The sequence below is a fragment of the Boleophthalmus pectinirostris genome, unplaced genomic scaffold (assembly GCF_026225935.1).
Source record: "Boleophthalmus pectinirostris isolate CB_2022bp ecotype Guang Dong unplaced genomic scaffold, ASM2622593v1 HiC_scaffold_12, whole genome shotgun sequence".
NCBI classification, from domain to species: Eukaryota; Metazoa; Chordata; class Actinopteri; order Gobiiformes; family Gobiidae; genus Boleophthalmus; species Boleophthalmus pectinirostris.
In genome coordinates this window covers 27126166-27242435 of record NW_026571018.1, presented here as the reverse complement: position 1 = coordinate 27242435, position 116270 = coordinate 27126166, and the positions used below count along the sequence as shown (strand labels likewise).

At 37.9% G+C, this 116270-nt stretch overlaps 9 protein-coding genes across 10 annotated transcripts; 3 read left to right on the top strand and 6 right to left on the bottom strand.

The window, feature by feature from the left end:
* Nucleotides 1–33807: 33807 nt before the first annotated feature.
* On the bottom strand, nucleotides 33808–48931 carry nf2b (NF2, moesin-ezrin-radixin like (MERLIN) tumor suppressor b). The gene is made up of 17 exons (XM_055148694.1): nucleotides 48622–48931; nucleotides 48315–48416; nucleotides 48093–48218; nucleotides 47896–48018; nucleotides 47739–47822; nucleotides 47424–47492; nucleotides 47269–47351; nucleotides 44559–44634; nucleotides 43355–43492; nucleotides 43167–43241; nucleotides 42972–43085; nucleotides 42712–42834; nucleotides 41700–41917; nucleotides 40282–40384; nucleotides 37719–37852; nucleotides 36490–36652; nucleotides 33808–34862 (listed from the first exon to the last, which is right to left on the bottom strand). The coding sequence occupies exons 2-17, from the start codon at nucleotides 48402–48404 to the stop codon at nucleotides 34815–34817; spliced, it is 1767 nt and encodes a 588-aa protein (XP_055004669.1). The 5' UTR covers nucleotides 48405–48416; nucleotides 48622–48931; the 3' UTR covers nucleotides 33808–34814.
* Nucleotides 48932–49154: 223 nt separating this feature from the next.
* mettl27 (methyltransferase like 27) lies at nucleotides 49155–60176 on the top strand. Its single transcript, XM_020923019.2, has 6 exons — nucleotides 49155–49272; nucleotides 56551–56675; nucleotides 56758–56886; nucleotides 57498–57633; nucleotides 58656–58748; nucleotides 58999–60176. Exons 1-6 carry the CDS (start codon nucleotides 49242–49244, stop codon nucleotides 59199–59201), a joined length of 717 nt encoding a protein of 238 aa, XP_020778678.1. The 5' UTR covers nucleotides 49155–49241; the 3' UTR covers nucleotides 59202–60176.
* A 3810-nt stretch (nucleotides 60177–63986) lies between these two features.
* Nucleotides 63987–69126, bottom strand: LOC110158349 (uncharacterized). Its single transcript, XM_055148374.1, has 2 exons — nucleotides 68551–69126; nucleotides 63987–66030 (listed from the first exon to the last, which is right to left on the bottom strand). Exons 1-2 carry the CDS (start codon nucleotides 69027–69029, stop codon nucleotides 65052–65054), a joined length of 1458 nt encoding a protein of 485 aa, XP_055004349.1. The 5' UTR covers nucleotides 69030–69126; the 3' UTR covers nucleotides 63987–65051.
* On the bottom strand, nucleotides 69113–72425 carry LOC110158541 (claudin-4-like). The gene is made up of 4 exons (XM_055148254.1): nucleotides 72205–72425; nucleotides 71381–71617; nucleotides 70617–70984; nucleotides 69113–69200 (listed from the first exon to the last, which is right to left on the bottom strand). The coding sequence occupies exons 1-4, from the start codon at nucleotides 72343–72345 to the stop codon at nucleotides 69113–69115; spliced, it is 834 nt and encodes a 277-aa protein (XP_055004229.1). The 5' UTR covers nucleotides 72346–72425.
* A 737-nt stretch (nucleotides 72426–73162) lies between these two features.
* cldn28 (claudin 28) lies at nucleotides 73163–73966 on the bottom strand. Its single transcript, XM_020922859.2, has one exon. The coding sequence runs from the start codon at nucleotides 73895–73897 to the stop codon at nucleotides 73340–73342; it is 558 nt and encodes a 185-aa protein (XP_020778518.1). The 5' UTR covers nucleotides 73898–73966; the 3' UTR covers nucleotides 73163–73339.
* Nucleotides 73967–74662: 696 nt separating this feature from the next.
* On the bottom strand, nucleotides 74663–86802 carry LOC110158374 (uncharacterized). The gene is made up of 3 exons (XM_020922831.2): nucleotides 86209–86802; nucleotides 83765–84339; nucleotides 74663–75429 (listed from the first exon to the last, which is right to left on the bottom strand). Exons 1-3 carry the CDS (start codon nucleotides 86687–86689, stop codon nucleotides 74752–74754), a joined length of 1734 nt encoding a protein of 577 aa, XP_020778490.2. The 5' UTR covers nucleotides 86690–86802; the 3' UTR covers nucleotides 74663–74751.
* cldn29 (claudin 29) lies at nucleotides 80715–81347 on the top strand. Its single transcript, XM_020922826.2, has one exon. It carries the CDS (start codon nucleotides 80718–80720, stop codon nucleotides 81345–81347), a length of 630 nt encoding a protein of 209 aa, XP_020778485.1. The 5' UTR covers nucleotides 80715–80717.
* Nucleotides 86803–92192: 5390 nt separating the features above from the next.
* On the top strand, nucleotides 92193–102412 carry LOC110158388 (claudin-4-like). The gene is made up of 2 exons (XM_020922851.2): nucleotides 92193–92926; nucleotides 100703–102412. Exons 1-2 carry the CDS (start codon nucleotides 92444–92446, stop codon nucleotides 101357–101359), a joined length of 1140 nt encoding a protein of 379 aa, XP_020778510.2. The 5' UTR covers nucleotides 92193–92443; the 3' UTR covers nucleotides 101360–102412.
* A 4970-nt stretch (nucleotides 102413–107382) lies between these two features.
* On the bottom strand, nucleotides 107383–116034 carry LOC110158511 (uncharacterized). 2 transcript variants are annotated; one of them, XM_020923018.2, is made up of 10 exons: nucleotides 115983–116034; nucleotides 113011–113179; nucleotides 112317–112675; nucleotides 112000–112171; nucleotides 111434–111729; nucleotides 111074–111242; nucleotides 109618–110997; nucleotides 109389–109528; nucleotides 108812–109013; nucleotides 107383–107822 (listed from the first exon to the last, which is right to left on the bottom strand). In XM_020923018.2, exons 3-10 carry the CDS (start codon nucleotides 112587–112589, stop codon nucleotides 107683–107685), a joined length of 2772 nt encoding a protein of 923 aa, XP_020778677.2. In that variant the 5' UTR covers nucleotides 112590–112675; nucleotides 113011–113179; nucleotides 115983–116034; the 3' UTR covers nucleotides 107383–107682. The 2 variants fall into 2 exon arrangements, with proteins under 2 accessions (XP_020778677.2, XP_055004348.1); XM_055148373.1 differs by having other exon boundaries at nucleotides 112566–112675.
* Between the last annotated feature and the right edge of the window lie 236 nt (nucleotides 116035–116270).

Sequence of the window (116270 nt, the reverse complement as noted above, 5' to 3'; positions counted from 1 at the left end):
AAACTCTTTTTCTTGAAGTTGTGCCAAAGATGCGCAGTATACAAGGGCGAGCAGAAACATTTGAGAAGTGTGATTTTGACATCACTGGAACAGATGGAGAACTTTGAGATATCATGAAGCAGTAGTTTCCAAGTTAATAGCTACATTTTTCCCTTTGTTCAGTAGAAATTGGCAATTCCAGGGCTGAAATTATCCAATTATTCTAGTGAAGGTGAGTGGAGTTTAAAAATACAGTGGAACAGAGTGTTTATGTGTAAAACAGGATTTATGTGTTAAACATGTGTGAATGAAACAAAACAAAACTCCAGGTATGTTTCTGGTTCATAGTAAGTATCAAAAAAAAAAAAAAAAAATAAAAAATTTAAATACACAATGCATGTTATAATGTTTACAGACAAGATCGCCCATGTCTCCACAGCTTTGAGGTGAATCTGACAGAGCTCCTCACAGGACACACTAGAGCTGTAATGATTTGATTGTTCAGATTCATGGCTCTACACACAAATTAATAAATACAACATCTAATCATGACAACACAGTTGTTTACAAACTTTTCACTGGCACTACAAAACCTCTGCACTTTCAGTAATATTCCTACTGAGTCATTACAGGACACTGTCAAAGTCTGGAACATTTGAACATCTCATGATCAGATACCATGAAGCAGTAGTTTCCAAGTTAATAGCTATTTTTTTTTCTTTTTGTTCAGTAGAAATTGGCAATTTCAGGGATGAAATTATCCAATTATTCTAGTGAAGGTTAATAGAGTTTAAAAATACAGTGGAGCAATTCCTGTATAACCACATGGCCTCACAAGGTAGAGCAGGGTGTTTTTTTTTTTTTTTTTTTTGAGAACAGAATCATGTCATGTTATGTGTCATGTTATGTGTTAAACAGGATTTATGTGTTAAACATATGAAACAAAACAAAACTCCAGACATGTTTCTAGTGAAGAAACATCATTATAGCCTAGATCAGAAAATAATGTAATATGAGCCCTTTAGCAAAGTAACTAAAAGTCCAAACAGTTATAACAGGATCCAAATTGGGACCATTAACATTAAAATTTACTATTTAAAACTCAATATTCTATCTTCTGAATAATCAAAAGTCCTCAAAATGGCACCTAGTCTTTTCAACCCCATGGACGAACTTGCTGAGTACCTAGAACTGGAGGAAAGGCTGATTCCACCTCTGTCTTATAGATGGATAATAGAGTGCTCAGTTAGGTGTAAGGGAATTGAGTGCTTTATCAGGAACAAAGGAGCTTCTTTAAGTTGTGCTTTAAATTCTTGAACTGTGTGTTGGCAAAATGCAAATTCAAGCAATACTTTACTTGGGGCCAGAATGATTGTCACTTATGGGTTTGAAAAGAAAACACCAAATTACCATACAATAATCCATAGTTTAATGTTTTGTGTAATGGGGCGCATGGTGGAGAAGTGATTAGAAGTAAGTAGCAATCTTCCAGTCCTCCCATGCATGTAGGTGAATCTAAAGAGCTCTACTCTCCTGTCTTTGCCTTGTTTTATTGATTAAGCAATTCACCAAACACACTTCCACAAGAGTCAAAGAGAGAGGCCATTGGTTATATCTTTGATTCTATAGAAACTGTTAGCAGATGACATTACGGTTATGTCTGCCCTATTAATGGCATTTACACTATATTAACTGCAACAACCTTTAGCTGTATTGCAGATTCAGGGCTCCAAAGGCATTTTCAGAACAACAAGCAAATCCGATAAGAAGAATATATAGTGCAATAGAACATAACAAGCATTTCTAGACTGTTGCTTAGCTGCACCTAGAGGATACAGCCCAGTGCTTGCAATTCCAATTCAGTTTTAGCACATTAAAAAACAATTCTGCTTTAAATTGAATACAAAAGGAAGTTGTGATGTGAATTTCAAGAGGTTGGATTGTCTTGGATTCTTAAAAGGAAATACATGAGGTGTACCTGTAATGTTCTCCCATTGCACAAATTCCCATGTACTGGTAAGTATTGAAAGTGACTTAGCTAGGTTGAAACCTGCATTGCCACAGGATAAAGTATATACCCTGCCTTGTAGAAAAAGAATAAAGATGATGTAAAGTCAATGCAAGCTTCTTTGAAATGTCAGTCAGAAATTACAGTATACTAGTTCAGAAGGTTAGAAAGGTCTTCTAGCAAATGTTTGCTCCGTACTTACATTACTATTCCACCATGACCTTTTTCTCTTACGTTATTAGTGCTACTATAGGATTTACACTTGAGCTTTTGTGTGTGTGTCTGTGTGTTTTACCTCTGCAGTGCTGAAGGTTTTAATTTTTTGGATAATTCATTAACATTCTTTAACAGCATGTGTAAATGAATGTGTAAAAATATACACTTAAACATCACCCTAGCCAGGCTGGCGCCGCCTTGTGCCTCTACTCAGTTTCATTTCTCTCCAGCAACTAGGTCAGGAATTGGAATTAGACAATTTGCAAGAACCCTGGAAGTGCTAGTCTGGGCACCAGCCAATCAACAAAGAGCCATATATTCAGTGTTGGCAACGATTCCCGAGATCAAGGATTTAAAGCTATAACAAAGAGAATGTTTGGTGAATTTTATCAAGGGGAAAGCCCGTTAGCAGGACATTACATATGTCATGACCAAATAGCAGTGATTGGTTAAATAAAAAAGGACCCGTCTATCGTCGGGTAAACAAATTCTAATGCTGTGAGGTCAGACGGTTTCCACGAAGTGAAACCGGCTGATGAATCACCCAACTTAACTCAGTTTGATTATTACTAAAAACTTTCCTTTAGACACTAACATTATTCCGCCTAAACTTAGTAAGGTTACTCCTCTAATGCTCCTGTAGGCATCCACCAGATCTAAACCAGAACTAAACGCTAAGAGGCACTACATTCTGAGTCACGGAGCAGCTTATCGGATAGAGTCAAATTCTAAACTTGACTCCTAAGGTCACAGCCAAAAGCATTGTGATATTAGCATTTCAAAGTCGGGAGATATGGCGACTTATTTTGTCCCGTACTTTCCAAAGGTGATGATAATGTGCAGATTTATTATCCACTTTTACAGCCTTGTATTTTACAAAGAAAGGATTATCTCAAATGCTTTCCAAATGTCCATGATAGACAAAAGAGATATGGGTCTTGCTGTCTCTTTAGCATTAATACTATGTAATAACCACACTTCTAATAGCCTAAATAAAGCCTCATCAAATAGTTTATTATAATTGTGGCTTAATAACTACCTAAATAATACCCTAACAACTAACTTTAAACATTTAATTGAATAGATGTTCATGCTTTATTAAGGTTAATTAAAGGTCATATATTATGCAGAATTAACCCTGTTGAGCTTTTAGTCATGTTAGAATGTTGTTACCTCATCAAAAACATACCCGGAGTATTTTGTTTCATTCACACGTTTGAGAAACAAACGTCTGCATCTCCAAAGCTCAAAATGCTCTGTTCCACTTTGTGATGTGATGGAGCCATAGTTTTCAAGTTAAGAGCTCCTTTTACCTTTTGTTCAGTGGAGATTAGCAATTCCAGAGTTGATTCATTTATTCTAGTGAAGGTGTATTGAGTTTAAAAACACAGTGGAGCAATCCCTGTATTACCCCATGACATTATAATGTGGAAGACAGGGTTTTCAGTTTGAGTGTAAATATGCAGGATTTGTGTGTGAATGAAACAAAACAAAATTCTGGCAATATTTCTGATGTGGAAACAATCATATAACAGATCAGGAAATGTTATAATATAGGCCCTTTAAGGTGTACTTATTAGAAAGTGGTGCCATTTATTTATGGCCTAAACTTGGTTGACTTTGTTGTGAGAAATCTGCACCCCGGAGCAGAAAGAGCCGACTTCATACTTCATAATACATTCAAACCTAGTCCTTTTCATTAGCATTTTAATATTACTACCATCTATCCCACTACACTTTCAGGGCCCGTCTTTTGCAGTGCCAATGACCTTCTACGGGACAAAAAACTGGTCCCTGTCAGCTCTGGTTTTGCACCATGGGCATCACGAGAAATTCAATTTAAAAGGCTTTAGCAGGTACATCCATAATATTCCCTTGTATGTATGTACTGGGGGACAAAACAGGCATGTGTTTGAATAAGGTTATACACTAAGATTTACTGATGCATAAAAATAAACCAAAGAAACCAAACCAGAAGACGTAGGTTCAGTTTTGAAATTGTAAATAGATTTTCAGATCATGACACAAAAAGTGCTTTATTATATTACACAGGCATTGAATTTTTAAAGTCACATTGTGGGCCAGAAATAAAGCTTGAAAATAAGATGTGGGGGGAAAGAAAATACCAAAGAAAATTTTTTTTTATGCCAGTTACACTCAAAAATCTGTACACTCATTGGAATCAAGCATACTGCCATTAAAAAAAGTTTCAGACTGAAAACACTTGTTGAATTTTAACCTTGAGGGCGCATGTCCAGTGAGAGTGATGAGCAGCTGCCAAACCCAGAGAGCCAAATGAGCAACATATTTTTCTCTGCCTAGGGTTATTTGGTACTGTTTTAGTGGTTCACACCAGTGTTGGGGTGACACTAGAATTTAAAATTGGATTGAATGTTGAAATATAAACCCAGTTCTCAATACTGATTTTGTTACTGTTTTCATGTAAATTTACCAGAATAATATAATAATATCTTTTGCCAGATGGTCAAGTAACTTCTGTAAAACCTCAAACTGTAAACATTCGCTCAAATAGTATCGATTAGAATCTTGCTTTTTTGACAACCCTGGTCTGCACCAAAAAATACCATGACTCAGAGTGCAGAAAAATATGTTTCCAAACAATGCAGGATTCACATCATTTGTTGCAACACACAATAACTTTTCTAGAGGCAAGCACAACACATGCAAGACTCCATAAAAATACAATTTTAAACCCATACTTTGGAACATTCTATATATAGCTTTCTCATCAAAAACATACCTGGAGTTGTTAGGGATTTTTGTGCCATTAGTGCTTCACTGTGTTTTTAAACTCCATACACCTTCACCAGAATCATTTGAATAATTTAAGCCCTTTAACTAAATGTAAAAGGAGCTGTTAACTTGAAAACTACCACTATGTGACATCACAATGTGGAACAGAGTATTTTGAGCTTTGGGGATGTAGACAGACAAATAAGAAACAATTACTCAGACATGAGAATGAAACAAACCACAATTCTGGGTATGTTTTTAAAGAGGTAACAGAATTAAAACATAACTTACAAAACTTTAAGCTCACAAGAATCCATTTTTGTGTATTATAGGACCTTTAAAGTCAAAGCAATAACATCTTCAAGTCACTCGATTTTGTGCAATAAAGATACTCATGAAATAAATTCTGTTATTGTTGTCTATTCTGGGGCTGAAATACACAGGACATCTATTAAAACTCCTCTGTATACATTCCCATACATGCCTCCTCACCATTGCAGAGTTGAGTAAATAATTAATCAGGAGTTATAGCATATGAAGGTTTTGAGGCACATTTGTATTCCACAGAGACCGACCCCGAATGTCAACGTTACTTCTGCTTTTTGACGACAGCTGTTGCATGCTGGGACTCTAGCAGGCATTAAAAAAAATACAAATAAACTTCAAGAAGAAGCAGTAAAGGTCACACAGAAAGAGTGTGGACAAAAACAAAACAAAAAAAGGAAACACTTAAAATATACAACACATTCAGGAGCCAGGGGAAAAGTGAAGACTGGTCCCCTCAGGTTAAGGTTACCGACGGGGAGGCAGGATGAATTATGCAACAAAGAGGGCAAGTTTCTGTATGTCTTTGTACAGATATATGGGTGAGGGAGAGAGAGACACAGAGAGAGAGGCAGACAGACAATGTGATTTTGAGTTATATTAATTCAGGCAAACAAATATATAGAACTAAGCAGCTCTAAACCTGAACCAGAACTTAAACCATCAAGCAGTCAAATCCAATTAGGACTTATATCATGACCAAACTTTGAACAGTGGTATATACACACATTTACTCTTCCAGGACACCCACCAGCAGAAGTGTCTGCAATAGTGTCTTGATAAAGCTAAAATATGGGAGTCAAAGTTTTTTCTGAACAGTGTACATGTCCTCTGTCAAACTGCCACTGTAGGCTTATTTTATTCAGAATCACAAATTTCCTCATCGTCAGAGAAATAAAATTTTTGAGTTGCAAATTTGCAAAAAAAATTCAAATGGATGATGCAAAATAACTGCTCATTGTGTAACTATGATACTCAACTGCTCAAATTTGTAGTTGTATTATAAACAGTAGTTTAACGCAGTTTTACTGTTGAAGCAAAACAGAAAAAAATACATTTGAATATTCTTCAAGGACAAACTCTGGACTCCTTTTCCTGGACAGTGGAGCTCCCTTAGCACACAACACTCTGCTGTACAGTCTGTGACAACGCTAACAACATTAGCCACGCTAACTTTAGCCTCGTTTGTCTCCTCTGCTGTCCACAGACCATAAAATTAGAAATTACTGCCAACTTTGTAAAAGTGTCAGGTAGAAGTGAAGCTCGAGCCCAGACGAGCAGCTTCTTCTTCTCATGTGGAGAGAGACCTTCTGCAAATGAAACATGGCTCCAATTTAGAGAAGATGGTTTTGACTCATTTCCATTGATGTAAGATATTATTAAAAGACTTCTATTTCTAACCAGTACAGTATCAATATTCATTGGCAAACACAGGGGTATCAAGATGTAAAAAAACATGTTTTGTTTTTGCATTGCTTTAATTAAAATATTTTTTAAATGTGTGATTTTTTTTCGTTGTTTGTGTTTTTAAGCATTGCAGAAATATTCTCAAATGATGTTATGCCAAAATAATAAGAAGTAAAAGAGATTCTAACTAAATCTGACAACACACAAATGCCTTCTGTATTAAGTCAGGGGGATCCACTGTGCTTTTTATTATCTGGTCATGTTTTGGCAAATTAAAAGCTTCATTTAGAAAGACTTTCCCCATTTCAATGAGTGCAATGAAGGCTTCTGAGCCCCAGGACTATTTCATTTTTAATGGGACTTTTACTGCTCCTCTGCAGTCTGAGCGCTCTCTTGATTTCTTCCACCTTGAAAGAGACAAAATCCAAAGTGACAGACAGAAATATTTTCAATTTGGATATGAAAATGCTCTAGAGTCCTGGCTGTGTTATAGAAATCTCCCAAAATGCCTTCAAAAGCCCTGTCTATCAGCTGGACGGAGGGGATATTGTGAACTCTGTGAATAAATCTCTCACCTTGGTAAGTCTAAGCTGCTCCCTTCTGTTTTTCCTCTGTGGAGCTCCGTGTTGCCAGTCCATCTCACGCACTCACATCCCGACAGAGGTTTGCCTCTTTATCCTGTCAGCTGCATCAGCCTGAATCAGCCCAAATTTGCACACCGCACCACTGCCGTCCACAAACAAATAGAGCCATTGGAGATTGCCTGTTGTATCAGTGGGAGTTATGTGTTTTTCAAAAGAAAGAAACAACAGCAGCTCTTGTAAATAGAGACTGGAAGATGTTCACTTCATCAAATTCCTGAGGTAACCAGCTGAAGTTTAACAACGAATAAGTTGCACTCAAGGCGCTATAGTTAAGTGCAACTTGTATAAGTGAGAGTGCTGCAGATTTCACAATTTATTATTATTTTGGTTAGAGTTTAGTTTATATATTTAATGAGACAGGGACAGTGCACAATATACACTAACCTTAGCAGGAGAGATGCATTGTACCAGGTTATAGCTCCAGTGCTAATTTCCACCTGTCGTCCCTGGGCAGGTTGATGTTATAGTTCATAAAATCAAACATACACAGAGAATGTCTTTATAATGTCCGGCGCGTCGTAACAATTCTGTATCATCATTCACACCCAGTTCTCTCAGTCCCATAAAAACATCATCCTTATCAAAGTCATCATTCAGTTCATTCACTCCAGAACATCAGACACTATCCAGACACTCCTCAGTCCACATTATGGGCGCAGGTTTGGTTTGAAAGAAGTCACTGTTTCGCCAGACATGAAAAAATGCCATAGTTTGTACATGTGATCAGCTCTGTTGGTAACACGTTCCACTGATGGATAAAAAGCATTTACCCACCAACCTAAATGTCAGCTAATGCATATACTGCCATTGTGTCCTTGGGCAAGACACCCATCATGCAAATCCCTAATTATAATTTTGACCATCAGCTGTAATGAATGCCTTGCAGTCAAATTAATGGGTGGCCTATTTAATCTCCTGTAGCATTGGCTGATTATGATTATGATTCTAAACTACATGCTTTACACAGTTCTCTCCCATGTCTGTGAAACACATTAAAAACAATGTAGTTGCATTGAAAAAAGAAGCATGTCCTAAGGTTTCCATAATCCAGTAAAACTGTCCACACACACTTAGCCCCGCACTAGTAACAGACCTAAATCAGCTTTAATTAAAATACCATTAAATGCCTTCTCATTTGTGATATGGTAATGTCTTTGGCGTCACTGCTCTCAGAAAGTCTAGAGGATAAAATTAACAGCATTTCAAGTTCATCTGAGCCTAAAAACTTCCCCAGTTCTTAAACATATACAAACACCCACCCAAAAGACAATGGTGAGTAATTAGGATGCTCTCAAGGCTCAGGCATAATTAGAGGAAATTGTAAAACAACTCTGAAAAGCTCACAGTACAAGGAATGTTTTGGTACAAATATGTTTGGGGTAATAATCTACAAACAAACACATTAGAAGAAAATATTTAGTGTGATTACTATAGCAGAGCATGCAGTGACTCTCCAAAAGCACACTCCCTGCCTGGACTCACTCACATTAGTGTTATAAATACATTATCACAGTGTATTGATTCTGACTTCTTTCAGCCATATCAAATCCTATAAATTCATTACCAGGCCAGCCAGGATGACACGCTTTGACAAAACTTTACAAAGACCAGTGGTTCTGGATTTCACAAGGCATGATTGACAGAGAGACGCATGCTCTGTTTACGTCAAAAACAATGGCACAAAAAACACAAAAGACTTAGAAACAGTGGATATTTTTATAGAATCAACAAACAAAGCATCAAAACGTTACTTATCTCAGGTAGAAGTTATATATTTAGTTTTGAATGTTACGAGAATTTTGGAGAGGAGATGTCTTCTGCATTTGAGAGACATGATACAAATTAGCAGCTGCGGTTGGACAGTCTCAAGTTTGGACAGAGGTTTTTCATGCTTAGAATGTAGAAGGAACTGGCTGGTCAGGGAATTAAATTCATAGTTTAGAAGACATAGTCCAGCCAGTGCAGGTCAGGTCTTCTAATACACTTGTCAGATATACATCACATGGGTTTAGGAACACCATTATTCTTTATCTGTGTTGAGATCAGCCCTATGCTCCCTGTGGTGGGTCCTTTCAGTTGAATTTTAATGACAGCTACACTCTGGTTTTGATCGTCTTCTCCAGCTGCATGTCACAAACGCTTCAAGATTATGGTACATCGTAATTCTTTTGTCAATAATGCATGAAGACGTATAAATCACAAAGCATTTATCTGACTCAGCCAAGGTCATGGTACTCATTCTGAAGGTTCTTAATATTTCTCAGGGTGCACTTCTCATTTATCCCCACTAAAAAGCTGTCTGGACAAACACATACAGGGTAAACAATAGGGTAAAAAATTCATACATACATGTTTTAGATGGATTAGATTTGATTGCTAGAGGTTGTGGGGAGTCTGTGTGGGTGGATGATTTGTCTCCCAGCTTTAATAATAGTATATTAGCATTCATATTCTGGGCTAAAGTGTCTTTCAACACGCCCAAAGCGATTATCTTTCACTTTATACTGTGATAAGCCTGGCATGTCATGATAATTACTAGATCGATTTATCGTTCAATAGATGAAAGAACAATTATTTTGGGGAGCAATGTTTATTGTGGGTTCTTTTTCTTTGTACTTGCAGTGGAGTTTTTGCTGTTTTGGTACTAAAAGTAGGTTTCAGCTGAAGAGGGCTGAATAAATAAATGACTAATTCTAGATGTATGTCAACCACTATTCTGCTATTTATTTTTTTGCAGCTCATATTTTTAAGTATACTGTACATGCAGAATAGGTTTTGTTGGTATAATCCTGTTTGTTGGATATTGTGTATTTGAACACAGCTGCTGTGCTGTGTTCAGACTGTGGTGTCAAGGGTGTCAAGTATACATGCAAGTCTATGAGGGATGTGTGTCTAGACTTGTCCAAAATCTCTGCAGTGTGTTTTGAGTGAACTGTTTGAGAGGACTGTTTTGAGCATTCATGTGGCTCATTTGAATTTAAGAGTTGAAAAATCTGAACTTTTTGAGAAATTCACCATTTGAGATCAAATCCAAATGGGTCTAATTAGGTGTTTGGTCTGATTCTGAAGCTGCGGTCTGAACACAGAAGCTTGCTGCCAATCTGCGCCATCGGATCTCTGACCACAAATCGCTCACACATCACATTCATACAGGGCAAGGTGGAGAAAGTGTCTTGCTCAGGGACGCAATGACAGTATACATTTGGGCCACTGCTGCCTGCTTGTGGCATCTGGTATTTCCAGCAGTCTAACATCTTTACTTTTTGGTACTTTCTTTTTCGGAAATTCATTTCTGAGGGCTCAGGTTCTGACTTTCATTTTTTTTATTTAAAGATGTTGTTTATGTTCCTTTTAGTGGCTTTGTGTTTACATTGACCTGGTCACGTAAGTAATAAATCGTCTTCACTGAAAATTTCTTTGCAGCCCTCATCATCATCTTAAATGTAGTTGTGAGTTTTCTTATTTGGAGACATTTCAGTTCCTCCCAAGGACACTTGTGTTGGTAGCTGTGCTTTGGTGACCAGAAAATACATTTTGAGAAGCGTGGCCGACAGTGAAGACACGCAGACGCATCCCTGCTGAGCCATCACAAGTCATGGCTCTAAATGAAATCACATCAAATTAGATTAAAGTAAATGAAACATCGCTGAGGAGCCCAGGGACCAGGGGCCGTGCTCGGAGTCTACAGAGGAAGCAAGGGGTGGAATTTATGTAGATTCTGAGTGAAGGCAAGGTCAAACAAGGACGGAGCTGGAAGGAGACAGTTGTTATCGCAAAATCAGCAAACAAAATATCCGTACTGCATTGCTCCATCTGGCAGACGCTCTGTAAATTCATTACAATTTTTTTTGCCATCCACAGGGCTGTTTATACAAACATTTTAGACAGCAGTGTAGTCTCATTTTTGTAAGGTCCTCTTAGGTCTAAAGAGTTCAAATAAGACTTAATTAAATTTCCTAAATGTTCTGTCCCAAACAAAATATTGGCATATGCTAAGTAGGGGTGTAACAATAAATTAAATATCTTGATATCATCTTGTCAAAAGTCTCACAATATATGGAATCACAAGTCTCTTAAATTAATCGTTTTGTGCTGGAATAGCTAAACAAAAACCTGAGGGAACTACACAGACCATGATCCTTTGCTGTTTCAGTGCAGACTACATGGAGATATAACTGTTAAGCATTTTTAAATAATAATAAAAGGTGTTTAAAAGTAGCATGTGCACAATTTAGTTAGACTGTACAAAATATCACAGTAACTATTGTATCATGGGACGTATATCATGAAAATATCATACCAAGAGATTTAGATAACAATACATTCCTAATGCTAAAGGCCTAATATAAAAAGGTGAAAACATTGATATTGGCCTTTCTCTGATAAAAAGGTATTCAAATTATTCTTCAGAACAAAAAGTTAAAAAGTGGAAGTACTGGGCTATACAAAGTCTGTCGTTTGATTCATTATTTTTATATAAGCTTTATGATCTAGCTATTTCCTGCTTATCTTATTTGAGAACATCATTTAACCAAACCCCCTGTATTTACCATTCAAGTCCATTCATGCTCAACCAAAGACTCTTATCAGCACCTCAGAGTATCCCCCACAAAACAGTGAATATGTTTCTGACTAATACTCTGTCTCTGTAGTGCGTAGAGGTATTTATATAAAGTCCCATCTGCGGCAGGTGAATGGGAGCTGTATGTTTCCCGTGGTCTTAATGTGGCCCTGGGGATGCAGCTCTAAAGTGGAGATGGGCCCAGGCGAGTGTGGAGAGGTCTTCATCCAGAGGCGGCCAGTAAATCAGCCTCTGCTCCAGGCAAAAGGAGCTCAAATCCCAGAGTGATGGAGCGCACCAAACTCAGCTGCTACTGCCTCAAACCTGTCGCGCTACCGTGCCCCCAGATTAACCCGTCTCCTCCTGCCATGCTCATATTTTATGTGTATATGTATATGTATTGCAGTTGTATATATAAAAAAAGCTCAGATCTAACTACTCCGGGGTGCGATTTTGACATACTTTTTTTTTAAATGTCCTATATTATGCAAAATTAAAGACATGTTATAATGTAGTTACCTCCTCATAAATAGTTGTGTTGTGTTTTGGAGTTGTGTTTTGTTTCATTTACACATGTTTGAGTTATCCTTTATTATTAGTCTACATCTCCAAAGCTCAGAATGCTCTCTTCCACCTTGTGATGTCATGAAGTGGTAGTTTTCAAGTTAATAGCTACCTTTTACCTTTTGTTCAGTAGAGACTTTCAATTCCAGGGCTGAAGTTATCCAAAAGATTGTAATGTAGGTGTATGGAGTTTAAAAACACTGTGTAGCACTTCCTGTATTACCACATGACATCACAAGGTGGAACAGTGTTTTCTCTTTGAGAGAAGAACTCAGTCTAAATATGCTATTGCTTTGCCCAGAATGTTCTTAAATTTATATCTCCATGGGGATAAGCAGGTAGAGCTACCAGGCCAAATTACAGGTCATATCTGTGGAGAAGTGAGTAGGGCCACATTTTTAAGTAGCAAAAACATCTCAAGTTGAATAACTGCATTGTAGATATTTGAATGCCATATGTTCCAGGCAAAGCAATAATATCTTCATGGAGATGAGTAGGTTGTGGACCCTCCACCAGAAGACTTATAGTGTGTTTAATGTCATTAAACAAATTTGACAATGAGAAATTATTTCTAAAAGGTCAATAAAAGGTTAAAGTAAAGATAAAATATGATATGGTCAAATCCAGTAATCACACAAGCCTATGCGATTGTAAGTAGCCACTGAGACAAGGAGAGTACTGCTTTTTAAACGTCTCCCTTCTTAAGCCTTTTACATGAGCCTCTTCGGCAGGCCCTGTTACCCGCCTCATCTCATCCCAGTGCCTCAAACTCACATCTAAATAACTCCACGCTCTCTCCAACCACCAACCCAATTTTCTGTCGTCAGTCGCCTCTGCTATCATCCCGTCTTTCTCTCTCTCTTCTGTACCCCGCTGCACCCCTCCTGTTGGCCAATTCCCCAATGGGATGAGAAAAGGAGGTCAGCTTTGTAACAACACAGGTTCACATTTCAGCGTTGGGCCCATAGCTGCCAACGCGCAGCTGGATTGATGGTTCGGGGATGTTTGGAGTACGGAGAAAGGAGCTGAGAGAGACATCATCTAAAAAGAAGATATTGCAACATAAATGGAAGTGAGGCAGAAGGTAAAGGAGGACATATAGTGTGTGGCATCATTTGAGGTGAGCTATATGCAGGTGAGAACAGAGCTAAAGCTAGTCAAGATCATGTTTTAGAGGGATTGGAAGCCAGAGTGCAGGGGTTATTGGTATATGGACTGAAGGCTATGCAAAAAGTATTGTTATCAGTTCCACATTTTCTTATTATTGATTTGGGATTATTTAATCCACTGGTCTGCAGCCAATCACGTGGAAGTAAAATCCTGTCCTTTGTACTGCAATGGAAATCATTTATTGTTTAGGCTTCTAATTTGGAAATGTGTTATTAGTCATAGTTTAGTGATATTTTTGACCTGATATACCTTTTTTGACACTATATATTCTACTTTTATGTCCCTTGAATCAGGTGTAACTCAGAAAGCCAAAGATTTTTGGTGTTAGATGATATTTGTGAAGAATTTGTAAACCACTGCACAAAATGATCTAAGACATGTCTACAGATTCAATACTCAGAAGAGTACCGAAGCCCATCAATACTGGATGGGCTTCGGTACTCTTCAGCAACTTGATGTATAAACTATAGTCTAGAAATAGTTAATGGTTTGATTCTCCAACTAAGTACCTTTGAACATGAAGTTAGCATCACATCAGGAAGACCCTGCTCATTGAATCCTATGCTCCTGGCAGGTAGCTCTTTGGCAACATTTAAGTGTCCTGAAAATCCTAAATCATAAAACTGTATCTGCATCAAAAGAAGCACATCAAACTGAACCTTCATGTGACACCTTGATCTGGCTTTATTGAGAATGATCAAATGGGTCAAATTTCCATCTGAACAGTGTATATATATACAAATGACTTAAATGAGCACACAAACAATTTACATTGTAATCTTCTTGTAATCTCCTGTGTTTTACATTATGTCTCACTGACTAACAATAACCAGGAAGCTCTTTGAACTGAATCAAGGGAGGCTGAAATAATGAACAGGCTAAATTAGTTTGTTGTTCATTAATACTAATGAGAAAGCAGAAGTGAGCCGTTTCCAACCGTCTGAGCACTGTACGCCACAATAACTCAGGCCTCACTTTAAAACAGGCTAACAGGGTCAGGCCAGGGACATAAACTGCAATGCGAAGGTGATTTTGACCTTGTCTGAACTAAAAAACATTGGCCAAAGCTCTCCATCTGTTGCTGGTTAAATGCCCAATAAACCTCCAAGCACTGTCTATCAATAACAGTTTCATAACAACACATTTATGATCCCGCATCCTTCCCAACAAAACACCCTCAATCACCAGAAGCAAAGCAAGCCTTTGAGATGTCCTAGGCACATAATAAAGAATAAGACAAGTTTGACAAATTTTGGACACTTTTTAGATACCAGTGCGATTATGTGCTAAAGCTTCTCAATCATAAAGGTTCGGTTTAACACGGCGGAAATTGTTCCATTGTAAAATGTCATAACTGGCCATCTGGAGGACTCCACTGCATGGTTTATCATCAAACACTAAGAACTGTTTATTTTTAGATTTATGGAGCTCAACAATTTACAAAGATTTTGTGGAAAAAAAGTTTGGTGAAGACTAATGCGGTGACAATAACACACAAAATTTAGGTACAATATATTTCTGAAATAATAAACTGGAAAGTTACCAAAACATTCAACTGAATGTTTTGTTTGTTTCATGCTTTGTTTAATGGGTCATTTACTTTGGGAACTGCCATGTCTCTGTCAGGACATTTCCTCTGAATTATAAAAATTAATATTTACCCTAAAAACACTGAACTGGTCCATAGAATTAAACTATGTCTGTGTGTCAGTACTCCATATAGACACAACCATTGATAATTATTCTGTTTATTTTACACCTATTACTTATATTATTTAATTATGACTTATAAAAAAGACTGTGTTATGTTGTTGAGTGGAATTTTACATTGACAACATGCTGGAACTGGACATTCTTTATTAGGTCTCTCTAGTTCCTTATTAAACACTGATTTTAGCTTTTTTATATAAAAAGTGACATTACCAACAGCAGTGGTGTTATGAGTTTACAAAATATACACAGTCTAGACACCGATTGGATGAGCACTGAAACGTCTTGTGTCCAGTTGAATTTCACTTTCGTTAATGCTCTAAATTAAGTTTCCTTAATAAAGGCATTAATAGGCATCACTCATTATTTTTAAACTTTTTTTTTATATTATTATTATTATTTTTTTTTTTTTTTTTACTTTCGATTGGAATGAACCCAATAGAGCATGTTTGCAGATTTGTGAGCTGGACAAAATGCTATGCAAATCAAGTAGCTCTCTAAACGAGGCTATCTAGTGTCCTCTTAAAGTTTCATTTTGAAAACGTAATTTTAAAAATCTCTTTGTCATGGACAAACCACAGATGGGCTTATTTGTGATGGGGAATAAACTGACAAAGTCTTATCTTGATGTGACTTTTAAGAAAGGCAAATGGAAAATCAGCATTCATAATTATTATTATGGAAACTGTTTTGTTTTTGCTGCTTGCTGTTCTGTGGGGGAGGGGCTGAGCAGGGAGGGGCTGTGTGGTGGGAGCATAGGGAGAGCTGCACAGACCTTCTTCGTTATGTAGTCTTATGGACTGAGTCTTAAACAACCAGGCACTGTCTCGTATAACCAAAGGAAGACTTTGAATAGTACCAGTGAGAATTCGCAAGACAAGCACGAAAGATTCAGAAAATCAAAATCTCTAGAGAAAATACAACTGTATTTTATATAAAACACAAGCACAAGCTATTTATCAATGAATGAGGACAGGAGGCTCTATTGGAGCATGAGCTCCTCGAGTCGACTGACCTCCTCTAGTCCGATAGATTTTTACAATAATAATTTACAATTCTCACTGCCTTTGGGTGTCAAGCCATCAGACTATTCCATTCATTTAAAATTCCCTATATTATCTGGGGACCCCCTGAAATCATTTTGCATCCTCCACAACGGCCTCAACCCCCAGGTTGAGAACCATTTGTCTAGTGTAATGTACGAGGCAATATTTTTATTTATGAATGTAAATCAGCTAAAACATCAGGACACAAAATCAAACATCAAACTAAACTGTCACGAGCTTGCACAGACAGTAGTCAGGCTGTAAATAGTGTTTGGAGGTGCCAGTGCACTCTGGGACATACACAGTAGACTAAACCACGACAATGAGTTTGTGTATTATTTGGTGATTTGTTAGAGTTTTTTTATGAATAAAGTACTGGCCATATGGAGGACTGTTTGGTTAATTTATTAATGTTAAAATTATTGACACACATCTTAATGACTTTTTAACAGCATTAAGCATCTACAAATGATATTTATGCTTCATGCTAAGTGTTTATAAACAAGTGACTAGTACTTATAAATACTTCACTAAGCTGAATGCTCTTTTGCTACTAGATGGCAAAAGTTTGATTGCTCTTTATTAAGTTATTTTCGTATGTGTTAACATGTGTAAATAATAAATATGTCTACATTCTTTTGCATCACATACATACTTTGTTCAGGGTTGTATCTGAAAGAATTCAAGAATTCCTTATTGGGTTCTGCCTCTAGACAAAAGTAAACAAGTGTAACATATTTGGACAATAATTCACACCAGCACTCATTTGACATTTTAGACAAACTTTTGACTTTGGGGGAAAAGACAGACAGAACCTTGTTTTGTCAGCTTGGAATTGAACCCAGAACCTCTCACGTGTTTGTGCTGTATATTATGTGACTGTAAAAATGACAATATGCTTTTAGCTGTGACTTTGGCTTTGCTCCATAGACTGTGGAGGAGATATGTTACGTGTTCAATAAAGCAAAGTATTCTCTCAGAACAGTGCAATGTTGTTGTTGTTTTTTAAATTATTATTATTATCTCCTCTGTCGTCATGTGATGCTCTCAATATTTTAACTTTCATAAATGTTACAGATCATAAATACTTTTGTCCTCATGTCCTTAAACGTTTCACCGCCTCCGTGTAATGTGACGCCCTTAACATTTTGTGCCTGTCTCATTTGACTCTAAATGTAGACATGTCCCTGTGTCATTGAACCATCATTGTGCATACTAACACATGAGACACCCTGACTTTAAAACCAATTCATCAGGCATTTTATCAACAAGTTCTAACCTTACAGCAAAATTAACTTGTACAAGCTTTTAATCGTGTAATAATGATTCGGATTAAGATTCATAAAACTGTATTCATCCCCATCGGCAATTTGTAATGGTTTCCCCTCATCATTAATGAACTTCAAGTTGTGTTTTGAGTGATTCATGCATGGTTGAGTAACCTTTATTGTCTAGCTCGAAAAATCTAGTTTTCACCTACCCCCAATACACACCCGATGTTCTGTACTTCACTCTTTTTCTTCCCCAAATAGGTAACGCGCCAGAGGTTTAATATCATTTTTTTGTCTTTTCTAACACAATAGACTTCACAATCCTTAAAGGGCCCATACTGCACTATTTTCAGATCTATGTTACAATATTGGTTCTTCATCAAAAAAAGACTTGGAGTTGTGTTTTGTTTCATTCACACATGTTTAACCCATAAACCCGGCATTTTTAGGCAGAAATTTCCTCTTAAACGCAAAACACTCTGATCCATCTTGTGATATCATGTGGTAATACAGGAAGTGCTCCACTGTGTTTTTAAACTCCATACACTTTCACTAGAATCATTTGGATCATTTCATCCTTGGAATTGCCAATCTCTACTGAAGAAAAGGTAAAAGGACCTCTTAACTTAAAAACTACACGGCATCTCAAAGTAGGACAGAGCATTTTGAACTTTGGAGATGTAGACAGATTCAAAGTAAAGGATTACTCAAACATGTATGTATGAAACAAAACACAAGTCCAAGTATGTTTTTGATGAGGTAACAACATTATAACATAGCTAAATTTATGGTAATATGGGGCCTTTAAGACTAAGAAACCACAAAACAAACCACCCACCAGAGCTCAGTGAAATAGATATAGAGGTTATAATGTTATCATAATAATTTAAATTAAATACATATTATCATACACTGGATTTTGTGTACGTCAACATGTTTTCAACACAATTACATAAAAGACTGTACCCACCACAGCAGCAAAGGTCAGAGTCGCCCACTCAAACCCAGAAATGTCAGTCTGCAGTTTAGAGGTAAGCCAAGCTGTAATCATAGTGAGTGGGCGCGATCCACAGAGACCACCTACCAGCACCCTCCATCTACTCCATCACACAACACGGCACATTCAAACATGCTACTGCAGATCTCAGGCCTATCTTTGGACACGGATAAGACAAACGTGTTCAGAGATTCTTCCTAAACTTATCTGATGCAAATTATTGAGCTCCACAAGGGCAATGGGGTACTCATGGCGACAGGGTACGCAGGGCATCCCGTTGTGACAGGAGGTGGAGACTGACACGCAGAGGCGGAGATGTGGGCGGGAGGGGACGGGCTCACCTTGATGTTGACAGCCAATCACAGGCCAGCTTGTCTGTCTCAGCTCTGACAGGAGTATAAAAAGACCGGAGGGTGGACTAAATCAATACATTGTGGTTGTCTCACAAAGAAAGTTTTATTGTGAAAGGACCAGAAGAGGAAGTTAAAATGTGGGGCAGATGTTTCAAAGGTTTACTTCCATTTTTTATTTATTTTTGGAAGCTAAAACAAAAAGCTGAGACTTGACATATAAAAAAAAAAAAAAAAAGGTTAAATGTTAAGGCAGATCAATTATGCAAAATCAATTTTCCAGAGCTTTTAACCATGTTATAGTTGTTTTCTCTTCCCATTTACCCTCTTGAAGTTATATTTGGAGTGATTTGTGCAAGTTTGAGCTATCTTTAATCTTAATTTAGTTTAATTTTCTATAAGGACTTGCCATATTGCTGTCAACTGCCATCTTCACCGGTACATGACCACTGCTCTGTACTTTTTTTGTTCTCCCATTTTATTTTTTATCAGTGATGCACATACTATTCAGCAGCGTCACATAGTTATTTTGGTACGAACGAGAAAAATTTGCTACTTGTTTGTGTGATGTACAGCAATCCATTGGAGGTGGCAACAACTTCATGGGTCTTTGCTGTGTGGATGTTTACGGCAGCGTCGGCTCCCATTGGGCACCGCAGTTTTCTAACGTGATAGTCAGCAGGCTCATGTCTTTTATAAAGTCATTTTAGATTAATATTGTGATCTAAAATTAACAAATTATAACATAATGATCCAACAGTGTTATAGATGATAAATGTATAGCAGACACGAGCAAACCAAAGTAATTTATTAATGCATGAGGCATCAATAACTAAATGCAAGTTTCTGTTCTTAGCCCAGGTTGTCTTTTTATTCACTGTGGTTGACATCAGGATACAAAATAATTGATTGACACAAATCATATTCTGGTAATAATGCCAGATATTTCCTATGATTTTTATACAATCAAATGACCCAAGAAAAAAGATTATCTCTGCAAACTTGGAAGAGTCATAAGAGTTATGCAGGGGAGGTCCACTCTGCTTCACTTTTCTGTCCAAAAAAGTTGTTCTCAAGTTCTGCTGGTAGTCAGAAAAGGTAGCAATGTGCAAAAGGGTTTGTGAGAGCTAGGAACAGGTCAAATTGATTTTAACTGTATTAACTTGCATGGTACTGCTGGCATGGACTCTGGTAAATCTGTGTGTACAACATACAACAATAAGAAAGTACAGTATACAGCCTTAATCGAGTTTGTGTGTGTGTGTGTGTGTGTGCTTATGTGTCTGCTTTAAACAGGACCATCAAAGACTGGAGGGAAAGGATATGTCAAGTAAACAATTAGGCATCTTCACAGGAGGTCTACTCAATGCTTCAACCTTTTGTTCAATGTCCCCTCCTTTGGTTTAATATTCATTTGCTCTGTGTATGTAGGGCAGCTGCAGCACGGACACCATCAAAGACAGATTAGTGAATGAAACACGAGTGAGCGCACTGAAACATCAATCAAAAGCAGTGGTGTTCAGGGCTCACACTTAAACAGGAGACACACGAGGGTTCTGTAATTACTGTGTCACTACTGCTACGAGAGAGGAAATAATGAGCGCTGTGACTAAATGGATTTTTCCTTTGTCTTTATATTAACTCAAGCACTATGAGGGGCTCATACGATGATAACTGTCAATGGAATAAAAAATGGACTGAAAACAACATGAAGGAAGGAGCAGCAAATTAAATATTAACTACAAGTTATTTTTATCCAATTTTCCAAGGGCAGTGATTTTATTGTTTACATCAACATCTTATTTATCAGTTAGTGCCATGTTACGGTCATCTCCATTTTGCATTACTTGTATTAATTAAAAATGATAAATGATATTGGATGATATAATCCTCCATCTTGCTATTCAGCTCTGATCTGGACATGGGTCCAAGGTAACACTTTATTGTGCCCTTTACTGACCCATAGATCTTGAGCTTGGCTTTGTCAGGACTACCTCATGGAGGATTCTACTGTGGAAGAACTCACCCAGACACAGGGAGAAACATGCAAACTCCACACATGAAGACCTGAGTGGCCTCAGAGTCAAACTTGGAACCTTCATGTTGTGATGTACAAGTGTACTACTGTGTTGCCACATTGATCCACTACTAGTTGGTGAAACTGTCCTTTTTTTAAGCAAGATTTTCACTTCTATGCTCTAAAACAATGCAGACAGGAGGGATGTCTGATGCTGTGTTTGTCAAATGCATAATGTGATTCAAGAACACATGAGCAGAAGGACAGAGGGATCAAGGACGTACTTAATATGGAGCGCGCCTGCTCCCCATTAACATGACAGCTAACTGCCCGCTAACAAGGTAGCAGCACCTGAACGCATCACCGAATTACCAGACACAACACTAACCCATGGTCACTTCATTTTCATGCATTTGCATTTGAGATCATGTTGTTTTAATGATTTTCTTCCAAACTTGTCACGGTGCTTCAGTTGTTCTCCTGTTCTGTGAATTGCTTTTAGTAATTGAATGAGTTGTGGTTGTATTGATTCAGTGATATTTATCTTTATAGGATGGACTAAAATTGTGTGTGATGAAAGCACAGAATCCAATACTCATTTCCTTAATTTTGCATTTTTTTCATATTTTAAACCAAATATTTTAATGGCATGTTATTTATCTTTTTTTTTTTTTGCAGAACACATCGTCTGATGCAGTCTTATATATACATTTAGCATTTAGCATTTAACTAAAATACCTTTGTCTTGAACCCATTCTTAAACACTGCCCACTGTCCACTGCCCATCTCAAGATACAAGTTCTTGGTAACCTGGGGAAGTCTTGCCTGTTGTGTATTTTAAGTGGAGGATTCACACCCAGACTCTACAAATTCCAACATACTTCTTTATGAGAGGCAAATAAAACTTCTCAGGTGAAAATATTTGGAAGCAGATGAACAGAAATCTGTTACTTATAGATAAGGTATTATGCAAAATCTCTCTCTCTCTCTTTTTTTTTTTTTTTTTTTCTTTTTTTAGCTTTCTACCATGTTATAACATCGTTCCCTCATCAAAAACACACCCTAAGAGGTTTTCATCCTGGTTGTCATTCATGCATGTTTCAGTAATTTGCAATCTCTCCTTGGCTCTATAATTAATAAACCCTCCTTACAGTTAGCTGTAAGAATCTGTGCAATGCTTCAAGTTCACAAGCCCTTATCATCCATGCTCCCATATGACAATTCTCCATAAATGTACAAAAACATGATACAAAACTGTTCACAACAATTAGACAAATCTTATGCGATGTGCAGTAGTTTCATTAGTGGGATTCATGCTGATTGTGTTGTGATAGTGCTGTGAAGCGAGTGAAGAAATTAAAAACAAACACAAACTTATAAATCATGTTATTAATACATTCTTTTCAGCAAATATAGCATTTTCAGAACTATAAAAGGTAACATGATGATCTAATATGTTATGTGTTGGGAGTTAATACCTGACAGAAGTAAAATACCCTCTCTTTAAACATTCGCCTGAACTAACCTAGCCTCAAATGTGTGAGTGCTGTCACAGGGCACTTTAGACTGTGCGCTCTCATTGCTAATTTAAACCACTTGAGCTAAATGCTGCTACAAACAGCAGACAGAGGTGCGCCGTTATCTTGCCAGTTACACATACAAAAGAGAGAGGTGTGATGATTTACAGCAAAAACAGCGAACGGGATGACTAAATATTTCCTGTTACATTCACAAACAAGTCAGACACTCATTCACACCCGAGGCTACGCTGGCTAATTACTGACAGCAGCAGTCTCAAGGGTACTGCAAAACAGAGAGGTGCCCCTCGGCATCATGGGACCTGTAGTGCCCGGGAGCAGCGCTGGACCTGAGCTCGTCTCACTTAATCACCACGGCAGCCTGTGTCACATGACCACCTGGAAGTAGGCCACGGCAGGAGAGGTGTGAGAGGGAGTCCAAGCATTGTTCAGCTACTTGTGCACGTTTAACACTCACACAGTTTAATATATAAATATACAGCACAAACAGGAGGAGCTGCCAAGTCTCCAAAGAGGCAACAAGCAGCCCGAGGATTTAGAAAGACGGGCCAAAACACACAGAGACACACATAAACACGGGCTTCTATTCTTAGGAGGACTCAAAAAAGCCTTCAACACATGAATTCAATACTAAAAAATCAGTTTAATGTGTGCCTGTTATATCAATATTTTAGGTGATTCAGAGAGGTTTGGCATTACACTCCTAATATCAATCATCTGCAGGGTTTTCTGTCAGTGTTCCTGCTCTTAACTCCATCTAGTGGTTGAAAGAGGTATATTATTATATCCTCTACAGTGGAGTGTTGTATGTCTCATCTTAAGAGGCACTTTCATTCTTTTTTCTTTTTTTTTTTTTTTAACTATTGCTGTTAGCCTCAAGTTTATTGTTTTATGGTTTTATTTTATTTATTTATTTTTTATGAGCACTGGCAGAGCATTTGTTTATTTGCTTGTTTTAATTTTTATTTTTTTTTGGAATGGAAATGTTACATAAACTATAAAATGTGATATCAAGTAATAAAACAGAGACAGTTATGTTACCAAACTGTAAAACTGACTCTTTGTCGCACTTGTAAATAGTTCATCTAGTTTAATGTAAAATGTCTGAAAATTTTGAAAGAAAGCTCACTGTGTTAGATTTGAAGAGGGGGGTGGGATTAAATACATTTTCTTTTTCTCACTCCTTTTTGGGCCTTTTTTTTTTTTTTTTTTTTTTTTTTTTTATTTCTGCTATGATTTCATTAATGTTATATGTTCCACTGTAAAATAATGTACATGTTTTACTTGCCCAAAATAAATACATAAATCTCAATAAAGAGAGATAGAGATAAAAAACACTTAAATCAAAATTTCTGCTGCAATTCCAGGGTATTAACCATTAACGTGTCACTGGTTGTTTTTTTCAGTATGAGAAAACAATAATTCTTTTAGTACACACTTTCTGCATCTTTAGACATTTTGATCACAATATAGAGTCAGTGGGTGAAATGTCTTGCCCAAGAGCACAATGAAAATACAGTATACGGTGGTAGCCGAAACTGAATCGCTACAGCATACAGGGATTTTAGAGTTTACTTTATCTACTGGGACAACCTGGCATAATAAATAAATGGATGATGCAGCTTAATAGTACATGGTATAGAAATCCTGTTAATAATTGATTCATGACATAGGGGATCTTGTGGGTTCTTGAATAAATGGACAGGGCTGTAAAGGAAGGGCATCTGATTAAACACAGAGTGCAGCCAGAAGGGAAGAGGACAGAAAGTTCCATAGATGTGTTCCAAAATCATATTTTAGAATTAATATGACGTGCACTGTAAGCTGAATTTATGTTCAAATGTTACTAAAAGATGTGGGTACTGTACAAAATAAACAGTAACGGAGAAAAGGAAGTCACGTGTCCAATGCCAAAAACGGCATTCTGCTAGGACATGTTGTATTGATTCATGGAAACCCAACCATAGACTCACTATTTCAAACTCGACGCAAGCAAACATCCCATATCATAGCAAGTTGACATGCAGGACGAGTGAGTGAGACGGGAGAGATAGAGCCAACGTCGTCCTCTGATTGGATGGGATCATGTTGTATTGATCTGTTGTCACACCAAAGACACAGCAGCTTCACAGTGAGCTGCATAACAAATCCTGGGCCGTCACCACCCGCCTGTCTCTGTAAATGAAAATCAATCATCTCATATTTGCAGACTCCATCGCCGCACTCAAACAAATAGACTTGGAGAGAGAGAAATTCAACAAAGTCAGAAAACTGTGGACAGAAGTGAATAGATGCTGAATAATCCATGGTATTGATAAAGCCAAAAGTGGAGTGTCCCTTGATAAACTCTGTCTCACCCACAGCCAAAGCAACAAATCAATGTGGGACACTTTGGAGATAACCTTGGCCACAGACAGCACTGCACAACCTTCAGAGGAACATACGTGATCGCCCACATAAGTGTCCCTCTGTCTAATGCCGGAACACATCTGATTAGGATAAATGACGTTGCAGAAATTGCAGCGATGAAATGGATGGAATGACGCACGGTTGCCCAGTCTGGCCAAAAAATATACAGCGATCCAATCAGTCATTCAGGTGGTGGAGCAGTCATCTTATAACTAAAAGGTTGGCAGCTCAGTTCTTCAACAGGATATACTGCTGGTGTGCCCTTGTGCAAGATATTTCATCTGTCATGTATCTAATGGTCGTGCTTGAGTGATCAGAGTGGCTTTTGGAGCAGATTGGCGACCAACATTACATCAACATGTATTATACGTGAAATTTTGATCAAACCTAGCTCAAGATCTAGAGATGAGTCCACTGCTCCTGATAAGAGATGTGAAGTTGCTTTGAACCTGAAATAGACACTTCACAACCTACTCATCCTCACAGTGATAACTCTATGTTGCTGGGCATGACAAGCAGGGCTTTTGGCATGAAAACAAACAAACTGCCAAAGCACTGTCCAACTGGTTTGCTGTCACTGTTCTGAAAGAATGGGGTAATGTAAAGTCTGCATGGAGATGTTATACCTTTCCTTGAATTTATCTCTTTTCCCTCTCGTCCTTTACTGGTTTATTTACTGGTGTTTATTTAGAAGTCACTTATTGCTCAAAAAATATCTTGAAAAACATAAATACCTTTAATACTGTATTGTGACACATTCAAGAAAAGCAATAAAATCATCAAAATGGAGACAAGCAGGTGACAGACCTACACTAGAAAAGTTATATACATCTTTAATACCTTTTGAGCTTTCCACCATGTTATAACATTGTCCCATAATCAAAAACATGTCAGAAGAGGATTTAGATGCCATTCATCCATGTACACAGCAAGTTGGTAAACCTGATATGATGTGCAGTAGTTTTATTACCAGGAAGCACGCTGAGTGTAATGTGATAGGGAGGGGAGACTCCTTCATAGAACATTTCATTGACTATAGCAATAAGGCGATTGAAACATGTATTAGCAGTTAATACTCCAAAAAGTAAAATGCCGCCTCTTTAATAACTAAAACTATTCAATTTTCAGCTTTGGTTTTCTCATCAGTTTACAATAATTCTTACGAGAAAGCTCTAATGCATGAAGATTACATTCAGTATCGCCTTGATTAGCCTGATTCAATTCATGCCCAGGATTTCCCAGCTCCTCTGCTCCACGTGCCTTTGAACCACTGAGTGACTGATGAAGAAAGAAAGACAGTTTTTAGCTCTCCGTGTCTCCGCTAAGGCCTCTGCGTTTGAAGAAGTAGCGGGACTTTAAAGTCTGCCTCAGTGAGTTGGCTTTTCCCGTCTCACTGCTGCATGGATTTGCATCTCATTGACAAAATCTATCAGCAAAAGGAGGCTCTCTTTCTTTGCAGCTTGCTCCAAAATACTTCAATTAAGGCCCATGTGAAACCAAACGAGGCTCTTCATCCCTCATGTATTCCCACAGCAACAAGACAACACCATCAGATAAACAGTGAAAGAAAGGTTCAAACTGAGCAGTGTTGCACCTGAGGTCAGACCTGATAAACAATAGTACCACTTCACCTTTACTGATTAAACTGAATCAAATACATTCATTTTAGCATCCATATAAAATGGTTAATCAAAGTTATTCATTTGCATTGCAGGACAAATACTGTAGGAGTGTTCTGAAAATGCAGTGTGTATTTGAGTCATTCTGAGTGCATTCTGTGAGCGCGTTTGTTCTGACAGATCGGACAGATCTCAGACAGGGACCTTGGCCTTTACAAATGCTGAACAAAAGTATGAAAGAATTATGATGCTTTTTATGAATGAAATGACGTGCCATTTGTATAGCACATCACTCAAGCATCTGCATCCAACAGATCAGTGTGTGGATGCAAAACAACTTTCTCCAGCTAAACTCTGACAAGACTGAAGTCATAGTGTTTGGTCCACAGAAACAAAGGGACAGTGTCAGCAGTCACCTCCAGTCTCTCTCTCTAAAACCTTCAAATCAGGCAAGAAATCTAGGGGTAATAATGGACTCAGACTTGAACTTTAACAGCCACATCAAATCAATAACATCTGCAGCCTTTTACCATCTAAAAAACATAGCAAAAATCAAAGGTTTACTGTCTAAATCAGACTTGGAGAAACTTATCCATGCGTTTGTCTCCAGTTGATTAGACTACTGTAATGTTCTGCTCACTGGTCTCTCCAAACGAGCTGTGAGACGCTGCAGAACATCCAGAACACTGCAGCTCGGGTCCTTACTTGAACTAGGAAGTACGAGCACATAAGTCCTGTGCTCAGGTCTCTGCACTGGCTTCCTGTGCCTCAGAGAATAGACTTTAAAACAGCTCTGCTTGTGTACAAGTCTCTCCATGGCCGAGCACCAAAGTACATCTGTGACATGTTAGTGTCATATGAACCATCTCACACTCTGAGGAGCTCAGGGACCGGCCTCCTGCTGGTGCCCAGAGTCAGGACTAAACAAGGGGAGTCAGCGTTTCAGGTTCATGCAGCTAAAACCTGGAACAGTCTTCCTGAACATGTGAGACAGACTCTTCTGTGACGCTGTTTAAATCCAGGCTCAAAACATTTCTGTTTAACTGTGCATATAACTGAAAGGTTTTCATTCCGCACTCTTCTATCCAATTTATGTCTCTCTTTTTTAATTTTAATCTTCATGATTACCTCCGCCAAGGAGGTTATGTTTTTGCCGGCGTTTGTCTGTTTGTTTGTTTGTTTGTCTGTTAGCAACATAACTCAAAAAGTTATGGACCGATTTTGATGAAATTTTCAGGATTTGTTGGAAATGTGAAAAGGAAGAACTGATTTCATTTTGGGGGTGATCCGGAAGAAATCCTGGATTCTGGATCACTTTGAAATTTTTAGTTAACATTGTGGTAAATGGGGCCAAAAATTTTGTTTCTCAATATCTCGGTTAATTATTGACCAAACCCCATGAAATTTGACTCAGGGATGGACAATGGGATCCTCTTTCATATTCCAAATTGAAAGATACAAGACAAATATTTATGGAAAACACAATTAATATGAGGGGGACTGTAGTCCTTGGCGGAGGTCTGCGCTCTCTGAGTGCTTTTCTAGTTATTTATGTTTTGATTTGTTTTTATTATGATTTTAATGTATTTCTTATTCTGTAAAGCACTTTAAATTACTTTGTGTACGAATTGTGCTATACAAATAAACTTGCCTTGCCTTGCCTTGCCTATGTGGGTCTGACATCACACAGGAGCCTGAAAACTGTGAAAACTGTCTCTTTAGATATGCTTATGTGTACCTGTCATGAAGTGTGCACTAACACTGTATACCCATTCAACTTTTGGTCAACATTCAGCTGGTTTGGTGCTCTGCGCAAAGACTTTAAAGAGAGAGTTTAAAAAAGACATGGTATTTAGTAACCAAGATTCATGGGCACATAAAATACAATACCAAAGAGTAACTTTCGACATGATAAAACTGTGTTCTATTATGTCAGTGTTAACCTTTATTATAACATGCTAACACTCCAGGCGAAAAAAGTGATTTCCAATCAAATCAAAGCAAAGCTTGAGTAAAAATGTTGTAATAATTACATTTTACAAACCTGGAAATGTTTTGGAAGATAAGGTCAAAAACTTTTCAGTATTTACAAAAGCATTTCAAAATCTAAAATGTATGATCTTTGATGATTTGTAAAAGAGAGACCAGTCTGAAACACAATATACAGTGGATACTATTCAACAGTTTTTCCAATAGGCCTTTTCACTTGTCTCTTTGTTAGTATTTTGTCAGTATTCCCTCATGAACAGTAGACCACAGTGTGAAGTGTGTTTTCTGACCTGTGAGGCACACGCTGGCTGCTGTGGCGTTGTATGTTTTGTATTAAAGCCAGCCTTTTGTGTTGATGAATTGGGCCATGTCAGAACTGCATGGGTTCAATCTGGCTCTGAATGGACAGTGTTGACAAACTGGAATAGATGGGCTTATGGGATGGTTTCAGAATAAAACCCACTGGAGTGTATGGCCTTCACAAATCAATATGGCTGAGCACCTATGGGACACGACAGGCAGGGGGATCGATAGTGCTGTGGTACAGAGCATACCACATGTTCTTAATAAGGCACTGCAAAACGTGGCTTTAGATTTATACAAGCGGAAATGTACACAGATGTTTAGACCAGAGTTGGATCAATGAAGTTTGATCTGAGAACTTGAAAAGTATCTGCAGTGTTTTTTGCTTAGAAGCCATTATGGCAGATGCCCTTCTCAATGTAAGACTCCCCAGTTAGACTTTATAATAACTATACTTTTGACTTAATAAAGTATAACTTAAGTTATAATGAACAAATGGTTTATTAACAGTTCATTAAGAATCATTCAGGCTTTAACTATACTTAATGAAGTTGTAGTAAGGTTATGTGTCATGTTAAAGATCATCTAACAGCAGATACTGTGTGTTAATTTCAGTGTCGTTAGCTAGTCCCTTCAGGCACATATAAGGCCTACGAGTTTTCCAGTCAGAATTGATAAAGCCAGTGGACGGGGGGCAAAACTCTCAAAATTTTGTTGTGTTGACAGAATAAAATTTTCTTTTGCTATAAAAAAAATAAAATAAAATAAATGCAGTAAAAAATCCTGTCACAAGAGGTCAGTATAAGTGTAAACGCACTGTGAAGTCCCTTTGTGAATCCCTGGTCTTAGTTCCAGATCTCAATTCTGTCACTAGAAATACAACATTCTTTATGTTCTTTTCTATTTGAAAACATTATAATGTTGACTATTTGATTCTGTAAAATGGGTCACTATAAAATGACTAGGCCTGACAACTCAAAAAAAAAAAAAAAACATCACTGACTATTCTATGTCTGTATCTCCACCTAAATGCACAGTGAAAGAGGCTGTGCTGCTATTGTACTCGCCTTTGCCTCAGAGTGAATGGCGATTGTCTCTCTATTGTTCATTAAAACCGCTGCTCTCTTGGTTACAGCAGGTCAGAGGATTACACACCACTCCTCTTCCTCAAAATTCATTCATGCCCCGCCAACTTTTGACCAGGGCACAGAGAGCGAAGCGGGCCGGGCTTTCATCTGCAGAGGGCCTGAATAGCTATGAACGGATCAATATCAGAGAAGAAGCAATTTGGAGCGTGGATCCCCTGGTACCTGCCTATAATCTGTGCTCTATCCCACACAATGCAGCTCAGATATATGGCCCTAACATTGTTTAGATAGAGCATACGGTATACTGCCAAAGAAAATACATTTAAGCCACCTACTATATTGGGGAAAGTGGGAAAACAGCAGATCTATTTAGAATGCTACTTTTCTTTTATCAATATTACTACTGTATTGTCTTGTGAATGTCCCCATCCCACTTGCACTAAGTAATTTTTGAGGTCCTGTTGACAAATGTGTCCTCTGCATCTGACCCGTTCTTCACTGTTGCTAGGGACACCTGTTAGGAAAGAGCAGCGAGCGTCCATGGTCATTCATGATTATACATTTAGCATATGCACAAAAGGTTTAGCACATGTACGTACAAATTACTTAAAATAAAAATGTTGGCTTGCTTTTTCTTCATTTGAAGGCTAATTGGATATTTTTAGTTTATGACAATAACCCAGTGTTTTAGATTTTGAGAAGTGTAAGAAGAGACATGAGGCTGAAGTTCTAATGCAGGAGTAACGGTGCAGCTGGTACCACACACCCGGGCCCACAGCACTTGTGCTGCCCGACCTGGACACGCCCACTCTTTAATGCTAACCCTTTAAGGGTGAAGTATAGTTCTGCGTCAACCCAACCACAAGATCAATGGCAAGATAGGGCCCCATATGTCCATAGATAGCTTCTCAGCTAGCCTCCATGGTCTCCATGGATATGGGAAAAACAAAGAGCTAATTTCACAAAATCCAACAGTCCCTTACTTGTGTCCTTTGATCTGCACCTGCTGGACTTCTTAGTTAGTTAAATTCCCATGATGAAAACTGACCTCAAAAAACTCGCTAGTTTCAAAAACTATTCAGTGTTTGAGCCTGGTAGTCACAAAAGCAGCCAACCATTCCAATGTTATTTGCAATTTCTCAATCAACAAGGACTTCTGAATTTAAAATGTAGGCTACAAATGGTCATGCTAAAGTGCTGCTACTTTCAGCACTGCTACTTTCAGCCATTCAAATCCTCATCTTCATTCCTCCGCTTTCTTTTTTTTGTAATAAAATGGTTTTAAATACCTGCTTTTTGCTGAGACGTGCCTCCAGCATCCAATTATCTTGCTCCTTCAAATGCCTTCGCTGCAGAACATGCTGAAAGGTCTATTCTCCTCTTTTCTATACGCACAATGTGATTTCACTTCATGATGTCTTTGTGGCCTATTTGAAAGAAAGAAAAAAAATGCAATTCAGACACACTAAATGTCCCAGTGCCCTATTTCTGCTGTTACAGTGGCTTTATGTCGCAACACCACAGGACAGGCTGCAGCTGGAGCAGATGGGACGGGCTATTGAAAAGAACCTTCACTCTTCAGGCCAAAATGAATTCTATCCATCTCATTTCCTCAATTCTGACATTACCCTGTTAGCTGGACATCCCGCTGTGATCTGTCTTTGGCACCCACTTATCTCGCCTTGAGCCTTTTAGTTTTAGGAAATATTATGAGCTTTCAAAAGAGATTCATTGTTACCTTTGGGAAAGTTCTGAAGCTCTTCCATAGGGGAAAAAAGTTGACTCTATATCACTGTGCCGTTTGTATTTATAGATAGCCTTTACAGTGCACAATGAATCTGAAAGTAGAAAAACTTTAAAAAATAAAAATAAATGTAGCTAAAGAAAATATTGTTCTCTACAGTACTGCAAGAAACACTAAGGAGAGGTTATCAGCGCAAGTTATTCTTTTGAGTAGCTGTAACAACCTTACAATCACAAATATTGTTTTGTAAGACAGAGATACTAAAGTAAGCCACAAGAAGTTTGTGGCTGAGCAAGCAAACTGTTTTATGAAGACATTTGATATAGATAAATCTGATTTGAGTTACCAGTACTAGTATATGAGCTCACAAAACCCATTAGCCATTTTACTTCAGAAGAACAAAACTGCTCTACAAACACCAGAATGCATGAATAGAACAATAGCTAATCAATTTACAAAATAATAGTTTGTCCACTAATTTGGAGTTTAATTGTTCAGGTTTCAGGTATGCCTTTATTTCGTCTCGTGGTGGAGAAATGTGACTCGGAGCAGGGATTAGCAGCATCAACATACAGACATGACAAAACATATGCAGACAATATACTACCACTCAAACTCCACACACTGTTAATACATTTTATAGACTGGGGTACAAATTGGTGTTTATACCTGTTATTTTTGCATAACTTTATATCATCTCCCAAACTGCAGGAGCTCATACTGTGTGTTGAGCGCATGAGAGGGATCTCCAGTGTTTAAAGATGGGCTGTGGGGAAGTCAGAGTGGAACACACCAATGATGTTACCAACAAGTTTTACCAGTCTGAGAATCTGCAAACACTAGCTCAATAGAGTACTAGCTGAATAGAAGGTCAGCATAATATTTTGACTGCAAACACTCTTAATCTTCTACATACAGACGCTGGTGTATCTTTGTACACACGCTTGTTACATGCTCATGCCATCTTATATGATTGTCCACTTGAACCCCTAAATATTTATAGACTTCAATTTATGGAGTTCAATTTTATGTCCATGTATCACAATCTCATCATGGGCTCCAACTGACCTGGTGTCCACTACAGCTTATTGAATTGCATCAAATATTTTCTGTAAAGCTTCCATGGATCAGCTATAAAGGTGAATACTTTTTTCACAAAGATGTATTGAAACACATTCTTATTCTGATGGGTGTATTTTAAGTAGCTTTTATAGAGACCCAGTTCATTTAAAAATAAGAATTGAAACAGGTCTGTATCACTATGAAATGTGATACTATTGAGGTAATAGTGGTAGAATTACTTAACTTTGTTGCAAAATGTTCTGCTTATAATCAGATAGATGATTTTGTCATAAAACCAAACCCAAAAGTCAGTTCACTACAGAGCAATGGTGGCAAAGAAGTCAAGCCCACCCGTTTCTGATCACAAGGATGTGGTCCGTTTATTTTTATAAGAGGAAGAGACTCTTCATATTAAGTCAAGAATAAGTATATTAATAATGATGATATTGTGAACTTAGTAGTCGTGGATTGCATTTATTCTGCACCTTTGTGTAGGGCTTAAAAATTGAATTATGGCGTCTCCAACCTAAACCAATTTTACAAAAGTAGAACTATTATCATTTTTATTTTAATTTGTATTATCATTTGTATATTTTTGTATTAGTTCTGATTTAGTTCTATTATCTGTGAATGTTGTACATGTACTTCTTTCTGTTTGCTATATGACAAAAAGTTTCATGCAACTGTTTGTCTGTAGCTAATGATGGACTAAATAAAACTAACTAAACTGCGATGTATTTTCATTAATTAACCAAAATGTATATAAAGCTGATAAATGCTGAACTCCATCAGCAGAAATATTGAACGCAGAATAGACAACGTGTTAAGATTGTGGAGCAGTTCTGCCTGTACCCACCAGAGGGCAGAATTTGCCAGTGAGGCCATTCATAAAAGCAGTGCCTCTCTGAAGGTCAACAAGCTATTTTCATCCTCACAGCTGTATTCAGGCTGCAATAGGACAAGTGTGGAGATAGGTCCTGTTTTTGTATAACAGAAAATATTAAATATCTATGCACAAGAAAAAACAAAACACAAAGTAGTGTTAAAGGGCTGATGTATTTTAACAGGTTACATCTCATATGTATGGAAAGCACTGAATGCATACTGAAAATAAGACAAGACATGAGTGAACCTGATATTACAACAAGAAATGGTACTGATATTGTTATAGGGAACACAATAAGCCTTTTAAGGGAAATGCATTATAAGAAGATGAAACTCAAGTGCTTTGGTGCCCATTAGTAAACTGGCAAAAACGTTTCTTTTAATTGTCAGTACTTATTCTAGCTCAAGGCATGTGTTTCAGACAGGATATCAAAAAAGACCTTTACATGGAGTGCATCAGTCATCCAGGTTATCTGTACATTCAGGTTATCTGTACATTTGCTGTGTGATTGTCTTTGAACAGTCCTGAGAAATGCAACCTTCAACCTAATATCTATCAAATAAAACTGTGGCAAAATAACATGAAAATTTTAAAAATACAATTTAAGGCACAAAACCATAAAAACTGAAATTACAACATCAGTCTAGTAACAAATAATGCAAAGTATTTATGGCCCATAGAGATGATAAGGCCACTCCTGTATTTCTGCTACTATAAACTACCAACAGTAAAAAATGAAAATGAAACACTTGGGCAAATACTGAATTTAAGCCATCTAAGTCTGCCACTGCAAAAGCATTACTCCATTTTTTACTAGAAAAATACTTCAATAACAAAGTAGCACAGTGTCAAAATATAACTCTTAGAATGAAAACAATTCGCAATTAAAATTGTAACTTAATAAAACTAAATATTAGTTTTGTTCAAAATTCAAAATGTCTCCAGAAAAAGCCATTTGTGGTTCATAAGGCACACTAAGGCTTGGCATCTATTAACCAAAACATCAGAAAATCAACACTAGGCATGTTTTCCCACACTGCAGATGGGTAGTAGGTCCATTTTAGAGTAACAGCGTGAAGCACAAAATGGCAAAGGTCTCTGCAAGCACACATGTGTTTGACTCAGCATCTGTTCTGTAGTACTTTTGTGCAGGGCTGATCACACCTCTTCATAAAAGGCCATCTGTGACATGTAAGCAGAATTTCTCTGAAAGACAAAACACGTATAGTGTAAAAAAAGAAAAAAAAAAGAAGTCATAAAGAAGTTATAAAACAGGATTGCACCCTCAAGAGTTAAGAGGGGAGACATTAACTGTACAATGTATACTTAATTTAAAGAAAAGACTAATTTTTTGTAGAGGGTTCTCTCCATCCTTGTCTCCATCAAGATGTTATGGCTTGGTCTGGAATGTACCACAGTATGGCATTTAACTTAAAGGTTGTATGGAGGATTTTTTTTTTGTTTCAAATTGTCAATGATAGCATTATAGACGTGCAGTAGCCTTGTAATTATGATGACCAAAAAAAAGAGAATAAAAATTCATCAACTCTGGACGTGGTGGGGCTAAACATTTGCCAATAAATAACGACACTGCCTCGTTATCTGTTAGTTGATAGGCTGTCAATCAATCTCCCTACGTTTCTAGCGTAACTGACTTGCCTGCGCGCTGCCGTTACGTGGTTTACGTACGCCTGTCACGCAGTCCACAGACGCAAGACGCACAGACGCTGTTTACTCCACCAACGCAACAGTTCTTAGCGGCTTTTTTGACCTATATCTTCCTCGCAGTTAGCACAAAGTTTGTTGCAATGGCAGACAAGAATCCAGGAGCAGTTAGTCGCAAAAGAAAGTCCGTTTTTGAGATTGCTGAAAGAAGAAGACAAGGGGAAAAGCAGCGAAGCCAAACTAAGGTGATTCTTGTAGATTCATTCCAGCGATGGCGCAACTGAAGCAGACGAAGGGTCTAAAGACTGACGCACTGGTCCACAAATTACTCCTGGACAGGTCACTTCTGCTTATTATGAAAATGTACTTTATTTCCAAGAGCGAGACAAACGTTTTTCAGGACACGAATGCGATATCCTATGTCTGAAAACGTAATTTTCAAGGCAAAGAAAGAGTCCGCTTGCTGCTGCGTGTTGTAGCTAGTTCATTCGCACGGAATCTCCGGGCACCCCTCTCTTCACCCCTTTCCTGTTCCTCTCCCCGCTGCCCATTCCACTCTTCCCCCTGCTCCTCAAATCTCCGGGCACCGCTCCCCTCTCCTCTCTCCTCTCTCCCCACTCCACTCTTCTCCCTGCTCCTCACTTCTTGTCCGTGCACGAAATGTCCGCGCACCCCCTCCCCCCCCTCCTCACTTCTCCACCTTGCCTAACCAACACTGTAGTTAGTTGTTTACCTTACAAGTCATGTGCAGCGCACCGGCTGTAAACAAACCTGTTTCTGGCGTAAGGAGGAGGAGGGAGGAGGCGTTTCTACGTAGGGAGCTGTGGGGGAGGGGGGGTGATTTCACGCATGCGCAACATTTGAAAAAGGACAAACAGTCGCTGGATTTCTCGTTCCTTGGAAAATCCTCTATACAACCTTTAACCATTTCCACAAGCAGGTGATACCACAAGATCAAGTTACAAGTCAGGTAAGTGGACAGGCAGTTCAGTAAGAATGCATTTTCAAGGTGTTTTCTACAATAAAAACACCTAAACCTGGCTAAATGCAAGGTGGATAACTGACCATCCACACCAGAAAAGTTATATCGGTGTATCTTTAAACTCTTTAGTTGCTGATATAAATCTTTTAAGACTACTAATAACAAACATAGTCATTTGATACATACGTTGCTGTGAGGTACGTAGTGGGGTTCTGGGTGGTACCCGCGGGGGTCTGAGTGGAAAAGGCCAGCTTGCTGCTGCTGCTCCTCCAGCTTTAGGGATTCAATCTCAGATTTAAGCTCCTTCAGCTGGTCCTGGAGGTGCTTACTCTTCTCCATGTACTCCAGTCTGAAATAAGAAATTAAGGATATTATCAAAATCTCTGAAGTCATTGCCCACTCCAGTTCTCCATCCATCCATTTTCTTCCACTTTATCCAAGGCCGGGTCGTGGAGGCAGCAGTCTGAACAGGTAGGCTCAGACTTCGATCTCCACATACACTTCCTCCAGCTCTTCTAGGAAGATCCCAAGGCGTTCCCAGGCCAGCCGAGACATACTTCCTCCAGCGTGATCTGGGTCTTCCCCAGAACACCTCTCCAGGTAGGTGCCCAGGAGGCATCCGGAATAGATACCCAAGCCCTCTCAACTGGCTCCTCTCGACGTGAAGGAGCAGTGGCTCTACTCTGAGCTCCTCCCATGTGACTGAGCTCCTCATCCTATCTATAAGGGGTCTTGTTCATGATATCCATCCTATCATGAACAAGACCCCAAAATATCTGAACTCCTCCACCTGAGGCAGGTACTCCTCACCCACCTGGAGAGGGCAAGCCACCTTTTTCCAGTAATAACCATGGCCTTGGATTTGGAGGAGCTGATCTTCATCCCAGTCAATTCACACTCAGCTGCAAACCGCCCCAGTGCAGTGTTGTAGGTGCTGGTTCGATGAAGCTATCAGGAAATCATCTGCAAACTCCAGTTCTGCCATTCCTAAATTAACTTTAATTGATTTAAAAAAAACTTGTCTTTGCTCTTTCCTCACTAGTTTATAAGGTTAAATCAAAATCTGTCTTCTGTGTTTGACCTAATCTCCAGTGTTGTTATGGTTAACCCTGTCAGCAGCAATTAAATTCATGTTTTTCGATACTGTATCATTGACAATGTGTGTACAATAACCAGTAGGACTTACATGTTGCAACATGCCACTGTACTTACTGTGTTCAGAAAATGTCCCATTTCAAGCTAATATCATATAGCCAAGTGAACAACAGTGGAATACTGCTTTCACTTCTGCAGAGTTGAACAGAAAGCCCACACCTGCTTCTGTTACATTTTAGATCAATACTGTCATTTACAATGAAGTCATGTAAAATCATGAGCTGTGTGTGTTATAGTGTAGGCCTGTTGAACTATCTTACCTCTCTCTCTCAATCTCCATGGAGAGTCTCTTCATGTCGGGGTCTTTAAAGTCCAAACGCATCGATGTGGAGTCGTAAGAGAAGTTTGAGGCTTCAGGAGGAGGGGCAGGAGGGGCAGAGTAGGCTGCTATGAGCTGGACACAAAATGTATTTAGTGTAAAAAATCATTAAAAAAAATACATAATACATAATTACATAATTTGTTCAACTATACCCAACTTTAACAAAAGATAAAAGATAGTAAAGATTTGTATAAAATAAAATGTAAATTTTACAGGGTACAGAGAAACAAGTGTAAGAGTAACATTTATTTATTACATGAGAATGTTTAATTTGAATCAGCTCTTGTGTGTATTACCTTTAGACAAAGTGAGAAGATTTAGAAATATGTTTGTTGTGTACTGTAGTTAGTTGCTGAATGATTGGTTTTACTGCTGCCTCAATTCTGACAACACTTCACTCGCTCCACCTTCACTCATCTGAAACCTCAATCCCACATTATACAAATAACTTGCATTTTTCAATCTCAAAAACATTGCCCGACTCTATCTATTATTACTGTTGAACTGCACTGAAACCTTTGACTGAGACACAAAAGCCACTGAGAAAGGCAAAGTAACTTGCAGCAAAACTGCAATAGTTTACTGCAGCAATCAATAAAGTATCTCTCTCTCTCTCACTTTCAATGGAAATAAGGTCAAAAGATGAATGGATAAACAAACTTGAGGGGCAGAAACAAAAAACAAACAAACTTGAGGGGCAGAAAGCTTAGTCCTTCAGTTTAGATGAACCCAATACCAGCTGGCAAAAGTTATTCAGGTTGGCTTGTTCTCTGCATCTGAATGTCCAAAAACAAGCTCGCAAAGATGACTAGATGAATAAAAATTGCCCAAGGTGATTGAAAATTGCCTCTCTTGGTGTTAAGTAAAATAGTGCCCTTACCCTCGGAAAAAACACATTTAGAAGTTTAGTACTAAATTAATTTTATAGGCATTATGTTGTGAATCCTACAGAAGCTATTAAGCAAAAAGTAAATGAAAAAAATAGGCCAGACATAATAAATACTATATCGACTTATTGCTCAATATATGAAAGCTGGTATGGTACAATATATTTTGGGGCACAAAATGTATCGGGAGGGTCGGGGGAGATTTGGGGGTATTTTTGTTGTAATACAATGATAGTAGAGATTTAAAAGGTTGATTAATTAGACATAGAAGTCACTTATTCACAAATAATAACACTTTCTGTTAGCTGTGGCAGTTTTTCAAACAAAGGAATAAACTAATATTCTTCTGTTATGTATTTCAGGGAGATGTTGAATTTACATTTTCTGTGTCACTCCAGTGGGATTTGGTGGTGGCATTGCTTGCAGCATAAATAAACACAAAGTAACTTCCAAATGCACTGGGGCTCACTGAAAGCATCATAATATTTAAAAATGTGAAAAATTGTTATTGGCAAAAATGTAATATTGACAACGTAAGCTCAACTAAAATAAAACTAAATATTTAATTGTTTTTAAAGAAAGGTCAAACACAGCTATAGTGGTGAATTACTTGTATAGATAATAACTATAACCCATCCATCAATTTTCTTCAGCTTTATCTGGGGCCAGGTTGCATAGACAACAGTCTGAGCAGGGAGCTCCGGAGATTTCCCTTTCCACACACACACATCCAAAAGACATAGTCCCTCCAGTGTGTCTTGGGTCTTCCCCAGGGCCTCCTCCCCAAGGGCTGACTCAGTTGAATCATCTCAACATGTAGGAGCAGCGGCCCTACTGCCGTGAAACTGGGCTCCTCATTCTTGAACGAAGCTCCCGGCCACCCTATAACCTACTTGTACTATTAGCACACTAAGAGCACTAAGCCCTCTGCATTACTACAGTGTGTTTAGTATTTGTATTTAGTATTTGTATTTCGTAAAATTACCACTAAGTCAGCTGATATTTCAAAACTATACTTTGTGTATCAAGATTATTGATTAGTTTTATTTTTTTGATTATTGATTAGTTTTATTTTTTCATCCTTAATCTTAAATAAATCCTTAAAAACATAAACAAGGTCTACTTTTAATCAGAGCCATTTAACCCAAAAGTATGAACATTTATTTGTGGTTTAGGTGTATTACCGTATAAGATCATATTTAGCTTTCCAAGTACCACCGTGGAGAATCACCACAAAAGAAAACAAAAACATTATTAGATTTGTCTCTAAATTAAACTTAAGTACTTAAACTGCAGAGGGCCACACTTACCACCAGAGGCAGCCTGTGTACCATTAGTCTGACAATGCTCTAAACCATGTGCATTTAGTGACTAGATACATGATTTTTAGAGATAATTTAAAGACTGACTGCAGGTTTGAATTTTAATAAGATGCAAGATAATTTCAAACCATTGGATCTTGATTTCATTAGTTGTGCAGTCCTAATTTGGTTGTAAAACTTGTATAATTACCATCACATACTTTACAAATATGACATATGAAGTAGATCTTTCCATGTTTGACAATAAATATTGTAACAAAGAGCAGGGAAACAGGTCTATCCATCATCTTACTGGATAGGTCGTCTTGGTGATCTCCAGCAGTTTCTGTTTGGCCCTGCGCTCCGCATCCTTGGCTTCGGTCAGATCCTGTTTCAGATGATCGGCCTCTTTTAACCTGAAAATACAACTACTTTAGTGACTCCACATCTAACAGGGCACAGTGGGAGATTAATAAAAAAGGCATTTACAGTAAGCCACCGAAGAGCAGGTGAAGGTAACTGTGTTTTTATTCAAGAGTGTGATTTTTAAACTAGATTAGATTTAGCAGGTCATTAATCAGTAAATGGAGCTGGAAGAACAGGTCATGCTGCTCATTCCTGTTGAGAACCAGGAGGTGAGCCCTATTTACCTCACATAACCGTTACAGACAGCAATCCATCAGAAGGGAACAGGAAGGTACAAAATAAATGTAAGGCATGTAAGGAAGTAGTGAATATTAGATAGTGATGACACAGAAAATTCTAAAGTACTACTAGTTAATTGTCACATGTCACCAAGTGCTTTGATGATCAGATTTCTCTTGGGCATGTTACCACACCAAAAATCAGATCTAATTATTTTTTCTGCCCATGTTAATGTACCAGCAGTAAAAAACAAGGCAAAAAATTATGAAATATAATGCTATACCTCTAAAGGCTGCCACAAAGTACAGGATTTTTCAGTCTTAAACAATTTTTAAACGTGCGACAAAAAGCACAAACCACAGACATGAGGAGAATCTTATGAAATTTTAAATCTCCGATCACAAAGACTGTAGTGAGATATGTCTGCAGACCACAGGTTACAAAGCTGTCAGAGTGCTGCACTTTTAGTTTAGATATAAGTCAAAATTGAGTTATTATTATTTGTGAAATGTGGTGCAATACTTCTAGATACATGATTTTTAAAGCACAGAACGTTGGCAATAAAGTACACAGGAAGTAGAGTCACTATAGCTAATCTGCAGCTTCACCTGGTCCGTGTTCTCCGTGGATGTGAACAGACACACCTGAGGAGCTACTCTCACCTTTTTACTTTTAAAGAACGCTTCAAACAGGATTCACAGCACTGTTTTATGGACTGGATGTGGACAAATTCTATGCATAATGTGGGTGAGATGCTGAAGTTCATATTTACAACTTTACGAGAGGTGATTAATAATTATTTTTGCTATGAGTTTATATGTTGCGCCTCTATGTTCGTCACTCCTCTGCCCCTGACGCTTTGTTTTATTGGCTGTATTGTGTCAGAGAAAATAATGATGGTCTACAAAGCTGCATATTTATCATACTATTAAAAATCAGTGCACATTTTTGAGCTTACAAGCCAATACATTATTAAAAGGTCTGCAATATTAGAGTACAATAATAGTGTGACATTTTGATATGGCCAGTATTATTGCAACAAAAGTGCTCACAGGTCTATAGTCCCCAGTGTTGTGTGTGTCTGACCTCCTCTCGGATTGCTCCACCAGTTTGACGGCTAACTGCTCGGCCTCTCTCATCTTCTGCTCCATGAGTCTCTTCTCTTCTTTGGTCTTGAGTGCCGTCACCTCCAATCGCTGCCTCTCCTGCTCAGCCTCGGCAGCTTTATGAGCTAGAAGCTTTGCCTCCTCCTCTGCAATCTGAGCCTTCTCCGCCAAAAGGTCGGCCGTCTCCTCTGAACGCAGCTGAGCCAAAGGGTAGACAATTAAACAAGGGTGCTTCAAGATTAGACTAATTCAATTTAACACATCTTAATAATGACATTAAGAGGAAATGCCAAAATCATCAATGACAAAACAGCAATTATCTTAAAACCCAGATTTATTCATACCTTTGCACTCTCTGCAAAGTTTAAATGTTTATGTAACCTTTCTGGTAGAAGGGCTGCCATCTGCTTAACTCCGTGGAGGTGTTATTGCTTTGCCCCTAATGTTCCAAAGTATGGCATTAAGCTCTTGCCACTCTATGAAAAAATTTAAATGTATATTTGTAATTGTAAAAATTCAAGTTAAATATGTTAAATTCCATACTGTGAAAGAGGCATAAAATTTCCATGGTGATTTCCTATCAGAAAAGTTACATAATGCGTCTTTAAATACACTAACAGAATTGTTAAAGCGGACGTATTATGCAAAACTGACTTTTCACTCTTGAGAGTTTTTAAGCTGTACATCTTTGTTGTGATGCCAACAACGTCACCTCCCATTGGGCACTGCAGCTTTCTAATACGAAAGTCAGTGGACTCATTTCTTTTATTTTTTTAGCTGAATATTGCCATTTTAAATTTTCAAATAATAACATAATGATCCACAGGTGTCATAGATAACTATATAACAGGCACAAGCATAATAGGGTTTTTGATTTAACAGTACACATAATGCACCTTCACACACATGCTTCTTGGGATAGGTATAGATTTTGTTACATATTTAAGTGGTGACCTTAAACTACATCAGCCCTGAAAGGACAAACTTCTCACCAGAGCCTCGTTGGCAAGTCGGGCCTCATCCTGCAGCTGGAAGAGTCTCCGCTCCATTTCCTCCTTTGCTCGCTCAGCCTCTTCCCTCATCTGCTTTTCTCGAGCCAGGATCTGCCTCTCCATCTGAAAGAGAAGACCAAAATTAAGTCATTTAGATGCCATTACAAGCACATAATACCACAATTTGTTTTAAAGTAATAAATTAAACAGTGAGGACGTTGTAACGCATGCCGCTGATTGTGAGTACATTTAAAGCCAACCTTTTTACGAGCTTTCTCCTCTTTGGCTTGAGCTTTCATCTGCTGAACCTCTATAGAATCCACCTTTCTCCTCCTCATAAACAGGTCATGGTTTCCTATGCACAACTGCAGGATCTACAAAAGAAGAACTTCTGCTCAACAAAATGACTAATTATTAAATGTTGCAATATTCAGAAAACCAAAACTTAAACTGACCAGTTTGTTTACGCGAAGCTGAGATGAGTAAAATTTGAAAACATCTTTCTTCTTGTCAAGAGGCTTGATAGTGAACTGCAACGATATAAAGGGTACGTTTAGTGCAACATAATAACATATTATAAAACAATTTATCCAAATTATGGTACAGTAGGCTGCAGAGTGTGGACAGTAGTTTTTGATCCCACCTCTTTCTCGCTGTAGGAGATGTTGCGGATGCCACTCCAGGGGAATGATTTGTTTGGGTTGAGTTTGCTGTTGGGACTGTAGATGTGAAGGCCCTGGGCATCCACTCCCAGCAACAGGTCTGTGTCTCTTTTGTTTTGCTTTTAGCACAAAAAACACATGTAGTTCATAACAGATTCAGAGTATAATTCATATTTTTCTTGCATAGATGCATTTTTATTCAAGCATTTAAATAAACTGTATCTAGCCTGCATTCTCACCATTAACAATCACAAATCAGCCTTGGTTAACTGTGCCTAAACTGCAAATAGAGGACACAGACATCCCTAGTTAAGGTAGTGACAACTCAGATCAGAGAGGATCCTTATAAGTTCACAGCAACTGGATTTCAGCATTGAAACTTGCAACCCAAAACAGAAAGTTGAGTAATACTCATTCATGCTTTCTGATTGGAAATTGTAACATAAATAAATGGGAAACCATGACCAATGATTTTGTAATTATGAATAAATCAGCATAAGAATGTTATAAGTAAATCAGATTTTTACCCCGTATTTGGGTCAAGTTTATGAAATTTTAAATCAAAATCTTGCACACAGTTCCTAAATAGATGCACTGTGAAACATTTCTGGTATCCCTTTGCCTGAAATGTTTAACAATATGGCATTAAACTTATCATTATGACACCAACAGGCCAAGTTACTTGTCAGATCAGTGGAGAAGCGGACCCAATCACAGTAAGAATATTAGATTTTCTGGGTATTTTTAAGAACTAAAAATGCAGGATAAATAAAGTAAAATAGTGTACTGTGATACATCCCTAACAAAGCTATAAGGACTCCATATCCTGAGGGCAACTTTATCCATACTAGATGTGATGATGAGCCTACCTGTTGAAATTAACAGAGATTTTTGTTTGAGTTTTCTATCATTATTGTAGTTAATTGCTCAATGTGCTTTTGATGTGCTGATCCACCAAAATATATATATACAGGTATTAGGGATGCACAGATATTTCTACCCAATTTGATTTTATTTGTAAATGATATGTGACCAAAGAGCTCCTTTGTTTCACATGCATCACTGAAATAAAGCAAATCTGATTACAAATCACGACTGACTAGGCTTGGGGAACAATGGAGGGCACCGAGACCAGACTGATAACAATCCAGGTAAGTGGTGTTGGTGTGAACACTGTGTACTCACAGTTATAGCAAAGTAGCTCACACCATACATTTCAAGGTCTTGTGCAATCTTTAGATACTCCATCTCCGCCTCGTCTCTGCAGACAGACAGGATACATTTTAAGTACAGAAGGCATCACTCTGACAGCTTTACTGGTGTATCCAGAAATACTCCGCATTTACAATCAGAGTGGGACGTTGGGAGCTCGCTCCTTTCACAAAAAAAAAATCTATATATACAGAAGGTCCTCAACCCATCAGCAGGACCGATATCTGCTCCTTTGTGCAAGGAGGAACAGGCTGAGCACTGCTCGTGCCCTACAGAATGACCTCCAGCAGGCCACTGATATAAATGTCTTGTGACTTTGCTAGATCACACCAGAACTGGCACTTGTGAGCACCTGTGATAGACGTGATAGAGTTTGGAGAAGACAAGGAGAATGCTATGCTGCCTGCAACACTGTTCAGCATGAGCGGTTTGGTGATGGGTCAGTGATGGTCTGGGGAGGCATATCTATGGAGGAACATACAGACCTCTACCAGATTTGATTTTCAGGGTGTCTATAAAATTAAGCCCTCTGTAGGATGAACATTTTATTTAAAGAGGTGGGATCCTTTTGTTCCTTGGGCATTGCCCTGTTCATATTTGTTTTCATATTGAGAGCTGGTGTTTTTTCAAAGTGTTCCTTTAATACTTTTGAGCAGCGTACATTTCTGTAAATAATCAACACAAATCAGGCTGTAAATTTCAAAGTTCTGTATTACTTAAAACACATGAACTGAATTGCCAAATCCAGGTTTATTTAAAAACTGACAAAATAAACCCAATAAATGCATGGATCTGATGAAGTTGACAAGAACCTGACAGAGTTGACAAAACGTGAGAACTCAGCTGAAAACTGGCCAAATATGATAGAGGAACATAAATGGAATATTAGCCATTAGCTCCGATGCTAGCAGGCCTTTAGTGGTCAGTGCCTTGGCCACTACAGCAGTGTTTCTCTCCCATTCCTCTCCCTCTCTTCTGCCCCTCTATGAGTTTATATTCTGATATTGGTGACTTGACATGTTTTGTGTGTTGTGGCATCATGTGTTAACATGATTGATCTACAAGAGACTCATAATATAAGTGACAACTGTTTACTAGTTCAAGAGATGAAAAATGTAATCATCTATTCAACGATGCATTTTTGTTAAAGGTGCAGTGCATAACTCTCCAAGTGGAGGGTCCGCCACCTGCTTGTCTTCATGGAGATGTCATTGCTTTGTCTAGAATGTCCCACAGTAGAGATTAAACATATCTATCTCAAGGGAGACAAGTATAGGTTATATTACGGGTAAAATCTGTGGAAAGTCACCCCTATTCACAGAGAGAATTATTTTATTTTTGAGCAACAGAAACACTTGCAATGAGTAAATGCCAGATAAATGTGTTTAATGTCATATCATGAAACATTCCAGACAAAGCAAAAACATTTCCATGGAGACAAGCAGGTGACAGATCAAAAAAATGCACAATGCACCTTTAATTAAACTGGGAATTAAACCTTTATTTCTTTACTAAGTTGGTCAGTCTGCTAACTCCGTCAGCCTAAAATGTCAACTCTATCACACATTCAGCTTGACATCATAAAATATATTATTTATGCTAAATAAATAAATACTAAACTTAAACCATGAAATGACACTTTAACCCATTTCTAAGTTCACAAAAATATATATTATTAGCATATTTAGAGGCTTCAGGTGGATTTCCGTCAGCAACCAGTCAATTCCGTTAAACGTGAAATCTGATGGAGTTGACGATTGGTGGACCAGGTTTTTCCCTTGTTAAACACAGATTGTCACTGCAGCTAGTTTTAGGAAAACCATTTGTTAGCTGCCTTGATGACTTCACTTGAGGTGTAGACTAGTTCTGTTTAAACAAATGTATCAGAATGGACAGAGTTAACACTTCCCAGCTGTGGCGGGAGGAATTTTGACATTGGCAGTCTTAAATATCAGAAAGTCTAAAAGTGACAAGGCTCAGTGTTTGTGCTGTGTTCAGTAGAGTAAGAGTAACAAACAGGGTCCTCAGCGACCCTATGCTGGTTCCTACTGATGCACAACAATGACTTGTGGTAAGAGTATGCAGGCAGTACCTGGAGGATGAAGGGATTGATACAATTGAATGGCCCTCACAATCACCTGAATTAAACCCAAAAGAAAACCTCTGGAATATTATGTCTAGGTCCATTAGACGCCATCAGGTTGTTCTTCAGACTCTACAGGAGCTCAATTATGTCCTCCCAGATCTGTGTAAGGGCATCACCCAAGACACCATCCATTGTCTCCTTAGGCGCATGCCACAACGTTGTCAAACATGCACATAAGCACATGGGGGCCACACAAGAGATTGAGAAGCATTTTGAGCTGCAGAAATGACATTTTGGCAAAATGGACTAGCCTGCCACATAGTTTTTTCACTTTGATTTTCAGGGTGTCTATAAAATTAGGCTGAAAACTCACTGAAAGGGGTGGCATCCTTTTATTCTTAAGACATTGCCCTGTCCATATTTCTATAGATATGCAGCATTTTTCTTTACATTGAGATCTGATGTGTTATGAAAGTGTTCATTTAATTTTTTGAGCAGTGTATACATAGAGGAACTCTGAGATGCTAAGCTCCAAAATTACACTGATATCAATTTATCACACAGGGCTGTAGAGAAATGTAATAAAATCAGTGGTACCTGGCGATGCCTCTGTGCTCTGCATACCAAGCTGTGATCTTCTCCTCCCACATGTCAGCTGTCATTTGATACTGCATCAACACCTGAGCAGCACATAGACAGATTGTGTTAGACAGATTTACTTAAATATAAATATCAAAAGGACAAAAACTTACCCGCTTTGGGAGGAGCTCGTCCTGCGCCAGAAAACCAGGTTTGTGAAAGTTGGGGTCATAGTCTCCGTACTACAAAGCAAAGGAGAATGTCAGTATATAGAGGAAAGTCTAAAATAATCAATAAAATAATCAGTAACAGCATTCCTGACTGAACACATCTTTCTTATGTATCATAATACCTTTATAACATAAAATACTTTTTACTAGTACTAGTAACATTGCTATAAAATATTGCAGCAGACCATGTGTTTAATATTACATATTTGTCTCTATCAAGTCAACACAAACAAACAATGAAAAAGCATGCTTTCTTACCTTGGCTTGAACAGCATATGAGGCCAGTAAAACAGAGGCTTCAGGGGAACATAATATCTCTTCTTCTAATATTTGTTTTTTAACCTACACAACAAAAATTGTTAATAGAATGTAATTGGGTACATCTTCATGTATAATTACTACAGGTCTTTTTTACCTGTAAGAAGAAAAGATGTTGTGTAATTTCTTGGACCAATTCTTCTTCTACTTTTTCTGGGAAGAATTTTGCCAGAAAATGAAACGTTATTGGAGAGTCTTTGGGAACTTCCTGATCCAAGACCTTTGAGGGGAAAATGTTATCAACAGACATCAAATTGTCTGAATAGAGATTCAAAATTCAGGATAAGTACTCACTCTTTTGTCCAGTTTCAGCCAGGCATACGTGTCTTTAACTGTATATCGAAGTCCAAAGAACCATGTTTCTCTCAAACCAACAGTGCGGCAAACCAAGTCAAATAGATCTTTACCTTTCCATTTGACCTGAAACCATTTTTATTTTAATCATGTAGTTTATTGAAAAAAGAATTATTACGAGTAATTGTTTATTAAATTTGCATTTATTGTAGTCTCTATTACCTCACAGCTGAACTCCATCTCAGCATCCATTGTTATAACTTTGACCTTAAAAGTCTTTGGTTGTTTCTTCTTTAATCCAAGGATCGACATTTTAGGATGTTGCTGTTTAATAATAATAATAATAAAAATAATAATAATAATTAATAGATTTAAAGGGGGCAAATGGTACTGTTCAGAAATCAAAGCACAGCTTATATTACATTTTGTATGTTTGCTTTTACAATATGGAGCTAATCTAAATTTGATATAATTTCAATTAAATACTCTCTCTAAAACGTGCAATATGCAATAGATTGAATATCGTTACCTGTGGTTGTCGCAGATATTAACTTCAGTCGTACGCGATGCAATTTGTAAGATTAACCGTAAGTGGGGCTTTTTGTTTTTGGGAAGCGATGCTAAGCTAACAGATGTTTCGGGACCTTTTCAAGCCACGAAAGTATGACATAAAAGGTAATGGAAGCGAGAAACCCTTTTAGAAGTACCCATGGTGGTAATCAACCGAAAAAGTAAACTGAACGTAAAATATTACACTAAAATAAAGTGAGTTAATAACTTCCGAAAAAGTTAAAAACTGTTAGCAGTAGTTCGCAAGACTTTCGGGATTGTTTTGGGAAGGGGAGTATCTGCAGGATAAGGGCACGGCGCATGCGCTTGTCAATAATAATACAAAAAAATTAAATAAACGTTAAATTAGTATTCAGTTATGTAGCTTCCATTTTTCTCGAAGTTCATCCTGTATGAAATATTTCTGATCGCAAAGTGATGTATGATATATGTAGATATTTTGGTAGAAATGGATGTCGGTCCCTGACAGGCAAAACCGAGGGCAAAAAACAAACCACATATATGACAGCATATATGACTGCATACATACCTTTACTTAGCTAGTCGTTCGTGACTACACCGTGGATCTGCACGTTTCCTATGACTCTCGTTGCTCTGACTGGTTCAAAGGGTAAATAATTTCAACTCTCACAAGTTTTATTTGGAATTAGAATAATATGCTAATGAAAACTTATTTGGTCGTTTGGTAGTCTGTGAGTTAAACGTTAGCTAGTTATTTTACTCTAAATTCCAAATCCTCATCTCCTGTATCACAAAGCAGACATTTGTCTGTCTCAGTTTTAAATTATTGTTTTAGGAATTCATTGACTGGATACATTTTATTCAAAATGTTTATTTGTATCTCCTTCACTTTAGAGGAATCTGGAAAGGAAAGATACTTGGTTCTAAACATTTTAATTTCTTTCTTTTAAAAAATTCTTTTAAGAATGTAATCTCTTCTAGCTGACTTGGGGAAGCAAAAATTTAGTAAGGAACGTTTCAAAAATGTGTTTTTGTACTTTGAATCACAAAATTCAACTCTTCAATGCAAAGTTGTCTCAGTCCAGGAGAAATATCAGAATAACATCCTGCTTGACCATTTGACCAAATTTCTGGCAGAAATCAGCATGTTGTAAAATAAATCCATCATCCAAGAAGTGAGCTAGCCCATACTCCACCCAAAAGATTTGTTTCGAGTAAAGGAGGACCTGTTGGTGAAAATCTGAAAGTTTCACTAGTAATTTGTTTAACTCAAAGTCACATTTTAAAAGGAGGTTGATACTGCCAGTCTTATTGAAGATTAGATTGGGAATGTAATACCAAATAGAGTGACTATTACTTATAAAGAGCTTCAGCCGTTTGAGTTTCATAACTCCATTCATAACATAATAAATCTATCGCATATAAACCCCCCTCCGCCAATGGACTGATTAGATCGTCTTCCCCTATGTAATTGGCCCTCGCCACTAACAAAGTTAGGGGCGAGGGGTATTGTTCTTCGTCGATTTCTTTTTTTTATTCATTATTCTTTTTCCCCACATTGAATCGCATTTTTGACCCCCTGAACATGGACGAAAAGTCCCCAAACCGGGGTCCAGATCGATCGGTCCCGGCGAAAAATTCGATAAAACGGGCATCGCGACAATGAAAAGCCCCCCACTCAACAGCGCCCCCTGAAATTCAAAATTTTGAGATGAATGGGGCTGAGACGCATATTTTGTCGCACGGTCACGAAATTCGGAACAGTGATAGAACTCAAGGAGACAAACAAAAGCCAATCATTGTGCACCCCTCTGACGAACAGGAAGTCGGCCATATTGGATCAAAAATTCGGCGCCGTTTTGACTTGGGGGTCTACAAAAAGATTCAAGTCCCCGGGGTTTGGTCCAAATGAGCTCAGATTTGACATGTCACATCTACAGACATGAACTCACAGAAGTTGCCAAATTTTTTTGGGATACTCCTTACGGTTCGCCGTAGCACGCCGGCGAATAACGCCTTCATTTCCTGTTTTTTCGGTGGCCTGTCACGGCCACAGGCATTGTCCTAGAGAACTCAAATTCAAATCACAATTGCGTGATCCAGGTCTGAATGTAATGAAATATGAAATTTAATAAAAGTGAACTCTATAGCGCCCCTAGCATAGACGTGAAACGTCAACATTATCGGATTTTTACTAAATTCGGAAATTAAATTCTATGCATGATGACAAGCAAAAAAGTCTATTACGGACATGGTGCATTTTTCACGCTTGGCCAGTAGGGGCGCAAAGACTCCCCAAAAAATAGTTAAAAAATGATTACATGCCCCTGTTTTATCGGATCACGCTGAAATTTGAATCAATGATGTGTGATCTCAGCCTGAATATAATACACTATAAAAATAAATGAAAATTGAACTCTATAGCGCCCCCTAGCATTGACAAACATCAATATTATCGGATTTGTACCAAATTCGAGGATTAAATTCTAGACATGATTACAAGCAAAAAAGTCTATTACGGTCATGATGCATTTTCCACCACTGGCCAGCAGGGGCGCAAAGACTCCCCCAAAAATAGTTAAAAAATGATTACATGCCCATGTTTAATCGGATCGTGCTGAAATTTGAATCACTAATGTGTGATCTCAGCCTGAATATAAAACAGTATAAAACATATTAAAAGTGAACACTATAGCGCCCCCTACCATTGACATGAAATGTCAACATTATCAGATTAGCACCAAATTTGGGATTAAATTCTACGCATGATTACAAGCAAAAAAGTCTATTACGGTCATGATGCATTTTCCACCACTGGCCAGCAGGGGCGCAAAGACTCCCCCAAAAATAGTTAAAAAATGATTACATGCCCATGTTTAATCGGATCGTGCTGAAATTTGAATCACTAATGTGTGATCCCAGCCTGAATATAAACAGTATAAAACATATTAAAAGTGAACACTATAGCGCCCCATACCATTGACATGAAATGTCAACATTATCAGATTAGCACCAAATTTGGGGATTAAATTCTACGCATGATTACAAGCAAAAAAGTCAATCATTCTGCACCCCTATGACGAACAGGAAGTCAGCCATATTGGATCAAACATTCGCTGCCGTTTTGACTTGGGGGTCTACAAAAAGATTCAAGTCCCCGGGGTTTGGTCCAAATGAGCTCAGATTTGACATGACACATCTACAGACATGAACACACTGAAGTTGGCAAATTTTTTTGGGATACTCCTTAGCCCGTAGCACGCCGGCGAATAACGCCTTCATTTCCTGTTTTTTCGGTGACCTGTCACGGCCACAGGCATTGTCCGAGAGAACTCAAATTCAAATCACAATTGCGTGATGCTGGTGTGAATGTAATGAAAATATGAAATCTAATAAAAGTGAACTCTATAGCGCCCCCTAGCATAGACATGAAACGTCAACATTATCGGATTTGGACCAAATTCGGAAATTAAATTCTATGCATGATGACAAGCAAAAAAGTCTATTACGGACATGATGCATTTTTTCACCGGTTGCCAGTAGGGGCGCAAAGAATCCCCCAAAAATAGTTAAAAAATCATTACATGCCCATGTTTAATCGGATTGTGGTGAAATTTGAATCAATAATGCGTGATCTCAGCATGAATATAAAACACTATAAAACATATGAAAACTGACCACTATAGCGCCCCCTACCATAGACATGAAACATCAACATTATTGGATTTGGTACCAAATTCGGGAATTAAAATCCTATGCATGATTACAAGTCAAAAGTCATATTACGGACATGGTGCATTTTCCACTGTTGGCCAGCAGGGGCGCAATTGACTCCTTAAAAATATTTAAAGGGGCATTATGTAATGTGTCTAATGGACGAGCTGTCGGCCTGGGCGGATGTCGGGGAGAAAGGGTGGCGTGACGGGGCGGTCGCGAGTCCCAGGAGGTCGCGTGGGGGGGCGGTGCGTGCCGGGGCGAGGGCCACCATCGCCGCGCGCGGCTTTAATGACATTTATTCCTCCAAATTAAGTTAAAATGACTGATATTAATTGATTTGATGAATATGTTTGAAATGGGGAGGGAATATGCTGGGTAAATTAATCTGGAGAGACTATCCATTTTGGTCAATAGTATCCTACCAAAAACTGTTTTATCTCTTTGTAGCCATTTGTTTAAACTACATTTACATTTGTCAACATTATCATATACATTTGCTTTGTCTGAAGCGTGTTTGTCTCTTTATACCTAAATATTTCACTTCTTTCTTCACCTTTATTGTTATTAGTGCTGTCATGCGATTAACAAATTTGAGAGATTAATTAATTATGATCTGTAATTAATTAATCTAATTAATCTCATTTTAATCTCACCAAAGAATTGCTGAGAAAAGCCTTCAATTTGAGGTATTTTCATTTAAATTCATTGTTACATTATTGTGGCAGATCAAAAGACTGATATAGAACAAAAAAAAAGTGACTTTATAAAGTCATTTATTGTTTAACAAATCTCTCCAAATTGGCTGTTGAGCCTAAGTCTCCATGAATAAGAAACTGTTTGCTGTAAAGTAGCAAAGACGAGGAAATCTGAACATAATAACTTTTGTCTACTTAAAGACAATAAAAAGTCCAGTCTTTCCTTAACCATATTAAAAATATTATTGATAGAGAAATACTTTATATATGAGTTTAGTCCACTGGTGTTAGTCCTGGTTTAGTCCTGGTTTAGACCTGGTTTTAGTTCTGGTTTAGTCCTGGTTTAGACCTGGTTTAGACCTGGTTTAGACCTGGTTTAGACCTGTTTAGTCCTGGTTTAGTCCTGGACTGGATTAGTCCTGGTTTTAGTCTTGGTGTTAGTTCTGGTTAGAGGCGCACAGGAGGAAGCGCGGTTTACGCAGCGTACGCGAGAAAACACGATCCACACGCGGCTCACGGGAGCACGTCGGTGTCCGCGCAGTAACTACGGAAGGAAACGTGGTCCGCGCGTTCTCAGGTTAATGACAATGATGAAGTGTGTGTTTGTGTGTGTTTGTGTGTGTTTGTGTATAGGACAGTAGTGCAAACATCATGAGCCTATGCAGGTTGTTTTCACCAGTGACATTTAAATTGTAGGCGATATTATATTTGTTATTTTCTTTTATATTTCACGTTGGGAGAATAATTTCCAAGACACGAATGTGTTTTTACCTGTGCACTGCTGCCTCTGTTCTACTGGCTCTTCCACCTCGTCCATTGTGCGACTGACGCCGCCAACGTTAACATGACGTTTACGTCGCTGTTACTGCGCGCGTTTTGTGTGGGTTTCCGGCAATGAGTGGAATTACCGAAATAAAAAAAATGTGTGTGTGTGTGTGTGTGTGTGTGTGTGTGTGTGTGTGTGTGTGTGTGTGTGTGTGTGTGTGTGTGTGTGTGTGTGTGTGTGTGTGTGTGTGTGTGTGTGTGTGTGTGTGTGTGTGTGTGTGTGTGTGTGTGTGTGTTGTTGTTGTCCCAACAACACATAAAAACAGGTTTTATAATAAAGCAACTCGCATACAGAAACAGTAAAGTTAGAATTAAAAATGAGATTAACGCGATAAATATGACTGTAATTAATTAAACGCAATTAACGCGATAATTTGACACCCCTAATTGTTATATAATGATTGCAGTGGATGATCTTTTATCGCAAATAGCTCACATTTGTTCAAATTCAATTGTAGGTCTGAGGCTTTAGAAAAGCTGGTAATGATTTGTAGTGCCAAGGAAATTTGGTGTTCATCTCTTAAGAAGAGGATAGTCATATCGGCTGGCTAGCTGATTAATGATGAATGATTGGCCCATGACATCAATTCCAGCAACATCACTATGTTTTTATTAAAATAGCGAGTATCTCTGGAATTATATAATAAAATGAAACTAGAAAAGCACTCAGAGAGCGCAGACCTCCGCCAAGGACTACCCCCATTTTTTATATAAATTGCGATAAAATCAGTCTTCTGGATCAGATCCGGATCAGCCTTTGGAATATGAAAGAGGATCCCATTGTCCATCCCTGAGTCAAATTTCATGGGGTTTGGTCAATAATTAACCGAGATATTGAGAAAACAAAATTTTTGGCCCCATTTACCACAATGTTAACTAAAATTTCAAAGTGATCCAGAATCCAGGATTTCTTCCGGATCACCCCCAAAATGAAATCAGTTCTTCCTTTTCACATTTCCAACAAATCCTGAAAATTTCATCAAAATCGGTCCATAACTTTTTGAGTTATGTTGCTAACAGACAAACAAACAAAACAGACAAACGCCGGTAAAAACATAACCTCCTTGGCGGAGGTAATAATGTTATTTTACTTCCATGGCCAAACGGAGGAGTCGAGCGCGGAATCACTGCACGCGTATTTCGCACTACGCAAGCGTAAAAGCTGCAACTTTTGGACGCACTTTTGTACTAGAATGCATGGTTGGACTCGACATTAACGGCTGTCCGCTGGCCCGGGGCAACTAAAAGTTTGTCCGGGTAAGTACTCTCCGCTGCCTAGTTGCCCGAGTGGGCAAGTGAAAATAAAGCGACACAAATCTAGTTCCCCAATAATAATAACTATTAATTTGGTTGAAGAACAAAGCGACGGGTTGTCTGATCATAACGCTTTTTTTTTCATTTCCGTGAAAGGAACAGATAAGTCCAGCATTGTTGACTGCCGCGATCGGGCAATTGCCGCTTTTAACTCCGTGAGGTGCGGAGCTGAGCCTGTCCTTTCTCCTGCGCTGTTAATTAGTGCTTTGAAATTAACTTTTGAAATCCTCCCGTTTGCCCTGCAGCCTGTACAGAAGGTAAATAAACGCCTCTTCGGCTGTTAGTTGCATTGTGGATCTGATACAAGTGGCTACACGCTCCCAGTCAAGTTTAGTCCGCTTTCCCATTGAGAAACACAGAGCCAGTGCCAGGCGCATACGCCTCGCGTTGGCGCGTGGCTGTGGTACAAGCAGTGGAGCCAGGGCCTAACCAGCTGAACAGGCTTGTATGTAAATGCGAGGATTTCAAAAGTACATTTCAAAGCACTAATGAACAGTCTTTCTGAACCTGGGCTCTTTCAAACGACACAGAACTGCACCATGAGCACAATGTGTTCTTGGGGCAGTTATGTATGTGCTTTGAAATGTACTTTTGAAATCCTCGCGTTTGCCTTGATCAGCCTGTACAGAGCCTGTTTGATCGGCTTTACCATTGAGAAACAGAGTCGGTGCCGCGCGTATTGGGGTTTCCAACCTTGTTCCTCTGGAGAGCTACCTTCACGAAACGAAAATGTCAGAGTGCTATTAATTTTAGCGGTCACAGGAAATAAAGTATACATAAGCGCCATGGCAAGACTTAGATGGGGTACAGTTAGATAAAACACAAAACATAAACCATTGTTTATCTATGAATGAAATTCAGAAATCTCTTGCCGAGCTACTTGGAAGGGGCTGGAGAGCCACTGGTAGCTCCCGAACTACAGTTAGGAGAATCCGGTTCTAGAACGTCATGATGTCATACTCCCAGATGCGGGGCAAGAGGCAGTTTTTACTACTAATTAATTACATTGTATTTTGCCATGAAATATTGTCAAGGTAAATTGCCAAATATATATGGAATCTAATCATTTCTATTATCAACTACTAGACCCAAGACCATGCTGTGTTACAACAAAAATATGCAGTTGAACAATATATAATATAATATAATTTTAACCCTTCTGTGTTAAATAATATTGGCCTATAGAATGTTGTTGTGACGTCATCTGAAACCTAGTAATATGTCCTGCTGGAGCTGCCCGTGTGGCCTACCTTGAGAATCTCATGCATTTTATGAGTGTAAAAATAATGTAATTACTGGGTTTATATTAAACTTAATCAAGATGTTATATACATTTAAAACTGTAAACTGGGATTTTCATTTTCTTTCTTTTCTAGTTGTAATGGCATCCTCCAATGATGAGTTTGAACACGTGAAAGCAGTTGTCTTGTCATGTCATGAGGTCACATCTGCAGAGGAAAAGATAAAAATTTATGACACTTGGGCCAAGAACTTCGACCAGGTAGAACCACACAGTAATTAATGCCTGATAGCTCAAACTCCAAAAGTAATAACAATGTAATAATATAGTTTTGTTGCATTAGGATGTGTCAGTGTTGGAGTACACTGCACCAGATTTTGCTGCCAAAACTGTCTCCTCTCATTTCACTGGGGACCGAAACACAGCAATGGTGTTAGATGTGGCTTGTGGTACAGGACTGGTGGCCAAACAGGTATTACATTACAACTGTATTATTTATTAAATATTTGTATCCATAAAGTAGTGACATTAATATTTCAAAATGTATGTTTTCATAAAAGATATTGTAGGCTTTGTTGATGCATTCGTCTCATATAGTGCTTTCCAAATGCTCAAAGTGCAATGATAAAATACTATTGTAGCTCCATCTGCCCTGCGGCAGACTGGCGGAAGCAAGGCTGCCAATCTACTCCAGCAGCCACTCTGACTACCACCAATACTCACGCACACACAACATTTTAACGAGGCAGGGTGGGTAAAGCGCCTCATCAAAGAGCATAACCGTTTTTCCCACTGCCCATTGTAGCACCAGGTATTCCTAGCAGTCTCCCATCCCAGCTGGGAATCATCTGAGGTCTGAGGAGATTGAACTTTGACTCTTGATTACCACTACTACTGTCAGAAAGATGATTGTAAGCCCTCTTAATTGATGCTAATTTTGAGATCAGATGGCTGGATTGACCTTCTTAAAGAACTCCAGAGATGCTATAAAGAATTGTAAACCTCAAAAGGTTAAGTTTGTTGACTTCTTTAATGTAACACAATATTACACTCATCACTGTTTCTTCATTGTTCCATTTTCAGCTGCAGAGTCATGGATTTGGTAATTTTGTGGGCATCGATGGCAGTAGGGCCATGCTGGAAATGGCTAAGAACACCACGTTGTACCAGGACCTGAAGCTGTGCATGCTGGGAAGTCAACCTTTACCTTTTGAGCATGGTAATAGTCCCGCTGTAAGTAACTCAGTTCTTTTTTTAAAATGTAATTTGGTTTATTGGGATTATAAATTGAAATTATTTCAAATATTTAAGGCCTCCACACGCTACGGGATTTTTTGGTCTTAAACGATTTTTTTTTTTAAAAAGCACACACCACAGACACAAGGAGAATGTTATGTGATTTTAAATCTGCAATTGCAAAGGCTGCTGTGGGATATGGCTGCAGACCACACACTAAATTGTGAGTGCACCTCGCATCAGCTGTTTACTGTCTAGAGTAAAATGACTCGCTTTGAGATTCCTAAGTGTTCAAAAGATCAGAGCAGTGCACATGTAGTTTAGATGAAAGACAAAACTGTGTTATTATTTTTTGTGAAATGTGGTGCAGTACTTCAGATACACGATTTTTAATGCAACCACGGTTGGCTATAAAGTACACAGGAAGTAGAGTCACTATCGCTAATCTGCAGCTTCACCTTGTGGATGTAAACAGACATGTGTGAGGAGCTATTCTTGCCTTTTTACGCTACAAACTGGATTAACAGCGCTGTTTTGTGGACTGGGTGTCATTACTTTGTCATTATTATGACAAATTCTGTAGATAATGTCGATGAGATGCTACTGAGATATTCTGCAGTTTAAATTGATAACTTTATGAAAGGCAAGTAATAATTATTGTCACTACTTTTCAGTTACTTTTTTGTATCTTGCACCTCCTGTATTCATCACTTCAACTGCCCCTGATGCCCTGTTTTATTGGCTGTTACTGTAATGTTGCTGATGCTGTAGCTCAGAGTCACACTGACACCACACACTAGCACAGTGGCTTCAAAATTGCACACAGAGACACAAAGACTGGTCATGTCTTCCTGAACTCGGGGAGAAGCCAAACGCTTGCAAGAGAGCAAATTCTTGTGTAGTGTGTGACGGCCTTTACTGCTGTAGGAGAACTGTAGGAGAACCGTTACTTCCACAGATCGCACTATTGCCTATTTACATAGTGCCACTTTTCTTTTGCTGCAGGTGTATTTGATGTTGTTGTGATAGTTGGAGCACTCAGTGATGGGAATGTTCCTGCTAAAGTGGTCAGAGAGTTGTGTATGGTGACCAAACCAGGTGAGTTTGATTTTAATTCAAATTATTTTTGCAATGTGTCATTGGTGTAGCACTAATAGCATTATTAGTGGTTAAAGGATTGGATATAAAAAAGATTGATTAGATGCAAGAGTAATGGAATAAATAAGATCGGAGTTTTTTTTCACTTTTGTAGGTCAAACACTGAGAGTTTATTGAATATTCAACTTTGTGAAATTTTTATCATGTAGTACGTTACTTATTCTGCTCTTAACTCTATGCATCTATCCAGGAGGCTACACCTGTATGACAACTAGAAGCAATAAAGACAATCTTGTGTACAAGGCTAGTTTGGAGCAGGAGCTGGGGACTCTCGAGGAGCAGGGTTTGTGGAGGCGTGTCCAAGTGCTGTCTGTGGACCAGTGGGAGCGCGCCGTGTCCCATCACGAAGAGGGCTACATTCCTGGAGTCGTCTACCTCTATCAGAGACTATAAAGAACAGTTAGAGTAATATACTACATTGTTTAAGAGACATCATGTTCATATAAGATGCAGGTTAGAGTTGTGGGCTGCTGTGTCCATGGGATGGTAGCACAATGTCTGTTTATCTTAATAACATATCAAATATCATAAAATCCAATGGTCCAGAATTCAGCAGCCTCTATCATCACCAGAATACCCCTCCTTCCATCACATCATCCCTGTCCTTCAGCACCTGCACTGGCTCTCTATTCAGGGCTTAAATGCTTTCAAGGCCATTCACAATCTTGCTCCTCCTTACCTCTCCAATTTGCTCCACACCTCCATCTACTCTTGCTCCCTCCACACCTCCTCTTTAGCTCTTTTTCCCTTGCCCACCTTGTCACCATGGGGGGCAGAGCTTTCAGCTGCTCTGCTTCTCATCCCTGGAATCACTGAAGTATAATAAGATCTTATTATGGATCCATCCCTCGAACTCCCTTCCACCTAACCTCTGCAACACTGACTCTCTTCACCAGTCATTTCCAACTTTTTTTTGTCTTCAATACCCACTAAGCGTGGTGCCACACTATTAATGGTACCAGTGTTTCTTTAGCAAAAATAAATCTGTTAGTACATCGCCAATTATTACTACTGTATTTTCTTGTTTTATAAAAAAAAAAATTTACCAACATTATCCAACAAAAATATTCCTAAGGATGCAGAAAGAATATTTTACATTTAAATGCCATTCATTGCCACCTTTCCTATATACCTGGTTGGGAAACACTGCGCTATACAACCCACTCCAAATGGTTTAATTCCCTCAAAGTATTCCCTGTGAAAGGTCTTTTGTCATATTTGCTGCTCCATATGGTGTAAAAAGGCTGTTACATTTCATATGTCCATACCTAGCTATGTGTTACCTTTTGTGTTTTTAGGTCTTTCAAGCCTTTGTAAAGTGCCCTTGAGTGTGCTGGTGTTGTTAAATAAAGTGATTTCATATGTCCATACCTAGCTATGTGTTACCTTTTGTGTTTTTAGGTCTTTTAAGCCTTTGTAAAGTGCCCTTGAGTGTGCTGGTGTTGTTAAATAAAGTGAATTCTTTTTATTAGCCTCTAAAATATTTTACGCAAAGATGACATCTGTGAGAACACTAGTTTTGCTATTGTCCCAGCCTGTTCTCATTGCCCACTGAATTGCATTAAACTTAGATTGCGTGTGTCACTCTATCTTGCTGTCTTTGCTAGTAGGAGGAGAGAGTTTAAATAGACAGCTAGTTGTGCTACATTTTAAACCTAGACAGTAAAATTTTTTTAGCCTATCTACTGAGTATTTAAAGGTTTTTAGAAGAAGCGATGCAGGCAATCCATGAGCTTTGCAGATGTTCCACAGTCCAGGAGAAGTTGTCCTTTTATGACACCTGGGCACCTACATATGATCAGATAAGCATATTTTATCATGTAATACGTTAATGTTTTGGTAGAATACTGGAGTAAATTCACGTAGTTCTAAATGATTTGTAGGATCTTGCAGCTTTTGGCTATGGTGCGCCTGCACTGGCTGCACTTACTGTGTCTGGGCACTTCAGTGGTGATCGAGCTGTAGCAAAAATTTTGGACATGGCGTGTGGTACTGAGGCAGTAGTCAGACAGGTAAACATGAAAAAATGTGGCTGTCTTACTATGAAACTTATTAGTGTTTCAAATTAAGGTATGAACAGGCCTATTGCATTGTGTATATAATGATAATAAAATGGTATTTATAGCCTATTGTTGTGGAAAAAAATTATGTAGATCTTGATGATAAATAACTGATCCGTTTGCGAAGCCCAGTGAGTTTTTGAAATACAAAGGTTTATTGTTCTTGTTACAGCAGATATGGACAGGGCATAGGCCTGCCCTGACTCTCCTTACCAGCAGTATGCCTCTCCCACCTTAGACCTTCTCTCCATCTCCCGAGCATCTGAGCTCTCAGTTTCTGCTCCAGAGCATTTGAGCCCTGAGTATTTATACAGAAAGTTACATACATATCAAAGCAGAGTGACTTTTGTTTCACATGCAGACATTTGAAGACAGCTAAGACAACAAAGGGCTTCCTGAGGGTGGGGATAGTTGTGTCTGCTGAGCCTTTACATATTTTAATGACTGGTCTGGTCTAAGGGAGAAATCATATTCCTTTACACAAAGACAGACTGAGAGAAATCTTTCCACAATATACATTTCCATCACACCTATATCACTTTTCTAAACAACAGTTACAAAGTGCATTACAGTGCCTAAAATACAGTCATTTAGATTTAGCTGATTTGTAAAATCAAGGCAACCCATAGGATTTCCTTATGTTTTTAAATCATTAAACTTTAAAACTTGTAGCCATCCATTTTTTTATTAGATTAAAACTGTGGAAATTTACAAGACTGCAAAAGGAGGGAGACAGAGAATGTCCTAGAAATGCTGCAGCGCCAAATCCAAGACTCTAAATCATTCTAACAGAATGCCATGATCATTTGTGTCAAATATTGCTCTTAAATCTAAGAGGATTAAATGTTTATTCCAACAGTTTAGTAGACTAGTTTATACCTGACAGTTTTGACTGTTTACACTTTTCCTCAGTCAGTGAAAATTGTCAGGTATGAAAAAACAATATGTTGGAATAAATTATGGGAAGACCAAATGAACTTCATTGTACTGGCACATGATTAATATATAGTTATATTTGATAAATATGTGTGGATGTGTGCCAAAAGCTGTTAAGGTATCCATCATTCTATAACAACCTCATTATTTTAACTACAGGTTAGACTTGTGACATTGTGCTGCCATCAGCATAGCAGCACAATGCCTGCGTATATTAAAAATAGAAATGCATTAGATTAGGAAAATATAAGTGGTCTTGATTTTCTTTTCACAATAAGAGAGTTTCTCTGATTTTGCTTGAATTGATGGGCTGCAAAGAGCCAAAGAGACTAGACTGTACAAAGAACTCAAGCTTTGCCTTATCAGAGATGGACCACTGCCTTTCCCTGAGGGTTCGTAATACTTGCTTTCACAGCCATTTACTTATGCTGAGTTTCTTATGCTGAGTTTGTTTAGCTGAGAAAGTTGCAGTGTACCATGTAAGAATACTTTTTTCAGCTTTGATTCAATAACCATGTAATGGGTCTTGAGAGATTTGTTCCCAAGATGTACCCATCTTGACACATAGAACCATGAAAGTAACCAAATGATTTAGCAGTCATTGATATTTTTTAATATATATTTATCTTGCTGCCTCATTCGATGTTGATGATGTATGATGTTCAGTACAGCACTGTCAAACAGATGTGTGATGTCTCCAAACCTGGTCAGTTTTACCTCAATAAGAATTTGCATTTATTGTTGGTGTGCTTCCATACATTGACTTGTGTGTCCTTGGGCGGGTACATTTGCAATAGTTCCACTGTGGGTCTGTGAGAAGTGAAATGAGGTGCAGAACTGGAGGAAGTGTTCTTCCCAAAATAAGAACAACAACTTCCCTGGACGTTGTCTTTATAAGAAAGTGTAATCTGAAATTTATATGGCAAATTAGAATCATGTGGAAATGGATGCTGTTTGTTTTATGGGATTAAACACGCATACATACATTGTTGCCATGATGTCTATAGTGAGTCTATTAATAAACAGAGTAAACTAATGAGCCATAAAACAAATGAAACGTAGGCAAGTTACTGGGCCCAGTGTATGCAAAGTCTTTCTCTTTGTTGCCTACATAACTTATAGTGTTTTATTTTATCTATGTTATTTACACACACACACACACAATCATTTCAGTCTTCTCAATACTGCGTGCATGTGAAAAGTTTTCAGAAGTCTGTGGTTGTGCGTTGCCATGTCCTCCAGATGGCAGTGTACACCATGGTTCTTGTTTGTGTTTGTCTCAAATTAGCAATATTTTAGTGATTATATTTTTTGTCATGAATGCCCCATCACGAAATAATGAGCGTATAAAAACACAATTTGATAATGCAACTATAAGGCTATAAATTAAATATATAGCTACAACACCATACCAGAGATGATTCCTGTTAAAACTGACACCAAAAATGTGTCGACAGCTCTGCATCTCGTATTATCCACTCCCCACTAGGAGGAGCCCTATCAAAGTCAAAGTAGATATAGGCCTATCACGCGAGCAAAAAAGTAATTAGCCTACTTAATTACTTCAATTCATTAATCTGACATCATTTTTACATGATAAAACAATGGGAAAGATTTATACATTAGTGATGAAGATTCACAGCTTTAATTAGGCCTAATTTTTGTTTGTATTTACAGTTAATTGCTGTTACGTTCAACCACTGAACCATGAATATGTAAATACAACTTTATGTATCTTCATTGTTTTCTGAGGAAAAACTCTTACATACTTTATTGCAATTCAAGGTTGTTTGGAAGAGCTAGTTAAACAGTCAAGTTGTTGCCACATTTGAATAAACAAAACTAAAACAAAGTATTTCCTGATGCTGAATTACTGAAACTCTCTTCAATTCCTGTTTAAATACTCTTTGAACGATACACGGACAAACCAGTCTCGGTTAAACCAGTTTGTCCATTAGCTGTTAATAGCCAGCAAGGCAAAAACAAAAAAGATGCATGTTAAAAATAAACTACGTAAAAACTGCATCTGAGTAATCAGATTAGAAGAAAGCAGATTTAAAGTTTGCAGTAATTTGCAACAACAATGTGGAATTTTAAAACATCTTTTTTAAGTAATTTTGAGTAATTACACATTGCCCCTCACAAAATTACTTGTTTTTGGTTAAAATCTTTATTAGGCTAATTTAATATGCATAGGTTATTGTGTAAGATGTCATTGTTTTTGCCATTGTTACTGACATACAGATCATTTAAGTACAATTTCTTTCACTCCTTATTTTTATTGATATAAGATTTCTTTATGTCAAATACAGGCAGACAATTAAACAGGTAACAAATAAGATTTATGACAATCATTCCCCCCACAGTGCTCATCAGACCACCTGAAAAGCACTTTAGTGTGAGACTGAGAATGTTGGTGCTATTGAATTTATAAAATCATACAACATTTTTCACTTTTGTCACAGTTGGAAGGGGTACTCAAACCAGATACTCAAATAAATGTTTGTGATAGTTTATTAAAAATTTAAGTGCTTCCAGTTGGTTCTATACACTGACATTTGATACGAATCTTCACATCTTTTTTTTAGCAGTAGTAAAAGTAGGTTATTGCATTTCTAAAATATAAATCATTTTAATCAAAGTATGTTACTCATCTCAAAGTTTAATGCATATTAAACTGAACTTAAACACGGAATAAAATTCTATTCTGTTCAAACCATAGACCGTATATAGGAGTCTTTGTTTCGATCTAGAGGAGCTGTGCCCAAACTATGGCTTGGGGCCAAATGCGGCTTCTTCTAAACTGGCCCAAATGACCACAAGCATTACATTTAACAGCAAATATAAGTAATTCTACCACTACTACCTCAATAACATCACACTGCATTGTGATACAAACATAAAATTAATATTTAAAGCATTATTAAATGTACGGTGGATGTGTGTTAAATGCCCACTGTATTAAGCACCAGTCTATGTCCCTCTGCTTAGAATATGTTTTTTGATGTTTTCCTCTGTGAAAAAAGTTGGACAAACCTGACCTAGAGCAAATACAAAAATGTAACTTTCAAATCTTTGCTTTGTTGCTGCACAGAAGCAACATTAGACAGTAAAGGAGCTTACAAATTCAGACATTGTCACATTTTGTTTTTGTCCTTCATAAAACTTTAAAAAATAACATTAATGTAAAAAAAATGTAAGTACAATTGTCCAGTGTAAACTAGATAAAATTTAGCAAGTAAAAAAGTCATAAGTATGTTTTGGCTGGATGTGATGATACGTCCTCATTATCACTTTGGGCCAACTCTTCCACCTCCTCTAACTCAGCTCTTTTCAATTGGGACTTTGTTGTTGATGCCTCGCTTACGTCCGATTTGACCGACCCGGGGCGCTTCATTTGGGACTTCGTCGATGGCGCCCAAGACCTCTCCGACTCTCCTGCTATTGGCTGATCATCTTCCACCGGTGGCCTGGTGTACATGACATTGGATCTGTTCATTGGTTGTTCGTAGCTTTGAGCTCTAGACATTGCTCCTACAGGATGGTTTTGCACTGATGGTAGCCTGTAGTGGGACCCTGCTTGACTTCCTCCATTTGAAGATCTGACCACAAGGTATCTCACTGAAGGGTTCTTGTCTGATTCGTGAGACTTGAGTGGGCACACTGTACTTATAAACAAACCTCCTCCCAGCATTAGCAAAATGGCAGACCCCCATCCTATGTACAGGCAAGCCCCAAGTTCTCGTCTCTGGGCATCAATCGCAGCGCTGTAGAACTTCTTCACCACCGCACCAGCTGCCCATGAAGTTGGTATCAAACAAAGCAATCCGGTCGCAATCAAAACCGCTCCAGCTGCAATAGCAACTTTCCCTTTTGTCTCAGGACCTTCTTCATCCAAAAATTTTGTGCATTTGCCTCCAAAAAATGCCAGAATCAACCCGGCACCACCTGTTATGATAGCGAGTACCATTAGTGCCCTGGCAGCCTGGAGATCAGTTGACAGTGCCAGCATGGAATCATAGGGTTTGCATTGGAGCTGTCCTGTGCTCTGGACCACACAATTCATCCAGATGCCCTCCCACACTGTCTGAGATGTGACAATTGTGCTCCCCACAAAAGCAGTCACCCTCCACATTGGAAGCACACATGCAAAAATGATCCCAGTCCATCCGACCAAGCAAAGGACACTCGCGAGCATCTGAATCCCAACTGATGCCATATTGAAATGCGTCAAATTTTTCTCTCTCCTCTGACTCTGTTGCTTCTCACTGCTGTTCACATACCTTAATTTTGTCTATTTACAACATTGTATCTTCCTCAAGGACGGAGAGCTGTCCAGCTATCCTGCAGGTTTTCCCAGCCAAGTTTTTTTTCAATTATTTGTGTCCAGTTTTGTTGTTTCATTCAGATGTCTAAAACCACTTTTCATTTTCCTCTCTTGAGTGGAGTGCAGGTTTCAATTGTGTTACCTGAGCGTATGCTTGTGCTACTGTTCATGTGTTACCAGACCACACCTACTCTATTGAGAGAGAAGGGAGGGAATCTGCCATGGAGACAGGTGCAACCATGACATCACATGATTGTAATGTATTACTTAGCTTTATATGCTTTAAATGTATTTGTTTAGTTTTTTTGTAAAAATAGATTTGCAGATACGCAACTCCTTTATAATTATGTGTCTTCAAATATAAAATATATAAATATTTGATACTCTACATACATACATACAAATACAATCTACATTATATTTAACTTTTTTTTTTTAAATGTACTTAAAGTTAAAAAAAAAAAAAAAAAAAAGCAACATGACTACCCACCCTAATATAATTGTGGTTACCGTATTTTTAAATAAATAGAAGTTTCTGTGTGCTGTCTTTATATGGTGCAACAAGAGTAGAGTTAAGTGGTGAAACTAAATCTCGTGGGACAAAATTGGTTTCATTCTAGTTGCCTGAGTGTGTGTGCAGAAAAACCTGTTTAAAACATGCTCTCCCCACCCACAGTGCCACAGCAGTCTCTAAACACACATTATACACATCACAGGCTGCTTTACAGAGTGAAACCTTTTAGATTAGTTTGAATATCTCTATAGGTCACGTCATCTGGTATCACTGTGCACTGCAGAGTACTTAAGTTTACCACTCTTTTCTTCAAAGAAGACTATGGGATATTTAGTTTTAAAAAAAATAAAATAAAAATAAAGAAATAAAGTATAAAATAAAGTATAAGATTTTAGATTAATTGTGTTCATTGTAAACAACAACATTTAACAAAAACAGCTCAGTAATAGTAATAGCTCCGCTGACTTCCTGTTCAAAAATACAAAACTAAGAAGCCACACCTCTTCATCGTGGAGTATCACTGTATCACACGGGACATTTTCATGTGTGTGTTTTGAACAATGGCAGTGACATTTTTTAACCCTAACATGTATGACCTGAATTCTTTGAATAATGGTGAGTCAGTACAGGAGAGTGGGTGGAGATAGGTGAAAACACTCAAGCCTTAAATGTATACAGGACAATCTACAATTGTACTTTGATACATGAATCCACTTTGATTCATGAATCCTTCAAAATACAACTCTCATGAGTAAACCATTGATGATGGAATGTCATTATAACATTGTTAAAATCATAAACCAACCATTTTACATAATACGTTCTCATAGGATTTACAATATATATATAACTCTGTATTAAGAATAAACCCCAAATTGTGGAGTTGGTTTGGGCAACTGATGATGTAATAAGATGTCAATGCTCTGAAGTACTAAGTTTCTTAAAAGGTGGATCAGATCATAAAAGTGGGGGGGTTTGCGGAGTTGAATATGGTGTACTGATTTTACTTGCTTAAAAATTGTGGACCTATTCCTGTACTCAGATGTTATTCGCCTCTGGAATTATCCATGAAATGGTACCATAAATATAACTGCAATCAAGATTTTAGACTCTAGACTGCAAGTTTTTCAGCATTCAGCAAAGAACTCATGACTCATTTTGAGAGAATAACACACTAAATGTTCAGTGAGCTATGTTTTAAACAGTATAAATGCATTTCATTAAAACATTAAAAAACAAATTACACAGTTGTTGTGTTTATAAAAGTTTAAAGTTTACATAAAGTCAAAAGTCTGTACAATACATAAGGGAACATATAAACATAATAAGTACAAATTTAATATTTATGGGGAAAAAAAACATAATACATGTCTATTCTTCTACGAGCACTATATTTACCACTTGGTATGTATTTGCATAATGCATGATCTGCTAGATTAACACAACTGACATAATGACATCACAAAGCTTATGTGTAAAATACACTGGAAAACTTAAATAAAACGGAAATAACCTTGAGGCATGGTGGATTCACATTTAAATAAAAAACTTATTGTCACTGTTTTTACAGTACAATACTGTAAACTAGTGGCCACAAATCACTTCAGGTTTAACATTTAAAATAGTTAGCGCATTTCACAGTTGTAGCATCTGTCTATTATTATAAGACATTGTTCTACTACACAAACTACATCATATTTTTCAAATGTTATTATATGTACAATTGTAAATTGTCCCTCTTCTGACAGTCTCTTGTCTTACACATAGGCCTTGCTGCTGGCCATGGAGCCCGCTTTGGAGTACTTCACAGGGTACTCCTCACTGGGAGGGCATGAGCTACAGAGGAGACCACCACCCAAAAACAGCAAACCAGCCGCACCCCATCCGATGTACAGAGAAGCCCCGAGCTCCCGCCGCTGAGCATTGGTCATGACTGGGTTGTAGAAGTCCCTAATGATGGTATTGGCGGTCCAGCAGACAGGAATCAACACCATCACTCCTGCCATGATGAACACAATTCCAGATGCGATGGCCACTTTGCACTTCTGCCTCTCGTCTTCTACAAAGTTGGTGCATTTCCCACCAACAACCCCAAGTAGGATGCCGAAGACTCCAATGATGATGGCAATGACAACCATAGCTCTTGCTGCTTGGAGATCTTGAGGTAAAGCGAGCAGGGAATCATAGACTTTACATTGCATTTGACCAGTACTTTGGGTCACGCAGTTCATCCAGAGGCCTTCCCAAATTACCTGAGAAGTTACAATGTTGGCGCCAATAAATGCAGTGACTTTCCATGTGGGTAGAGCACAAATGATGATGCTACCCAAGAAACCGATGATAGCAAGGACCAAGCCTAGCATCTGCCGACCTGTAGACACCATTTTGGTAAGTTTAAGTCTTCAAAAAAGCAGGAAGAAGAACAACAACCAAAAAAAACCAAAAAACTAGCTGTTAAAACTAGTTGTTATGAGGTGGTTAAGGGTGTAGAGTGTTTGACAATGCCCTGTGTGGTGAAGTACTTGTAGTGGAGGAAGGAGGAGGGGCAATAGTTTCTGTGAAAATGCAGAAAAACTTGACTGAGAGGTTCTTTTAAAAAAAAACACAATTGAAACGCATGGTAAATGTTTATTGTAAGAAAAAATCAATTGAATGGTAATCATAGAACTATAAGAGTAAAATAATGTGTTCAGTGGATGAAAAAACAACAACTGATGTTTCTGAAGTTGTGAGTCTGTGATCAAAAGTAGGTCATAGGGTAAGTTCAAAACATTGAGTAAACATGAATTGGTTATTTTGACTAAACTGAGTAAACTCAAAATACATGAAATGATTTTTAAATCCAATAAAAGCTGGTATATCCTCAAAAGTGGGATTTTAAAAATACAATTTTTATTATTGAATTAACCTAGGAAGAAGGAAGAAACTAACACAGTCCCTCATATTGTCTGCCTAAGTTGTATGCAACAAAATGAAACAATAAAATAATCAATCACATTTATTCATGTTTAGAAAATTAATTTTATCTTCTTTTTATAACAAACTTTTCTTCTAATAAGACCAATATTGTACGTCAAATGCACCATGTTAGGTAAATAAGCTATTTAGCCTTTTACAATATTTGTCTTATTAGAAGAAAACACAACCTTTCACACTGACTCATTCTTTTAGTCATGTCTATTCTTTTCATATTTCCATTACATTCTTACTAAGAGAAAAAATAAATTGATTTTCAAACCTTAGTTTCAATCTTTTATGTCTTTTACAATCACAGGAAATTGCCATATTGGGAGATCACAGGTCATTCAAAATGCTCAGAAGTACATGCCATATAAGGACACTTTCCTGTGGCACTCCTAAGCGCCACTTGTGGTTTTGGTGTGTTACTGCAGCTGAGTGAGACTCACCTGAAACTGCATGAGATCACGAGATGAGTTTCAGAAGCCAATAAAAATTGTGATGCTATTTTAATTTGAATAAACAACATTACCATAACATTACAACAACATTCAGACATTCAGCAAAAGAAACACATGGACATGAGCAATAAAAGAAATAGTTTTGTATGATTTTTATGGTGAGTGAAGCTTGTGTACAAAACAATACAGGAATTGTTTTAAATATACCCAAGACATGAGTTGCAAAGTTCAAATTATAGACCAAAGTGTTACAAATTGTATTTGGTAACAATAAAGTGTACTGACAATCTTTAAAATGAAGAAAAAGATGAGCATAAATATAAAAGAGAAAGAAAACATGTTCAAAGTTTGTAAAATAAGATAAAACTATTTATCAATGTAATCGTCATTTTTTTCATTTTGACCATGAATTGTTTGAGTTATGGTTTCAGTAACAACAATGGAAAGACTAGAACTATATTTAACAGGTTCAACAGGTTAAGGTCTTGATATGAAATAAAAAGTCTTGCAAGACATTACAAGTAAGCAGGAGGTGTCATTAGACTAGGATACCTTGTTGTGTACTCCCGAAGCCCCTGGTTGTACAAAGAATTATCTGGATACACATACTTGTTTGGATTTAGGTTTCTATCTGTCCTGTGTGTGCCTGAATGATAAGAATAGGTGTAATGTGAATAATCTGATGAAGGAGGACGAGGTGCATTTTTCTCCCAGCAAACCAAACCAATGAGGAGTGCAGACAGGAGCAGCAGCACAGAGGAGACCAGGCCAATGTAGACAGAGGAGCCAATGTCACGTTTCATGGCCGCGACCACAAGGGGGTCATTGCTGATTAAGGTGGTGATACCAGCCGACCAGCTGACCGAAATAAGACAGAGTACACCAGACAGAGCACACAGAGCCCCACCTAAAATACGGGCCTGAAATAAACAAGATGACGATTACCGTATAGTTATATAGCAGAGGTGGGGGAAGGAAAAAAAGCCATATTTTAGAAGATAAAAGAACTTCTGCAAAAATTTAGGGGGCAGGAGTGCTACTTGGATGTGTAGAGATTTCCTTTTGGTGCTCTTCAATTTAGTTACCAGTCTCAAATACAAAGTTGAAAAAAACTGAGCCTTTATTATATATAAAATAACCTTTATTTGTCCCACAGTTTGAAAATTTCATAGTGGCATGCCAAAGAACAAGCCCATCATTTCACTAAAAAGTAAAAAGATTTTCAATTTGCCAGATGGTGAGCTCATATAATCCTTTTTGAATTATTCTTAACAAAACAAATGAACACTATGAAATCTTGAGACCAAAATGTATACCTTCTTCCTGGTGGGACTGCTCTCATATTGGGTTCGATCAGGGTCCTCTTCTTTGTAGTTCAGCACTCCACCACCAAGTAGCGCCACCATGAAGCCCAGGAAGCCACACATGATTGAGATGAGAGTAAGAGCGCGCCCTGCCTGGAGGTCTGCTGTCAGAGAGGGGGCTGTGTGCTTCTTACACTGCATCTGTCCTGTTGCCTGCACCACACAGTGTTGCCACAGACCATCCCAAACCTACGGCGCATAGCAGGAGGGTCATAGACATACATTCGACAAAGGTTGGGATTAGAACTGCACTGACAGATGCAAAATTGTGAAAAATTTTGGAATTGTGTGAACTAAAAGTGGGGCATTGAGTGTCATTTAGATTTCAAATAGTAGGGTTATGACTTCCTTGACCTTACTGGGACTATTCTAATGAAATAAAGCCAAACAAATATTCATAATTGCTAGCACTGTATTGTCCAATCAGGTATATGTTCTTTATATCTCAGTGGTATTGACTTCAATGTGTAGTTAAATTAGGGTTTTTCAGAAGCGGAGGCACAGTATAGAGTTTCTCACTAACAGATTCAGTCCCAGCTTGTAACAGTGGATAGGCAACACTGTTTTTCTATCCTGGTGCAAGACACTTCACTCATATGCGTGTGTTTTGTGACTCCAGGGGTATACTTGTGGTACAATGATGTAAGCATCAGTCATAGAGAGATAAAGGATGCATTTGTATGTATTTTATTTGGGTAATTTTCTCATTACTACACAAGCATATTTGACTTTACAAGACAATACAGCCCTTGAACAAGTGTAGCGTTGCAGCTTACCAACTGAGCAGTGACAACATTGGCTCCAACGAAGGACATCTCTCTCCACATTGGGAGTACACACGTCAAAATTACTCCCAAAATACCAACGAAGCACAGGGTCAGACCCCATATCTGCCGACCTCGTCCAGGTCCAGCCATGTTCCCTAACACTGCTATGAAATAATGCTACAGTTATCGCTCCACTGACTTCATCTGGGACTTTTTTTTTTTTGCCTGTAACATTTCACGTGAGAGTAGATAAACAAAGACAGGCACTTCTTCACACAACACCTTGGAGTCAAATACTAGTCAAGTCTAGTTCTGCAGGATTTTGTGTAAATTTAAACAACTCCTGTGTATACATCTCCCAACAAAATCAGCCCTATAAACCACCCAACTTAATCTTTAAAATCAGGAGGTGGGTTTAGAGTTTAAAATTGGGTTTGTGTCGATGTTAAATAATGTTTAACACTTCACATTAAAATAATAATGGCATCAATCAACATTTTGGAGATATGTAAAATTGGTGTTTACGTCTCACTATGCAGCAGTAGAATGCAGTCTATTTTTTTACCACCAGATGCCACCAAAACAATTATTACAAATTGAGTCATACAAAGTGTATTTACAAAACATGAATCTGATAACATTATAAAATAAGACAATTAAATTACAAAAAAATTAATCATTCAGTCAAATAGCTATAGTAGCTATAATAACTGATACATTCATTTAAGCTTGCAGCATTATCATTATTATTCATGTATTAGTATATACAACATGTTATGATTTTCAACACATACAGTTAAAAATAAAATAGTTCAGTTTATACATTTTTCAAATGTCAGAGAAACTACTACACAACATGTAAAAGTTGTAACAGACATTTTAAATTCACTTCAATCTCAAATATTAGTGCAGAATTAGAAATATTTCATGTTTTATGTTTTATAAAAAATATATATAAATGCATGTTTTGTGTATTATGTGCATTGTATTTATCCAAGTGGTGGGTACAGTGGTACAGATGTAATTTGTCAAGGAAAGGAGACATTAGTCCAATTTAAGTAAAGTACAAAATCAAAGTGCTAAAAACACCGAAACAAAACTAGAGAAGTCTATTTTGAGCTGCAGGTCATGTGTCAATGTCACACTAACATCCATAGGTGCTACACAGGACACCTCCTCCGATGACCAGCAGTGCTCCAGATGCCCATCCCACGTAAATACATGCACCGAGCTCTCCTTTACGTCCCTCTATGGTCATTGGGTTGTAAAATCCAGTTATAATGTTATGTGCTGACCAGCTTACAGGTATGATACATAGGGCCCCTGCAACAATGAACACAATTCCACCTGATAGCCCAATATTGAGCTTCATTCTTCTGTCATGTCTGTAGAAGTTAGTGCATCTTGCTCCAACCACTGTAAGTCCAATAGCCACCACACTCACCCCTATGGAGGCACAGATGAGGGCCCGGGCCGCCTGCAAAGACTCAGGCAGTGCCAAAATAGAGTCATAAGCCTTACATTGAGCGTGACCCGTGCTTTGGATCACACAGTTCATCCAGATGCCCTCCCAGAACACCTGCGCAGTCACAATGTTGGATCCAATGAAAGCAGACATCTTCCACATGGGCAGTGCACAGATGAGGATAGTGCCAAGAAAGCCGATAATCGACAAAATTATCCCGACAATTTGGGTTTGCATGTTTTCAAGAGCCAAAAATGCATAAATGGAGTTGGCCAAAGGAGCCAAGAGAGTCTAGCGTAAACAGCATTAATGGTGTCACTCTAATGCTGGTATGAGAGCAAAAGGGAGGGGACTATAGTTAGTTTGTAGATCAGGTTTCTTGCTTGTCCTGATTCCTTCTGTGTGTGAAAGAATGGGGGGGAAAGAGAGTGGACAAAAGACTTCATTGTGGATAAATGTCCCCATCAGATTGAATAACAAGTTCTGTATTAGGAAAAAAGTTAAGTTTCTGGAAATCAAAAAAACTTAAACTAGGTTACAAGAAGCTGAGTGAAGGCTCTTGTAACCGTTTAAAGGCAATTTCTTTTAAAGGCCAAGAGCAGCATCTAGTTATGAACAGACTCAGAATGTGTAGTGGCCACTAGGGGGCCACAAAAGGCTGATTTAGATGAGAACTAGTGTGCCAATATATTGCAAGGATGGTCCAGCTACAGCATAAAAAAAAAAAATAAAAATCCTCAAAATGTTTTATGGGCACTTAAAACAGATTCCTCATTTTGCCACTGCCTACCTTCCTATGTTCTTGATTATGGTACTGCATTGCCTAGGTTTTCCCCTCTTTTGTAAAGCTTCAAGGCTAATGCAGAACAAGGAAGCAACAAGGTTACCTGTTAGGCTAGAAATCTTTGCAATATGTGAGCCACAAAGTTGCAGTTTAAGCTCATACTTAAAAGCAAAGTACTCTAGTTGAGTAGAATTTATCTGCAGAGAAAGAACACGAAGTAAAATGACAAGTTTTAATTTATTAAAACAATTTTTAAAAAACATTTAAAAGTTCAGTTTAGTTCTTGGTGTGCAGACTTCTTTGGTGATCAGACATAGGCACCTGCACTGGCTGTTGAGCGAGGAGCAGAGTATTTGACAGAGTACCTGCTGTCCTTTTTTTTGTTGCACTGGCAGCACAGAAGGCTCCCCCCAATCAAAAGCAGCCCGGCAGACCCCCATCCAATGAACAGGGATGCCCCCAGCTCCCTCCTCTGGGCATCGATCATCACAGGGTTGTAGAAGTTGCGGATGATTTCGTTGGCTGACCAGGAGACGGGAATGAGACACAGGATGCCGCCAACAATGAAGAAGACACCAGCAGTAATGACCACTTTGCTTTTGGCTGCCTCATCCTCCACACAGTTGGTGCACTTGCCTCCAGCGACAGAAAGGAGCATGCCCAGGAGCACGACCAGGATGGAGATGACAACCAGAGCGCGGGCAGCCTGGAGATCTTGGGGTAGAGCCAGCATGGAGTCGTAGACCTTGCATTGCATTTGGCCGGTGCTTTGCTTGACACAATTCATCCAGAGGCCCTCCCAGAAGGTCTGAGCAGTGACAATGTTGTTTCCAATGAAAGCTGTTACCTTCCACATGGGCAGAGCACAGATGATGATGTCTCCAATGAAGCCAACAGTAGCCAAAAAGACAGCAAGAATCTGGAGGCCAGCAGATGCCATGGTGTAAAAGGCTTCAAAACGTTTGCCAGAACAAGGAGTGCCAGTCTACAGCACCAGTGAAGAAAAGCGTGCTACAAGGGGTCAGGACTGCTGCTTTTAAACTGGTCAGGTGGGCAGAATGCTAGCTGCTGATTGGTTGGTTTGGAAATTGAAACATTGAGGACACCTGTAGTCATTAAGTGGCAGTGTTGAACTTCCAGGGGTGCATCCTTTTTCTGTTCACTTGCCTCCTCAATTCCTCAGCACTAAATCCTGCCCACTAAGAAGAATGAGCCAGTGGGGAGTGAGGCATGGTATTACCAATTGGCTCTCTCTTCAAACACGATTGACAGCTAAGAAATTGAGGAATTGTGGAAGTATGGGAGCAAGGTAGCAGAAATGAGATGGGGCCTACATAGATCTCAGGGGAATTTGGAATACTTTTATTTACTTTTTTTTTTTTTGGTGCACAAATAACAAATCAATCCCTAACACTGAAATTACACATCTAAAATCATGGAGTAAATAAAACTGTGATTGATTTTTGTTGTAATATTTTGCAGTGAAAGTACAGTTGGAGCAGCCACTGTAGTTATATCTGTCAATTTGTTCTAATCAAGACAAGCACAATCACCTGAGTGGAAGAGTGTGGAGCGCAGTGTCTCAAACTCAAACTGTCCAAATCTGATTCTGAATTATGAACGAGCATTGGCATTGGCATTGTTCAAAAGGTTTATATCATTTAAGTGCATACAATATACACAGTATTTGGACATCCAGGAAAATGTTATGTTCATTGTTTTATTTTACTTTGTTTGGGTTCATTCTTTTCAGACACTTCTGTGCTACACTGAAAAAAAAGGTTGCTGGATTTGCGTGAAAAAGTTATGGAAAGCGGTTGCATGCAATAAAATTATGTTTAGGCTTTGAAACTTATTTCGATTCCCTCTACACATATTTTTCTCAAAACATGAATGTCACTTTTTCATGTTGATGAAATTTGATCAAATCATGTTCAATATGCATCTTATGTTACCTTATTGTGAAATGTATAAGTATGTATAATTAAATTTAATTGATCTAATTCTGTAAAATAATACAAAAACAGTCTTTAGTTTTCTACAGTTCTGTATTGTCTTAACTGAATCAAACATACAAAGAGCACAAGTACAGAGACACACAGTTTGGATCTGGACAGTGTGAAGATTTATTCCAGTGAAGACGCTCTGGTCTCTGCCTGTGAACACAGGAATAAAATGATTACATTATGATGATCTACTCTGTTGTACATGTTTAAATACATTCAAAGTACCTATAATGGACCAGAACAGACTCAGAAGAACATTAGAACTGTATCTGCAGAAACAAAACTCACCATGTGCTGCTTTTCTTCCTCTAAATGCAGTAACAGGGAGGGCATCTGGTATAAAGTCTCCTAGTGCCACATCACCTGTACAAACACGATAACTGTTTCAATAGGAAGTATATTTTGAAAAATTTGTTTAAAATCATTTTAGTTGAGTTACTTACTTTGTTCATCTGTGCTCTGTGTTTTGTTGGTTCTCAAACATCTTCCTTTTTTCTGAAACATCAGCTGTAACATTCATAAACTTCCCCACAGCTACAGCAGTGTGCTGGATGTCACTTTTTGTTTGTAGACGACTCTGGAACAAACACATTGAAATCTGAGTACAACTGTCACACTCCTGTAGATGGACAGTCAAATATAATTTGTTTCATAGAAGCAGTCCTTACATTAACTCTAATTTCAAATAAAACACCACAAACATGTTTTAACAATGACGACATTCTAGGCCAGAGAAGCACATAAAATCTTTAAAAAGTCTCACCTCCAGATCATAATCCTCCTGCTCCACACTGTGTGTCCTCTGCTCCTGGATCTGTCCTGTGTCCTGTTACATTTGAATTTTCCCTCCAAAGGTTTTGGGGAGCATTCCAGAGGGAGGAGCCTCACCAGAGGTTATAATAGAGTCATGTTTCCTCAACCTGATAGAAACGTGCAGGTCTCACATCGGCCAAAATCAAGCGATCTTTGTAAGATTTAAACATGCTGGCCAGAGAAACGTAAAAAAGTCATGTTATTGTTGTCAAATTAGTTTTTGCAATTTGAGCAACCCCTCTTGGACCATTTTTTCAGTGTAGATTTTGGTATTATTTTGATTGTTTCTGTGATTTTAACTTTAAATGGCATTTCTTATCATTAAATGACAAAATTTTGTGTTGCCAAAAACACACATTTTTATATTTTTCCAGTATGATAAATGCAAAGCAGATCATTTTGTGCTGTTTCCTTGCAGCCTGGTAAAGGTCAATTATTGGCACCAACATGAGTTTCTATGCATTTGGTAGATTTTGTGTCATGTGAAATACTCGTTTGGACCTTTATTATGTTCAGCTCTCTTTGGGCTCATTGTTTTCTGCTCTAAATATTGATATATAATATTATTGTAATTTAAAATATTTTAACCCTTTAAATCCCATGATTTTGTTAAATTACACAAATGATGATTTCTTTCCAAAATGTTAAATACAAAGCAGATTATTTTGAGCTCTTTTATTGCAGTCTGGGGCAGGTCAATAATTAGCAGCAGTTTTTGTGCATCGTGATTTTATTTTTATTTTTTTTTGTAATATTAAATAATCACATTTGTATTGTTGAGCATGTAAAATACACTATTGAAACCCATTCAAACTGGAAAACATAAACATGCTAGTGCTGTCATGCAATTTAAAAAATTTAGAGATTAATTAATTATGATCTGTAATTAATTAATCTAATTAATCTCATTTTAATCTCACCTAAAAATTGCTGAGAAAAGCCTTCAACTTGAGGTATTTTCATTTAAATTCATTATTACATTATTGTGGCAGATCAAAAGACTGATATAGAACAAAAAAAGTGACTTTATAAAGTCATTTATTGTTTAACAAATCTCTCCAAATTGGCTGTTGAGCCTAAGTCTCCATGAATAAGAAACTGTTTGCTGTAAAGTAGCAAAGACGAGGAAATCTGAACATAATAACTTTTGTCTACTTAAAAAAACAATAAAAAGTCCAGTCTTTCCTTAACCATATTAAAAATATTATTGATAGAGAAATGCTTTATATATGAGATCACTGGTTTTAGTCCTTGTTTTAGTCCTGGTTTAGACCTGCTTTAGTCCTACTTTAGTCCTAGTTTAGTCCTGGAATGGATTAATCCTGGTTTTAGTCCTGGTGTTAGTTCTGGTTTAGTCCTGGTTTAGACCTGGTTTGGACTGGTTTTAGTTCTGGTTTTAGTTCTGGTTTAGTTCTGGTTTCTGGTTTAAGTTCTGGTTTTAGTTCTGGTTTTAGTTCTTTTAGTCCTGGTTTAGTCCTGGTTTAGTCCTGGTTTTAGTTCTGGTTTTAGTTCTGGTTTTAGTTCTGGTTTAGTCCTGGTTTAGTCCTGGTTTAGTCCTGGTTTAGTCCTCGACTGGATTAGTCCTGGTTTTAGTCTTGGTGTTAGTTCTGGTTTAGAGGCGCACAGGAGGAAGCGCGGTTTACGCAGTGTACGCGAGAAAACACGCGCCACACGCGCAGTAACTACGGAAGGAAACGTGGTCCGCGTGTTCTCAGTCATCTCTGTTGATGACGATGATGAAGGTGTGTGTTTGTGTTTGTGTGTGTTTGTGTTTGTGTGTTTGTGTGCGTGTCCCCTCATGTGGCAGGTCACTATAGGACAGTAGTGCAGACATCATGAGCCTATGCAGGTTGTTTTCACCAGTGACATTTAAGTTGTAGGCGATTTTATATTGTTATTTTCTTTTATATTTCACGTCGGGAGAATAATTTCCAAGACATGAATGTGTTTTTACCTGTGCACTGCTGCCTCTTCTACTGGCTCTATGACCTCGTCCATTGTGACTGACGCCGCCAACGTTACCATAACGTTTCATCGCTCTTACTGCGCACGTTTTGTGGGGGTTTCCGGCAATGAGTGGAATTACCGAAATAAAAAAATGTATAAATGTGTTTTTTTGTGTGTGTTGTTGTCCCAACAACACACACAAAACAGGTTTTATAATAAAGCAACTCGCATACAGAAACAGTAAAGTTAGAGATTAAAAATGAGATTAACGCGATTAAAAAACATAACGCGCTAAATATGACTGTAATTAATCAATCGCAATTAACGCGATAATTTGACACCCCTAAAACATGCATTTTTACATATAAAAGTTTCTAACTGAGCTTCAGACTTTAAAGTGTTAATATTGCTCTCCACCAGAAATGTTCAACATGTCCCGAATAAGGCAAACAAACCAGACTACCAGACTCCCACTGAAATGCATTATAAGGATACATAGATGTTTATTTCAAATGAACTTTTTTGGTGTTTTGTGCCCAAAACTATTCTTTATCATGAACACCTGTCAACGAAGATGATTTAATTCTTTTGTGTGCAGTTTGTGTGCATGCACGTTTGCGCATGTACATTAGAAACATGATCATAAAATAGTCTTTTATGCCCCTTTAGACGGGATCTCTACAGAGGCTGTAGGTGGTGTAACCCTGTTTCTCTGATGTGCTCCACACTCTGACTGCTCCTCTGGGCTGTGTCTGGGATGGACCTGGGCTGCTGTGTGAAGAGCAGCAAACAACAGAGCTGCAGAATAGAAGAAGAACATCTCTTTTTGTACACAATTGACTCAGTGCTCATCCAAGTGATAAAGGACTTGTACTCATTGCCAAGCGCTGGCCAAAAATCTGGTTAAGGCTTAAAAAATATGATTTCTATTTTGGGAGGTTTCCGTAACTTTAATTTGGTTTCATGTGGGGTCTAAAATGTGTATTATCCAGTATTTCCTCATTACACATAGTTCCATATGTAAACTTAGATTAGTTTTTACTATTTCCTTTATGACTAAAAAGTGCTTTTTGAGTTTTTGTTTTGCACAGTAACTGAAAACACATTTTTGTATAGTATCTATTGAACAAAGTTGAATTTAATTCAAATCATAAACATTATATATCGGAATGCTAATTACATTTTTTTAATAAACTAGTAAAATTGACAATGTATGACAATAGCCCATTATTTTGTATTTCTTTCACTCTTTCACTCTCTTTGAAATTTTTGACCCTTCTTTTTAAGTGGTCATAATAAAGCATTGCACAGTCCTTTTGAATGAGGCCCACAGTTGAAGTCTTTCTTGTTGCTTGGGGCCACTGAACCCTGTGTCAGGGTGATAGATGTCTGTGTCTTTGCTGTTTGAGGCCACAACCCACCCAGTGAGTAGGGGCAGCACTGTGCAGCCCATATAAAACATTACCACTTTCTCTACATCCACAAACTGAGAGGACTAACTGCGACCATGCCATCTTTGGGGCTGCAGATTTTGGGCGTCGGTCTGGCTGTTCTGGGATGGATCGGTAATATCCTCATCTGCATGCTGCCTATGTGGAAGGTGTCTGCTTTCATTGGGAACAATATTGTTGTTGCTCAAACTATTTGGGAGGGTTTATGGATGACTTGTGTAGTTCAGAGCACGGGTCAAATGCAGTGCAAAGTTTACGATTCTCTCCTGGCGCTACCTCCAGATCTCCAAGCCGCAAGAGCCATGGTCGTCATCGCCATCCTTTTCTCATTGTTTGGTATATTGCTGTCAGTGGTTGGAGGCAAGTGCACCACATGTATTGGAGACAAAGGGGCAAAAGCACGAGTGGCTATTTCAGCTGGGGTTTTCTTCTTTTTGAGTGGAGCATTGTGCCTGGTGACTGTGTCTTTGCCGGCTAATACCATCATAAAGGACTTCTATAACCCCTTGGTGCCAGACGCTCAGAGGAGAGAGCTGGGGGCATGTCTGTACGTGGGATGGGGCGCATCAGGCCTGCTGCTGATCGGAGGGGCACTGCTCGGCTGCCAGTGCCCCACCAGAGAGGACAGATACAATGGACCTAAGTACTCCCCCAAATCAACCTCACCTGCAAAAGAGTTTGTGTGAAAGAGCTTGAACTGTTGAAAAACATTTCTCAAACTAATTTGATTAACACATTTGGACTTTCAGACTAAATGCAGTTTCATTAGCAGTCAAATGTTGTTGTTTTTTTTTGTTGTTTTTTTCATGTATTCCTGTTGAAAGTGTATTTGTGCATGTTCTATTTCAATTGTCATGTTTGATCTAATAAAAATAGACTAACATTGCTGTTTGCTTGGTTGGTTGTTTTTGTTTTTGTTTATTTTGTTGTTGTTGTTGTTGTTGTTTTGTTTGTTTTTTTGTGGGTTTTTCTTTTTGCTCATATCAATTAAACAAAAGCTATTATGACATAAATCTGTGTTTCTCAAACTATGGGATTGGGATTTAATGTGGGCTAAATTTGGCTAAAGAAGAAGGGACAAGCAAACTTCTACCTTTTTCTTTATGTAAAACTGCTAAATATTAACTCAATAAATATAAAATGTGTTTTGCAGTATAATATAGGGGGAATGGTAGCAATTAGAGAACAAAAATTAGAATTGTTTTACTGTGGTTAATGTTAAATGTGTACATTTGTGTCATAAGCTTGTCTATTTAAAACATATTTTATCAGAGATAAAACTGTATTCTGCATTCCAACTTACTGAGAACCCTTATATTCAATGCAAAATGTACTTATTTGCATCACTTATCATACATCATTGTTTTTTCTCACTATCTGCTGTCATGAGTCTGCAGCCCTGGACACAATAAAACATCTCCACACATTCAGCCTTTTTGTTTCTCCCGTCTGATATTTTAAATCTAACGAGGCCTTTTGTTTTGTCTGTCTGGAGGTTTAAATATGTCAACAAAGCAAAACCACTTTATAAGATTTAGGAGGTTCTTAGTGTCCTGGCTTGGACAGATGTTGCTCCTATTTGCCTCAGTGTAAATAAATTGTCATTCTTTGAGGGGAGATACTGACTCCTTAGCAACAAGCATTCATGGTCCACTGTAGTCTCCAGTCTGGTCCAGTTTAGACCTGATCCTGACTGTAAATTCCAGTTTGAACACAAGAGTGAGGGGGAGTGGTGAGTAGAGCAGGGCAAATACTAGGCAGAGATACACAGGGTCTCCATCAGTGTACTTGAGGGACTCTTGAAGTTTGTAGGAATGTGGATGCTGAGTTAATGAAATAATTCATTCAGTAAATAATGACTACCATACACACACAACCACAGACTGTATATATAAATGGGCATAACTAACCTGCTACCCATCACGTTCCAAATAGGAAGTGAGCGTGGGGAGCGCTTCTGGCTTCATCCAAAAATTGTCACCCCTCTCTCTGTAGCTGCTGCAGTGAGGCTCATTCTTCTGGTCTTAAAATGTTCATTGTTCATGTTAACCAACTTTACATGATCCTGGTGTTTTCATTTAGCTAATTTGTCCGTAAATATATTCCTATTCCTGATGTGGAACTTGGCACCAAATTTGCCCCTGTAACTGTTAGTCTTGTGAGCTTTATTTGACTGGCGCTGAATGCTATGGGTGATGTCAAACTCCTTATTTACACTTCACTTCTTTATACAGTCTATGCACACAACATATGGCCAAGTTACATGTAAAACATACTCTATCCTGAAGTTTTTTTGTTAAAAAAGCTAAGTAGAAAATTAGTAGTAATCATGTTAGAATACATGTGATGGTGATAGCATCTGTAAAATGTATGTAATCATTCATATTGTTAAAACACAAAGAAAATTAAAAAAAAGAAACATGCATACAAGTTATGATTTGTTTTATTAATCACCACAAAACATGAGAAGAATATTTCAAATGTCATTATGTTTCACAATAATAATGATCTGTTATCTGTGATCATTTGCAATCAGTACTGATACATGAGACATTCCTTCCTTGGTTTGGTTTTTAACAAAATCTCACAAACAATAAGAGACAAATTAGAGATATTTGAATTTCAAATAAGGGCACCCAAATCCATATTATATACTGTAAGTGTGGGTAAATTTCTCCAAATTGAGACATTTGTTCTTGTACTGTGATTTATTCAATGTATAAATCTTTGGAAAAATATAACAAAAAAACAAGACATACAGAGAAACTGCAACAGTTAAAAATAAATTGTCCAGTCAAATAGCAAATACTACCCAAGTACTACAAAAGTCATTTTAATCACTTTTTAAGTATATTTCATTTCTTATGAACTCGAATGCATGACATAAAAAACACCCTGAACCTAAATATGTGTATGGATTAAAATTATGCAAATTTTGGCAGATGTTTATCATACTTCTTTCACATATTCAAGTAACATGCATAAAAAGATAAAAACATGGCCGTATAGTTTGAATCTACTTCCGAACAAGTTATTGTTCAGTGATTAGAACATGGTGTGTGCTGGCACCATGGTTCCCCATGTACTGATCCCTCACTCACACATAGTCCGCATTAGAGTTGGAGATGCTCCTCGCCGGGATGAATTTGGCAGGCATGTAGGGTGGACTATCTTTAGGAGGGCAGTTGTTGCAGAGTAGGCCTCCTCCAAGCAATTGCAGTCCAGCCGCACCCCACCCGATATACAATGATGCTCCTAGCTCTCTCCTCTGTGCCGCTGTAAGGATGGGGTTATAAAAGTCCCTTATTACAGCATGGGCCGACCAGGACACCGGAATAATGATCAGAAAAGCAGCAATGATAAAAATCACTCCAGATACGATGCACGTTTTGGCCTTTGACGCTTCCTCCTCAATGCAATTCGTACACTTGCCTCCAACTATTGCCATGAGCACTCCAAAAATCCCAACTATTATTGATATTATCACCATCGCCCGAGCTGCTTGGAGATCCTGAGGTAGCGCTAGCAGTGAGTCATACACCTTACACTGCATCTGGCCAGTGCTTTGGACTACACAGGTCATCCATAAGCCTTCCCAAATGACCTGAGCAGTTACGATGTTAGCTCCAACGAAAGCAGTCACGCGCCACATAGGCATAGCACAGGTGATGATCGTACCTAACCAGCCGATGAACGCAAGCAGAATGCCCAAAATCTGGAGACCCTGAGAAGCCATTGTTACACGCCTCTGGGATGAGACCGTGAAGACTTGAAAGTTCACAGCTTCAAAATGGTCTTTTGGTTTAGCTGATCTTTTAATAAGACTTGGACTGCCTCTGTTTTTGGTTAAGGGTGGGGTTAGAGCACAAAAGATGGAGACCTGATACCAAAAAGCTCCCAGTTTTTTGTTTGGGCTCATTGTTCTCAGTGTGTATAGTTTTTGTTACCTCAAGCAATGCTCAGAGCGGGAACAATGGCCATGGATCCCACCTGTGATCACACAAACAGGGACTAGGCTGTGGGCAAACACTGGACTTTACTGACAGGGTTCATGCATTCAGATGACAATGGTGAAGGAATTTATCTCAAGTCTAAATAGCCATAAGGAACAACTGTATCTAGTTAATGTTTTGTCAATAAATTCATTTGTATTCCCATTTTAAACAAACCCCATCCTTAGTTTGCTGTGTAGATGGTACCAAACACTTTTTTTTTTTATGTTTACCCTAAAGACCGTATATACCCCCATAATATTTTGAATTTATTAATGCTTTAGTCCTTTTTACAATTATATTTTCCTATATTTTATATAAGTCCTTGCCACTGGATTCAAAGCTACAGACTTCAGTTGGTATGATACAAGACATATACTTTCCTAGAATCCTTCACGGCTCTCTACACAAACAGCCACAGTAGTCTTGTGACTCACATTAACCTTGCCTATAGGCAAGGCATGTCTTAAGAGAAACCAGTTTTTCTGCTTCAGCGGTTTAATGTGGTGGCACACCTAAACCAGCAAAACTAGAACAACAAACAATAGATGTCGCTCAAATGCCGTTGAAGGAGATTTTCATTGTACTTATGTCCCTACCTTAATTCATGCCACTGACACATGAAGTTTATTTCTATCTCTTATTTACATTTGGCCAAGTACTTCTTTGGCTATTACTACTATAAGTACTAGCCTTACTTCTAGGCCCTCTTTTTGTGGTTTTCAGATTCTAGAATGTGATGATACTCTTAGATGGCAGCAAGAACCAGTTTTTCCTTCTGATTACATTGTAGTTCACCAAAATTGAAACCAAAAGGTAAAATCACAAATGTTGAACCTGATCATTTCTATTATTGATTAAACCCATGAAGTCACAACAAAAAACAACATTTTTACAATATCCATTTTAGCTTCCCCCCATCTGCATTAAATATAACTGGCCTAGAGAATGTTGTGATGTCATCTGAAAACCAGCAAGTGTATAAAAATGATCAAACAAATCCACTTAAAGCATTTGTAACCAAAATATTTATTTACAGTACAAGAAATTAATCACATATAATGAACACAAATCAAGAGTTATTCAAAATGTGATAAAATGACAGTGAAAAAAAATTTACATATAAAATAATAACATAAACAAACATTAAACATCTTAAATTTTCCCATGTTTAAAAATGATGAAAACATTTCAACAGTTATGATGAAAACACAGACATAAAGTGGCGCATACAAAGCCTTAAATCTCCCAGTAGGTGTGGTTCCTTTGTTGATTGCTCATTTCCAAACCTCTCTCACATGAGGTATTTCTATTTGTTTTACAACACACTGCAGTTGACCATCAATCACACCTGATTAGCACCATTCTGTCCATTTAAACTGCTAAATTATTTACACATAGTCCTTTGATGACACAGGTGCTGATGCATCCGATCTTGCAGCCTTGTACCTTGCCGCGTAGGATCCTTCCTCTTTTTCGGGACATCCACAGCAGAGCAGCCCACCTCCAATCAGCATGAGAGCAGCTGCCCCCCACCCGATGTACAGAGCCGCACCAAGCTCCCTCTTCTGGGCGCTGACCAGCATGGGGTTATAGAAGTCCTGGACAATGGTATGGGCTGTCCAGCAGACAGGAATGAGACACAGGACACCAGCGGCGATGAAAACCACCCCCGCGGCAATGCCAACTTTGGCTTTTGACTGCTTGTCTTCCACACAGTTAGTGCACTGGCCCCCAGCAACAGCAAGTAGAATGCCCAAGATTCCAACCACAATAGAGATAATGGTAAGTGCTCGAGCTGCTTGGAGATCAGAGCTTAAGGCCAGCATAGAATCATAGACCTTACATTGCATTTGACCAGTACTTTGGACCACGCAATTCATCCAGATGCCCTCCCAGATCGTCTGTGAGGTGACAATGTTGCTCCCAATGAAGGCAGTGACTCTCCACATGGGGAGAGCACAAACGATGATAGCGCCAATCCATCCTATGATGCCCAGGGCAGCGCCCAGCATCTGTAGACCTGTGGACACCATGTTTGATTGGAAAAAGCTGGTGTAAAAGTTCTTCAAAAATAGATCTCTGAAGAGTCTTGGTCTTTGCTGGAGTTCGATGAGTTTGTCTTTGAGTGAGGACACACAGGGGCAGGGAGATATGTTGTCCTTTAAAAAAATGGGAGGAGCTAAAAAAAAAGGCCAAACAACAGTTTAACGTCAGTGCGACCTGCTGGTCCAGTCACACCCACAGATGCTCCTCCTGTGGTGTACCTGAGCACAATCCCCCATGTGATCTATGCAAAATGGTAAGACACCATTCTCTCTATACAACTACAAATAGTCTGTATAAATGTAAATAAATAAAATAATAATAAGAATAAGATTTTTTTTTTTTTTATTAATAGACCTAGACTCACAAATACCCAATTGTTTCTTAGCTCCATACGCCTCTTGTTATGAAGGAGCTATACATTTGTAGTATACATCTGATTATTAAATAAATATTTTCCATTAATTCAGTTTTTTTGTTTTTTTTTTGTTGTTTTTTTAATGCAGTTGGTACATTTGTCGGATATGTTGGGAATGCTTTATTCTATAATAGTGTCATACTGTTCCATGTTTACTGTTTTAAATTGAATCAATATGCTGAATCAACTTTGAACAATTCTTAAAATACACAAGTCTATCGAAAAGCTCCTCATTCATTTCTTTAAAAATGTTTCCATTCCTCATCTCAAGTTTCACCATAAGCAGCAGGAAGTGGAGACAAAGGTATTTTAAATGACAAAGACTGTGCCTAAGATGCCACTATGACCAAATATGGGCTTCTGGTTGGGGATGTCACATAATGATGTCATGGGACAGGAACAGGTGTCCGTTCTCATCACGGTCCAGATATTAAGACTTATTTGTTTGTTGACAATGAGTCACTGGTCCTACATACTACTGATGTTGTTAATAGTATCACTGGAACAATTACTTAATCAATTTTGAATATTTAAGAGATACGTTATATTACTAAATAGATATTAAATGCATTCAGGTCATTTGGAGAGCATTGTTGTCATAAATCCATATCCAATGACAGATATGATGACCTCATATAGTATAAAATGAATGGCATGTTGCTGTATGTGGTGGGACATATAGGAACAAACTAGATAATAACTGAAATAATACCATATGATTTTCAGATCATAATGACCAGAGAGGTATGGGAATAACAAAAGGTGTCAAAAAACTAATAATGTCACTTCTGTGTATAAGTTATGTGGTATCAGTGACATTAACTAGTGACCAAACTTACATCTTTGTAACGTTTTAAATAAGTGTGTGCTCTGGATCCCAGGCAACCCAATGACAGACCCTCTGATTCATAATATTTCCAATTAATGTAAATCTTTCCAACTATAGTTCTTGATATTTCACTGAACAGATATGGTTCTCTGTGTGAAGAATTTAAAGTTAAGACAGTTAAAAAGATGGAAAGCCCCAGTGGATTGATATATAATTGATTGGGGACCTCTCTGCCACATTCACAGAAGGCTAATTGTGGCATGAATGAACACAGACTTTGTTCATAAAGTTCAAAGAATAGTATCAGAGGGTCAAATATAACATGGGGACATTTTAGCCCATTTCCGGGAAGGCTGCTAGAGTGTCTGTGTGTGTGGGTGTGTGGGTGTGCGTGTGTCTGTAAGGATTTTGCAACACTTCCTGGAATCAAAGAAAAATCGTCTGAAGTTTAATACGTGTCCATTAGAGGGCAGCAGTTTTTAAACACCATCACACTGTTAGTGCGGCACTTGAGGTGTGCCCTGGATTTGAAGGTTGAAAGAGTTACTGGGACACACACAGATCTTCCCTTTGATACATAGGGCCTAGGAGGTGTGGTGATTGCATATTTAGGTCAAAATGAAGATATAGAATGACAGAAGAGATGATGAAATTTGTTTCCATGGATTTGTTCACCATGATCTAGCTAGTTTGTAATAAGCAACTGAATATCCAGTTATTGGGTGTGTCCAATTTAAACTTTTTTTTTAATCAGTAATCCTAATAAAAACCTTTATCTTGTTTCATATTTCATCAATATAATATAACAACATAACACCATAACAGACCAGGTCCAGTTTTGATTTATCAGTATTGATTTAGTTCATTTTATTTTATTTTTTTAAGTATGTATTTATTTATTTTTTTACCAAAATAACAGTTTGTTCTTTCTTTGATTTGTCTGAATGTAATATTTATTTGTATAGACTTTTTTTAATATACATAAATTTAAATCTTTCCCTCAATGTGGACTATGTGGAGCACAATTAGAAAATGTGATAATGTTTTTGCTATAAACAATATATGGTTGTCTATATATATATATATATATATATATATATATATATAAAATTGGTTTTAAAAAGTAAGAATACAGCTTCATACTTGATTGTGAAAAGGCTCAGTTCAAACAAATTACAAAGGCATACAAATTCAGATACCACAATTAAAGTTCAAAAACACATATCATGTAATTTTACTTTTTTTTTATTTTGTGAACACCATAGAACATGAATAGCTGTCAGCTCATTATGCTTCCCCATATACAACACAGTGCAAAACCAAGAATGTTTACCACCATCTCCCACTCTTCAAACATCCTCAAAACATTGTGTCTATAAATTTCACAGAAGTCATTTTAAACACTCCTCAAAGGACTTCACCAACTGAGTTTTTTTTTTTTTTTTTTAATGACCAGCACCTTCTGTAGACACTGAGCTAATAAACCCTGACAATGGAAATCCCCGTGCAAAGTGAAAAGTCAGTGATGGGTTAATGCACTGAATAGACAAAAGCGATACTGCTGTTCAAACACAGAGAGCAGTTAAACATGGGCAGATCCTGGTTTATGAGGTCAGTAGTATCAGTTACATAGAGACTGGCCTGAATATTAATACAAAATGGAGTACAGAACTATAGAGAATACATTCCTCATAATTTCATTTTAAAGGGATAAAGAAGAAAATTACACATAGATCAGCAAGTTTTGGACTGTCACAATAGCGCTCAACGTTACACAACAGAAAATAAAAAGCAATATAATCGTTTTGAATGCTTTTTGACTGATGAGTGCAAGTTTCAATTCCCCTTTTCTCAAAACAGGAATTAATTTTAGAGATAACAAGCTATGTTCGCAAAATTTGTGTTGTGTAACATTTCCAATTTCTAGGGCATCAGCTTCAACACATATAGAGGCTTACTTTACTATACTATATTGAGTTTCCTGATAGCCTTGAAACCTACTTTCATTGGCCTTCATATCTCGATATCAGTACTTCCACTTTGGAGCCATAATTTTATTTTTTTATGACATCTGGATTTAGGTTACCTCAGGTTTAGCTGCAATTGATCATTTCCCAATCTGATAAACCCTTACTTAATCATTCACACAAAGCAAGTAATGACACAACACATAACAAATGACCGCATTTGATTTTAAATCATGTTAAGAAGCAGTAGCCTGTAGGAAGAACAGCTACAGTATGTACTCACTCCACAGAAGGTCCACACCTCAGAGTAAACAAGGAAAGAGATAATCCTGCACTCACCGAAACTCAATTATCAACGCTTATGTGAGATTAAGTCATCAGCACTCAGGTGTCTGTGAAATCTAATGCCAAAGAAATAGGATTAAAGATATCAACTACAAAGACTACTGGTGCAATGTAAAAATCTATAAGGTTAAAGTACATTTTGTTGCCTCAGTAGGGAAATTTACACGTGGCTTGGTCATATGAAAAAGAGTTATATTATTTTATAGGTATCAAAAAATAATAAATGACACAGGGATTATGGCACAGGCATTTGCATTGGATCACCATTTAATTTTAATAACTGATACTGCAACCAAGAAGTCCCATTGAGCAGGCCCAGTTTTATAATAGTGCAGCACCAATTTGAAATTATTAAATTAAAAGATATGAATAATATTTGTCAATTTAAGGAAGATACCTCATGCAGGCTTTATTTCATTTACTAATTGAACTGTCTGCTACCTGTTAGTCTCCATGGAGAGATGACAGGTTTGCCTGAAATGTTCCATAGCATGGAATTATTTTATCAATCTTGCGTTTATTCAACTACAAGTGGTTTTATTACTTGAAAGATATGTATTCTAAAACTGAGCAGAGTCGTAGTTCCACAGGTGTGGCTTGAAACATAGGCAAAGCTATAACATCTGCATTAAGAGAAAAAGGTACCCGTCACCAAAGAAGTTACATATAGTTCACCTTTAACCTATAGCACATTTACAGAATAACTACAGCATAGTGATTGTGGTGATCCTACTTGTACAGTGTGAACTTGTAGAATATGTACACATCTTTGCCAAGTAAACATTCATGCTGAGTTTAATGAGGCGGCTATAAAAACACAGTCATATCAGTCTCATGGCTACTGTAGCTACTCAAAAAGTAGCTCAAATTGCACCAGTTTACTTGTGTTCTGACAAAAGCAAACAATAGTTGAGAGAAGCACAGTAAAACGTTATTGAACGTGCACTAATAATCAGCTATCTTTATTTATTTCAACTGGGACTTGGGGTTATTTACATCTTATATCTCACAATTATTACAAATAATCACACTTTATGTGGTGTTTTATTATCGCGGTTATTCTTTAGCAAATATGTTGTGATAATATTAGTTGTTCTTGTATTTAAACTGTGTCAGGAAGTGATAAGGCCATGAAGTGCAGCCTGCATAGCTCCTGAATTGTCTTAAATAAAACCACACAGTGACACACAGTACAGAAAAGAAACTCCTTAAAAAGTTTTTCAAACTGACTCATATGTCAGATAACACCAAAAGGTTATCTTAGGCATTTACCATATATTGGATATTTCCGAGAATTGGCCCAATATAATTTCAACCCAAATTACCATACATTTACAATATTTGTTGACTATATATGGCTTTTTCCTTGGCTTTTTCCAGTTTTTTTTTTTCTCTCTCTCCTTTTACATTTTCACATCTTTTCTGATCTATCTTTCCAGCCTGGGTTATCTGTCCTTGCAATTGAATTGCTGACTAGAAAAACTAATAACATTAAAAACAATATATTTTGTATCACTGAGCCTGAACTTTTGTGGACAGCCTAGCCAGTCCATAAAAGTTGTACAGACCTATAAAATATAATTTTAGATTCTCTAGTTTATCATTAACATCATAACCTCACTGCAACATGACCCAGATGAAGGCAGTTTCAATTGTTTTGCCAGCACTTACAAATATATTGAAAAACAGTAGTAACATCAACTTAATTTCACCTTTTACATATAGAAAAAAGCCATGTTTATATGTTGTGGGACGTGCGTGTGGTCACCCATCAACTATAACAAGCTTTTCCTTGGACATTCATTACCTACTGACAGTAATAAAGTAGACACGCCCCGCGCTACCATGGGTAAAGGGTCAACCCATAAAATGTGTCTTTATTTTTTTTAAAAGCACATTGCGCTCCTTCCTTTCTCTCTTTCATACACGGTAGAGCTACAGGTACGACGTGATCTGATTGGATAAATTTATCAAATTATGTCACTCCTCAGGTGGGCTTGACCATTCAGCAATAAAAAAATAGGCAGATAAGGTTGATCGGACAAAAGGAGGTATCAGAGTGACAAGGCACATATGCGATAAAGACGGAAGACTGAAGACAGGACAGCATTTTTGGAGCTACCAGCACAGGACAAGACATCGTGAGATTTTTGAGTCAATTGAATTATATTTTTCTGGACAAACAATGGTGTCTTTAGCTCTTGAAATCGTCGGCGTCACATTGTCCACTTTGGGATGGATTTTGAGTATAGTTTGCTGCTCCCTGCCCATGTGGAGGGTCTCTGCATTCATTGGTGCCAACATTGTGACTGCTCAAGTTTACTGGGAAGGTCTGTGGATGAGCTGTGTTTTCCAGAGCACAGGGCAAATGCAATGTAAAGTATATGACTCCATGCTTGCTCTACCCCAAGACCTCCAAGCCGCCCGGGCCCTTTCTGTAATCTCTATAATCATTGGGGTCCTTGCACTTCTGATCGCAACCGTGGGGGCCAAGTGCACCAACTGTATCCCAGACGAAGGGGTGAAAGCGCGAGTAATGGCTGCTTCAGGAGGGGCCTTCATAACAGCGTCGCTTGCCTTGCTTGTTCCAGTGTCTTGGTCGGCGAATACAATTGTGGTTGAGTTTTACAGTCCCATAATCCCGAATGGGCAGAAGATGGAGATTGGGGTAGCATTGTACCTCGGATGGGCTGCTGCTGCCCTGCTCATGATCGGGGGGTGTATCCTTTGCTGCAGTTGCCCCCCACAAGAGGAAAAGGGATTGAAGTACAGCCTCCCTCCCCAAAGTCGAGTGGCGTATTCGACCGCACCAAGATCAGTGGCTCAGAGCTCATATAACAGGAAGGATTATGTCTGAAGAGGAGCACTTTAATATACGATGAAAAATGCGCCAGACAAATTATGGCCAACTTTCTCTCATTGGTGGTCATAATAAGAAGTTCCAAACTACAACTATCGCTCACTTTTTGGATCAGAATATGCTTCACTTGTTCCCCAGTGTAGGACCCTAATGACTGCAGTCCATGGAAGACCATAAGAGCTGCGGTTTCAGAGATCTTCTGACCTATTTTTGTCTATAATCCAAACTTCAACTACTTGAGGAGAAAATTTTTGTGTGTGTGTTATATCATGGACACCTGCGATTCACCATGGTCACAGTGATCATATGATACACCTGACTGATCAGCTGTGATGCTTTCAAATGTCTTAGTGAAAAAGAAAAGACAGTGACTGTTTACATTTGCCACTGGTTCAAAGCTTCAGCAGTAGCAAAGATCAGTTTTGGTAAGATACATTTGAAAGACTTTGCTTTGGGACACTGTTCCAGATTTATATTTATTATATACTGATCACTGTATATGGCAAATTATAAATGTATTTTAATATACTTTTTTTGTCGGTAAAGCTATGCCATATTCAATTGTTGACTTCCTATGCTGTCTTCTTTCCTAGTCCCGTGACAAGGATTACAAAGTCCAAACTGGGTCACACATTAGCAATATTATACAACTTTGTGAAAGGGGGTCCAATAAGAAATGAAATGGCTGACTTGTACACATAAGAAAGAACTAAAGTAAATGCATTACCTGTTTTGGCTTAAAAGTAATATTTGTATGTAATGTAAATATGTCATTTTCTGTTTGATTGCATTTTGTCTTATATTATAATAAAACCTTTTTTACTTTATAACCTTATCTTGTAATTACTCAATACTAAACCACTCTGTTATCCAGTACATGTCAGTAGATTAGATAAGCACTGCGCAGTTTCTGTCAAAATGCACTGGCTACAGTCTACACACCCTGATACTGGCGCTCTACTGTTTTGAATAAAGGCAAATCGTCAAGGACTTTTTTTTTTTTTTTTAATATAAACTAAATAGAGTGTGTGTGTACAAGTAGACAGGGCCAGTGGTTTATCAGATAAGTTTGGGTCAAAACTATCTTGGGTGGCCTGCACTATGGTTTTGTATAAAAGCACACTGCAGGCTTAGAGAGCTGTTTTCATGAACTGGTCCTGGTTAAATAAGTACCCCTGAAAGTGGAAATTATTCGGTCTTAAATGCCAGTAGAGGGGGCGTTCATTCTGCAACGCTGAAAAAAACATACAGATTCAAAGTTGAGATGCAAAATGAATCATTCATATAAGAGTGATGAAAATGTATGGACTTTAAAAACATGGAGGAGCACTTCCTGGATTACTGATACATGTAGAGATTTTCATTGCTAAAAGGCTCCATCAGGAAAATTACATATTGCACATTTAATAAACATTAGCAAATAATAACATTAATGGGTGAAAGCTGAAAAGGGTGATTTATCAAAAATAGTGAAGCTGTTAAGGATCAAAAAAGTGCCCAATTGTTCATTCTGAAATGAAACTTCGCAGGATTATTAACATCCCTAGGACCAACTCTTCTGGATATGGAACCAAGCGCTGGGTTAAACCATATGTCTGATAGAGACATTAATAACCCAAAAGCCTATACAAAGAAGGTGATGTGTCTTGCCCAACAGCACTATTTACAATGACAATATACAATGTTGCACGATAGTGGTAGAACTACGAACAAGTGGGAGAAAATATATACGTCTCTTTTCTCAAGAAAATATTTATACTTAATGTTTGTTTTTCTCCTCAGAGTTATGTGGCTAATGTTACAATGAAATAACAGTTGACTCTATTCTTATTCAAAGGCTCAGTTGGCAGAGGCACTAGCCCAGGTTGGTAGTTTGAACCCTATATTTTGTGTTCTTGGGCAAGACACTTCACCTCCATTGCTGTCTTTGTCTGCATACAGTAAGAATGAGCATATGCATATTATGTATGAAATGTGAAGTGCACTTCAAGAGAAAAAACAGGATAGAAAAGTGATGTATTTATCAGCACAACCATCTAGCCAAAATGCACCATGCTTGATAGATTTTGTACTTTTACTGCCATTTCCTAAAGTCCTCTCCTGCTTCAGAAATGATGTATTTGAGGTGAGTTGGTGTCTGTTTTATGGTGAAAATCACAGCTCTTCAAATAGGACGAGTTTACATGAATGTTTCTCCTAAAAAACAAATAATGTTTTGACTACAGGCACATAAACCACCTACTCCACTTCCCTGACATGTTTACTCAGCATTGAAACTTGAATTTTGGATACGTCACAGTATTTTTGATGAACATAGTGAAGTTTTCGGCTGCAGCTAAAAGAGCAGGACTTGAGGACAATACTGTACAAGTTAAGGTCTAAAATGTAGAATGTAGAAATAAATCGATCAGTAAATGTGTGTCTCAGCAAATCTGTGTCATCCTCCAAAGGGCACCATGAAAACACCTGACATGTTAGAACTGAATCAGAGAAGTTCACACACTGCCCAGTCTGGATACCTACAAAATAAATAATATTATTTAGTATTGCTTTGTCATTATTGTATTTTAGATACAACCACTCATAGACTCTTTTAACAAACACGGCTGGAGAAATAAAGACATATTATTGAATTGCAAATGATATGGAAATCCAGTTTTTGTTTTTTTTAACTGAAGCTTCCCTGGCTGCACACCAAAACTGAATTTGAACAACTCATATAAATAACAATAATAACAATAAAACTGTTTTTCTCACGGTAGCTCAGACATTTCACAATACAAAAGACAGGACAAACAAACTCAAATAATGAGGAAACAGTAATTTTTGGGTGTTACAGGCTATAAGGAAAAGGTAATCTTTGAGCTGTTTTATGAAGATGTTTAGTGAGTCAGAGTTTCTGATGTGGAAGGGGAAAGAGTTCTAGGGGGTTGGGCCAGCATTGGCAAAGGCTCAGTCCCCCAAGTTCTGATGCTTTGATTTGACTGTGGGAGTGAGGAGGTTTGAGTCAGCTGATCAGAGTCTGCAGGAGGGGCTGGAGGAGGTCAGTGAAGTATGGAGGGGCCAGGTTATAGAGGGCCATAATGTGTGATATCACTTCTGTAAACATTATATCTCCTGTGACATTTATTACCAAAGCACAGTCCTCACTTCTGTGTTTTCTAAAGGTCGATCTCTGATCAGTGTTTGGAGTTAAGCCTCGCTTCCGTGCAGCATTTAATTATCATTATGAAATATGTTATGGCACTTCTAGAGAGACTGTTAATTAATTAATTAATTTTTATTTTTATATATATATATTTTTTGTTATCAAAAATCCAATAAATATGGCTTTGAAAGATAAAATATTTTATTAACTTGGATTTCAACCACAGGGAACCCACACAGCCCTTACATTCTCAAGAAAAATGGTCACATGGCAACCTTAAGGCTTTAGAGTTTAGAAAAAAATAGTCGTTCAATAACTAAGCAAATTAGACTATAAGAAAGGATTATGCAGTATTTATGCAGTCTCATTTTCATGTTGTCCATTTTGCATTTTGTGACTTGCGCAGTACTCAGTTCCAGCGTTAAATTGGACTTAGTTCCATTTCCAGAAATATTAGTCCTGGTGGTGTTAGTAATTGTTTAGTTTGCTTAGTAATTGTTGCAAAGTTTCATGCTCGTACCATAAAAGCAAACTATTTTGGTCCTAAACAGCTCCACTGAAATAGGACTTCTATAACATTGCAATAAATTCTAAAATAAAATCTGACACTTGAAAACAGCTCTATGATGTATTTCAGCATTCAGTTTATGCCTGTTTACAGTGTGTGGACACAGTGAGGTTGTGTTTAAGCTCTTTGTTTTGATTAAGTAAGGATGTGGCCAGTGCTGAAATTCTGATTGAAAATATGGGGCAGTCCTGCATTATCTGAGCTGGGGTACAGCTTTTTATTATCACATAAACATCAGGGAGGCATCTGTGGGTATATGATTGCAAGAACCTGTGTTATATCTGTGCTATACTCTAATGAAGTTACTGCTTAATAGTAATAATGTGTTTGATAATTTATAATATAACCATTTTTATTGTCTTTTCTTTAAAGGCACACATGTGTAACTTAACACAGTCACCTGCTTGCATCTGTTGAGAAGTTATTGCTTTGCCTGAAATGTTCCACAGTATAGCATTAACTCTGGTGACACCATTATCTTAAGTTTCAGATCAGATCTATGGAGAGGTGACCCAATCATAGTGAGAATGCCTGTTTGTTTCTTTGTTTCTTTGTTTTTCTCCTGACATAAAAATTTGTGCACTTTTAATATTTGTCTTCTCTTTTCCAATTGAATAAAGGGAAGTTTTATAATGAACTTACAAACAATTAGTTTCCATTATATTAAGTGACCTTTACTTACAAAAAAGGAACACTTTTAGATTTTCCCCATTATTCTAAAATAATTACTCAGCAGTTTTCGCACTTAACTTCCTTCTTTTGTGTATCTTTGATCATTGTTTGGTCAAAGTCTTGTGCTGATACTTAGATGTTCGATGTCTGTGTACTGAAGGTGTCTCTTACTCATATTTGCTTTAGGTGCAGTTCCTCCAGTTTCTTGGAGCTGTCAGATCATTTTTCCAAAAACAAAATCCCAATTGCTGAAACCAGAGCAACTGAAAGCACAGAGTTTAAACAATGCACAGGAGATCCTATAGGTTGGTATTGTCTTCATGTTTGGACCAATAACATGGCTCCAATGCCACAGGGGGATTACAGTTAACCACTATTCTGAAGGCTCACCATTAGACCACAGGTGGACAGGTGGTCTTTTGCCTCTTTTGATTATGTATTTTCTGTGTTGCAACACTTTTTGTGACTATAAAAAGAAAATTATAATAATAATATTTTTTATGTATAAAATGAATCATCATCAGAATGTACATTATGTTGCAATTTGGAGCTCATTTAAAGGGACATTGTAAATATACTGTGACACACTCAGTTCTTACTTGAGTCATTAGTTTCTATAATGTGTGTAGCACAATAGACTTAAAGCCTGTGTTCTTATTAGTTTAGAAAGGGAGTTATTATCTCAATGGAACCTGCCAATGTCTTAACCTGCATTGATAATAAATACAAGTTCTCGATATATGTTTCATGTGAAAGCTCAGACCCTGCAGAATTCCCTCAGAGGCAGCACTAGAACATATCAATGACTGGCGCTGGTGCTGGGGTTTAGGTAGTGACCATTCAGATCAGAGAGGCATTTCAGGTTTAAATCAATTGGATTTCAGCATGGAAACTGGCAACCCAAATGAGAGACTCATAATGCTTATTCTGATGAGAACCAAAACACCAAATTATAACATAAACAACTGAGCCAACATGTCCATTGTGTTTGTAATTAAAACAAAATCCACAATAAAAGCTGTATATGATCTGAGCATGTGTACCTGGTCTGTAAAATAATATTATTCACGTAGAAGTGCAAATTAGTGGTCCAAGAAATTACTCAACTAACAGAAAGAAAAGTATTAGGTAAAAGTATTGCTCAAGTAAGAGTTATTAAAGTGAATGTAATTGGAAGGACAAAATATTAAATAATACACAAAATCTAATATTTTCAAAGGATAGACACAAACATTTAAAAAACTAAACCATAGCTGAAGGAACAGTGTAAGAAGCATAAATGTTCAAATAATTTCATATAATTTAACATAAAGCTTTTGTCACTTAGTGGCAACATACTATTACTCAAGAAGGAGTAATAGTATGTTACAATTAAAATACAATTTCTTTAAAAAGTTACTCATGAAATCGTAAGTAAGTAAATGCAACTGACTATTACCCTGTGCCATTGCTCCAGACACACACATTACACTCAGAGTGTAGGACACCAAGTGCTTGCGGGGACACCACCAAAAAATCCATCTTGTGAATCCTTGCAAAACTATCCATTCAAAGTGCAGGAGAGGTGAGAAGTCTGTGCCAGAGTGAACAGTATCCCCCAAAATCTCTCTTTCTCTGTCTATCCCTCTCTCCCTCTCTTCCTTCCTTATGTTCTCTCTCCCTCTATCTCTCTTTGTCTCCCTCGGTGTCTGAAGTTTTCACTTTCAAATTCTTAATTAAAGTTCCTTGATTGAGTAAATTCTACTGTGCAATTATTTGTACTTATGTACATTATTTACCAAAGAAATTTGCATATTATTACTTACAAGGATATATACTTGTTCTGTGTTTACAATGTTCAGTTCAGTGTTCAGTCTGCAGTCATTGCACAAATGTTTGTTTATAATAATGGTGGTGGTATTTTATTTTAATTTTTTTACCTTTTTAATAATTTATTATTTTTACTTTCATGTTTGGTGTATTTGTTTTGGAAATAAAGCAAATCACACTGATAAATTCTGAATTATTGTTCATTGTGGTGGGGAACCACAAATCATTTGTTCTTAGGGCACCCAAATGGCTAGCAACCAGTGTTGGGAGTAACGCGTTATAAAAGTAACGAATTACAGTAATGCATTACTTTTTGCTGTAACGCAGTAATGTAAGGCATTACAGGGGAAAAATAGTAATATTTTACTCGGTACAAATGTGAGTAACGCGCGTTACAATGTTTTTGTTTTTTTTTTACCTGGATTGAAGTGGTGGGTTTTTCTTCATACAAATTCGCTAAAATCACCTCGATATCAGCAGCGGTGAAACGCCGGAGATGCTCCTCGTGGACCTTCAGGTGACCGCGGGCGAAAGGACTGACAAAGAACACGCTGTTTAGACCTGGTTTAGTCCTGGTTCAGTCCATATACAGCGCAAAAGTTATTTTGGTGAGAGTAACTTAAAGTAATGCAATAGTAATGTAATGCCTTACATTTTAAATGCAGTAATATTGTAATGTAACAAATTACTTTGAAATGACAGTAATAGGTAATAAATAACGCATTACAGTTTCAAAGTAACTTGCCCAACAGTGCTAGCAACAGTCTTGGTATCACCCACATGTTATTCCCAGATCAACTGTATCTAGATTGTGTTGCATCATAGTCACAAACACTAAATGAGGACGTAGATTTCAGTGTGGTTTGACCCTGGAATCACTGTGGTTTGACACTCATACAGCATGTTCTAGATGTAGTTAGATATTGTAAGTAGGGGCTCATTAGGAGTACCCTTAACATTCAGTGCTTCCTGTTCTTATATTCAATTTCTTTAATTCTATTTTCTATTCTATTTTCTCTTTTCTACTTTTAGTCCTGCCACTTTCAGTTAAATATTTCACATCAGTGTATTGGATTTTTTAATCATTGCAAATCATTAATTAAAATACACCCCACTTTAAACAATATAAAAACATTAAAGATAGACTATCATTCAGCTTGTCGAATTTGCTTACTGACCAAACTCTGCGCCCTTCCTCCACTCACTCTTTTGACTCCTCCCTACCCCCCATCCTCTTCCCTACCTGCTGTTACTCCCTTGAGGTATAAAGCCTTTCTGTTCCTATAGTATCATCTCTTAGACACACACCCGTGAACAGGTGTCTCCACTCCACAAAACCACCTGAGCAAGACAGATTTTCAGAGCCTTTGTCTTTAGAAGAACAAAGCAAAACTTCACCAACATGTCGATGGGAATGGAGATAGTTGGCATTGCGTTGGGTGCCATAGGTTTTATCATGGCTATTGTGACTTGCGCCTTGCCAATGTGGAGGGTGACTGCTTTTATTGGCTCAAACATCGTCACAGCACAGACCATTTGGGAGGGCCTCTGGATGAACTGCGTAGTCCAGAGCACAGGTCAAATGCAGTGCAAAGTGTACGACTCCTTACTGGCGTTACCTCAGGAGCTGCAGGCCTCACGAGCTATGACCATCATTTCCATCATCCTGGGCATCCTTGGCATTTTGATTTCAATTATGGGAGCCAAATGCACCAACTGTATCGAAGACGAAGCCTCCAAAGCCAAAGTCATGATCATATCTGGAATTTTCTTCATTTTGGGAGGAATTCTGGTGTTGATTCCTGTGTCGTGGACGGCCAGTGTGACCATTAGAGATTTCTACAACCCAGTAGTGATAAGTGCTCAGAAGAGGGAGCTGGGACCTTCACTGTACATCGGATGGGGTGCGGCTGCCTTGCTGCTAATTGGAGGAGCCATGTTGTGCACCAGCTGCCCACCAAAAGAGCAGAAGTACAAGCCCCCCAGAATTGCCTACTCTGCCCCCCGGAGCACAGGAGGGTACGACCGCAAAGATTACGTCTAAACCAATGACTGTCGTGTGAATTTTCTTTCATTATTTGCACAAATTTGCTTCTTCTTTGTTGTTGTTGTTGTTGTTTGTTGTTTGTTGTTATGTTGTTGAAATCCCAGGGGAAATCCCTAAAAGAGACTCCGATTTGAAGAGACCTTTGTAAATAGTGAATGTTTTAGTTTTGAATGTAACATATCAAGTGATTACTGCATTGTCTGCTACTTAGCCAATTCACCTTGCATCTAACAAAAGTTTAGCTTTTTTAATGTGTGGTTATGTGGGAGTTCAGGACCAAAAGGGGAATTGTACAGTGTGCCATAAACGTACCCAAATAATTGAAATTCTAATATTGCTACTAATATTTCCAACTATTTCTACTTTGCTTGACATTTGTATACTTGAATTAATCTGAAGGTCCTGTAAAATGAATGGCTGCAGCATCTACACCAGCTGAAAGACCATAATGTATAGGTTCAGAGGTGACTATTCAAAAACCACCTGTCGCTATAATTAGCTTTTAGCCGAATGGTGTCGTCTTTCACTGAAACTGTCAGTTAAATTCAACCCTGCATCTCTGACCAGGAAGTACATCCTCTCACTTTACATGGATTTGCTTTGCCCGATTGTTTAAATATATGTGTGTGTGTGTGTGTGTGTGTATGCGTGTGTGTGTGTGAGTTTGCGTATTATTTGCTTAGTAAGTTTCATCCAAGACTGAAACTGTAGATGGTTGCCTCAGGTGATATCCTCGTCCCTATAATATAATATTTTGAAGTCATTTGAGAAAGTATCATACAAATTGTGCATATTTTTTATTTTTCTATGTTACAATGTTTTAGTTTTATTTTGCTTTTTATAATGTACAAAACTTTTGCCTCTGTGATTGTTAAATGATAATGTGACTGATGTAAGATGTAATATATATGTGTTTTTTTTTTGTACATTGTTTACAAAAATACATGTGCAAATATGTAATATACTGGTGGTCAACATTTCAATAAAATGTAGATATAAAATGATGTCTGTCTTTGATCATGTAGCACTGTTTGCAGTTAAATAAAGGTGCACTGGTTTTACTTCTAAACAGGCTCTGGTATTTATGCTTGAATGTCCATTTTCCAAAAATATCATTCTAAAATTATAGTACTGTGGCATCATTATTAAAAAGAATAAAGTAGTAGTAGCTGTAATCAAATATCTAGGAGTATTGTGTAGGCTATGACATTATACTAGTTTTGCATTTGTTTGTATGTGGTTTACTATAGCCTAACTTTACTCTTTTAGTATATTCATATAGTTTTATTATCCTCTTGACAACAAAGTACCCATTAGAAAACACTAAACACTGAACACAGCAGCTGGGCTTTGTGTGGTGTTCAGGTGTGGCTGGTGTGTTCAGACCACAGGTAAACCAGGTCATACAGAAACACCTGGGGCAAAACAACACCGAAACTCACACAAGACCAAAGGACAGAGAGGTAATGGGTAACTGAGGAGAGGAACAACTATGCCACAAGGAAGTTTGAAAGGTCTGTAAAACTATGAAAAAAGTCATTTGACCTGTAATTCAGTGTATATTTTAGGATACTTCACTATAAAAAACTTCTGCAATTTTGAAATTATTAAAATTATTATTTGATCTTAGTGCCATGAATCAGTTGTAATTTCTCAATAATATATTAATTAGGAAAAATATAGTCTACATCTTATATAGTTTTTAGCAATATATGTGAGATAATTCCTTTTTCATATTTGAGTTGAGCTGAGTTGTGTTGATGTTTCTGTTATAAAAACACACAGAACTGTGCTGAGTTATGAATATTAGAGCAGTGTCAGTGAATGAAGCACAATCACATTTTCAAAACATGCCAACACCACTATGATTAATTAGGTGTGTATAAAACAGAACATACTTTTTGGACTTCTGTGGACTTTTAGTTTAGATGATATTCCTGTCAAAATGAAGAGGGCTTCTTAATTATATAAAATTTCCAAAAGTTTTGGCATCAAACAGCAGCTGGTTTGGACAAAGCTGTCACAGTACTGTTTTTGACAACTGTAGTTTTGACAACAAGGAGACGCTTGCTGTTACTAATGTAAACAACATGGCTTCTTCTGATGGGATTAATTAGCCTGATAGTTACAGATAGTAAACAATAAACACTGACCCTAACAACATAAGAGGAGAGCCATCATTTGTTTGGTTAAAAATATGTTTTAAATATTCATCGTTAACCTAAATTCCTGAACAAGATCATGGCTCAAGATCTGGAGATTGGTAAAATACACCAAATACACAAATTGGTACTGCAAAGTCTGCACAGTAAACAAATATATCAATTACAAGTCATCACAGTTGAACAGATAAAGCATGTCTGGACACTATAACATATTTGAATATATCTGCGGCCTCAATCCATGGCTTTCTAACCATTCAGATCAAATTATTATTAAACCAGCAAAAGTCATGTGAGTGAAACCAGGATTACTAATGATGGGTTAAATGCTGAGAACATATTTACATGTGAGCAACAGTAAAGAGGACATGCTATTATACATATATTATACATATTTAGTATTCAATTATAACATACTTGGAGCATTATTTGACATTTTGTTCATTCTAAATGGCAACACTGATTTAAAACTGCAGTATAATAGAACTGCAGAATTGAGAAGCCCCACTTCTTCAGCATTCAGATTTTTATTTGAATTTTATTTTTATTTTATGAGCTTTTATTTTGAAAAATTGTACAATACAGATCAGTAGGCGGAGATTGGGGATAGATGAAAACAAATATTTACTCAAGCCTCAAATTCAGGACAATGCAGGATTACTCAAACATGGAGGAATTAAAATACAACTTTGTGTAAGACAATGATGAGGGAAGGGCATTATAACATGATTAAAGCTCTTAAAAGCCATTTTTATACATTAGGCTATGGATTATATAGATGGCCTTGAAGAATTCATTCTCTTTGCATCTATTCAAAGCCAGAAATATGCCAATAAATATCCCTCAGGGAACTGGTCCATAATATAAAGCCCATTGTTCCTGCATGGACACAAATGTCAGTGACAGCATTATCTGTGCAAGGGGAGGAAACACGTGGAGTTGACAGGTAGCAGATGTAACAAACATGATGGTGACCCGAACTGCAAAGTCCAACAGTTCATTTGGAGATGCAAGAGGCAGCAACATGACAGGGTTATCGCAGATTTTTCTAACCTCTAATGACAAATGGGTCATAAAGTTGGGTAAAACTGATACAGTATCTGCACCACTGTAGCAGCAAGTGAGCAGAAAATGAGCTGGAGTTGAACAACATAAGTTATAATAGGAAACTCTATTATCCTACTTTTGAATGGAATGCACTATTCTTTTAATGTTTGTTTTCAGCAGCCAGAGAAGCATGCAATAGTGTATTGGGTAGTATTTTTTTTTTTTTTTTTTTTATCAATGAGCAGTAGATTATAGCAGTGTTTCTAAACAGGGGTACAGGGACCCCTGGAGTTACTTGCAACCTACCGCTTCATGACATCACAAGGTGGAAAGACCAATCTGAGCTTTGGAGATGCAGACAAACTAATAATAAAGGATTATTCAAACGTGTCAATAAACAAGAGAATTCTGGGTATGGTTTTGTAGTTTAAAATTCACTACTGTAGTGTCAACATTTGCATAACATAGGAAATTTAGTTTTTATTTTACCCAGTGCATGTCAAAATGCTCAACAACACTTCTTATGATTTTGAGTGAGTTACTCATCCTGAGTGTCTCCTGATAATGTTTTATCAGAGCTTTAAGCCATGAATGATGGCTTAATGAGAAGCCAAGCTGTTCATAATGGTAAATACAGTCCAAAAACATGGAGGGTCTTGTAAAGAGGGAGAAAAACAACTAATTGGACAGATATACTTGCAGTGTGAAATAAAATAGTTGGTGTAATGTAAGGGGCACACTGGGATAGACAGCCTGTTTACCTCATCAGCAAGCTTTTAATAGTTTCCTCCACATGTATTTTTATACTGGTGTAGATAATGTGGCCTTAAATTCAACCTGGCTCAGTACTGTCTTTCTATGCGGCATGCAGACAAGGGTATCCACGGTTCACCACATGGAATTTGGCGGCTCCCTGCTCATCTGAGGTTACAGTAGTTTGACAAATAATGATGGTGTAATTCCTCAAAAACAACATTGTCCACATGACGCAAATGCAGGTTTGGCAGCTCATTTCAGAGAGTGGTTCTTGTGTCCTCAAGCAAAACACATAACCCACCTCGCCTATGGTGTGTGAGTGAGTGGTTTGTGGCCATGTGTCTGTTTATACCCCAGGGAGGCTATGGTAAGTCTTCTAAACTGCAAATTGTTATTCTTATCACATTATCTGACAAAATTCTTGACATTCTTGATTTAGCCCACAAATAAGATGGGATAGCACAATAAACTGTATAGCATCCTGACATATAGATCTCCAAAGCTATAGTTACATTTTGATGATTGAGTTCTTCTACTGTTCCTCTGGGCCATCACCGTGACGACACAACAGAGTTCTTGGTCCCATCTGAACTGTGTCCCATAGCAACCTGACTATTTCCCAGAACAATTAATGCAACGCCAAGGCATGTCTAAGGTGCTTTTGATTAATCATTACTGTACTTCATTCTGGACGGTTTCTAACTTTAAGGGCAGCTCAATTTCTGATGCTCTGTTTAATAATGCCGAGAGTTAGTTTACTTTACTTCAATTACTTCAATAAAACCGGCCTGTTAGTAAAAAGAAAACAAAATAGTGAACATCCAAGTGAATGCCTATCTGATAATAAGGTCATTTTAAGCATTTGAAATTTAAAGTTTGTGACGATAAATTTAAAGCAGCCTCCTTTGGAAATTTATTTCACAATAAAAACTTAAAAAGGCAGCTTCGGTGACTTAACTGAGGCAAATATCACAAAATTGATTGAGCACAGGTTATGCAAGATTATAATGATTAAGATTGTGTCCTGTTTTTTATTAGGCCCATTGTATAACATGCTGGTCCCAGGCAGGCAAAACTATTCTGAGGCCATGAGAAATGTTTCATAAACAAGCTTTAGAAATCCTAAACCAAACCTATGAAGCCACTATTATTGTGTCCTGCAAAAATATAGCCTGCTCAACAATAATATACAAAGACTAGCCTCAATTCGAATGGCATATGGAACCCCAAAGCACTTTGTTTAATCCACATCTGTGTGATAATCAGACACTCACACTTTTTTATGAGCTTAATGTCTCTGTACATAGTCCCGTCAAAGAAAAATTAAACTAAACAAAGAATTTATCAGGATTCAGAAGATAATTACATGACATGCCTTGGACAGATACACAATCCTTTTTCAAAAACGTTCATGGGGGCTTGTGAGACCCTAACTTAACCTAACCTGTTCACAAGTTTGCTTCGGTCAGTGCAACAAGGTATTCATTGTTGTGTAAAACACTGAGATTTTGGGTTTGCGCAACAAGCGATGGTTTTAAATGACCTCCTTGTTAAAAAAATAAATAAATCATAAAAAAATATATATCACCTGTCATACAAGTAGGTCCAAGAGTTTTGCTCAATAAATCAGAATATCTACACTGAGATGACAGGCCTATTTTTGGGAACATGTACAATCTATTCAGCTGCTCAAATGCACCATCTGAAGCCTGGACTGGGGGGCAATGCAGTAGTTGATGTGATGCATACACTACAAATATAAATTTGCATAAATGTTTAACCCAAATCTGGTTAGGCTTTTCTGCAGTAGCCTACACATTCAGAATGCAGCAATACACCCACACACAGACCTGAAAGCGAGATCTCTAGAAGCCTGAACAGTTGTGACCTTCATTCTCTGCCATACAGCGCCTCCTGCTGATGACTCCATTCAGAAAAACCCACACAATGTAATATGTGGATTAGAGATAGCACCACCTGCTGTCCCAAAACACATTATTTAAAACACCCTAAATGTTATGATTTGGCACAATCTTAGAAAATGCACAACAAAAATATAGTTCTCAGACTGTATTTTTCAAATGTCCAATGTTTCATTATGCTGTTTCAAACAGCAAATGTAAAACAAAAACAATAACAAATTTACACTCACACTTTTTCTTTGTCTATCGGATTCCCGATTAAATAAAAAACATTTTCATGACATTGTCTTTATATACACTTTTTTTGCATAGTATGGAAAAGTATAGAGTGTCTCCTTGACTGGCTGACTCTTGTATAAACAATAAATAAAATCAAATAAGAAAATCAAGAATTGCAGTAAAATAGGTCAAAAGAATAGTTAAAACTGAGTGATCACATTATTTTGTATAAAACAGGCTGTTTTGTACTAGAAACCAGTCCACGGGCAATTCTTTCCTCTTTCAGAGCTTTCCACAAGTGGTCCATGTCCCCTGGTTCATTTAAATCTGCTGTTGGCTCTACAAGGTCCCTCCCTAAAGAAAAATAGAGATATAATAGTAATAACAGCACTTTAAAACATATTCAGTTATAATTATCTTTTTTATACATATATATATATATATATATATATACTATATATATATATATATATATATATATATATATATATATATATATATATATATATATATATATATATATATATATATATAGGAGCAGGCCCTGGGCACTCGAGCAATAGAGGCCCAGATCTACCACACCAGACAAGACCCACGGTGTAGACTGTGCAAAGAGGCTCCTGAGACAGTCCAGCACATAACTGCGGGGTGTAAGATGCTGGCAGGGAAAGCATACATGGAGCGACATAACCAAGTGGCGGGCATAGTGTACAGAAACATCTGTGCAGAGTACGGGCTGGAGACCCCAGGATCAAGGTGGGAAACACCTCCAAAGGTTGTGGAGAATGACCGAGCCAAGATCCTGTGGGACTTCCAGATACAGACTGACAGAATGGTGATGGCGAACCAACCAGACATAGTGGTGGTGGATAAGAAACAGAGCAGAGCCGTGGTGGTTGACATCGCAATACCAAGCGATGGTAATATCAGGAAAAAGGAACACGAGAAGCTAGAGAAATACCAGGGGCTCAAGGAAGAGCTGGAGAGAGCCTGGAAAGTAAAGGCATCAGTGGTGCCTGTGGTGATCGGAGCACTCGGGGCTGTAACCCCCAAACTGGAAGAGTGGCTACAACAGATACCGGGAAAAACAACGGACATCTCAGTCCAGAAAAGTGCAGTACTGGGAACAGCAAAGATACTGCGCAGAACTCTCAAGCTCCCAGGCCTCTGGTAGAGGACCCGAGCTCAATGAGGGTGAGAGAGACCTACCACCGTGGAAGGTGAGAAACACATTTTTTTTATTATATATATATATATATATTATATATATATATATATATATATATATTATTTTTTTTTTTTTTTTTTTTTTTTATTAATTAATTTATTTATGCATGCTGTACCTGACAAATGAAACGTCTTGTTGTTGAGCTCCATGACGACTACAGGTGGACGGTTACCATAGGTGACACAGGAGTACTGATTCTGACTGTCCGTGAGGGCCTCAAAATGGAGATACCCTCGGAGCAGAGTATCAGCTGAGGGAAACGAGGCACCTTTATTTGACTTCAAAGACTCCACTATTTGGCCAAAACTGGTGTGGGCCTGTAAATAAGCAGCCTTCAGTGTTACATCACAACAGGCACGAATGACTATAGTTTAGTATAAAGGTCTTATGTTTAATATCTGCAATTACTTGAATTGCTTTTTTTTTTTTCATAATTGATTCAGAAAGTGGTCCCACTACTCAACCTCAAAGAAATGACTTAAACTCATAAGACTAACATGACAAGTCTGTAAAGCCAATCCCCATTTGTAGCATTTAACTTTTAAATCTCCCATAGATATATAGGCCTTTGCCCTCCACCTGAAATGATCATCATCATCACATGCTGTCACATGAATGCAATGTGATTGCTCAACAATAAAGTTGCATTAACATGACATATAAGGGTAAGGGTAAAACTGTACAAAACTCACATGCAGTGTGTTCCTGATCATGAGGCAAAGGGATAGATCCAGTAGTAAATGGTCATTGAAATTATGCAGACCATCTCCCCACTCCTGATATCGATATGGGACTCCACAGTGAGGACAGAATTTATAATAAGTAGAAATATCTGGAAATATAAACATTTGACAGTGTTCTAAGTTACCATAAATAAAAACATACAACACAGATATAGCACTAATACAAAAAAAGCTCCACCTTGAAGAATCCTTGAGTATGTGAGGATCTTGGCCTTGTGGGTGATGAGGACAGGTTGGCTTAGGACGATGGCATCTGTACAGTAAAGGCAGTTTGTTTCGGTGGGCACCAGGTGTTGAGGGTAATCCTTTTCCGCAGGTACAGAGAGATGGTCAGGGAGAAGTGCAGGTAACCTTTTATTCATTAGGAGGTACTGCACCATGCTTCTGATCATTTGAACATCCTTTGGTGGGTAAGTGGCCATGCTCACATGAGTATCCATTTCAGCTACCATTGAATCTAGGGACTCAATAGCTTCCATTGTTTCTATGGGGTCCAATGCTGTATCCTCGACATGGCTCTCAAGATCTGCTTCAGCCCTTTGTTTTGACAGTACATCGGTCCTTTGAAGTGACTGTACTTTTGGTCTTTTAGTTTTTTTATTTCGTGGTTTACTGGGAGTCTGCACCTTATTATTACGAAACAGACCTGGATCAGTTTGGAATAAGTGCCATTTGGCAACATATTTATGAACACAAGTCCTCTTCGTCCTGGAACAAGGACAGTACCACAAATTCTTTTCTTCATTATATGACACAATTATCCTGCGAAGTCGACTGTAAACGGATATATTGGGCTCATAAACTGAAATAAACTTTTTATATGTTGGATTCCCCATCATCAACTGGACAGAAAGTGGCACATTGTTTTGCATGGCTAAAATTTGACGATCAGTACACACTTTTATTTTACTCTTCGCAAACAACTTTTTCTTTGCCATTTCTGTAAGTATACTTTGAGGAAGCAGTGGTGAGGACAGGAAGGACCTGCAGTTTGAAACAGACTGGAGATGTTTGCATTTGTATGACTTGAGCTCACTACGCGCCAGCTCAAGTTTACTTTGACACAAGCTAGAATCACACAAAACGCACTCTACTTCACCCTGCAATTTGATTTGGACATGGAGAGGCCTTGAAACCCCACGGATAATATTGTGGACAGCATACACTCCATTCTGGGGATCTACACACTCACTTTTCAAATGAGAGAAAGCTGAAATGTCCAACTCTTGTAGTGAGTGCTTGCGTTCTATGTGCTTTTTCAGATTTTTCCTATAAAATACTAAATGACATTTGGGGCATTTGAGATGTGTGTTTTTCTTTTCTTTCAAGTTTGGTCTTTTCCATGTGATGTTTTTATAAACCGGTGTGGAGTTGGCCAGCTTCAAACGGTCTTCAGCAGCAGAGGAGGACTGAATAGCAGTGACTGATAAATCTTTACTTTTGCACACTTGCAAGTGCCTCATAAAGTCCATTGTTCTCAGGACAGAGGACTTACAGTAAGGACAGTGATAGTGTGGCACGGAGCGGCAGGTGCGACGACAGCGGTGAATGGTGAAACCTGAAAGACAACAACATGAATTAATGACTGCCATAAATTCACAAACATGTTGAAATGACAGACATACAAACATTACCTTCAAATTTCACTGAATAATTGAAGTGTTTTTTCAGATGTTCTACAACCCTTGACTTTTTGGAGGGCCGGAACATTTTTGTGGAGCAGAATGGACAGTGAATATTGCTGCAGTCAGAACACTTTTCAAGGTCTGGAAGAGAATCACCTCTTTGAACTGTTATATGCACCTGAAGAAAGGAGAGAAATTTGTTTTCAGACAAGACCCACAGTCCAACTCATCCACTCTTTGATATTTTCATAATAAAATGAAGATGAAACTAATTGAAAACTAACTGAAAAAAGAAACATGATTTATATCATCATCATTATGGTAAATTAATAACATATTCTTTGACAAAATGTCATTTTTACTACTTACATTTTCATTTGGTTCTCCATTTTGTCCATCAACAGCGCACACCTGAGGAACACACTTTGGTCTTTCCTTTTGTTCTTTGTTGGCAACTGGTGTGATGTTACTGGGCTCAGTCGTGTCTTCAACAGTTGAGGAGGACTGAACACCAGTCTCTGCTGCATCACCAGTGTCTGCTTTACTTTTGCACAACTGCAAGTGTCTCGTAAAGTCCAGTGTTCTCAGCAGTGTGGATTTACAGTAAGGACAGTGATAGTGTGGTGTTTTTCGGCAATTGCGTCGGCATCGGTGTATGGTGTAACCTGTAAGCAATACAAAAACGTTAACATGTTTTATTTCATTGCCATGAAAGGCAGGTATATTAAATGCTGGTACACATTTTGTTATGTTGTTATAATTATCACCATAATTAATCCTGGTTATTATCACAGGAGCTCACAGGGTAACACATGCATCCAGAGAAGTACCACTACAATAACTGTCTATTTAACAACAACGACAGCCACAATAAGCAACCAAAGACAAACAGTTCAAGTTATAAGATTAAAACATACTGATTTAATAAGCATTACCTTCATAACGCACTGCACGATTGAAGTGTATCTTTAGATGTGTATCTATCTTGGACTTTCCGGTGGGCCGGTACCATTTTGGGGCACAAAAAGGACAGTGAAAATTACTGCAGCAATCAGTACATCTTTTAACTTCTGGAAGGGTATCGCCTCTTTGAATGGTTATATCCATCTTGAGAAAGAAAAGAAGAAATACATTTTCAGACTAACTCCACCTACATCCAGTCCATAGAGTCAAACAAAAGAATTCATACGTAAATAAATATGTTATTCTAATTTTGGGTTGAACTGGCTAAAATTAACTTCGATCAACTTACATTTTTATTTGCTTCATCATTTTCTTTAATGGTAGGGCTCAACTCATGTTTAAGGTGATGAACAAAAACTACACGTTTTTTACTTTTCAAATGGGAGGAGGATGTTATGTCAATTTTTTGCACTTGCTTGCGTTTTTTCAAAATGTCTTGATGTTGAGGTGTTTTTTCTGAGACAAGTGGTAGCTTAGAAGTGTTTTCATTGGCTGAGGGCGACTGTATAGCAGTGTCACTGTTTTTACTATTACACACTTCCAAATGCCTCTTAAAGTCCATTCTTCTCAGAAGTGTGGATTTACAACAAGAACAGTGATAGCGTGGCAAGTCTCGACACAGGTGACAACACCTGTGTATGATGTAACCTGAAAGACAATAACAGAGGAATATGTTTATTTCATTGCACAATAAATATATTGCACAGACCAGACACTAATTTTCATTTTAGATTGTAGCTAAATGTGTCATACCCCCTCTGAAATATTTTTACATACATTATTCCTACAACAGCAGATTGCCAATGGTTACAGGATACAGCCCTGGCTCTGTTTAGGCCACTTCTTCAGACTGAAATTAAAATATCCCAGCGTGCTATGCTCCCTCACAGATATAGGTAAAGAGTTCCAGGCTCTTGCTGCTTTGACCCAGAATTCACATGACTGTTGTTTGATATCATGTTTAATTTAATTGCAGATATTACCTCCATGTTGTATTGATATACTGTGTTTCTTTAGATGTATCAAAACTTTTGACTTTGTGTTGGGCAGAAACCATTTGGGGGAGCAGAAGGAACAGTGGAAATATTGGCAGCAGTCAGTACACCGTTAGAAGTCTGGAAGGTAGTTGCCTCTTTGAATTGTGATATCCACCTTGAGAAAGAAAAGATGGAGTCAAATGCAATCAAACCTTGTTTTACTTTAACTAGGGTGACCATATTTCCGTTTGTGAAAACCCGGACACCTTGGGGAAGGGGGGGGTCTCACCGTTTCGTCTAAACCACAGGTGTCAAACATAAGGCCCGGGGGCCAGATCCGGCCCTCCAAGACCTTTAATGTGGCCCTTGGGTGATTTTCTACTAAAATATTTTAATTATATTTTCTATTAAAATATTTGTAATTTTCTGCAGGGCTTAGCATAGCAGCATCTCCAGCGTCTCTGTACGTGGCCCCTCCCACCAGAGCAGCACAAATGAAGACTTGTCTCTGTCCAAACGCTCTTAAAGGACAATCGTTTTGACTGTTGACCGTGACACCCTCATCAGCAAAATGTCAAAAATGAGAAAAGTGGACATTGAGTGCAGGATTTTCCAAGAAAAATTGATTTATTCCTGTTTGCATACAAGTTATTGTTAAAACATTGTGTTGAAATTGAATTTTTCTTCAAGTTTCAGGTTGTTCATAATATTATAATAAGAAAGAGTTCATCAATTAAAAAAGATTTCTGTAATAGATTTGCGTTTTTCTGCACAAATATTTGAAGTTATTGTTATTTTTGGGGTATATATGACATGAGTTTTCTGATCCGGCCCCTTTGGGATCAAAGTAGGTTGGATACGGCCCCCGGACCAAAATGAGTTTGACACCCCTGGTCTAAACCAAGACTAATCTTGGACTTGAGAGAGAACGCCGTTTCATCACGTGATCACGATGATGCGCGAATTTCAGGTGGAGGGCAGGAAGTGAAGACAAACACGACAAACATGGCTCTGGAGAACACAGATATGGAGAAGAGTTCTTATTGTAAGGATTTAGAGCCAGTAGCAAGGAAAAAGTACGAGCAGTTAGTTGACAAATATACTGGGCATGACCCCATCTTATTGAAAATGAGAGAATTTTCAACCGAAGAAAAAGATTTGCCGACAATCGAGGCAGAGGATATCATGAACTATTTAGCTCTTCAGACATCTTTCTACACCAGACAACAGATGAAGGCGTACAAAAGTTTGGAGGCATATAACTTTTTTGTCAGTGGATGGGTCCTCAACCTTGGTGCAAAACGCCTAAATGATGATTATCGTTTGGTCTTCGCCGGGGTGAGTGTTTCTCTTATTTTATGTATACAGACTGTTATGGGAAAAACTGCAGTGTATCGGCAATAACCAGTCTATCTGGGTAACAGGTTTGTAATCCACTTTTTATGGCGTTTTTCTGTCAGCTTTTCCCATTTTTGACCTTTGTGGACGACTATATTCGGTACTCTAAAAAAATCGCTTTTCCTTCTCTCGGTTAGAACAATTGGCACAGCCGTAAACTACACAACACATCGACATTTTCCTCCAGTCAGTTCACTTCCTGCCCTCCATCTGATTTTGCGTGTTGACAAACGTAGCCCTGTGACGTCACGTGAAACCCAGCTATTCGCGCGTCTTCGTGATCACGTGACTGAAACCCTCCTATTGCAGCGTGAGGTCCTTTCTCTTCCAAGCCCTTTCCGACGGTGAGTCCTGTTTCAGTTCTGGTTTAGTCCTGGTTTAGTCCTTGTTCAATAGTGGGTTAGTCCTCCTCTTCAGTCCTGGAATCAGTCCTAGGTTAGTCCTGGTTTGGTCTTGGTTCAGTCCATGGCGAAGGCAGCGCAAAAGTTTGATATAATCTCCGGTTAACGGGCGGGTGCGGTGTTGTATTGGGTATCATTCGTTCATTCGTTTTTCAATATAAAATCAAAAATAAGAAAACGAAAAAACAACAGTTTTCTTCATTATTTGTCTCCAAAACCAAAATAAAAAAACGGATAACAATTTGTTTTTTCAGTTTTCGATTTTGTGTTTAAATGAAGAATGGAAAAAACGGATAACGACCGTTTCCCGTTTACGTGACTTCCGTGACTGCGATGCCGGACTTTTGCACCGCGTACGGACTGAACCAGGACTGATCCAGGTCCGGGACCAGACCGGGACCAGACCAGGACCAGTGGACCACTGTTTGTGTCTCACTCCTTCTGAGTCACAGAGAACTACGAGAGACGCTCAGTTTAATGAACGGTACTGAAAACCCGGACATTTGCATCACTTTATAGAAAAAAACAAAAACGGACGCCCAGGACAGGACGCAAAATACGGACATATCCGGGGAAAAACGGACGTTTGGTCACCCTACTTTAACAATCAAACCTCAGTTCATATTATGATAGGTGATAGGCATATATATATATATATATATATATATATATATATATATATATATATATATATATATATATATATTCTACCCTGTTAAAAAGATATTTTGATTTTATTATCTAAAAGCATTTTAATAAACTGAAAATAAGTAAGTGCGATTTAGCTTTTAGTAATACTGAATAGTTTCAACAGCAAGTTGCTGGTACACACTGCACCGACTTTACAAGCCTACACAGCTTTTAACTGAGATGAATAATATTTATATTGACGCGGCAATGTAAAGGACTGGCCTATATTACTGCCTTATAATAAAATAACACTGCTTTTGGTTTTAAAGCTGATAACAGAAAAGGCTAACATTAGAATAGCTAGCACTCCAGCATCTTCAGGAATCCCATAAACTGAAGCTCATTTTGTCATATGATTACTAGTTTAAATACAAGATCCATCGTTAGTTCAGGGAGAGGATAACATATGTTCATGGAGAGGATGAAATATGTTTAACTAAATCAAGAACAGATGTTAGACTTTGCTAAATGAGAGGCTTCATCACTTACGTCCCTTGCCCATGGATATGATGGATATGCGCATGCGCAGCTGTGTTGCGCTTCAGCTTCTTCTTCGTCTGTCTATGGTGGAGCGCAGCTACTATTTCGCGCACATATCGCTCCCTACTGATCAGGAGTCATTGATGGCCCTTTACAGTTCTACCATAGACCGTACCGAGTCCCACACATGGATCTATTAAAATAACACACACAGCGTCCCACAGCGTTACTTTAATCCACAGGTTCATCCCATATAATAGAACTGTACCAAGCTTTTGTACACCCAACACTACTCCT

Coding starts and splice junctions, on each gene's coding strand:
- LOC110158511 (XM_020923018.2), bottom strand. CDS start 112,589: ATGGACTTTAAGAGGCATTTGGAAGTGTGTAATAGTAAAAACAGTGAC. Junction 112,172..112,316: donor ATGATGAAGCAAATAAAAAT/GTAAGTTGATCG, acceptor TTCTTTCTCAAG/ATGGATATAACCATTCAAAG. Junction 109,014..109,388: donor TGATCAGGAACACACTGCAT/GTGAGTTTTGTA, acceptor GCTTATTTACAG/GCCCACACCAGTTTTGGCCA.
- LOC110158541 (XM_055148254.1), bottom strand. CDS start 72,345: ATGGCTGGACCTGGACGAGGTCGGCAGATATGGGGTCTGACCCTGTGC. Junction 70,985..71,380: donor GCAGTCCCACCAGGAAGAAG/GTATACATTTTG, acceptor TGTTTATTTCAG/GCCCGTATTTTAGGTGGGGC. Junction 69,201..70,616: donor CTTCGGGAGTACACAACAAG/GTATCCTAGTCT, acceptor GCATTTTCACAG/AAACTATTGCCCCTCCTCCT.
- nf2b (XM_055148694.1), bottom strand. CDS start 48,404: ATGTCGATCCTTGGATTAAAGAAGAAACAACCAAAGACTTTTAAGGTC. Junction 48,219..48,314: donor AGATGGAGTTCAGCTGTGAG/GTAATAGAGACT, acceptor AAATGGTTTCAG/GTCAAATGGAAAGGTAAAGA. Junction 47,823..47,895: donor AACATCTTTTCTTCTTACAG/GTAAAAAAGACC, acceptor TTTGTTGTGTAG/GTTAAAAAACAAATATTAGA.
- LOC110158349 (XM_055148374.1), bottom strand. CDS start 69,029: ATGGTGTCTACAGGTCGGCAGATGCTAGGCTTGGTCCTTGCTATCATC. Junction 66,031..68,550: donor AATGCTCAGCGGCGGGAGCT/CGGGGCTTCTCT, acceptor AAATTTGACGCA/TTTCAATATGGCATCAGTTG.
- LOC110158388 (XM_020922851.2), top strand. CDS start 92,444: ATGGTGTCTTTAGCTCTTGAAATCGTCGGCGTCACATTGTCCACTTTG. Junction 92,927..100,702: donor GGCAGAAGATGGAGATTGGG/GTAGCATTGTAC, acceptor AGAAGAACAAAG/CAAAACTTCACCAACATGTC.
- cldn28 (XM_020922859.2), bottom strand. CDS start 73,897: ATGCAAACCCAAATTGTCGGGATAATTTTGTCGATTATCGGCTTTCTT.
- cldn29 (XM_020922826.2), top strand. CDS start 80,718: ATGCCATCTTTGGGGCTGCAGATTTTGGGCGTCGGTCTGGCTGTTCTG.
- LOC110158374 (XM_020922831.2), bottom strand. CDS start 86,689: ATGGTGTCCACAGGTCTACAGATGCTGGGCGCTGCCCTGGGCATCATA. Junction 84,340..86,208: donor CGCCCAGAAGAGGGAGCTTG/GTGCGGCTCTGT, acceptor TCGGCTGGTTAG/GTACGATCATCACCTGTGCT. Junction 75,430..83,764: donor CCAACTCTAATGCGGACTAT/GTGTGAGTGAGG, acceptor CTGGTGCTGTAG/ACTGGCACTCCTTGTTCTGG.
- mettl27 (XM_020923019.2), top strand. CDS start 49,242: ATGACTCTCGTTGCTCTGACTGGTTCAAAGG. Junction 49,273..56,550: donor TGCTCTGACTGGTTCAAAGG/GTAAATAATTTC, acceptor TTTCTTTTCTAG/TTGTAATGGCATCCTCCAAT. Junction 56,676..56,757: donor GGGCCAAGAACTTCGACCAG/GTAGAACCACAC, acceptor TTGTTGCATTAG/GATGTGTCAGTGTTGGAGTA.